The sequence below is a fragment of the Meles meles genome, chromosome 20 (assembly GCF_922984935.1).
Source record: "Meles meles chromosome 20, mMelMel3.1 paternal haplotype, whole genome shotgun sequence".
Lineage (NCBI taxonomy): Eukaryota > Metazoa > Chordata > Mammalia > Carnivora > Mustelidae > Meles > Meles meles.
This window is the reverse complement of record NC_060085.1, coordinates 51,318,213-51,462,391: the sequence shown is the minus strand read 5'-3', so window position 1 is coordinate 51,462,391 and position 144,179 is coordinate 51,318,213. Positions and strand designations below refer to the sequence as shown.

The 144,179-nt window shown below is 45.4% G+C and overlaps 1 protein-coding gene across 2 annotated transcripts; it reads right to left on the bottom strand.

Annotated features, from left to right (window-relative positions):
- Nucleotides 1–27,369: 27,369 nt before the first annotated feature.
- Nucleotides 27,370–86,784, bottom strand: LMCD1 (LIM and cysteine rich domains 1). Of its 2 annotated transcripts, XM_045992363.1 has the most exons (6): nt 86,639–86,784; nt 56,605–56,693; nt 50,530–50,785; nt 43,080–43,409; nt 29,995–30,210; nt 27,370–28,028 (listed from the first exon to the last, which is right to left on the bottom strand). In XM_045992363.1, exons 1-6 carry the CDS (start codon nt 86,678–86,680, stop codon nt 27,870–27,872), a joined length of 1,092 nt encoding a protein of 363 aa, XP_045848319.1. In that variant the 5' UTR covers nt 86,681–86,784; the 3' UTR covers nt 27,370–27,869. The 2 variants fall into 2 exon arrangements, with proteins under 2 accessions (XP_045848319.1, XP_045848320.1); XM_045992364.1 differs by lacking the exon at nt 56,605–56,693 and having other exon boundaries at nt 86,639–86,765.
- Between the last annotated feature and the right edge of the window lie 57,395 nt (nt 86,785–144,179).

Here is a 144,179-nt window from a genome sequence, read left to right as displayed (position 1 = left end):
CTTGTTCAGCACTGTAGTAAAATACCTAACACGTCCTGAGCACTCATTCATCTGCTGGTCTAATGAATGGTGTGCTCTCAGGAACCCTTCCCTCTGAAGCCCCAGTGTTCCATGACACCCAGCCTGGCCGGTCCTGCCCACGTGGAGAGGTCTCCCAGCTCATCCCAGTGAGGGTGATCTTCCATCATTGCGGGCAATGGTGAAGGAGAAATGGTCAGGGACATTGGAGGCCACTTCCCTAGTGTCCTTGACTGAATGACCCCCTCCTGGGTGACAGCCTGGGTCCCAGGGCTTAGCTCTATTTTGGTCGCCATTTGGCATGTGTCACCTTACAGAGGCCTGGGCCCTCGGACAAAAGGCCAAAATCTGCTACAAGAACGGTAATTTGAGGAAACTTGGCCCCCTGCCCCTGGGGCTTCGGTGTTCTTTGGGACCAGTTGAGTAATGATGTCACGGACTAATTACTTTCGGGACCATGAAGGGCCTTGTTGCTGGGCTCAGCCGGTGCGAGGCCCCAGGGAACCTAATTTAGGAAGAGGAATCAGTGGGATGGCAGCTGTTGAAAGTACTTGGCTCATGCCTTCAGCCAGAGAATTTAAGAAAAAGGCCATTTGAGGCATCTCGCTCTAGGCTGATCTTCCCCACTGAGGCCTCTCAGTTCTTAGAGATGAAAAGGCCCACAGAGTTCCTCCAGGCCCAAGAACACCTTTTCCAACTCCCCTAAGAGGCAGTCATTCTGGCTGGGCTTGATTACTTCCAATGATGGGGAGCTCAGTCTCTTTGGAGGCCACCCATTTGATCATTGTACAGCTCTAACTGCTGGACAGTGCCAGCCTGACTTCTGCATGGCCCACTCTGCCTTGACACTCCTTCCATTACCCTGGTTTCAGCCTGTGGAGCCACAAAAAACATGTTTAAATGCCTCTTCTTTGTGGCAACCCTTCAGATATTTGAAAGCAGCTCTCATGTCCTCCCCGAGTTTCTTCTCCAGGCTAAACTTAGCTCTTTCAGCCATTGCTCATATGACATGGCTTCAGTCCGTGCTACTGTCCTCATCACTTTCCACTGGATGGGCACCAGCTTCTCACTGTCCTTTAGCGGAGAGGAGTCAGACATTCCCTTTATTCCGACTCTCACACACCTACTTTCACAGCTCTGCTTGGCAGACGCCCACACTCTTTACACGCAACAAAAACCCCCGTGTCGTCCTCACACGTGCCGCCGTTAAGCCGTACCACCCACTCTGGGATTTGGGCAGCTGCGTCTCAGGGCCCAAGCACAGAGCTTCCAACCATCCGTCCCCGTTAAAGTTTCGCCTTGTTGAATTTGTGCTACTGTTCCAGGCTGTCTGGGTATTTTTGGGTCCTAGTTCTCTCCCTCACCGTTGGCAGCCCCTCCCAGCTCTGGACTGCCCACACAGTTGACTGGGGTGCTGCCTGTGCTAGCGGGGTCACTGGGGAACACGACCAGTGGGAGCGTGCACGCGTGTCCCTTCCAGGCTCCTGCAAAGCCATTATTTAGCACCTGCTCAGGACGGGCATCAACGCCTTCCAGGTTGTAGGGTCCAATGGCTCCTTTCTTCACACACTCCCAGGGCTGGTTGGGAGGCCAGGGTGCAATCCCGTGTCCCAAATACTCTGTCTTTGAGCACAGTCCTTGATGACTTGTACTGTTGAAGGCGACAAGGTGGGTCAGCAGTGTCTCCTGCACAGCGACCCCACACTGCTTCTAGTGTTCTCTACTATCTGGAGGACCCTGGAGGAACCCTCCACGCTGTCCTAGAAGCCAGAGAGAAGCAAGCATGGAGGTGGAGGCCACCTATGTGGGGTCCTGGGGGCTGCTCAGTGAAGACTTTAGGCTCCTGGCTGAGGACCACAGGAAGGACTGGGTCCTGGGTGACAGGTGCAAGGAACGGGGAGCCTCCCACCTTGTACTGGCATAGTCACTGGAGAACCTTGTCTAGGGACTAGGCTCAGTGGGTTTATAGCTAGAGGGACTGTAGGTCTTAACATTTCTCTAGTTTATTTTTCTGCCCCTTTCCCTTCCTTTCCTTCTTTCTCACTTTCCCTGCCTTCTCCTTTTCCTTTCTTTCAGCGGTGACTCACCACCCGCTATCAGCGTCTGTCTTGGTATTCACCATTGCCCTGTGCCTCTGTCTGCCAGGTCGCAGGCCAGGGGCAAGACACATGTCAATCACCAGCATCTATCCTCCTGGTGGGAGGCGGGCCCACAGTGCACATGGGGTTCCTGGGTGCCTGGATGAGCCCGATACTCTATGCTCTTCATAAGCCCTTGAACTCCCTGTGGAATCACCACACTTTGGGGTCCACATTGACAAATTCCCAGATCAGTTTTCACACTTGCATGGGGAAACTTGGTATGTTTCTCTGTTCAATGTTGGGCTTATTTTTGGTTTGAAAAGTATATCCCTGTAATAGGTGACTTTAAAGTTATCCCAGGTTATTTTGGGATTCAGGATCCTTCTGAATTTGAGGATGGTGGTGGAAGGGCTGAGAGGGAGCAACTAACCATAGTGTGATCTGCTGGAACCAGGACCACCTGTGGGATGGGAGCATGGGAGAACCGGGAGCTCTTAGGACCTTCTGGAAAATGTAGATTGTCACATCAGTCTTGGCTTTGTATGGTAGCTCTCCCTCTCACTGTGTGTGTGACGTTGAGCCTCTTCACCCCTCTGAGCCTCAGTTTTCTACATCTGGAAAATGGGGATTGTACTTCACAGTGTCATTTGTGAGGATTCACTGAATTAGTAAAACACCTTCTAATAGCAGACTTGTATTTCTGTTACGTCTCTAAAAGCACTATGAGCTCTTTTTAAAAAATCTGTCTCTCTTCTAAAAAGGAAAACAAACTGATGGAGAATATGAATAATGTAGTTTTCATAAGGGGCTTGAATTAGGGTTTTGACATAGGTTCTAATATATGTCTCTTATGCGTGTAACTTGGCGTAAGTTTGCCTTTCTTCGCTGCTAAGTTTTGTTAGGAAGCGTTTTGAGAGGTGAAGTGCAGCTGCATTTCAAAAGAAAGATGCAGGGCTTGCCTTTGTTTGGGACAGCTGGGTCCCACAGAGCAAGGGTCTGTCCTGATGAACAATGACAGGTGGGCGCAGGGCCTGCCCTGATCTATGCGGTGGGGTGGGGTGTCAACTGGGGAGCCCCATGGGGCACTGAACGGGAAGCGCTGGCTCCTGCGTGGCTGTGACAACAGGAGGGGACAGTGGCCTGGAGCATCATTGTGCAAAAAGGATGTCGGGAGCTTGGCCACTCACTTCTCCTGGGCTCCTGGCTAGGGAATGGGGTCCAGGAGCGTCAAAGCAGGGAAGATATCCCCGGCTCTCCTGACCTTCATTTCCTCTTGCCACATTTGCAAGGCCAAGGTCTGAATTCCATGTTCTCCATTCCACCTGCTGTCCTCACTACCTGCTCACTGGGCTCAGCCTAGCCCAGCTGCCAGCTCCCTGCAGGCCAAACTGAATCTTGCCCGATGATCCTTTCTCTACTGGATGTGTCTCCCTTTCCCCTTCCTCCCGTGTCCCAACATGGCAGAGTGTCACTAGGATTTCCCAACTCTGAATTCTGTGACATGGCCAGCCCATGCCATTCCTCACAAAGTCAAGTCAGCAGATTTCATACTATTTATAGGATGACACAGCGGTTCAGACCTGGCGCCTCAGAGGCTGGCCTGGCGGCCACAATAAACTCTATTTTCTTTTCTCTTTTTTCTTTATTCTCTAAGCTTTAAAGATAATTATTCTCGGGGTGCCTGGGTGGCTCAGTCGATTAAATGGCTGCCTTTGATTCAGATCATGATCCCAGGGTTCTGGGATTGAGTCCAGCATCAGTCTCTCTGCTCAGTGGAGAGCCTGCTTCTCGCTCGCTCTCTGCCTGCCTCTCTGCCTACTTGCGTTCTCTCTCTATCTCTCTGTCAAATAAATAAGTAAAATCTTTTAAATAAATAAAGATAATTATTCTCATGGAGAAAGACTTACAAAATAGAGAAATATAGAAAGAGTGTTTAGAGTAAAATATTTGTGTTATACTTCATTCAGTTCTGACAATTAACAGCTTGGTATGTTTCTTTCCAGTCTTCTCTGCATTTAAGTAGGTATCTGTGTAAATATAAATGCAAATGCCTATGTGTCTATGCAGTAGAGAATTTAACCTTGCTCAGAAGGACGTCTGGCCTTAGCCCTCAGCTTGTGGGAGGAGACCTTCATTTGCCAGGTGGCGCTGGGCCAGCCAGATAGTAACAGTGTGCTTTAGGGTGAGGCTGACCATGCCAGAGAGACCAACAGTGTGATGTAGGGTGGGGGCTTTGGGTCATGCTCAGTTGACCTCCAGATGAGACCAGCCAGGTAATCAGTCATGCCTCTGTAATGAGCGCCAGTGAACACTGTGAACACAGACTTGGGTGAGCTTCTCTCATTGGTGATACTCTGTGCATGTTGTCACACATGGATGTAGGAGATTAGCATGTCCGTGACTCGATGCGGGGGGGGAGGGACAATGGGAGCTCCATGTCTGGCCCCTCTCCTGGACTCTGTCCTACATGCCTCTCCTCTTGGCTGATTGTAATCTGTATCCTTTCTCTGTAATAAACCATAACTGGCAGCACAAGAGTTTTCATGAGTTCTGTCAGTTTTCCTAGCAATGTATTGACCTTGAGGGTTTGGAGGGTAGCCCCCCTGAATTTGCATTTGGGGTCAGAAGTGAAGATCATTTTGGGGACAGTGCCCTCTGACTTTATAGTTGGCCTAATTCATCACTGTATGAATTTACATGAATATTTGTGTTTGCATGTGTGTGTGTGTGTGTGTGTGTGTGTGTGTGTGTGTGTGTATTTAAAAATACATAATTGGGAATTCTTGTCATGGTTCTGGAGCTTAAATTATTTCACCTTTCACGTGCTTGGAAACCGTCTTTTAAGGATTCTGAGCATTAGTTTCCTAGAGCATAAAATGGAGTTCGTAGTACTACCTGTATCTATAGGGTTGTTATGAGGAGTAAATGAATGGATATTTTTAAAAAGTTCTTAGTGCCTGGCATAGAGTTAGGGCTACCTAAGTGATGAGGATGATGATGGTGATTTCTACACAGACCACCGAAGTCTTAATAGCTGATTAAAGGTTGTCACTTCTGTAAGTTCCCTTTGGGTATCCCACAGAGAGAACCGTAGGTTGGGGTCTGGAGCACTTTATGGGAAATGACTCTGTGCTGCACTACAAGGTGAAATAAATTATCCAGCTGATCTAGAACAAGTGTTTATTGGGTACCGATTATTTATCGAGGTAAACATTAATTTGCACACACCATGTGCGGAAGCCCTGCCCTGAACACTGTGGCGTTGTCAAGCCAACGGACTTTCAGGAAAAGAGAAAGAAGAGAATGAGCAGCCATTGGGTCACATTGTGAATCTGTACTCTCACCTTACCCGCACTGTATCCCTACAAGGGAAATACTACGACCCCCGTTTCCAGAAGAGAAAACTGAGTCTCAGGTTCAGGAACTTGCCCACCTTGACCCTGAAAGGATGTGCTGGGGCTGACCTGAAGGCCAGATGTGCTGTTTTCCACAGCGTTGCTGCCCGAGGCCTGACCTTGGCCTGGAGCACCTCGTTGGTGGGACCGTAGTGGGAAAGACCAGGCATGGCACAATGAGAGAAAGCTCCAACTCCTAGAAGCGCGTCCCGTTCGTAAAGTTGTTCTGTCAACCACCGTGGCATTGGACTTTTCAGAACGACCCTGACGTAGGCAGGCATCATCATTCCCATTTGTGGATGAGAAAACTGAGGCTCAGAGGGGCTCGGCGCCTTATCCAGTGTGAACATCTAATAAGGGGCAGACTGGGGTGAAGCTGCATGCTTCAGTGAGTGGGCATAATAGCAGAACTGCGAGTGATGGTCTCCGTGACCAGAAGGGATGGGCTCCTGTGGACATGGAGCTTTTGCTCCAACCCCAGGACCTCACCCCCTATCCCCGGAGGGTGAGTCTTCTCGGATTCCTAACTCCTTTCTCTTCTGGGCTAGCTGCTTGAGTCCCCGGGACCCTGAAAGCACATTCCTTCAGGCTCTTGGTAATGGAGCATTTCAAAATTGAACCTAAATTAAAAATAAAAGCCTTAATTAGTTTCCTTTGCAGTTTTATCTGCAAAGAAATAAATGGCTGCCTCTGGAGGGGTTTCTTCATTTTTCCGGGCATGATTCATTGCCAGATACGCTTCCTCCAAGATACAGCAGAAAACTAATGAGAGTTTAATCTGAGCAGAGGAGGAAAAACGCAAGTCGAGTGCAGGGATGGCCACAGGGCAGGCAATGAGTAACTTGGAATGCTCTGGCTGCCCTAGTGGGGCCTTCAAAAGGGTGGCTGAGCTCCGAACCACCAAAATAAGGTCATGAATGAAATTGGCATTTATTTTCTATGTGAGCTTCAGCTTATGAGACACTCCCAGTGCTTGACCCTCCCTGTGGAGAGGGCCAAACCTCCCCCCTTTCCCCACCGGCCTCTGCAAAGATACCAGTTCTTCTTCCCCCTGGTCCAGCCACCCTGGCATAAAGGTGTCCCCACCCCTCCTGAAACCTGTGGGTCCTCTCAGGCTCTGAGGACCACAGGATTGCTAGGGTTTGGGGAATTACTCAGGAACCTTCTGCTCTGAGAAACCTTTGTTTGGTAGAAGCAAAAAGTAATTCATTTGCCCATTCGTCCAGCTACTTCTTCTTTTTTTTTTTTTAAAGATTTTATTTATTTGACAGAGAGATCACAAGTAGGCAGAGAGGCAGGCAGAGAGAGAGGGGGAAGCAGGCTCCCCGACGAGCAGAGAGTCCGATGCGGGTCTCGATCCCAGGACCCTGAGATCATGACCCGAGCTTAAGGCAGAGGCTTAACCCACTGAGCTACCCAGGTGCCCCCATCCAGCTACTTCTGATTGAACCCTACTGTGACCCTTCCAAAGTGCGAGGAACCGAGGGCACAGCCAGGAGCAGAACAAACACAGACCCCCTGGGAAGCTGGAATACTGTGTGGTCCTGACCAAGTGTTTTCACCCCCAGCCTCAGCTCGTACCCACCGCAAGTACGCGGACGAGGCAGGGATTAGTCATTCCCACCTTTCAGGTGACGAAGCCCAGGTTGGAGAAGGGAAAGTGACTGGTGACTGTTGCAAACCAGTGTTGGAACCAGGGCTTCCCCGTCACAGCTTTTTCTACCCGCCCCCTGCACTTCCAAACCAACACACTTAGCAAACTTCGGGCTAGTTACTTCCTGTCTCAGAGCCTCAGTTTCCCCTCCTTTAAGGTGGGGCTAAGGACATCTACTGTGCAGACTTGCTGAGGCAGTTGAGTGAGATGATGTAGATGGGTATTAATAGGTAGACGTCTGTCTGTAGAAATAGATCAAATAGATAATAAGATGCTTAAAGCACTTGGCATTCTACCCAGAGCATGAGACCAATCACCATGACAGCATGAATACCAGCTAATCTTTATTGAGTGCTGACGATGTTTCTGGCAAGTTCTATTACTGTCTCCATTTTGCACTCGAGAATACCTAAGCATGCAGAAGGGAGGTGATTTGTTTGGTGTTACCCAACTTACTGCTGACGGTGATAAGGGAAGTACTCAAAGCTACAGTACAGGCCTATATCCTGTTATGACTCTGGGAACTATATCCCTTTTCCTTTCACTAGTGGAGACAAAAAGCAATTATTTTGGACTCCACAGAGGAGAGGCTGAAAAGTTTCCCCCACATAGCTTATACCTGGACTTTCCAGAGGTTAAATTAGGCATAGACTCCTGAAGGAAGACTGCTGCTTCACTGGTGTTACCTGACCGATGAAGATGGTGGTAATTCTCTCCAGCTTATTGTGAATACTGAATGAAGAGTCTGAAATGCGTTACCCTTGAAGTGCTGCCCTCAGTAAGAATGGACTGTCCTCCTGTGTGGAACTCATAGATCCATGGCATTTTGTATTCTGTGCAATGATGCTATTTGATACAGAGATAAATCATTTTTCTAAGTCTCCAGCCCAGAGGATGGTATATTATTGGGACAAAGGACACCCAGCTGACACTTGGAAATTGCAAGTAAACTGTTTAAATTAAGTGCCTGGATAATTAATGACCTGCTGTTTCAACTGAGAATATGATGTTAATGTCTTCCTTTTTTTTTTTAAGAAAGAGAGAGTGCATGCACAAGGGTAAGTAGAGGCAGAGGGGCAGGGGCAGAGGGAGAGGGAATTGTGTCCTTACAAGAAGGCTCCACACCCAGCATGGAGCCCGATATGGGGCTCAATCTCCACCTGAGATCATGACCTAAATTGAAATCAAGAGTCAGATGTTTAACCAACTCAGCCAACCAGGCACCCCTAATCTCATTTTTTAACAGACTTGTCCAGAAGCTGTTTACTAGTTCTCATTTTCCTTTAATAACCCGCCTCTTGTCTTAAAATAAAGGTTGGTGTCACTGTATTGAGGTGCATAATTCAAAGGGGGAAAAAAGCCCAGAAAATTGAAACTCCTTTTATCAGTAAGCAAGAAACTAGAAATATGCTGTACTACTCCACCAATTTTAGATGTGGCGAAGAAACTTAAGCTAATAACTTCTTTTTGTAGTTTTTTTTTTCTTTTGCAAAAGTATACTTTCTTATTGTGCTAAAATATATATAACAAAATGTACTGTTTTAACCATTTTAAGGGTATAACTTAGTGACATTAAGTATATTCACAGTGTTGTACAGCCATTACCACCATCAATTTCCAGTACTTTTTCCGCACTCCAAACAGAAACTCTATAATGAATCAGCACTAAATCCCCATTTCCTCCTTCCTGGCCTGTAACCTCTATCCCACCTTCTGTCTCTATGAATTTGGCTACTCTGAGTACCTCATCTGAGTGGAATCACATAATATTTGTCTTTCTGTGTCTGACTTTTTCATTTAGCTTAATGTTTTCCAGGTTCATCCATGTTATAGCATATTATGAGCTGAATTCTGTCCCCTGCCCAGCTAGAATTCATATGTTGAAGTTCTAACCCCCCAGGACCTTAAAGTATAACTGTATTTGGAGACAGGGTCTTTACAGAGGTGATTAAGTTGAAATGAGGTTGTTGGAGTGGGCCCTAATCCAATACAACTTGTGTCCTTATAAGAAGAGAACTTTTGCACAGAGACACATACAGAGGGAAGACCATATAAAGACACAGGGAGAATATGACCATCTGAAAGCCAAGGAGAGAGGCTTGAAATGGATCCTTCCCTCATGGCCCTCTGAAAGAACCAACCCAACCAACATCTTGATCTTGGACTTCTAGCCTCCAGAACTGAAGAAAATAAGTTTCTGTTGTGTAAGCCACCCAGTCTGTGGTACTGTGTTATGATAGTCCTAGAAAACAGCATGTACCAGAAATTCCTTCCTTTTTATGGCTGAAAAACATTCCACTGGATGTATAGACTACATTTTTTTATGCATCCATCAATGGACACTTGGGTTATTTCCATCTATTGCTTGTTGTGAATAATGCTGCTTTGAAAAGTGGTGTATAAGTATTTGCTTGAGTGTCTTCTTTCAGTTCTCTTGGGTATATGCCCAGAAGGAGAATTGTTGGATCTTATGGTAATTCTGTTTAATGTTTTGAGGAGTTGCCAAACCATTTTCCAAAGTGGCTGCACCATTTTAATTCCTACCAGCAAAGCACAAGCATTCTAATTTCTCCACATCATTGCCAACACTTGTTATTTTTGGGGGGGTATTTTTTTTTTTTTTAGGATTTGTTCAACCAGAGGCGTCAAAATAAATAACAAGGAGTTACACTTCCAGGATGGCAGAATAGGCTCCTAATAGGCTACTCTCTCTCAGAAAACAACAGTGAATGTTGGATAAAATACAAGAATCAGTACCTGGAGCCTCTGGATAGTGCACTAAAGTGAGCAGATTTTGAAGAGGGTCAAAACCTGAAAGAAGGGACCAGTATTAAGTTGTTTTCAGTTTTTGTGGCTTCAGCTTGAAGGTGCAGTGCAGTCATGGCAAAATGAACAGTAGCTAAAACTCCAGTGGAAATTCTGCCATAGTTCTGGCCTGGGAACTGGAACTTAGTTCTGTGGAGCTATTGTGACCACTGAAGAACAATGGTAGAGTCCTGGACAGGAGAGAGCTGGAGAAGGGGGGCACCCCCCAATTCTTCTTATTCTCTAAAATGCCTCTGGCTGAACATAGAAATCACATGTGCAGGGCAGATGTAAGTAGCTTCCAGCTAAGGTTAAACAAAATCATATGTGTTTTTATGTGTTAGAAGTAACAAATTGGAAAATAAAATTTTTAGACATTACAGTATCATCAACAATTTAGGAATACACTTAATCAAGGATATCTGAGACTTTTCAATGGAGACATTTGCAGTAAGAGAAATGAGATTTACATAAATGAAATGATATACCATATTCATGGATTGGATAACTCCATATTGTTGAGATGACAATTATCCCCAAATTGATGTACAGATTCAACACAATCCTAGTCAAAATCCCAGCAGACACTTTGATAGAAATTGATGAGCTGATTCTAATGTTTATGTGGAAAAGCAAATGAACTAGAGTCAACCAAAACAATTTCAGCAAAGAATAAATTTGGAAGATGTACACTATCTTATATAGTGTAACTACCATTTCAAGACTTACTGTAAAATCATAGCAATCAAGAGAGGGTACTATTGGTGAAGGACAGACATATAGATCAGTGGAACAGAAGACAGTCCAAAATAGACTTATGCATACATGATCAATTGATTTTCTTTTTTCTTTTTTTTAAAGATTTTATTTATTTATTTGACAGACAGAGATCTCAAGTAGGCAGAGAGGCAGGCAGAGAGAGGAGGAAGCAGGCTCCCTGCTGAGCGGAGAGCCCGATGCGGGGCTCATATCCCAGGACCCTGGGATCATGACCTGAGCCAAAGGCAGAGGCTTTAACCCACTGAGCCACCCAGGCACCCCATGATCAATTGATTTTCAACAAAGGTGCTGAAGCTATTGGAAGGGGAAAGAATAGTTTTTGTGTTCTTTGGGCCAAAGCTGTTCCCAAAGCTAGTCCAGAATCAAGGAACAGGGAAATAAGCTCTACTTCTTGATGGAATGGGAGGCAAAGTCACAGGGTAAGGGCTGTGGAGATAGGGAGCCAGGGAGGACTGGGTTCATTTTGGAATCTACCACTCTAAGCAACCTGAATGAGCCTTTAGGACCATTCATCAGACAACTCTGTCTGCCTAGGTTTCAGCTCAAAGGACACCTCCTCTGAGAGGCCTGTGCAGATGACTTGACCTCAAGGTGACCCACCCATGACCATTTATCACACTGTTCTGTGCAGCTTTGTCATAGCTCTTCAACAATCTTGTTTCTTCATATGTTCATTGGTCTGTCTTCCCCATTAGGACATGATTATAGTTTAAGATGGCTTTGAAGTAGGTGGAAAGAATTGAGGCTGGAAGGGTAGCCAGAGACCAGGCTGGGGCTGCAGTGTTCCAGTAGGGAGTTTGGTCATTAAGTTGCATAAAGGGTCAGGAGTTTAGAGCAAAGGTGTAACCTGATCAAATGGATATTTTCTAACAAGACTCCTGTGACCAGGGCACCACAGTAGAATTCCTTGCAAGGTGGGGTGAAGGGAGAATGGGAAGGGGTGAGAACAGGGGCAGAGTGTGATCCATCTGGAGGTGGCTATGTCAGTCCAAGTGAGAGTGAATGGCCTGGGCAAAGGGTCAGTGGGGATGGGGAGGCAGGTCCCTGAAGGTGGATATGGCCAGGCCTTCTGATTTTTCAACAGAGTGCAGGTATTTAGATGTTCTACATGGAATCTCAACATATTTGATTGTTGGCAAAAAATAAAAATGTTTAAGCTATGTTGGATGGTGGGGTGTGGCCTGAGCCCCACTGCTAGCCTCTCTGGCAGGTATCATAATTAGAATTGCATGGGTATAGTTTTAATTTGAATGCCTGGAATCCAGGTCGTTGCTCTGAATGGCCTGCGTGGGTAACCCATGATGCAGCACCTAGGAGACAAGGTCAGAAGGTAGAGGGCACAGAGCAAGGGAACATGATGAGACCCACAGGTGGAAGGAGGCCCAGTTCTCTACCATCACTGGGAAGATTCCAATACCTGATGAGTGCTCATGGACCAACTCTGCCATTTTTCTTTTTAGTTTCTTCCTCTTCAAAGTGGGAACTGCTCTGTACCTCTCAGAGTTGGTTGGTGGAGAAGCGAGATCATGTGATTACTCGTGTGATGATAACCATGCACCACCCCCAGTTCTGCACCCTTTGCCTAAATGGATTCCCTTAACATGAACAGCAACTCTGCGAGGCTTTGGTATATGTATTTGGTACTTTCAATACCTACCATATAGAATGGTACCCACCATTCTATAGAGGGGAGAGGGGCTGGAAGTTGAGTCTATAATGGATCATATTTACATGATGATGCCTCCACACGCATTCCTAATGTACAGGTTTCAGAGAGCTTCCAGGTGGGTGGGCCCATATACACAAGGTGGGAGATGAGTGCACCCCCCACTCCACGAGGATGGAAACTCCAGCACTTGGGACCCTCCCAGAACTTGCCCAGTATGTCTCTTCATCATATCCTTCCTAATGAACCTGTAAACGTCAACGTTTCCCTGAGTTATTTGAGCCATTTTGAAACCCAACCCATTTGTGTTCTGTGAGGCATTTGAAACCCAAGTTGGGGATTGTGATAAACTGATTTATATCCAGTTGGTTGGAAGTACAGGTGACAGGCTTGGATGGGTGATGATGTCTGGTTTGGGGGCAGTCTGGTGGGACTGAGCCCTTACCTTGTGAGGTCTGTACTAACTCTAGTTAGTGTCAGAACTGAGCTAAATTGTAGGACGCCCAGCTGGTGTCAGAGAGTTGGCCAGTGTGGGGTAAAAGCCATCCATCTGGTCCCAGAAGCATTGTGTGAGTAGTGAGCATACCAAGTTGGAGAAAAGGAGTTTTCCTTTAGTTGGTATAGAGGAGTTTTTCCGTTACAGGGCTATAATGCAGAATAACTGGGGATGGGCCTTTCAGATAAGGTGGTGACCACAGGTGGCCTCCATGAAGAGGTGAAAGGTGATTGGGTGCCAGAACCAGCCATGTGACCATCTGGGGAAGGAAGGAGCATCCCTTGGCACAACAAGTGCAGAGTTCCTGAGGCTGGAATAGGCTTTGTGTGTTACATCTCAGACAAATGTGGAAAGGCCTGGATGGTTGGAGCATGGTGAGCGAGGGAGGGAGTGGTAAGAGAGGAAGTCGGAGAGCCGACACATCCCAGATCTTACAGACTGGATTTTATGCTACAAAGAGACATCATAAGGCTGTAAGTAGGGAATGTCGAGCTGATGCATGTTGATGCCTGGGGGGACATGCGTCATGGTGGGGGTAGGAGTAGAGGTCAGTTGGGACAGAACTGAAGTCCACCAGGTGAGCGAGGACAGAGCACCCATCACTATGCTGGGCAAAGAAAGGGTCACAGGCTTCAGGGCCTCACAGTGTAGAGAGCAGACCACCAGGGAATAGACACTTACATATCTGGGACAAAGATGAGCCGCTCAAGTCTCCCCACAATGCCTGTTTTGTGAACCTTGTCTTCCTCACTAAGCCATAGGGTTGTCAAAGTATCCAACTTTCTCTCCCATATTGCTCTCCTGCTGGGTGAACCAGCAGAACCTCTTGTAAAGTAGCCACTCCCTGGAAAAGCGCATAACAGTATGTTCTAGGCCCCTAACTTTCCTCTCTGCTGTGGTCCTCGGCGAGTGCCTTGCATGAGGGTGGGCCTGCTGGGGTCACTGGCTGTTTTTTCTGCCTTTTGTTACATGCTCTTCTTGAAGCATATGACTCAGAAGTACGTCCCCAGGCCAGTCAGTATTTTAGTATGGATTTAGTATGCGTGCTGAGAGTGGAGGCCATGTTTGTCTGTCACGGTTCATTGCACTCACACTGGCTAACACGGAGTCTGTCCACTGGCAGGGACTAGGCTCCGTGTGGATTAAACTAATTGGGGTGGCTTGATCTTTCTTTGCTTTTAAATTGAGAAGGGGGGCCCCAACTATGTTAGTTTAGTGAAGAATGACAACACAGCAAGAAAAACGAGTGATATTTTTTGTTTTAGGGCTAATTTTTCCTTTGCCAACCTACCTCAAATTCTCTGAGCTTTGGTCCAAAGCATCATGAGGGGGCACCTGGGTGGCTCAGGCGGTTGGGCGGGACTCTTGGTCTCTGCTCAGGTGTTGATCTGAGTCGTGAGTTCAAGCTCCGTGCTGGACATGGAGCCTACTCAAAAAATAAAAAAATAAAAAAAAGCGAGGCAAACAATAACAAAAATAGCGACCCCAACATCCTTAATAATTGCTTCTTGTTGCCTAAGTTGCTACCACCATTTTTAAAGAGGGTGGAAAGATCTCAAGAGCAGGAACCAGGAAAATAGGTTCTGGTCCCACTTCTGCTACATTCTAGCCACACGGTTTCGATCAAGTCACATTTCCCTCAGGGGCTCAGCCTTCTCATGTGCAAAGTCCCTGTGATACATTTTCTCATCTATGAATGCGCTGACCCTAACCTGCTTTGCCAGCCATCTGCCAAGTGACCCTGGGCTTGTTCCCTAACCTTCCTGAGCCAGAGTTTCCCCCAGGGGCACAGAAGAATTAGTAACACCTACTCCAGTGTAGGCAAAACCCGAGGCCCATGCTAGGGTCCCTGGACACATGGTTTCTAGGCTCTATGACCAACGTAATGTCTTCCTACTGAACTGTCTGACATTTTCCCTGTTAAAACGTTCCTTGGCTCCACACTTAATAGCCTATGATCTGTAAAGACACAGTCATGGAAAAACGAACACAAACGTTTTGCTTTTCTTAGGTGCCGGAGGGTCTGTCAGTTTTGGAGAAGAACAGGACTGAGCAAGTCCTCACCAGTTACGTGAGGCCGGGAGCTGGGATTGATTCTTTCTTTCATTAATTAATTAAAATTTTTTTTATGTGATTCATTTTAAAAAATTATTATAACGTTCAGTTGTGTTTCATGCGTAGGCTCTGTTGTCTACTGTTCAGGGCTGGAGGTTTGTCACTCCCAGCTTAGCTCTGGGCTATGCCATTTTCAAAGCTGGTTTCCTTATTGACGCTGCCATCTTGGGTGGGATAGTGGCCCCAACCCACTAGCTGAAAGACTCCAAAACTGGTCTGGCAGCCAGCAGCTCCCGGGCCAAAACGTGGCTCCAACAGGTTACTTGGTTAAGAGAAACAAATGTGGAGAAATCTCCTTTAGTTCTGCTATTCATCACCCTGTGGGTTGCTTGGTCAAACTGTCTTCTGTTCCTTCCCCCTCCCTCTAAGTCCCTCTTCAAGAAGCTTCCAGAAGGAGCTTCAACAAGCGGCAACCCAGGACACAGGGGACTTTAGCTCCTGCCTGTTTGTGATGTGGTCACTAGCCAGGGAGGAGCCTGATGGTGAGGCCTAGTTCATAGCTTTCTCCCTGGTTCCTGGGAACCCTGGGGTCTGTGAGGAGACCTCAGATGTGGCCATCGGTCGAGGTCTAAGCTAAAGGGGGAATAGAGGGCGTCTCCATCTCCCCTTCCCCTGCTAATCCTTGCACTCCTGCTTTCAGTTATTTCATATGCAAGGAGGTTGTATAAAATTTCATCAATATTAATAGTTCAAAAATGTTTGAACATGCCCGAGCTAGCCCTTTGGGTGTTTTGGAAAGAGTGTTCATCTCAAACTGCATTAGGAGAAAGCCGATATTTTTTCTGGGACTCTCAACTCTGCAGGCCATACATGAATCAAGCTCTTAATCTTTTTTCACAAGTTCTTTCCTACCTGTTGTCCCATTCGACTCACAGTAATCCCACGAGGTGGGCAGGGCAGATGCCATCTCCTCTATTTTACCGGTGATCCTTGAGGTTTAGATGGATCTCGAGACTTGCCAGGAAAGCCGGAAAGCTCAGACCTGAGCTCAGGCTTTCTGCCTTGTTGGCCAGTACTTCCTTTGTTTCACATCTAGAACCCCCAAAGAAGCACTGGGAGCCCCAGTGCTGAAAGGGAACGCTGGTGAGGAAAAAACCCTTGGCTAGTGGTGTGTTCCAACCGGGGGCGCCACCCAAATGAGCTACCAGCCAGTGGGAACAAGTGGATGCCTGACAAGGTGTTAAAACAGGGCATGAAAGGAGATCCACTTTTATAAAGTAAATTTGTATTTGCAAAGGTATCTTCCTTTCCTGTAATAGGAAGAGAAGGGCTTAATAACTCTTATCAGGGGAGAAAGTGTGGCCTTAATTCTGCATAACAAACCTTGCTAAACAATCCTTATTTACTGTACTTTTTCTGATTTTCCATAACTTGCCTCTCCCTCCCAGAAGCCCCAAACCCCTTTTCCTTTGCTTAGACTAAGATGATCTAGAAGCCGCATTCATCTTGGCCACCTCCTTGAGCCACATTTTTCTTTGAAAACTGCTATTCATAGGTATGTAATTGAAACTGGTTTTATCCCACCCTCTTCTTATTCCTTTTTTTTTTTTTCAGTTTGATTCGTTGGCCCCAGCCAATAAACCTAAGATGTACAGCGGAGAAAGAATTTCCTCCCCTGCACTAGTCTGCCAGCGGGGCAGCATTGGCAGGGGTAGAAGGAGCAGAGTGTCAGAATGGTGTCCTTGGAAAGATCCTCTCTCTAAGTGACGACTGGGGCTGACTCCTTTGAATCTGAATGTCTGCCTTTTTCCTCTTCCTTAACCTTCCCCTGCAACATGGGAGTAGTGTTCACAGAAGGGGAGAACCCAGGTGTCCGACCTCGAGTTAAGGCACACATGGTAACCCCTCTTCATCCTCCATAGAAAGGAAGCCCAATTTGGCATGAGTCTCTAGTGTATTTGTTAGACTAACCATCTGGACTCCTTGCTGTCCACTTGCCTGCAAATCACTTAGCCTTTTGGAAAGAAGCCATCTAATTCTACAGAATTAGAGAAAACAGCTCTGATATGCATTATAAATGGAACAGCTAAGATCCAGATGAGCTGTTTCTTATTATCCCTTTCCTTTCGGAGAGTTTCCTAGCATGGAGGATGCCCCCTTTTTCATAAAACCTTTGCCTGGAACTGGGATTGCCTTTCAACTTTGGGGTGGAAAGAGGTTTCAGAGAGGGAAAAATGTCCTGGCTCCAAAGTGAAATTGGTCCCCAGGCCACTCTTTATATGAAACGGATGGGCAATAAATAGAGCTGAGTGTGCGTTCCCGTGCAGGGGACCCCTTAGCAAGACGACAGAGAGCAGTCATGGCTTGGGCAAAACCTGGAGACTCTCCCTCTGACTGGCAGGTTGACAACCTAACAACAGCCTGACCAAAAGAAGTATGTTTACCCATCAGAAGGCACTTTTGACTTGGAAAACAGAAGAAAAAACCAAAGTCAGAAGCCAGCCGTAGGCTGCCAGACACTTTGTGACTTGGGAATGTGGGTTCTCATTAGCTCGTAAGTATCTCTGGAACCATGTAAACTGCTCTTTAGTTGTTCCAGAATGAGGTGTTTTCCCTTGCAATTGTGGGCATTTCATTTAGAATATTTGGCATTTTCTTCCAGGTCCCTATTTTGATACCCTTTCATTTAAAAAAAAAAAAAATGCTTCCCTTAAAATATGTGAACATTTAGGTGTAGTCTTGGCTCATTCTCTCAGACCATGAGCTAATTTAGAACTCAGGATAATTTTCCAAACGGATTTCTTTTAGTGAAGTTACACTGGTTGTATGTGGTGTGAAAACCACCTGTGGGGGTGTGAGGGAGGAGACGGGGGGGGGGGGGGGGCGGTGAGAATTTAACTTGGGAAAGGAAATGATAGTTTTTAAGCTCTGGCTCCAAGCGAATCGAATCCGTACCATTCAGGGAAGCAAGCCATGAAGTTTTTCCTAGGTGGGAAGGCATGGGTTGCCCTGATTTAGAAATTCAACTTGCATACCGTCTCACATGGTAAAATGAGAAGCCAAGAACACTGTGTCTTCTCCGTCTCTGAGGTGGATTTCTTTGTATGAGTTGTTTCCAGTTGATCTGAGGCCTCCTATTACATGCATATTACGGTCCATACCACCCAGTTAGGTAACGACTCCCTAGGGCTGGAGGTGGAGAGAGGGAGAAACTCTATCAAATTAAACAGACACTCTAAGGTGAATCCTGGTTGTAGGAATGGAGTGCTTTCATTTAATGCGTACTTTGGAAGTAAGGATACAAGACTCTCACCCTCTGTCCTCCATTTCTACAAACTCACAGAGGACAGCACTTGACTGATTTTGAAAGACCCAAGTTGCATTTTACACTGTTAAATAAATCCCGGATTATATAAATAAAGACCAGCCGCCCCCTCCATTGTCTAATCAGCTTTGGGGGGTGGTGGTGGAGAGGCACTAGGCAAATCAGGCCGATCTCCTGATTCTGTAAATAAACTTTCACTGAAAGCCAGGCATGTTAATTTGTTTACACACTGTCTGTGGCTCCTTTCCCACCACAAGAGCAGAACTGAGTAGTTGTAACAGAGGCCATATGGCTTGCAAAGTCTAAACTGTTTGCTATCTGGCTCTTTACAGAAAAAGTTAGCTGACCCTGGGCTAAGGTTATGCAAATTGCCCACCCGCAGAGCAGCCATAGCCCACAGGTACGTTTTGATGGGGTTTTAAAAAGTGAAGCAACAAACAAGCACACCAGTGGCTTGGCCCCTGCTCTTGGCACTGGGCCTCCTTCCTCCGTTATGTTCACTGTCTGACACCCGTAGGCCCTAGAGGCCACCCCTGGATAGCGGACTCAGGAAGGGGCTTGACTTGGAAGTCTGGAGACCGGGTGTGCTGTCTTGCTCCACTTTGAGCTTACCCTGTGATCCTCCTAAAGCTACTTCTACTCGCTAGCCTCAGTTTCCCCATGTCTTACCTGGCTTCTAACCGGCCCTTTCAACTCTAACATGCTCCAGCCTTGCTACTCCAAGTGTGGTCCTCAGACCAGCAGCCGTGACATCACCCAGCGCTTGTTAGAAATGCCCGATCTCAGGCTTAAGCCCAGACCTGCTGAACCGGAACCCACATTTTAACAAGCCCATGGGTGATTCTCATAAACACTAGGCGAGAGGAACTCTTCTCTAGAATGTCACCTTCTTGATGTGATGTAGCGGCAAAGTAAATTAGAGGTGGCAGGGGATTTCCATTCTTGAGTTGCCTGCCATCCTCGGGTCAGTTAGGTGAGACATAAAATGTGCGGTCTTACGGATGCAACATTTCCCTGGGCACTTGCTTAAGACATTGTGGGGCCCATTGTGAGTCTGAGGGTCAACAGAAGTGCTCACCATTCTTTTTTTTTTTTTTTTTAAAGATTTTATTTATTTATTTGACAGACAGATCAGAAGTAGGCAGAGGCAGGCAGAGAGGGGAGGGGGAGAAGCAGGCTCCCTGCTGAGCAGAGAGCCAGATGGGGGACTTGATCCCAGGACCCTGGGATCATGACCTGAGCCAAAGGCAGTGGCTTAACCCACTGAGCCACCCAGGCACCCAGTGCTCACCATTCTTAAAGCACACATGGCACAAATGCAGGACAGATGCCGCCTGGCTTGGAAATGGCAGCTTGACTTCACCAGTGAAGAAATTTACTATGGTCACAACTCTGTGTGTGTATGTGTGTGTGTGTGTGTAGCAAAATGCTGAAACCACCTCTCAGTGGGGAGGTCCTATTTGGGCATTTGCCAGAAGGTCTCAAGAAATCAGGAATGAGGAAATGGATGAGCATGTTTGCTGATGGACTTTAAGAAATATACACTGATTTAAAAAAAAAAAATTCTCTGCTTCCAAGAGTAGAGGAGATTGCATTTGAGTCCTCTTCTTCCGGTCCACTGTCCAGTAACACAAAGGACGACAGTAATGGTAGCAGCCAATCCTTACCCAGCGCTTACTCCGTGCCAGGAGCTGTTCTCAGTCTTTTCACATGCATATACACCTTTTATCCTCAGAGCAGCCCCATGAAGTAAATGCGATTACTATCCCATTTTATAATGGAGAAATTTGGGAATGAAGTAAAATGCTTTATCTAAGGCGACCCAGCAGAGCAGGGATTAGAATGGAGGCATCTCGCTCCATGACCTCAGTGGCAATGTTATGCTGCCAGGTACGTTGAAGTTATTTGCTGGGTGACAGGGAAGGACCCGGCTGCCAGTGACCTATTTGCAAGGAGCCCTGGGGATATTTTGGGAAGGGACATAGGCTGGATTCTGCTTGTCTGAATAGATAATTGTCCTGTTATTTGTTACTCCCCTCTGATAAATTTAACTCCTTCTCAGCGGGACCTATGCCTCCTTTGTCTGCTATTGTATTCTAATACCTTAGGACCAGGCTCCAGCCATAATAAGTGCTGAGTAAATGCCTGGTGAATGAATGAAGGCTGAACTAGTGAGTGAGTGGCCTCTTGCTTGGAGGACAAATCACAGAGTTTGACATAGATGCAGTCTGGTCAAGGGCTGAATCACTCACACAACTGGCTGAGATTCTGAACCTCGGAAGAAATCACCGAGGGCTTCCTGAAGGAAGGAGTGCTTGTGCTGAGCCTGGAAGCAGAGTGGCAGAAGGCTGGTCTTTCAGGTGGGAACAAGTATTGAAAGCACTGCTTTTGCAAGCTCTGGTCCCAGACGTCACAAACACCTCTCCCGCTGAGGTGGATCACACAGACAATGTATTGAACTATTGAACAGACACCTTCCTGCTTGGCTTGGGGCTTTGGCTGGAGCATGTTCTTCTGTCCAGCTTTGGCACCAGACGGTCCCCTTGCATCGGCCAAGGATGCCCGCCTGTCTGCTCCTTCTCCCTCCCCCGCTTATCAGCCGAAGATGAACTCCGGAGAGCTGGCCTGTCAACCGAAGCACAAACCATTCCCTTGTAGGGCAAAGGCTTGTGATTCTTTGCAACAATATTTCATAATTTATACATTTGATTAAAAACTGGAACCTGCGCCAGCAGCCTGCGTAATCTAACATGTTGGGATCATTAGCTGCTTGTGCCACTCTTCTATTTTAAAACTTTCCATATTTGAACTCATGGAAGTACATCCTTCACATTTATTAAACTTTTCCCATAACAACAGTTTAGTAAGACTCCGTCATCTTTCAGAGAGTTAAATAAAAAAAGGCCACAATAAAACCCTTTAGGCATTTCCCTTAGGGAATACCATTTTATTTAGGCCTTTACAAACATTTGTCTTTTCTTGCCAGTAATTTAAAAAAATATCAAGACAAATGAGATTTTTAGTGGCTTGATAATTAGTTCAAGATGAGCTTTGTGACTTGGCTTCTATCCTGGCTCTTCGGGGCAGGTCCTCCTAGGCCTCTCAGGAACCTGCATTCCCCAATCCTGGGACAATCTTAGTCCCTTCGGTTCTTGGGGTTGGTTCTCTTCCAACTTCTCAGATTGTTCCTTTTCTGTGCCTTTCTCCCGTTGTTTCACCCACCCTCCCTCTCTGTAGAGAACCAAGCCAGCTCTACCTTGCCCAGCAGGCTCTTTTTTCCCCCTTCCTCCAGTTCTAACAGGGCTTCTCTCTCACTTATTCCGCAGGAGAAGCCTGTTTGGGTGACTTGCTTATGGCCCCCTTTGTGAATCCCCTTTCTTGGGCCTGCAGTTCTGGTTGGCATTTGACTGAGATACTGTGAATCATAGTACCCCAGTCCTCTGGCACACTGATTGGTTGAGGGCTAGGCACGTGACCCACATTGGGTCAATCAGAGTCATTTCCAGAAAGCCCCAGAAAGAGACTGTCCTTTTCCTTCGGGCTCACTAGCTCCAAGGGCAAAAGCGACCCTCTGGTTGATGGCTGCTACCATCTAGCTGAGCTGACCTGCTGATGAAGCCAGCATGGAGAGAAACAGAGGTGAGATGTGGAGAGAGGAATCAGATTCTTAACTATGTACTTAAAGTTACTAGATCCAGTTGTTCCTGAAGCTGACCCTCCTCTTGAACTTTCTGAGAAGAAAGTGGATTCTAGAATGTGGATTCCCTGTCATTCTCATTATTTGTTTAAATTGGTTTGAATTGGAGTGCCCTCACTTGCTCCAACATCGTCACAGGTGATATTTATTCTGTTCAAATCCTTCCTATTATTCAAGAAACAGTGTTGTCCCAAACTCCAACTAAAGAACCACATTAGGCTAAGTTTCTGTTATAGAACAGAGGGAATCAAATGGAGAGAGCACTTTGCTTCAAATTCGTGGAATCTGACCGAATGTACATAGCACTTGAGAAAAAGAGCCAACGCACTTCTTCCTTCAACACATCACCTCCAGTATTGGCCATTATACAGTCTTGTTTTTTATGTAATTTTCTTGTATTTGATCGCAAACATTTGAAGCCAAACACTGATAACCCAGTGAGTCAAGCACTCATGTCACTATCTCTTGCGTCCCCATGGAACAGACTTGATTAAAAATCCCAATGAACTAAGGAGTGTCACCGCTTCAGAAGTATATAATGCCCCCAAATATTTTGGGTATGAGTCATGTTTTTGTTGGCTAGAATCAGCAAGACCCCACTAATGAGAGACTGTATGATGAGGGAATATGTCTCACAAGGAGGAAATAACTCATCCTGCATAAAGAATAATGAAATGTATTGTCTCACAGAACAAGAAGCCCGGGGGCGCGTTCACTGGCCAGGTGACGTAACCAAGTATCTAGGCGCTCTGACTTGCATGTCCATCATCCTCAGCTTACTGGCTTGGTCAGCTTGTCTCCTCAAGGTTCTAAGACGGCACCGGCAATTCCAACCCAACTGTACTCCGCTCAAGAAGAGGGACCTCCTTGAGAAATGGCTGACTCCAAAGCTGGGATAAAGAAAATACCGGATGAGCTGTGAACTCCTGATTGTGCCAGAACGTTAAAACTCCGTGTAAAGAATAATGGTGACACGTCAAAAGGACATAGCCAGATTGAAAGAGCTTTCTTTGGCCAAATTTGGGACAATTTGAACATCCAAATAAATAACAATAGTATTAGGTTATTAGTGATTGAACATCAAAATCAAGAATGATGGTGTTAGCTTAAATGTGATTTCATAAAATAGAAATCTGTATCTCCAAACTGATATAAGTAAGGGAACAAACAATAGAAGAGAGAGCTTTTCCTTGTAGTGAATACTAACTAATAAACATAGAAGGGATGACTCAATTAGAAAAATCAACATTTGGCAGCTCTCCTGGTAATTAATTCAGTCAGGAAACATCAAAGGGTTCTTAGAAACAGTAGGTGGCACGTTGATGAGCAACAGGATATTAACATCGTATCCAATACAAGCATATTTCGTCTTATTACACTTTGCTTTATTGCGTTTCGCAGATATTACGGATTTTTTGTTTTGTTTTTTATTTTGTTTAATTTTATTAATTTGACAGAGAGAGAGAGATCACAGGTAGGCAGAGAGGCAGGCAGAGAGAGAGGAGGAAGCAGGCTCCCTGCGGAGCAGAGAGCCCAATGTGGGGCTTGATCCCAGGACCCTGAGATCATGACCTGAGCTGAAGGCAGAGGCTCAACCCACTGAGCCACCAAGGCACCCCTTGTTTTTTGTTTTTTTGTCTGTTTTTTTAAAAGTGAAGATCCGTGGCAACTCTACTGAGCAAATCCATTTGTGCCATTTTTTCTGACAACGTTTACTCGTGTCTCAGTGTCGCCTTTTGGTAATTTCTGTAACATTTCAATTTTTTTCATTATTATTATGTTTGTTACCATGATCTGTGATCACTGGTTATGACTTGCTGTAATCTCAGATGCTGGTTCTCATTTTTTAGCAATAAAGTATTTTTTAATGAAGGCATGTACACTGTTTTTAGACATAATGCTCTTCCACACTTAATAGACTTAATAGATTATGGTATAGTGTAAACATAATTTTTATATGCGCTGGGAAACCAAAAAACTCGTTTTCCTCACTTTATTGGCAATATTCACTGTGTTGCAGTGATGTGGAACAGAACCCGCAGTATCTCCAAGACTTCCCACAAATTACTCATTTAATACAAAGGGGAACAGAGTAATTTCACAAGGGAAAAAAACCTAGCTTCATCAAGTTGAAGTTGAATCGCAAACATTTCATCAAGTGTTGAAAATTAATATCAAAACCTAACAGCACAAATTCAAATCTTGTATCATCTGCTGGGACACAATGAAAAGTAAACAAGCTCACTTTCATGATATTCCCCCCCAAAATGCATAACCTGAATCTAACTATGAGAGACTAGCAGACAAACCTGATTTGATGGACATTTTCCTCAATAAGTGGCCTCCTTAGAGTTGAGGTCCTAAATGTCAAGGAAAGAATGAGAAACACTTCCACATTACAGAACACCGAAGGGACAAGATATCTAAATGGAATGCGTCATCCCCAACTGGAACTTTTTGTAGTAAAAGATATTATTGGTACAATTGGTGTGTCTGAGGATTCGATGGTAGCGTGTTAATTTCTGATTTTGATGGTGGTTCTGTGGTTATGCAGGAGAATGCTTTTGTTCATGGGAATTATACACTAAAATACTCAGGAGTGATGGGGCATTGTGTCAGCCACCCCCTCACAAGGTTCAAGAAGAAAAGCTCTCTGTTTTTGTCTTGAAACTCTTTTTTGTAAGTTTGAAATTATGAAAATAATAATAAAAAAAAAAAAGCAGGGCTCTTTATTTCAGAGCCTGTCTTTCCATTAAGGAAGAACAGTTTTCTAAGCAGCTCCCCAGTGGAGAAGCCCATTGGCCAGACCTGAATTACAAACTGTTTCTTTTTGGAGCCCAGGGCCACTGGCAACAGTGAGTCCCCCAAGGGCCCTCAGCTCTTTGTCCTTGCATTTAGTTGCGGGGGGGCTATCCTGAGAGTTGGAGAACCAAAGATAGTGAGACTATCCTCTCGAGAAGTTCACAGGAAGAGCCTTTCCCCATGAGTAATGATAGCTCAGTAGCATCAGTCAATGATCACAGAGCACCTGGGGAACTCTTAGAGCACAGAGGAACCTGGAACTTTCCAGAGGGTAGCGTGAGGCCTGGGAAGTCTTCTAGAGAATGGGAGTTAATGGGAATGGCAGCTCCTGTTTTTGCTGAATGGGGGGGGGGGGGGGTAAAATCAGCTCAAAGTAACACTGTAGGCTTTTATTTATTTATATTTAAAGATTTTATTTATTTGACAGAGACGGCTAGAGAGGGAACAAGAGCAAGGAGAGTAGGAGAGGGAGAAGCAGGGAACCCGATGCAGGGCTCAACCCCAGGACCCTGGGATCATGACCTGAGCCAAAGGCAGAGGCTTAACCCACTGAGCCGCCCAGGTACCTCAGCACTGTAGGGGTCGAAAGCATACCACCTTGCAGTTCTGCTATAGAATGCCACTCAGCCGTGGTGGTTCCACAGGTGAGGCAGTAGTGGAGTGGAGTGGGGGGAACTCCAGGGAGAGGCAACAGCCTGAGCAAGGGTGCAGAGCTAGGGAAATCCTGGAACATGTCTAGGGCCTGACAAGCTGTTCACCTGGCTTCTGAGCAGGGAGCAGGAAGCAAGGTGGTTTGGGGCCAGTAAATTAAGAAGCTTGATTGTAAGGTTAAAAAGTTTTGCCTTTCTTCTGGGTGTACAACAGGGAGCCCCTGACTGTTTTAGAAGAGGCCTGTGTGTCTGAGCATTTCAAATGGGCAGGGTGTGGAGGGGGTAAGTTCATGGTAGGGACACTCACTAGGTGACAATTGTCAGTCTGGGTAGAAAATGTTCAAGGTGAACCATGGCCCTGGGGATAGAGGGAAAGCAATGACGGAGAGAAGGGACTGTGCTGAGTGACACCCCTGACAGGAGGGGAGTGTCAGGATTTAGGTGTTCCACGTGGGAGCATGGGTGTCATTAGTAGACATGGGGATGGCAGGAGCATGCTCTGGGTGGTGTCTGGTGGGGTCTGAAGAGGGACATCACTCTTACCCACAGTGGTGTGGACAAAAAAAACCAGGATAAAATCAGTCGAATATCATGCTGGGGTTTCTTTTTGTTGACTTGTAGGAGTATTTGCCTAAGGCCCATTCCCCCATGGACTATAAAATCCAGGGGGTAGGGAATACTGTTCTTTCTGTAAACACTCTATCTACTGTACTCAGCATGGGTAATGGAACTCTATAATGCCCAGTGGTATTTGCAAAGTGAATTAGTGAGTGAATGAATGAGTGAATATTCCATTGGTGCCTCTGGGAAGGGATTGAGAAGTAGGTTATACTTCAGGACAGATATAATTTCAACAGGTGGTGTTGGTCTTCAAGAAACCAGCACAAAACTAGCAAAAGCATGGAAGAGGGCTTGATCGAAGGCAGTTGGTAAATGTCTAGGTGAAATAAGGAGATGGAAATCAAGAGAAACAAAGAGTTCCAAGGCCAGAAAGACAAGCGAAATTTTGGAAAGATCCAGATGTTGGGAAGGTCTTGATTCTTAACTTGAGTCCTGGGGAGCCATGGACGGTGGGGGAGGAAGGGAACACCCACAAAGCTTCTCTGTGGGGAGATGGACATGAGAGGGAAGCAGGTAGCTGGAGACAGGAACTGGAAACAGAAAACCACCAGGCAATTGTAATACCTTTGGTCAAACGTGCAAAGTTGGGGTGTTGTAGGTAAGAGATGACAGAGTGAGATTCGGATGGGGAAATGAAAGAAACTTGGCAACGGATGGGAAGTTGAAGAACAAACACAAGCCACAGGTGACTGGGCTGTGAGCTTAGAAGACTCATGTCTTTTTTTTTGTCTTTGGATCCCTCCGTAGAAAAAAGATAACTTTTCTTAGAAGTCGTGGAAAGGAAACTAATCTGGGAGCTGCATATGCTCAGAGAGGCCATAAAAAGAGAGGAAATCTGGCCCAAAGACCCATTCTGTTTGGCTTATTCAGTGTCCAGTTGGCAACAATTAAAAGCACAGAGATTTCTCATAAACATCCCGTATTTCTACAAGACTGCCCACACTGGTCACCATGTCCCCCGGGGCACCCATTGGCTGAGCTCCAGTGGCTCCATGTGCCTGCTCCCCAAACTCCACCTGATCTTACTCCCAGAGGAGTTCCCTCATTACCTGTGCGGGCAGCTGACCAGCTCCCAGACGATGCTTTCTGGGATAGCAGAAAACGTGACACGTTCCCTCATGGATCTGGGGCTTCCTAGAATGGGGGGACACCGGGATTCGGCCTGGAAGACCTACACCCTCAAAGAAATCTGATGAAACACAGGTGACAAAGAGACACACCAGCCCTTAGGGCGCTTCCTGCCACCACGAGCACTCAGGGTCACAGGGGTCACTAGACACAATGAAATCACGCCGCGGTGTGAGTAACTATACCGGGACATATGTGGACTTCATAAAACTTTTATTGATATGTTTATCATGCCGAAAAAGGTTTTTATTTAAAATTCCAATTCCATCTGAAAAGGAGGCCATAAATGATTGTTGGGGTCCCAGTCTGTTCCGGGAGGAGCCCCCACGTTCGTGAGAAAGCACGCACATTCTACAGCTACGTGATCTGATCACCCAGAACTGCATTCTGGGAAACTCCTAGAGATCCTTTGCAGGATGCCAGCTGTGTCTTTAGTTGGTAGCTGGGAAACAACAACAAAATAACTCCATTCTAAGACTCCTCAGAACATTGTTGGCTTTGAAACTATTGACCTCAAGGATCTACCATCACCCAACCTAGAATATATGTATGCATATCTATATATATTCCCACTGAAAAAAAATCACTGTTTTTGTTCCTTGCTGTTGGCCCATCAGACCCTTAGGATGGCTTCAGCACACCTGGCCTTTCTTCTTGGTGGGATCCTGTGGGTTCTGGCTATGGATGGGCAGCCCTTCAGGAGCGCTTGGACTTGCTGCAAGTCGGGCACAGAAGCTGCCCCTTGGTGACGATGTACGCCCGGCCACTCAGCTGCTGCTCACAGCCCTCACAGACAAAGTGCTTTCGGTGCCAGGCCAGGTCCTCCACACGCTGGTAGTCCTCCGAGAATATGATCTAGGGGAGGGGAACAGAGGAAATGCACGACTCACTTTCAGTGCCTAGTAGAGACAGTGCGTGGAGGACAAGTTGTAGATGGTGGTTCCTCCTCCCCCATTCTCGTCTTGACCTTTAAATGCGTCAGTGGAGGATTCTGACCTAAATCTCAGGCAGTAAGTACAATATTTGGCACAGATCATGATTGCATTTTAGCTTCTTAGATGGGGAAAAAGAAATTCTCTGCCACAGGCAGGTTTTACTTATCTAGCATCCGTAATACTCCTTGGCCCAAATTCAGAGCCCAGCCGTGTTCAGAGATGTGATTACATACCCCAGTGAACACGGCCCAACTAAGGACCAGTGGTCACGCAGGGTCACACTGGGTCACTTGGGCTTGGAATAAAGTAACACTTTGGAATATGTATATATATGCTGAGGAATCCCTGAGGAGAGCCAAACAGTGTACTTCTTAAATACATTTTATGACTTGGGGGTCAAACAGGAATCGGGGAACCAGCTGCATGACACTGGGCAAATTACTTCATCTTTCTGTGCCTCGGTTTCCACATCTGTGGAATGGGGACATAAAAACTACCCATCCCTCAGGGTTTTATGAGTGCTACATGTGTTATTACATAAGAAGTATTTGGCATAGCGACTGTTTTATGACCTCTCCAAGCTGTTCTCTTCTCAAACATAAAATGTAGACAATGATGGCCTCTCCCAAAGGGACCGCTGTGAGATGTAAATGGCACATCACATATAAAGTATGGAGCAAATGACTGACCCACTGTAAGCCCTTAATAATGGATGGAGTGTTTTGACTCTAAGTATACTATTGCCCTCACAAAAATGAGATTGTGGGTGGGTGCCTGGGTGGCTCAGTCAGTTAAGCGTCTGACTTCAGCTCAGGTCATGATCTCAGGGTCCTGGGATGGAGCCCGTGTCATAGGGCTTCATGCTCGGCAGGGAGCCTGCCTCTCCCTCTCTCTCTGCCCCTCCCCCTGCTCATGCTCTCTTTCTCTCTCTCAAATACAATTAAAAAATCTTAAAAAAGCATGAGGCTGTGGGACAGGCCTGCTGACAATCCTCTTCCCTCTTAACCTCTCTCGATCACAGTTATTAGGTAAGACCCTTGTAGGACTTCAACTTCATATGGAGAGCAATACGTGGAAGGTGGGAGGAGAGAGGAGGAGGATACTGGCTCAAAATGAAGAAGACATTTCTAACCCTCATATGTGCCAATGATGAAGGTAGTGAGTTTCCTGTTGTCATAGGCATGCAGACAGTCATTACCATGATCATAATTATCATTGTCATTGTTACTATACCTTAGAGTTCCTCCAGCTTGAACTCATATTGGAGAGTCAAAGCCCTTTCATGGCATCTCTACTGTGTTAAGTTAATGTTTTAGTATTATACCATATCATACTGTATTATATCATAAGACCACTAGTAACTCCTATTTATTAATTACTTGGTCAGGCCCTGTGCCAAGCATTTTCATGCACTATCTCATTTTACCCTCATAGTAACCCCTTGGGATGGGCCTATCTTCCTCCCATTTTATGAGTGGTAAATTGAGGCACAGGAATTACGTAACCACACCACTAATCGTGTAGAGCCAGGTTTGAATGTGGGCGATCTGCTTTCCAGCACATACCTCCTCCCCTGTACCCCCACAGTGTTCTTCCGAGCACTTACTTGCCAGGCGTTGTGCCAGGGATAAGACCTGACGAGAACAATGTGTCCAACCCATCCTGAACAACCGACCCCGTGAGTGTGAACTGATTTCTGCCCCATTTTGCAAATGAGGACACAGAAGCTGAGCTCAGGATGCAAGCTCTGAACCTCAGTCTTTCTATCTGCGGATCATATCCTCGATGAAGCCACATTCACCTTGGCCTCCGGGTCCTCTCCCATAGTCGTGGGAGGACACTCCCCACTCCCTAGCTCCCTGCCCCCTGCCCCTGGGGCCTCTCACCTCATCGCAGCCAGAGCACCGGGGCCGCAGGCTCTCGCAGTAATGGCGGCCACACCAGGGCGCACCGTCCTTCCAGAAGTAGATGAGGTCCACCAGCGGCTCAGAGCACTTGACACACAGAAAGCAGGTGGGGTGCCACTGCTTACTGTACCCTGCCCTGTCTGCGTAGACCACAGGGCTGTCGGCGGGGGCCACTTCCTTGCAGAACTCACAGACCTAGAAGGGGAGGAGGACACCAGGGATACGAGGTGGTCAGGAGAACACTGTGACACGGGTTCAAGTTTCCACTAGTCTCTCTACTTCCTGAGGGCCTTCCAGCAAGTTACTGTACCTCTCTGTTCCTCAGTTTTCTCATCTTCAGCGTGGGATAACGACATTGCCTATCTAGCAGGTTGTTGTGAGGACTAAATACAGTAGTTGTTAAGCTCAGGGAACCTCAAACTTTTTATCCTCCAGGACCCTTTATGTTCTTACAAATTATTAAGACCCCAGAGTGGTTTTGCTCATATGGGTAATAGCTGTTGAGATTTACCATAAGAAAAATTAAAGCTGAATAAAAAATTAAGTAATTATTAATTCATTTAAAAATAATAAACCAACATTAACAGATATACTTGCCATTAAAAATAACTCTGTTTTCCCAAACAAAAAACTTAGTGAGAAGAGAGACACCGCTTTATATTTTTGCAAATCTCTTCACTGACTAGCTCAGTAGAGGACTGTGCTCATAATTGCTGTAGCATTTCATCTTTTGCATTATGTTGTTTTCTTTGCAATACAGGAAGAAAATCTGACCCCTCATTGGTATGAAGTTGGTTAAAGGAAGGGAGGAGTGTTTTAACAGCCTTTCCAGATAACTATGGAGATTCTTCCTTATTATTTATTATTCTTCCTTATTATTAACTAAAGTCCCAACTTTATTTACATGCTTTTAGATTTTACCTAATATTCTTTTTCTATTTCCAGGATATGTTACCTTTAGTCCTCATATTTCCTTTAGGCCCCTCTTGGGTGACTTCTCAGACTTCCCTTGTTTTTTTCTTTTTGTTTTGTTTTGTTTTTTGTTTTTTGAGAGAGAGAGAGAGAGAGAGAGCACGTGCACTTGCGTGAGGGGGTTGGGGGCAGAGGGAGAGGGAGAGAGAGAAGCCTAAGGAGGCTTGGTGAAGATGCGGGACTTGATCTCATAACCCTGAGATCATGACCTGAGCTGAGAGTCAGACAGTCAACGAACTGAGCTACCCAGGTGCCCCAAGACTTCCCTTGTTTTTGATGATGTTGACAGATGGGAGAAGTACTGGTCAGTTGTTTTGTAGAGTGTCACTTTCATGATTACATCAGGAGGAAAACCACAGAGGTTGATTGCCATTCTCATGACATACTATCCAGAGTACATACTTCATCCATCAGATCTTTTAAGTCATTTTGGAGTTACTTCCTACCCCTCAAAACTCTGGTGATGCTGATGCTAATGGTAGCTCTATCATTTCCTTAAGACAGCTCTCCGTCCAGCACTATGCTCAGGACGGGATGCTCCTTACAGAAATGTACCCCTTACAGAAACCCCAGAGAGTTACTTCCTCTTCTAATTTAGCTCCCTTTTAAGAAAATCATTATTTTCCTCCAGACATGGCAAAACTGAGGTTCAGAGAGATTCAGTGGTTGCTCAGTAATGTACAGCTGATAGGAGGCAAAGCTGGGATTTGAACATGGGCCAAGCCTGACCCGGAAGCCAAAGTTCTTTCTACTACGCGGTGTGTAGACGTTGGCAAACTGCAGCCCACTGCCAAACCCAGCTGCTGCCTGGGTTTTTAACAGCCACCAGCTAAGACTAGATTTTACATTCATACTCCAATTCAGTGAAATGTTTTCTCCCAAAAAAGAATTCCATTTTTCTCATTGGTGGACCTGTATTGTGGACTGAATTATGCTCCCCGCCCCCCCTGCAATTCCTATGTTCTCCTAATGTGACTGCATTTGGCAGTAGGGCCTTTTAGCAGGTTATTAAGGTTAAATGAGGTCATAAGGGTGGGGCCCTACTCAGATAGGACTGGTGTCCTTATAAGAAGAAGAGAGACCAATCACCTTCTCTCCCGTTGTGTGTACACACGGAGGAAATGTTGTGTAAAGACACACTGGGAAGGCAGCTGTGTACACGCCAGGAGGAGAGGCTTCGTCAGAAACCTACTGCACTGGCACTTTGATCTTGGACTCGTAGCCTCCAGAACAATGAGAAAATAGATTTCTGTTATTTAAGCCACCCAGTCTATGGCATTCTGTTATGACAGCCCGAGGTGACCAATATAACCTGTATTACAAAAGACCATACTTAATGATATTATTAGGTTTTGAATTTCAGAAATAGAACACTTGGTTGGTGGAAATTTGTTTTCTCTCTTGTTACATAAAGTAACTACATAAGATCATCAGTTTTGGCTCCTGGCCTACAGCACCTGAAATATTTACCACCTGGCCCTCCACAGAAAATGTTTGCAGAGCCTGGCTTTAGATGAGAACTCGATCTGACTAAGCACCAATTAATTACAGGTCAGCCCCAACAGAGATATTGTTTTGCCATGCAAAGATGAGTAGGCACATTTTAAGAGTCTAAACAACTGGCATTCTTAAGTTATAGACTCGAATTACATACTTAATATATATTCTTATATACAAAGAGGAAATAAAAGTTATGATGATGCAAAGTAGGGAAAGAAAACCAAATGACAAGGAATGCCCCATGTACTGACAGGGCTCCCTAAGCACAGCAGTTGTTGAATAAATGGCTAGATAAAAAAAAAAAAGTGTGTGAGTCACCACAGTGAAAACCCTGTTCCCCTGCACATGACTGAGGCCCAGCTCCCATGGAGCTCATCAGAGGGTCTCAACCAAAGACAAGTGATGAATCATTATTCACTTATTTTCACCATCCCGTTGGCACAGCTGGGAGGTGTAAAGTCTTTGGCAAGCATTGTATGAGTACCAAGTGAAATTTCTGGCTGGCTGGCTTTCTGTATTTCACAGGACAAAATTTCCAGACCTATTCCTCCCTAGCAGAAGGGACTTAGTGTCCATCTACCACCCAGCTGGGTATCACTGTGATATAATAGCGGGGCTCCTGATTCCAGGTTTCCTAGATGTTGCTTAATGTGGAAGCAGGGGCTGGGATAAAAATGCACCTGGGTGTGTCTGGGGAACATCGGAAAGCACCCACAACCCACAGAAGGAAACAAAGGGACGGGAAGTCAGAAAGTTTGGGGGCTGTGAGCCCAGGTTATGGTTGCAACTTCTGGAGGTAATGGGGAGCCATTACTGGTTCTTGAGGCTGGGAGCACCGTGTTTGGTTCATACTGTACCGTAGTGGGATCATTCTAGTGGCGGCAGCAGCATGGAGGGGGAAGGAAGAGAGAAAAATCTGTGACCACAGAACTTTGGCCCCGCCACGTCTGAAAGCTCTGTCTCAAGGTCCTCCCTCAGTGAGGAGTATCCCTTCCCTCACTGTTCCCCCAGCATCCCTGGCTCATGGCCTTGTCACTACCAGTAGCCTGCCCTTTTCAGAGCAAACGGTGCCACTGCCCTTTTATGAAAACAAGATGTCTGGGTAATGAGCCTGTCAGCATGTGTCAGAAACCAATTTCCTGCTCTGGCTTCTCAGTTTATTTTCTGTACGCTTTTCCCCATCATCTCAAAGGATAGAAGATCTGACAGTGTCCCAGTTATGTAAGCCTGGTGGCCCCTCAGAGCCAAGGGGCAGGCTGGCAACCAAGAGTTAGAAGGCTTAGCCTGCTTGGCTTCTATGATCCAGGCCCTGCCTTGCTCTGCACAAACTTATTCTCCTACAACCTTGGTACTGAAGTTGACAATTTCTGAATTACAGTGGATGGTTGAGAGGGGAGCTAGCTGTGTGACCTTAGGCAAGTCACCCAACCTCTCTGTGCCTTAGTTTTTTTCACCCATCAGGTGAGGACACTAATACTATTAACACGATATAGTTGTTCTTGGGATTAAATGAGAGAATAGAATTAATGGACTTTATAAGGGCTCAATAACAGCTGGCTAAAATCTCCTGTTGTTTCTACCCCAGCCTTCTTTAGAGAGGAGGGGCTTGTAGCTCAGAGGGGTTAAATCACTTTCCCAAGTTGACAAGGACATGTTGAAGGCAGGACGTGCTTTTGGTTTGAAGGCCTGGGGTTTCTTTCCGTAACACCAGGATCACGCAGATTGAGAGGAGGTTTTTGCTACCATCGATGAGCTTTGTTTTTTCCCAATCTCCAGTTTTTCCGCCTGTGCACGGCCAGAGGACAGAGTTGTATGAATTGCATTGTCAATAGCTACTCCAGACTCCGCTATGGTCAGTCCCTTCTCCCAATCCAACCCCTGTAAGACAGTGGTTCTCAGGCCTGCGTCTGCCCCCGCTCCCCCTAGAGGGCTCGTTGAGACAGACTGTTGGGTCCCATACCCAGAGTGTCTGATTCAGACAGGTCTGGGATGAAGCATAGGAATCTGCAAGCTCCCGGGGGTGCTGGTGTGGCCAGGGGACTCAGTTTGAGAACCACTATCATAGAGTGTCAAAAAAATGACCTTAAACATGAGCTCGGCAAAAATGATATCACCAATTCAGTTCAGTCACAGCAAAAGCTAATTCGGATTCCTGGGATGCTTAAGTTCTAGACAATTTTTAAGAAAGCCCAGTGTGGTCATTCTCAGGCTACTTTCCCTATAAAGGAGATACTGTGGCCAAGTAAAAGTCCCTTGGGACTATGTTAAAAAGCATAGAGAAGAACACTCATCACTAGCATATCAGTTGGTCCTTCTTCATTCCGTCAACCATCTACAATCAGAGCTTGCCCTCGAGAATCTTTCTAACATCTGCCCTGTAGCTTAGTTTGCAGACTATTTCCCCCGGGGGGGAGGAGGTGTGGCATAAATCCTTCACTGGTGGAACAAAGGTGAAGTTTCTCCTTGTGCCACTGAAGTCTGGCTCTGTCCCTGTTCAACTGGTGAGAGATTCTGAATGAAAAAGGTCTAAATGAAAAGGTTTGAAAATTCTGTACTTTGGGGCTTTGTCATGTGTAAAACCTCCTGCTTGGAGACAACTGAGGAACGCTTCAGATGGCACTGCCCCGGAGCTGAGACACGGGAGGGGTGAGGTTCCCTTGGTCATGGTGTGTGAAATGATGTTGGCCAGTTCTTGGACATGCCTCCCACCAATGGGGTGTCTAAGCCCCTTCCTTTGGTTGTGGCCCCTCCTTCATGACTTGCTCTGTTGAACAGAATGTAGTGGGAGGGATGTTACGGATTCCTGAGGTAGGTCATAAAAGACAGCTCAGTCTCTTCCACTGGAATCTTTCTCTCTACACACACCTTGGGAGTGCTGGGCAGGCAGGAAAGGAACCCTGAGACCTCTTTGCCAGGAAAGCCCTGTGGAGAAACCACACAGAGAGAGGGGAAGAGGCCCAGGGAGCCCCTCTTGGCTGCTCCATCCCAGCTATTTGTGTCCTCCTAGCATTGAAGCCACAGACCTGTGAGACAACAAGCTTCACAAGCCTCTGGCTCCCAGCCTGCCAGCTGCTCCAAACGATGCCACACGGGCAGAGATAAAATAGCCCCACCGAACCCTGCCCAAATTGCCGATTTGTGAGCAGGACACATGTTATCTTTTTAAGTCTCTATACCTTGGGGTGTTTTGATATGCAACAGTAGGTGACAAGAACATCCGATGTGGGCACACAGAATTATTAAGTCTTCTGAAACGGGAGTCACCGAGACACCAAGTGTTTAAGGCAACAGTAGATCAGGGAGAGTGGCCAAGGGTTACGTGGCCAAAGAACTATCTCTCAGGACAGAGCTGTGTTGGCCTTCAGAGAATGATCAACAGATACGGAGAACCCTCCGAACCAGCAATAATCTCTCTCGAGGTTGCCAGAAGTTCTGTCCCAATCATTCTGTTCCTCTCTGGAAGGCTCTTTTCCAAAGGCCTACTCAGTCTAAACCCAGAGTGCCTTGTGAAAATCTTACTATTACAATATAGTAAATATTAACACAAGGGCCTTGAATTCAGGCGCTGGGTTCTTTCCAACACAAATACTCAACAATTTATTTATAAACAGCATCTCCCCATTTCCTCTTATGGTGATTATTCACCATCTTTGCTTTGGAGCCTCGTGTATCCCAGAGTTGGGTTTTTTTTTTTTTTTCCTTAGTTTCTTTCCTTTTTTGGCCCAGTGTCATTTCTGGCATCTTGAAACTCTTGTGTTCTGTTCCCCCACAGTCGTCTTCCTGAGACTCCTCACAGTACAGACTGGGCAGGCTGGATGCCGTGGTTGGGCTGAGGGCTTTGGAATGAGATCCGTGTCATTGCTTCATCACGGGTGAGCACTTAAATAAGTCACCCACCTCTCTGAGCCTCAGTTTCCTCATTAGTAACATATGGCAGGCCCTAGCTCACGGGAGAGGCTTTACATATGGTGGTCACCATTGTTGGCCAGCCATTTCAGCTCACGCTTCTCCTTGGGGCAGATAATTGAATATGGAGCTCTCTGCCGAGCAAGGTAGCATGTTAGGCATTTCTAACTGACTCTCCTTCACTGTTTTTTTCTGATAAAGGGGGATGTGGAGCCAGGGAGATTTCATAAATGCTACCCTCTGAAGAGAGGCCGTCAGCCTGGGGTGTTCTCAAATCCAGCTTTGACAAGTATATAGGCAAGGACTGGCTTCCCACCAAAGGAAAAAGCCTTACATGGGGTCGTCTCTGTGCAGTGGCCATGTGTGGTTCCAGTAGCTGCATGGGAGCTGGGGAAATAGAAGCTTCCACTTGCTGGAATCCTGGTGGGGTTTGGAGTAAGGCAGGCCTTTGTTCTAGTTCTGGCTTAACTACTCACAAGCTAGATGACTAGAAAAAGGGGAAAATTATATTTTGTAGGAGAATTCTTAGAATTCATTAAAACAAACAAACAAACAAACAACTATGTGAAGCCTTTGGCGTGGTCCTGGGCACAATCTAGATAGTTAAGGGATGGCAGCCGACATCACCAGCATCATCATCCTATTAACCTATAACAGCAAAATGAAATTGGATAAAACCAAAGTAATTCATAAAAAGCTAGTAACCATCTTTGACAGTGGTTCTAGTTCTGGGGTTAGCAAAATACATCTGTGGGCCAAATCCAGCCCACCACTTGTTTTTGCAAATAAAGTTTTATTGGTACATGACTATAGTCCTCTGTTTAGATCCTGTCAATGGCTGTGTTAGAGCTACAAGGCCAGAGTAAGTAGTTGTGACAGAGACCGTATGGCTTGCAAAGCCCAAAATATTCACCATCTGCCTTTTACAGGAAAAATTTGCCAGCTCCTGTTTTAGTCAATGGAATATCATGCAGCCCAGTCCAGGAAAAAAAAAAAAAAAACATGCTTGTGAAGCCCATGTGGCAACATGGAAAAGTATTTTCTGTGGGAAAAAAAAAAAAAAATCCCTTTAATGTCATTAAAATATCTCCATTGTAAAGGAGGAGGGAGGCAGATCTGGAGAAGCTTGGTAACCATGGTGATTTTCTGGGCCTTTTGGCCTGGGTCCTCCAGCTCAGACAGGGCTCAGGATGTGGGGGTGGGGTGCTGGTTTCAAATTCCCGGAGAGGGGCTGGCAGGAAAGCCAGCCTGCCTAGCCCACAAGCCAAACATCTGCTGCACAAAGTTTTGGAAGTCCCTTGCCCACAAGTATGTCCCTTGTTGGGGCTGGAGTCAGGCTGAGCTGCCAGCTGCTGTCAGTTTCCATCAGAGAGGCAGAGCTCGGTGGGAGGGGTGCTGCGGGGAAGGGGCTGGGTTGGGGGGCACCCGGCAGGGATGATAAAATACTGAAGGGTGGAGATTACATCGACTGCTATGTTCTGGCTTTCTTTCTCCTTTCTTCAGTTACAAGTTTGGGGTGTAGGGAGAGGCGGAAATTCCACGCCCAGGAAATCCGTATATTTCATTTCTGAGAAAATACCAAGTAAGCATTCTCAAGGCGGGGAAACGGTTTGGTGGGGCTGTTAACAATCAGAGCATTGAGGTTGTTGCCCTGCGGCCCAGGCACTCATCGGTTCCATCCAGGTGGGAGAAGTGGGGAGCAGAGGGCCTGGGAAGTGGATACAGAGCTTTGCCATTCTGGAGTCAATGTTCCGAGTTGCTGGAGTTGCTAGTTCCCTGGTCATGGAGCCCTCTGAAGCCCTCCAAACCCAGGAGAACTCATGGTGGGAGGGACTGGCGTGCGGTGGGCAAGTCCTTCCATTGTTCTTGGCATGCAGAAAAGAGGCCCCCAGATTCTTTACTGGACTGGGCTGTGGGTGACTCCCAACACTGCCAGTCACCCAGCAAACCCAAGTACACACGCCTTTGGTGGTGGTGTCCCCACCTACCCAGGCCCCACCCCAGGGCTACTCAGACTTGTCAGGACTGGTAATGCACGAGGGCGTGGGATAGAGTCCCAGCCTCACCAGTTATCAGCAAGCCTCTTAACCTCTCACTGTGTCAGGTTCCACATCTGTGAAATGGGCGTACCAATCCCAACCTCCTGCTAGTTGTTAGGATGGTTCCAGAAGACATGAATGAGCCTGCTGGGCAGTAACGGACACTCTTCCACCTGTCCCCCTTCCTTGCAGGACATACATGTGGGGCAAGTAGAGGAAAGAGGGAGGTGAAATACTTTGGGGTTTTAATTGGCCTCACTGATTCAAAGAGCACACTTCGGGAGTGACAGCGACCGAGGGAGCCCCTGGGATTTTCTGCTGCCGTGTCTCCTCATGAACAGATGTCAGATACCTCTGACAGCATTTCTCAGGTGTCCTGCCTCTCCTGACCTCAGTGTAATAACGATGCTTTCAGAGGGCTGCTCTGAGGTACCCAAGGGTAGCCACAGCTCTTGGGTTCACTCTTCAGATGTGCCTCAGCTGATGTGAGGTTGCCCTATCCTGTCGCGGAGTGGGGGCCGGGGGGCGGGGGGCTTGTGTGCAGGCCTGGAGCTGGAAAGATGGGATGTCCATCTGTGAACCGTACTCAAATCTGAGTAACCCCGCAGGCCTGGACACATGAGGGAGTTGTGCTCAGAAGGTGCTCTTCCCACAAGCGGGCTGGCCCACCCACTCTTCTAGGGCCTCACCCCAACTCAGCCCATGGGGGCATTTCCACATGGGTGATTTGAAAAAGGCTTCTGTCAATAGTGTTCCTCCGGTCTGGTTAACACTTTCCTCTGAGCACATTTTGGTGGAGGGGCTTGGTGAGGAGGACTCCACGGTCTGACTCAGCTGGCATCTGCTCCCCCCCTCCCCAGGCTCTCTGAGGAAGAACATCATGGTTGACAGGCTGATGGTAGCTTGAGGGAGCCAGGCGAGCTCACTGGAGAAGTGCCCTGCGGTGTGGGCTGACTGCAGCACGGAGGGAAGGGAGCCTGTGGCCTCAGGCCGCTGAGTAGTGCGGTTGCATGGGGCTATATGGCAATGTCTAAAGCCATTCTGTGTTTCCAGAACTCCCCGCAGACCATTCAAGGAATGGGAGAGTGCTGTGCCGTGTCCTCAAAGCTGGACTGCCTAAGCCAGCAGGCCCAAAACATCTAGAAAATGCCAGTGTGGTCATCTCTTCAATCCTCACCATAGGCCTCTTTGGTGATATCATTTTTCCTGAGCTTATATGTAAAATTATTTTTATACTCCTTAGCAGTGGGTCTCAAAGAGTGGCCCCCAGACTAGCATCAGCATCAACCTGGGTGCTCAGTAGAAAAGCTGAGACTCTGGCCTACCTGCCCCTATTCAGCAGGGAGCTCTGGGGTAGGGCCCAGACCTCTGAGTTTTAACCAGCCTTCCCTGTAATTTTACTTTGAGAACCACTGCCATAGCCTACCAGAGGCTTTCAGAAGTCCCACCACAAAGAAACGCATATAGTGTTGGTCACCCTACTGTCTCCTAAATTCACATGGCCGTGTAGCCCATTTACGACCTAATATCCATTAGCTTTCCAAGGAACACTCTTCGGGCAACAGGAAAGATGGGCCTGGGGTCTGACAGAAGTTGGTTCAAATCCCACAGATTTTCTTCAAGTCCTTGGGTGGCTGGGAGTTTTAAATCAGATACTCTAGTGCTTAGCACTACCCTTGGTTCAGGGAAAGCATGCCACATCGTCGCTGCTAACGATAGTAATAATGATCATTCTTTGGATAAGAAACCATACTATGTCACCAATACAGTTCTAGGAAAATAGGTTTCGTGTGCCTTCCTTTTGCCTTCATCCCCCCCTGCCCCCACAAATCGCCATGTGGATTTGGGCTGTCAGTCTGAGTTCTACAATTTCCTCATCAGGGGAGTAAAAATCAGGATTCCTGCCTGATGCTTGGCTCTGGTAAACTGTCTCCACTGCTCATTTCTGGGAGACAGAAGGCCCAGCACATGGATGGCCGGCACCCATGTCCACTTGACTTGGATACTCACTGGGGTAAGGCAGAGCAGTCCGGGGAGCACACATCCACAACCAAGTCTGGGGCTGCTGCGGACACACTCTCTATGGTCTATGTCTATCTAGCTACCTTTGTAGGATTTGTTCCTGGGATTCAAGGAGATAAACAGGGACTTATAAATAAGAGCTCCCAGCCTCCTTTCTTCCTAGAAGACATCCTAAGTAGGGTTTTATAACTCTGCATCATGTAGTAGGAAAAGTATAGGATCCAGGTCCTACTCCTTAGAAAGTATAGGACCTTGGAAAAGTTACCTACCCTCTCTGAATCTCTGATTCCATACCTGTAAAATGGGGTCGGTGAAATTCACCCCACTAGGCAACTGTATGAATTAAACAAAGACCCTGACAGCGTGGGCAGGGGATCTGGCCCAGAGCAGGTGCTTAATAAACGGGAACTTGAATCCCCGGGCAACATGGCCATCTAGATCGTCCCATCATTCGAGGCTCTGTTTAGCTAGAACGCTCACTTATTCATCCATTTGTTCATTCATTCATGGTTCACATATTTATTGAGCACCTACTCTCTATATTGATGGCATCTGCTGAAGATACAGAGATGAAAAAGACAAGCCAGCAGCACCTAGAGGGAACATAAATACATGCAATACAGACCTGAATCCACTAATTACATAACTAGTTATCTAAACAAGACTGGGGTTAGGGTAAGGAAGGAGAAGGCGGTCTTCCCCAGGCAGCCCAGCCCCAATAATATGGACTTCCTTCAAATTCCCTGTTCATTGTCTGATCTTGTTGTTTATATACTTCCAGACTGTCACAACTACTTCCTAAAGTTGAAGGTAGGCAGAGACCCGGGATCTCAGGCCACCTTTGCCCCACTTCCATGCTGTGCAAATATGTGGGGCTGAGTCAGGGGTAAAATATGTTCTCAGATCAGCATATCTCTCCTGGGAATGGCAATTGGGAAATGTCACAATGACTTAAAGAGATCACCTTCCAAGTTGGAATGAGGCAGTATTTACGCTTTAAGGACAGATGACTATTTGGATAGAGGGCTGGATGGAGAGGGGAATAGTTTATGAAACATGGTAACTGGATCTAAATTTTTTTTTTTTAAGTTGCTGGGACATGTATCCTTCCTCAGCCACAGGTTTTTTTTGACACCCTTTCCAAGTTTTTGGTGGGGAAAATAGGTTTTTTCTTTTAAGTTCTCAGATTAGGGGCACCTGGGTGACTCAGTCGGTTAAGCATCTGAGATCGTGATCTCAGGACCCCGGGGTTGAGTCCCACATCGGGCTCCCTGCTCCGTGGAGAGTCTGCTTCTGTCTCTCCCTCTGCCCTGCCCTCCTGATTGTGCTCCTCTCTCAAATAAATAAATAAATAAAATCTTCCACAAAAAGAAAAAAGTTCTCAGATTAACAGGGTGAAGCCACAGTTCACTGGATGGCAATCCCAAATGAATGTGCCAACACGTGGGGGTTGGACAGGCAGGATGCAGGTTTTGGACGACAAGTCTGAGTCACTGCAGGGAAGAAGGAGCCTGGCCCTCTCTGAGTGTAGAAACAGCATCATCGGGCCTGCCATTTCCCTGGGATGTCTGGCTCACACAGGTGACTGCCAGCTGTTACCAGCAGGACAGGTAATTGGCTTGAGGGCTCCCTGTATTGGGACATTGATCTGCAAACCCCAAACAGAGGAGATGACGCCAGTTGGCTGATGGGGGCAAAGGACAAAAGGTAGAAGGGGGTCAGAGACCAGGAAAGAGCAGACATCAGTCCTCGGTGGCACCTGCCTCAAGCTAGTCCTTTCACCTCCTGTGGGACAGATCAGACAAACCAATCCATGAGGCTTTCACCTCCCAGACACTCTGGCTTCTTCATTTTTTCTCAAACAGCCCCCAGGAGCTCACTCCCTTACAGTGTATCTTCCACACACTCCTTAAGGCTACTTTCCAAAGCACAGCTCAGATCCTGTGACGCTTCCCACCGACAGCCTGCCCCATGGCCCTCAGAGGGATATCAGACATCCCTGCTATTCTCCAGCGGGAGGACAGTGTCCTCTGCCTGTTTGATTTCCTGAGGCTTGGGGGACAGGACAGGCTAGTCAATACATGAGTGACAAATGGATGGCTTGCTGCTTCGGGAAGCATGCCCCTGCTGACCGTGCCAGCTTCGTGTCTCCACACCCCCAGCGCACCATGCTTTCAGACACACGGGACTTAGTTCAGCCCTCTGGCTCCGCCACGCTCTCTGGGACTCAGGCCTTTTGTGCACGCTCACCTCTTGAAGGCGGCACAGGCCTTCCCTGCCAGACCTGAAGACTTGGATGCATCCTGGTTATTCCTCCCAAGCCAGGCAGTGCCTCAGCTCCTCCTCCAAGCTGACCCTCACCCCAACTAAGGTTAGATGCCCTTTCTGTGACAGTTTGGTTGTCTGCGACCTTCCCTGGACGCTGAGCCTCCCAAGCTCGGTGATCGTGTCGTTTTCCCCAGGACAGTGCCTGGCTGAGTAAATGAGCACCCCATAAGCTGCCGGCGGGATGAACACATGAATGACGGCATGAACGAGGGGAAAAGCCTGGAGCTGGGGCCACGACTGCGCAAGCCCTGGGGACTGGTAGTTTCAGCCACACCGGGAGGCAGGGGAGAGACTTACGTATTCTTTGGACGGGTCACCGATGCTGCCGTTGGTGGTTGGGGCGGTGGTCTCCGCGCCCTCTGGCTTTTCCTGCTGCTTCCCCTCCTCCTTGGGCAAGCCCCCTTGCCCAGGGAGGGCCACCTCTCCCACGCCCAGTGCCTCGCTCTTGTATTGCTTGACAAACTCCTCCATCACTTTCGCCTCGTTCTCCAGAAGTCCACGGCAGCGAGAGGGGTCCTGGTCGTAGATGGGGAGCTGGTGCATGAGTTGGCGGCGGCGGTAGTAGGCGCCCTCGGTGCCCGTCACCGGCTGCTTCTCCTTCGGGATGAGCTCCATGTACTGCAGGCCCTAGTGGGGAGGAGATAAAGCAACTGTGATTGGCAGGCACCCATGCAGAGATCTGGAACTGGCGAAGTTTCCAGCTTCTTTGGGTTTTCTGCAGAACCGGAGGGCGGTCCAGGCAGAAATGCTGGGAATCTGGCAACACCCAAGAGGGGCCTGCATAAGTTCCACTCTGCCTGCATTGTCACACATTCACATTCTGGGTGAGAATGGTGGACCTGAAGTCAGTATTCATTTTAGATTTTTTTGGCGTGGCGATACAGGTTTGGTTTCCTTCAACACTGAACATTTTTACTTCATTTACCTCATGGCAATGCTCCTAATTAAAAAAAAAAAAGTTGATCTAGTTTAAAATTGCTTTTCTTAGAAAAGTATAATTAAATCATTAGAGGCATAAGGTATTTCATGGTTTGTTAATTTAAAAACAGGCAACGGCACCCTCTAATAGAATGAACTGACAAGGTCTCCAGATGGTAATATTTCCACATCACTATGATGGGTAACCGTCTGAATATGAATATGTTCATAGATAACTGTCCAATTTGGCTTTTTTTTTTAAATGAACAGTAATTTTGTACTTGGGTGGGTGCCAGGGATGGGAAGATATGGGGGAGATAAATATCAAGGCCAGACAGCATGAGAAAGTGTGAAAGGCAAACTGTTTATCCTTGACAACTGTTCTGGGCTTCTGGGCTTGCCCCTGACACACCCCCCAGGTTGCCTGATTCCCGCTGCCCAGGTGGCCATTGCCATATTTACCCTCTTGGAAGCTGCCTGCCCCATATCACATCACTTGGGGGTGGACTCCTTTTGGAACTGAATTGTGTTAATCAACATGGAAAATCATACAGCAGTTCCTAACGACAACCCACGCTGTGGCCCAGTGTAGGGAGTAGGGATGAGGAAGCTGAGGGAGGGGCGTACTAGTCCAGAGCCTGGTTTGCTGAGTTTCATAATCAATGAATTTCAGATGACAGCAGTTTTGGAAAAGGGAGAGGCAGGTGAGCCATGTTCCTGTGGGACTCACGATGTGAGCGGCTGTGGATGCCCCCTAGGGGGCTCCGTCCTAGATCCTGGAACATCTGGCTGAGCCTTCTTCTGGCTCTGTGGGCTCAAGGCACACCCTGATACCATCCCTTCATTTGCATAGTCCCCAGCACTTTCCCAGGTACTTTGCTGGATGTAGGATCTGGCCTGGGTGGGGGACAAAGTCTACCAAAGGCTCTAGCTCCTGGCCTGCTGTTGTTCTCCGTGTAAGACTAAGCAAGCACTCAGCTTCCTGGGCCTCAGTTTCATCATCTGCAAAGTTTGGGGTACACTGCATGATCTTCAGGGTCCTGACCCCCATGAGAAGTCTGTGGTGACCTCACTCCGTCCTTACCTCTACTAGGAGAAAGGATTGGTAGCACCGACCTGAGTCTACAAGTCAGGAAAGTGGCTCAAGGAGCCCATGGATTCTGGTTGGCTCAAGAGGTAATACCCTGAACCCCCACACATGGAAGAACAAGAAGCATCGGGGCCACCCAGCTGACTGCGTGTCTGGGAAGGGCTGACTCCTGGCTCTGGGGAAGATAGGGGGTATGCAGTTTTTCTCGGGGTCAGTATGAAATTGCAGGGGTTTCCAGCATGAACATGCCAGGCAGGTGGGTGTGAAGAATCTAATCTCACACTTTGGGGTGCACACGAATCCCTGGATGACCTTATGACTCTGACTCAGGAGTCTGTGAGTGGCTGAGAAGTGAGCACTTTTTCAGGTCCTCCTGGGTGAGTGTGAAACAGGTCCTCTGAGGATTGGGGGCCTCTCTGGGGACAGTGGGTGACGGGATAGGATGTGATCATCAGAGGACAGGGGGAGCAGCAGATAGCAGGTTACAGGCTGGGGCAGGGCACAGGGCCCTGGGAGACAGGTTAGGGACCGCCGTGGGGGGGGCAGGTACCTATCCCAGTCCTTCTGATCTTGCCTGGGGGCCAGGATCTATGGCAGGATTTTGGAGATGTAGAAACAGGAGCATTGCTCACTGTGCCAGAATGGGCACCCAGACTCGGCCAACATCTTCATTCCAAGTGTTGAAGCAGTTTCAGTGCATGTCTGACGGAGCTTCTCCCACGAAGGCTGCCGACCCCCAGGTTGAGTGGCTAAAGGCATGGTGGGAGTAGCTACCTACTCCTGCCTCCTGTGATCTGGGCACCCTTCCAGGTGCCTGACCCATGCTTACCCATTTAGTTCTCACAGAACCCCTAGGAGGAAGGAACTAATACTACCCCTTGAAACCCTGAGGCCCAGAGAAGGGACCTCCCGACATTCCCACAGCTCCTCTGCGGTAGAGACAGCTTGGCACTCAGCAGCCTTGGTCTCCACCAGCGTCTACAACTTCTCTACAAGAAGAATAATCTGCCAAGAGAAAACCATTTCCCCCAATCTCTAGGGGAGTTTCCTTTGGTCTTCATTGAGGGTGTGGAGGCTGTGTAAGCCCCTCCTAGGGCCATGATCCCCTGTCTCTGGATAGGCTGTGACTCCTTCACAGCAGGTGTCCCTCCCTGCTTAGCCTTACAAGAAGCACGTAGAAATCCTGCAGAGGGGGCCTTCTGCAGGTGCAGGCCACCTGCCTGTCCATCCCCACGTTCTGTGTCCTTTCCTGGCTCTGTCCTGGCTACAGGTGTTTGTGGCCTGCAGAGCTAGAGGATTCCTGGCCAGGACCCTGGAGACCGGGAGTGTTCCTTCCCCAGGAATCCAGGGCTCCCGTCACAGCTCGAAGCCCCAGCTGGGCACCGCAGCATCTGGCTGCCAGCGCCGTGTGTTCCGTGATGGCTGGCCTTGCCTGGCTGGTCCGAGCAGCCGATCACACACCTGCGGTGGACTCTGCTCGCAGACCCTGGGGAGGGTATTAGAGTCCGCCGCTACACGCCATTCAGACAATCACATCGTTTGGCATGGGCTTGGGGAGGAGAGGATGGGGACAGACGACTGGGTCAGAGTCAGCTGCCTGTGCCGCTCAGAGGTTGTAAGAGAATCTGTCTGGAATCTCTCCAGGAAGCTGATTAAGGTCATGTTCCCAAAACCTTTAGCAAGAGGCCTTTCTCGGAGCAGCTGGAAAGGTTGGTTTAGGTTTCAAGTTTTTCACGAGGGCCTTTCTGAGTCATTTGGTGCTTTGCTGTCTCGCTGGGACATCTGGGGAGAAGAGGTTCCCAGAACTGGGCTTTGTCAGGAGAGGAATCAAAGGGCAGAGAGAAAAGTGGGAAAGAAAGGTGCTTTATTCCCAGGGTTGGGCAGTGAAGGCACATGGGCTGTGGACTTGGAAGACTCAATCCTGCCTGTTCTTTCTGCTTCTCCAGCTGTCAGGCAGGGACAGTCAATGGGCTTCATGGTACATTTCAATCCTAGTCAGTAGTAGCTACTGGGAGTGCTGTGTCGAGGAGGATTCTGAGGTCCAATGAGGGCTCGGTGGGAGACAGTGCCCTGACCGACCAGCAACATTTGCCGTTATGGGAGTAGAGGAGGAAGTATGACTGCCACACCTGCAGAACCTCCTCAAAAGCCTCTGTTTGCTCTCCTGTAAAATGGGGTTATTATACACATAGGGAGTGGTGAGGTATTGATGATATATCTGTATGTCTATATCCATATCTGTATCCATCTATCTAGCATGCTCAATGGATGCTGGTTCCCTTCATTTCTTCCTCCTTGCCTCCCCCCAAATCCTAGCTAGCCTTCAAAGATTTGCTCAAGTCTCTCCCCATTCTAAGAAGCCTTCTCTTAAAAGTGCTAGTCCAAAATACCTGCTTCTTTCTGCCTCTCCTACCTGTCTTGTTCTCCTGGCCTGGCTTGGTAGGGAAGAGCCTAAGCTTTGGAATCAGGAAGGTCCAAGTCCAAGGCCTGGTTCTGCCATTTAAGCCGGCTACGGGACAGCTGGCTAGTTGTGTCACTTCTCCAAGCCTCGGCTTCCCCCTCTGTGGATAAGTGTAGTCACAGTACGGCCCTAACAGTGTTGGAAAATTAGGTGAGACCGTGCATGTACAGCTCTTAGCGTAGTGCCTGGCACACGTAAGTACTCAGTAAATATTAGCCATTAGGGTCATTGTGACTAGTCTTTAAAAGCTTAAGAGTTTCTCCATTTTTTTATTCTGGTTGGGAGGAATGACAGCAAGATTTAGTCCCATTTCCAAAATACAATCAGAACCAATCACTTGGTAATTAAAAGAAAAAAACAAAAAGCATCCGGAGGGTGAATGGGAAGGGAAAACTGTCCAATCTCAGAAGGGCAACTTGCTCAGGCAGGCCAGATGCGGGGCAGACAGAGGGCCCTTTATACCATGTGGTTTTATGAGCCAGCATTAATCACAGCCTGACGATGCCTTCCTCTGATTAGTCTGGGGCCGAAGCGTTCGGGGTTTTCACCAGCCAGTTCCTGACGCCCACAGCCAGCTCTTTTACGAGCTGCTTGCTTTAGTTTCCACTGACATCTTGGAGGCCTGCTTGATGGCTTACCCAGGCCTGGGTGCTGGAGGCAGACCCACGATCCGAGCCACCCGGCATGTCCCAGCACTGCTGTTGTTGGACGCCATCCTCCGTGGCCCGGATGTGCCCCTGCCCAGCCCCTCCAACCGGCGAAGGCCAGTTACTCATGCTGTGTTTCCTTACACGTAAAGTAATTCCTACTTCATAGGGGGGCTGAGCTCACAAATGCTGACATACTCTTTTAAAATACATCTTCAGGGGCGCCTGGGTGGCTCAGTGGGTTAAGCCGCTGCCTTCAGCTCAGGTCATGATCCCAGGGTGCTGGGATCGAGTCCCGCATCGGGCTCTCTGCTCAGCAGGGAGCCTGCTTCCTCCTCTCTCTCTGCCTGCCTCTCTGCCTACTTGCGATCTCTCTCTGTCAAATAAATAAAATCTTTAAAAAAAAAAAAATACATCTTCAGGGCGCCTGGGTGGCTCAGTGGATTAAGCCGCTGCCTTCGGCTCAGGTCATGATCTCAGGGTCCTGGGATGGAGCCCTGCATCGGGCTCTCTGCTCAGCAGGGAGCCTGCCTCCCCTACCCTCTCTGCCTGCCTCTCTGCCTACTTGTGATCTCTCTCTGTCAAATAAATAAATAAAATCTTAAAAAAAAATACATCTTCAGAAAGTAGAGCCTTCAGAAAAGCATCTTGCCAGTCTTCAATTGATCTAGAAGGGGTTCTTCCCTCCTTTCCCCCACTTAAACTGCTCAGACTCACTATGGTGAAGGATCAGGTTTTTCTGTTTGATTTTTCCACCTATTGCAGAATGATTTGTGGCCACACCACATGAGATGAGGACATAGCTCATGCCGCATGAGATTTCCACGTGAGTCTGACCACAGTGGAATTCTGTGCAGTGAGAGGAGGTCTCTGATCACATGCTTGGATGTCAACTGCTACTAAATTTCTCCAACATTTCTTCTTAATTTCTGTTCCTCTCACTGTGGGCCACTCACAGGATTTTGTGGCAGTTTCGGTCCATGGAGTGCATGTGGCCAGGAGGGTGACAAAGCACACATACTCATCAGACCTACTATGTGTCCTACATGGTGCATGGTGCTGGATAGCCTGGTACACGGGACGGACATGGTGTCTGCCCTTGGGGGCCTTGCTTCACTCCAGTGAGAGAGATGGTAACAAAGCAAAGACGCACATTAGACAACTACCGCTTATAATCAAAGCTTCTAAAGAAACATTGGAGAACTGGAAGGAACAAAATGTAGCTGGAGGGTAAGTGGCATCTGCTGTAGATTGGGTGGTTAGGGAAGGCCTGTCTGGGACATGACTGTCAGGAAGATCCAGCCATGCAAAGAGCAGGGAAAGGACATTTCAAGTAGAGGGAACAGCAAGTGCAAAGTCCCTGAGGAAGGCAAAAGCCTAGAAAGATCCAGAGCAGGAAAGAGGAAGGTCAAGGCATTGTAAGGTAATGAGTGGGGGGTCATAGCAGGAGCTGTAGGAGGAGCCTGTGGGGTATGACCATGTAGGACTCTGAAGCCTCTCCTTTCTTCCCCAGAAGAGATTGAATTAAAATGCATCTCTAAAACTATAGGACATTTTTAACCCGTGGAAATCACTGAGGCCCCTGCTATTCCAGGTGTGGTCTGGGGCCGGTAGGATAGGCGTCACCTGGGAGTGTGTGAGGAGCGCAGTCTCGGCACCAGCCCCAAGCTTACAAGATGTGTTTCTGCAAGATGTCCAGGTGAGGGGCGCCTGGGTGGCTCAGTGGGTTAAAGCCTCTGCCTTCGGCTCAGGTCATGATCCCAGAGTCCTGGGATCGAGCCCCACGTCCGGCTCTCTGCTCCGCATGGAGCCTGCTTCCTCCTCTCTCTCTCTGCCTCTCTGCCTACTTGTGATCTCTCTCTGTCAAATAAATAAATAAAATCTTAAAAAAAAAATTAAAAAAAAAAAGATGTCCAGGTGAGGTATATGCCTGCTGAAATTTAAGGGGCACTGCTCTGGTCTGCGGGCCCCTGAATGTGGCTGTATCTGGGATTACCTGGGGAGTTAAATGACCATGTCTGGTGATTCTGTGCCAGTGATCTAGAGCTTCTGATTTAATGGTCTTCACTGAGGCCTGTGCATGGGGACTTATTAGGGGTCTTTGTAATGGGCAGCCAGGGTGTGACCTTGTCCTTCTCTGAGTGCCTCTGCCCCAGGGTTGTGTAAAGCTAGCTTGGTTCTCCCTTCCAAGTCCAAGAGGCCTCTGCTGTTGGAAAGGGTAGAGGACTGTTTCTGTGCTCCCCTACAGGCCTGCAATAGATACATCCCAGGCCACTTTGAGGGAAAACGAACATCTCACACATGAAGACAAGAACTCTGAGAGTTTAGAATGATAAACTGTCCTTTGTTCAGAAGTGGGGAGGCCAAAGGGAACCATGAACGACCCTGGACTAGAGCTGGAAGGACCCGTAGAATTCATAGAGACACTTCTATCCATTTCATGGATGAGGAAAACCAAGGCCCAGTTTTCAGCTCAAGATCATGTAACAAGACCGGAACAGGTTTAGAACCAGAGCTATTCCTATCATTTCTATAATCTTGCCGTCTTCTTACCTTATCTGTGACATTCATGCATGACTAACATTTACAAAGATAGAAAAACAACCTCTTGGTTGGAAGAGGCTGCCTTACCAGTTTCTGGGTGACTCCAGGGGGGGCCCACTCATAGGTGATGGTGTCAAAGGTGGGATCTTTCCCAGTGGCAATGGGATTGGTCATGATCATCCGATTCCTCTTGTAAATCCGGATGCCATCTCCGCCTTTCACCCGGGCCGTGAGGGTAGAATACTTGGAGTCCATCAGCAAGCGGCCAATTTTCCGATCGTCTTCCAGCTCAGAGTTGAAGCAGTGGTCCTCGTGGCTGCATTTGCACGATTTGCATATTTTCCTGGGGTGAGAGGTTAATTGGGACAGGTGAGAAGTGTCCTCCAGAGAAGAAGAGCAGAGTCTTCTGCTGATAGCATCTGCCTTTTTGAAAGCAATTTCAAGGTTCGACTTTAGTGACTTGGAAGGGTTGGCAGCAGACAGATGGAAACCTGAGACCAAAAGGCCTCTGGGATTGGGAACTGCATTTGGGAGACTATTAGTCTATCTGTGGGCAATGTGGGATGTGACTTTTGCTGGTTAAAAAGAATAGCACATTTTTACTCACTTTGGGTGTGACAGCAAAGGCTGGTTCATTCATTAGAGATGCTAGAAAGCAGGAGTCTTTATGACTGGTGGGCTGAACCCGGCCCACCACCTGCTTGTGTAAATAAAGTTTTATTGGAACACAGCTATGATCATTCATTTACATATTATCTGTGGCTGCAGTTGGGCTACAATGGCAGACTTGAATAATTGCAACAGAGACTGTGTGGCCCACAGAGCCGAAAATATCCATGATCTGGTCCTTTATAAAAAAATTTGCTGACCTCTGCTCTAAGGAATTATTGAAATTGTCTCCCAAGATTTATGAGTTTGGAGCTTCAGCAATTTTCAGCAATTTAGTATTCATACTGAAGTTAGAATACAACTAGAAATTTTCTTCAAGGAGCAGGTGGATATGACCCAGGGGGAAAGAAATGAGCTCAGAAAACTGCTTGGGCTAAAGAGATTGATGCTCACTGGCCAGGCTTTGTGGTGAGACTGAGAGAAAGAAATGCATCCTGGGGAAGCGTCAAATTCCCCTGAAAGCATCATGCTTCTGTCTGACAATTAAAAACTAAAACATCTGGCGGCTTTGTGCCATGCTGCTAAGGTTTTGAAATCCGGACTGTTTCCGGTATAGTGGAAAACCGCTTCCCTCCCTTTCAGGCCTGACACCCAGGGTGCGCTGTATCTCAGTTGCTGTCACGCATGAGGTTTAAGAACTTGTTAAGCAAAGTGAACAATGTCAGGACCTGCAACAGGGATGAGGCAGGACCAAGAGAGAGGTCACTGCAGTAGCATGAGCCCCTCACAGCCAGGCATGCCTGTAGGAATCCTCCTTTTTTCCCCATCAGTACTTTATTTTACTTTTTTAAAGATTTTTTATTTCTACATTTGACAGAGAATGAGAGAGAGAGCACAAGTAAGGGAAGCAGCAGGCAGAGGCAGAGGGGGAAGCAGGCTCCCCACTTAGCAGGGAGCCCCAGGCAGGTCTCGATCTCAGGACACTGGGATCATGACCTGAGTGGCCGACACTTAACCCACTTAACCTACTGAGCCACCCCGGCGCCTCTTCCACCAGCAGTTCTAAACTAAGGCCACACCCCCATGAGCCATGTAGCAATGTCTGAAGACACTTTTGATTGTCATTGCCACCAGAGGGTGCTACTGGCTTCTATAGGGTAGAGGCCTGGGGTGTGGCTAAACATCCTGTAATACCGAGGACAGCCCCCTCCGCAACAAAGCATTATCCTGTCCAAAATGTCAGTAGCGCTGAGGTTGAGAAAGCCTTGTCTAATATAAAATGAGGGTGGCCCCACTGCAACCTTCCAGGAGCCTATAGCTGGGGTGGGAGAGGGAGAGAAAAGCAGATGGACACTGTAACATGGGCTATGTTTGCCCCCTGTGAGGGGTTTCGGCTTTCGGGTGGTCCTGCTGGTCTGGACCAGTTTCCCTAGCGTGGAAGTATGGGGCACGTGGAAAAAGGCTCAGGGTGATAAGTGCGGGAGACAGTGGGTTACAGAAGGTTAAACACATGTCTTGTTTTTAATGCACTGACGTACAGCATGACTTTAAGGCAGGAAGAATGCAGCCCTTCCAATGTTATTTGAAAAGAAGCTTGAAGTCCAAGTTCACATTCAGTGGGGCTACAATTTGAGAAATGGTAAAATCCATGATCGCAAGGAAAATTTCAGGACTCTAAAACAGAATATGACCCTGAAGATGATGCTGGGCAAAACCAACGTCTTTTGTTTTCATAAGAAGGGGTTGCTCATTTTACAGAATTGGGGCATTTTTATTCATAATAAATATTCTCTTGCCTCTCCCTTTTACGAGCCAGGCATGAAGGAGGCTTTCTCTAAGGTAGGGCATAGCACCACTGGTTTACATGTGGGGAGTGACAGCAGCAGAGGAGGAAGTGGACGGAGGAAGAGGAAAGAAGTAAGGGAAAGGCTGGTGTCCCATGAGATCCTCTGAGCTCCAATGCCTTCTATGCATGGAGCTGAGTGGGGAAGCTACCATTTGCTTTTTTGATTAATGAGACTCTCAGGATGCTATTAGAGATATAGCAAATGCAAAACAGTTTGAAATGGAAAATGCTGATGGATATGAGATCGTCTTCTTTCTCCCTTTATTCATACTATCATGTTGCCAGGCACTGTCGCTGGGATTCTACAGATGAGGAAGATACCTCTTAGCCCCACTCCCCTCTCTCAGGCATCCAGACTGAAGGGGACACAGACACACCCAGAAAGATCCTCAATGGTATTAAAATGGCTATGTCTTGGGCTACCTGCTGTGGCATTAAAGGCAAAGTCTTGGACTCTGATCCCAGCCTGAACAGCAGCCCAACACGGGTCCACCGTTGCGTTTCTTATCTGACAGAGAAAGAGCTGGTCTACATCAGGCATCAGCTAACTACATTCCATTGGCCGAATCTGGCCCCTACCCGACTTTTGTACAGCTTGGGAAGTAAGAACAGTTTTTACACTGTGACATGGTCGAAAAATATTCAAAAGAAGATTACGATCTTCAGACACAGGAAAATGAAATGAAATTTGAAATTCAGCATCCTGAAATAAAGGCTTATGGGAACATAATCACATCCATTCATTTACATATTGCCTATGGATGTTTTCACGCTACGAGGGCCAAGTTGACTAGTTGTGCCAGAGGCCATATGGTCTGCCAAACCAAAAATGTTTCGAACAGGCTCTTGACAGAAAGGTAGTGGACCCTTGGTCTATTTGATGAGTTTTGAAACTTTGCTGCGCATCTCAGTCACCTGGGGGGCTTGGTAAACTTGGAGATGGCCCACCCTGGCCCCGCTAGTCCGATTCCACGGGTCAGGAGTGGGACTGGACAGGGGTACTTGTACTCCTGTTCAGCGGTGATCTGGATGCCCATCAAAGTCCCAGAGTCCCTAGCCCGTGCCTTTTAGGAATTTAAGCAGCTCTGGTCGACTTTCTCTAGATTGTTTCTCGCAAAGTACAGGAAGCCCAGCTCTTTGGGCAGAGTCGTCTGTGAAGATCCACTGCCCTGGGGAGAAGAGCAGAGCTAACACTGTCATTCCCGGGGCAGCCACCCATGCCAGTATACACAGAGGACCTCCTCAGAGAGGGTGCTGCAGTGAGCGCGCGGGAGAATCCAAAGAACGACCCTTGAAGGATGTAAAATTGGGTGATCTGAAGAGCCAGTGAACTGTCTCCCATTTTTCATACCATGTCCCCTGCTTCCCTTAAACTGGGTTTTTTCCTACTCACTTAAGTCAGTGTGCATTTACCAAAAATAATAAAGCAATTAGGATTATTATTCCTTTAAAAAAAAGAACTCTGCTTGCAAGGAAGAGACTTTTATTGGGCTCTCTGTGAAAAGCCTGGAGTCTTGGACATGTGTGTCCCCCTGCCCTGAAGGGCAGGTCAGCCTCTTGAGGATGGCTCGTGTCTGTCAGGGAAGCAGGAGGCTGTAGGCTGTGAGGGGAGCCTTTCCTTCTGTTTTCATAAAAGTCTACTTTTGCCCCTTCACTCTGTACACTTCTCTCCAAGTAATTCTACCATCTGTGCCACTAATACTAATTACCATGCTAATTCTGCTAACCATGTCCATCACTAATTTGATTACAGATAGCTGGCCTGCAACTATAGATTGTAAAGCTAAAAGTGGAGCCTAGAGCACATGAGCTCCACTGTTCCCATTCTTCAGATGGGAAAGGTGAGGCTTACAGAAGGAAAGTGTTCATTCAAGCTGAGTGATTATTAGTTGAGGAACTGGCTCATTGAAGCAGGATGGCTGTCACTTGGGTCATTCAAATATCTTTCAAGCTACTGAAAGTATGAGAACTGGAGCATAAATATGGTTTCACGTGGTTTCCCCCTAAGGTTCTTGGACCTCCTTGCTCCAGAATGGCTTGAATTAGGTCCCCACTAAAGTTATTCCAACCAAAGACAACACTTGTTACTTGGGATCTGAAGCTACAGTCTGCGTTTCTCAAGGATCAATTTACTTGATGTTCAGATCCTCTGTAGAATTCTGGGGGGATGTAGGGATCGAAACAAAGCCGACACTCCCGCTAGAGCCCCGAAGAACAGGGCATCGCCCTCATGCCATCAACAGCTAGAAAACTAACAAAATATGTTTTATGAACCTTTTCAGATGTCAGACAGCAGGCAGTAAAGGACTGATCCTTGAGAGGGGAAAACATTATTGAACTGAGTCAGTGGGTGCATTCAGGGAACATTAGCTCCTAACCCTGAGGATCCTAAAGGAGGTATCCAGGCTGTCTTTGGAGAGCTAACGAGGAGTTAGCATTGTTCTGTGACACCCCGATGGCAGATTCAGGACCAGGGGGTGAAAGGATAGGGAAGCTGACTCTCCTCAAGACCAAAAAGAGCTCGAGTGGCTAAAATAGATATGTGGGGCATTCCCCCAATGGGGAGTGTGTTCGCTGTGGGAGGAATTTGTGTGGGGGATGGAGTGGAGTTTGGATGACTTTGAAGGTCCCTCGCATCCAGAAGACCACATGAGCTCCCGTGAGGTTGAGGAGTCAGGGAACAGCCCTGTGCTTCAAAGGCTTTCACGACCCACAGTACTGCTGAGTGTTTGAGAGCGTGGGGGTGGGGTTCACAAAGACCCAAGCTTGAGTTCTGCCATGTATGGGTGTCTCCCCGCTCCCCACTCTCAGTTTCCTGACCTGAAAATTGGAGAAACTACCACCTGGCTCAGGGTTACTTCAACATTTAAATGTGAAAGACTTGGTTCCGCTCAACAAATGTTTTTGCAATGGCCATCTCATGATGGAAGTCAACGACTCTGAGACAAACAGCTCCCAAATTTTGCTCCCAAATTGAGTGGCCAAGGAAACCCTCTGGCAGAGGAGAAAAAACCTCCCTCTTTGGTCTTGTGCCTTGCAGAGTTTTGCCTCTCTCTCCCAGGGCTGCCGGGACAGTCGCACAGGCTGCGCCCTGCACACCCCCAGTGGGCACCATCCATGCAGATGCTGATGGTAGTAGTGCCCGGGAGCTGAGCAGTGGGGCAGCCTCACCTCTGGTTTTCAGAGTCCTCAATGAAAAACAAGAAAAACTCAGCAGATCCCAGTCCAGCTGGATCTTGTGGCCCTCCCTTGTGGGCATGAATGCACCACGGCCTGGTATTTAAGTCTCATGGACACAGTGGCTTTTATTTCTGGCCCATGGCACTTGCGATCAAAACAGGGGCGATGGCAGAGTCTGGGGAGATCAACCACATGCATCAAGCCCCAGGATAGAGCAATCCAGAGAGGACCAGGCACCGACTAACAACTGCCCACATCTTCCCAGTGTGGTCCTTGGTGGTCTGAGCTTGGTGGCCTCCACCTCAAAATGGTGTGTGAAGCACTAAATTCCTCTCTCATCTTGGCTCCCCAGGGCTTCTCTGTCATTTCTGAATTAGGCGAAGCAGGAGAGCATTCACTCCGGAGCCAGCCCTCCCCGAAACACATGCATCTTAAACAATCCCAGCAGAGAAGAATGACCAGGGGTTCCCAGAAAGGACAGCCAAGAAATGAAGGCAGGCGGAGCCTCTCCTGACAAACTCTGTTACCTCCATGGATGTGGCTCGAAGCCTGAACACGTCCCCTTGCATTTCAAACAAGGCACACCTCTCGCTGACTGCTGCTGGCCCAAGGACATCTGGAAAAGGAGACAGAAAAGAGGGTGTTTTCCTTCCAAAAGTCTTGGGCCGGGGATCGCTTGACCTCTAAAAGACTTGGCATGTCAGCAAAGGAATTGTGTGGGGTTCAAAGGGCTTGAGATGAATAAGTCATCAGTTACTGTTTACCAAGAGTGGAGAAGACCAGACGGGAAAGGGGCCATAGGGCAGGCAAGTGTGGAAGGGTGGGGCCCTTCCCAGTAAAAATGGAACGAGGCGGGGGCTTTGGGTGCTGTTGCCAGCCAGCCACCAGGGCCCTGTTGGAAACTCCCTGCTAGCGAGGGATCATCTCCTCCTTCCTCCATATTCACCAGCTCCCCTGGTCCACTTGTCACTGGAATGGAATCTTCCAGCGAATGCCTCCTCTCCCTCCTGTATTTGTGATTTATTGATAGGGTGTGATTAAACCAAAGCTACACGCACAAACAAATGTTCATGCTGCCAAATGTTTATGCCTCAAAGCGTAACTCAAATATTTTGCTAAAACACAGAAAATCGGGGACATTTGAAGTCTGGTGGTCCTTTGGAAGGAAAATGATGCATAGGACAGGTTTTATTCTTTGTCACCAGTGGCTGCTGCTGCTGCTGCTGCTGTGTTGAGACCCAACTGGCTCTCCAACGGGGTCTTCAGATCAGCAGCTTCACGGGAAGCTCGCCAGAAACGCAGCCCCCCAGGTCCTGCCCCAGCCCTTCTGATTCAGAATCTGCACTTCCAAGAAATTCCAGGAGATTTGTATTACATTAAAGCAGGGGGTTCATGTACGAATCTGCTGGCTGAGAAACTTACCTAACTCTCCACTGGGGTGGGGATGACTTGCTACAGTTACATGAATGTTTTACGCTTTTTTCAAGAAGACCACCTCAGCAACTCGTAAAATAAAGGGAAAAGCTCCTCATTCAAGGGACCATTGATTCATCTAAACATGTAGTTATCATAGGTCAGGCACTGGGATTCATGGCAGGACTCGGGTGTGCCCTAGAGATACTCACAGACCAGAGGGAGATGGAGAAACACATACTTCTCACCTGCTTCCGGAAGGGCTAAGTTTGAGGCAGAGGAAGCTGCCTGTTGTGCAGCAGAAAGGCATGGACTTTGGAGCCTGGGAGACCTGATTCCAAACCTAACTTCGAGACTTAACAGCCATACTGGCCTTGGACCAACGGGGCTTCATCCTCCTTACTTGTCAAATGGCTACAAAGATAATGTTTGTAGAGTGCCTGTTCACACTGGGTTCTAAAAGCTGGTAGCTGGTGTTATTTTGCACAGAGACTTTAGGCGCAAAGAGGAGGGTGTGAGTAAACCTATACAGGAAGTTCAGGGAGGCTTCTTAGAGGAAGTGACTCTGGATGGAGGTTCCACAAAACGAGCAGGCAGAAAGGGAGGAGGGAGAAAACGTGCGAGGGCAAAAGACATGAAAGGGCATGATGCATGGGATGTTGCGATCTGAGCATCACTCCTTTACTCTCTTTGCGCTTAAGTGGGGACAAAACAAGCAGTAGAACTTGGGAGACTGTCCTCATGGCTATGGTTAGGATCCGAAGAAGTACATGAGAAGACACGCTCATTCTTCACAAGGTTTCTCTTCTGTACCTCAGAGCTTCCCACAAGGACACCTAGCTCCCCAGCTCCCACTTGCCAGCTGCTGTCTACAGCATGCCCTCGCGGACTCCGCCGTCCCGACACACACTCACAACCTGTGAGATTCTGACACGACTCTGCGGAGTAAACGCCACGTGGCATGGATTTGGAAGACAGCACGTTCACATCTGTGCCTGGTCAGCGCTGGATTCTTGTTAACAGGGGAAAGCAAGAGGATGCTCACCCTCCACTCATCGTCTGAAGCTGGGGAGCTTTCCTTCACAGGCAGGACTTTGTTCTCAGAAACCCTGGCATTGAACGCCCTGCAAACCTCCACCTCTTACTGCTTCTGCCTCTTGTCACCTTGGATTCTACCAGTTGAAACACAGTGATCCTTTCACACTTCATGTTTGAGTGATTCAGTGGTTATTTTGGACGGTATACAACTTATGAATAAGGCTTCATTGTTGGATCGTTTCAGAAAGACCCAGAGGCAGCAAAGCCTGGAAACAGAAGAGCTATGTGGAAGCATTTCGTAAGTGGCAAAGCAGCCTGCGGGCGAGCATTGCTGTTCTAACGAGTGGCTGATGGAGCAGTCATCCTGTAAGGGGATCTAGTCCTGATGCTTGCCCAGAGCGCTGAAATGCTAGCTCAGGGTTTGCTTAGAAACAGCGATGCGAGGCCGCACGGCAGAGCAGAGCACGGGCCCGCGGGGCACGGGGCTGGCTCCGTGGTACCAGCTCTGACAGTTATTAGCTGTGCAGCTAGACGCAACTCATTTCCTCCCCTGGCCTAAGCTGTTCCTCCGTAAGAGGAGAGAAGTGGCCTGGATCGAGATTGCCGGAATCCTGTTCCCCAGAATCCTCGTTCTGCGAGATGTCGCAAAGGGGTCATTGATGGCTGGGAGCAGGAAGGATTTCATGATCAAGTAAAAATGACGGACACTGGATGCGAAACGGCTTTCCGGCCCCCGAGGTGCCAGCCCGTGTGAAGAGCAGGACGGGGGGCGGAGAATAGGCAGCTCTTGCAAGTGAAGAGTTCCCGGCTTTGCAGTCACAAGGTCTGGATTTTAGTCCTAAATTTGTTCCTTTCTCCTGCTGGACTTGGGCAAGTGACTGGAGTTGGAGAGTCTCCATTTCTCCCTCTGGATCGTGGAGATAGTAAGAACCAACCTGCCTCGTGGAGCTACGTAGGGAGGGTTAAATGGGTTGCAGCAGGGAAAGGGGCTTGACAGGCACCTTTTGTGCCCGGCGTGTTTGTTCTCCTTGTCAGCACGCCTCGTGTAAGTGATCTGACAGACCCTGAATCAGACGTTCTAAAAAAAAAAAAAAAATTCCTTTTCCAGCTTCAGAATTCTAGGGAACTTCAAAGGAACTACTTTCTAACTCCACACCTCATACACTTTCCTACTGTCCCTTTGCTTCGTGTGTAAGCATTGCCTCTCTGACTAAGTGCAGGAAGCAGAAAGTTGGCCTTTGTCTCCATCCTGCTAGTGGGACAGTTTCCATGGTGACAGGAGTCCTGGGAGAGAAAAATAAATGGCCTTGCAGGGAAGAAGCAGATTTGGGCCATCAGGCCACACTTGCAGCCAGTTTCCTGGCCGACTGCTTAACACAATAAATAGCCATTTGTCCCCTGCGTGTCATTCATCCAGGAGCCAGACAGACCCGGCCGTGTGGGACTCAGAAAATGATGGTCCTGTTTATTGAGAAGAGGAAAACACCAACCAGAAACAGTGTTTCAAACAGGAGATTCTGGTTTATAAACAGTAGGTTTCTCTGATGTGGACTTCGTCTCAGATGAAAGATGGCACAGTGGCAGCTCACAGTGGCTCACAGTAGCTGAAAACAGAAGAGCTTGAAAGGAGCCATCACTTAAAAAAAAATGGGTTCCTGGAATGTAGCGTCTATTCTATCATTTTTCCTGAGGGGAGATAACATGTTTTGACAATTTTCTTTGGCTTGCGAGAGTGGGATGTTGTGGAACTGAATGGCGTCAGGGACTTAAAAGGACTTATTGGCTCAGGCCAGGAGTCCTGCGGACACAAGGGCTGGGGGGCAACAGGGCCTCCACCCCACTCTGAGCCTCTCCGTCAGGTGACCCCGCAGGAGAAGTCTTACAGGAGGAAGATATCACCAAGAACAAGGCAGGACAGGAACGAAGAAGGGAAGAGAAGAAATGCAATGTGGAGTTTAGGAATGAATGCGGGACTCGGTGGTCGACAACGGGAGTTCTCCTCCCGTATGTAACTAGGTTTCCTCCTCTGCGAAACGGGTTTTCCCTGCCCCTTTTTGCCTCCACAGGGCTGTTGTGAGCATCGAATCAGATTAAAAGGTTGTTTGTAAAGTAAAATATTTACCGTTGTTAAAAAGTTTATCCAAAATTATCCCAAATTGTCAAAACTTAAGGCAGGAAAGTGGTGGCATGTCCTTTGAGTGTCATATGGCGGCGACAATCCCCTCAAGGATTATCTAGACATATTGATTTTGCTGTGCTCCCAGACTTTGTGAAGCTCATGTTAACTTGGAGATTTTTGTCTGGCAAAGACACAAATACAAGGAGTTTTTGTCTTTTTTGAAGTAGATAACCTGGAAGGTTATGGTTTACTGTCTTAACTAGCTAACTAGATGCTACCTAGTTACGTACCTAACCCATCAATCTTGTCCCAACATTAAATTGCCTATAAATACTCAACCCCCTCAAATGCTTTTTTCAACTGGTCTAAGTATTTTGCTGATTACTTCATTAACTAATGAGCTGAATAAAATCTTTACTAAGTTTTATTTTGTATTTACACAAGAGTCATGATTTTATATTTTTGGAAATTCTATCTTCACCCCATCACATGTCCTCCTGACCATCCTTGGTTTGCTTTCTGAGCTAGGGTGTTCTGAATATTGACAATAAATTCTATTTCCGGGTCAATCACTCTGACTCGCCTTCTGCAGGTAAACTCTATAGGCATACGTGTCATTAAAGATTATTAGCCAACTTGAAAACAAACGCTTTCCTCCCCACCAAGGAGAGAAGGCAGAGTGAAGGCAGTGAAGGGTGGTGTGCAGTGAACTTATGAGAAGGTCAGGAAAAGAACTGCCTTCATGAACAAAAAACAATGGTCCCAGAAACTCCAAAATGTGAACAGCTTAACAACCCATGGAGTGATTTTATTTACTTAAGCATTCCCTTCCTGGACATTTGACAACCCTGTGAAGTATAATCATTATTCCTAATCAACAGAGGATGCATGAGAGTCTGAGAGAGGAGAAGCAACTTGTCCATTCAGAATGGTCTCGACTGGGGCTCCAATAAGGAATGGGGGAGGTCTCCTCACTCTACCTTCATCTGTACTGGGCTTGAAGCAAAAATGTAATAGCTTTCTTTCTTTTTTTTTTTAAAGATTATTTATTTATTTATTTATTTATTTGACAGACAGAGAGCACAAGTAGGCAGAGAGGCAGGCAGAGAGTGAGAGGAAGGGAAGCAGGCTCCACGCTGAGCAGAGAGCCTGATGCGGGACTGGATCCCAGGACCCTGGGATCATGACCTGAGCCGAAGGCAGAGGCTTTAACCCACTGAGCCACCCAGGCCCCTCTGTAATAGCTTTCTTAATGATTCTGACTATAGCTAACATTTACTGAGTACACCTTATGTGCTGGGCATATGCCAGGGATTTCATGATATATATGCTTGATGAAAGGTACCTTTAGTGACTTCATGTTCAGACGAGGAAGCAGGCCCAGAGAGGTTAAGCCTCTTTTCCAGGATCCAATAGCTAGTGAATGGTGAAGCCAGGAAGTGAAACCAGGCGAGTCTTACTTCAGAGCTGTGCTCTCATCTAATCTGCCATGGTATTTTCCACTAAGGGTATAGCACTTGACAGTTTACAAAGTGTATTTACATTCCTTATCTCACTTGGTTTTTCCAACAACCTTAGGATGTAGACACTTTGCATTTGGCTCATGAAAAAAAAAAAAAAAGAAACATGCTCATAGAACTGATGGGATTTGCTACGTCTCAGGACATAATTCACACTCATGTCTTTGGAATCCAGATCCTGTGATTCCTACCACACTGGGAGTCTCCAGACCTCAGACAGCCTCCTACGAGTCTAGCCTTGACTCTGGGCATCAGGCCATTTGGATCCAAACAGATGGGACAGCATGTCTGTAGGAGTGGGAGGTCCCAGGTTAGCGTTGAGGGAAGCAGGACAAGGCCATGATCACCTTGGTCCCAAGATTTCTACCATCCAAACCAGTTCTGCTAAATAAACTATAGTACAGATGTTCAAGGCAATACATAGGCCTCAGGGGCAGCTGGAGAGGCAGTGGCCAGCGGAGAAAGTGAATCAGAACCACAGGCAATGCTTATGGCAGAAAAGCACCAAGGCACTGGCTTCCCTCCAGTGAAGGACAAGCCTAAGTGAAGGACAAAAGGTCATGTGTGTTTCGTACCAGACCAGAGAGCTGGAGCTCATGCTCCAACCCCAGGCCTGCAGATGACTAGATAGACAGTGGCTTGGGATCAGCATGCTGAAAACTGTCTTCTAGAAACGCTACCACTTAAAAAAAAGAAGAAAACCCTAAAAACAAAGAAGCAAGTCATTTCTGGATTTATTCCCAACTCTTAAATGTTTATATTAAGGATACTAGCATCCATCTCATTTTGAAGTTGTATTGAGTTGCCTTTAAAGGGATAAATATTGTTGCGTGTTAGATGTCACAGGGCTCCCATGATGTGATCCACTGCACTGGGCCAAATATATCTATTTCTACTTCCTCATCATCTATTACTTCTACCCAGATTCTTTTTCCAATCACCTGAGCCTCTTAGACTTCTCCTAAATAAACACTGGGGTTTTTGAACGTGCTCCTCTAAGCCTCAGAGAGCATCACCCCCACCCTCTCCTTAAGGACCAGCTCAAGTCCCATCTTTTCCATAATAAAAATAATTAATAGCAGCTGTAATGAGTACCAGGCTTTACAGTTTTCTAATCACTGTACTGTGCCTGAGTTCAGGCAATCTTACACCTCCTCTTTGAGATAGAGGTCTTGTGGTGGTTCTCATGCTGTGGTCCCTGAGCAGCACCTTAACAACTTGTTTGTAGTGCAAAATGCTCAGTTTTCACCCCAGACCCCTGACACACATACTCTGTATAGGAACCAGCCATTGCTGTTCAGGCCCCCCCGGTGATTTGGATGCACACCCAAAGTCTGAGAACCACTGATCTTTGTTGGCAGCCCCAGGCTGTGTAGGAAGTAACCAAAGGGGAACTGATTGTCTCGGTTGGCCTGAGACTGAATCAGACCCTGAATGCAGGACTTTATACTGAACCAGGGAAGCTCTGGACCAACCACGATAAGCTGGTCTCCCTAATTAAGACTATTCAAAGAGGTCAAATTAAGGTGCTGGTGCTTAGATTTGAACCCAGTTCTCTCTGAATCCTGATTGTCCATTTTAATTAAACCAGTGCACTATAGAGGTGATGCCAAGAAGCCTTTCTCAGACATGTCAGTGGAGCTTACACTTCTCAAAGGACTCTTGGAGCTATAGAATTACAAATGCAATTGGCGCCAGGAATTAGAAAAAGAGTGTGCCATGAGTTTGTACTTTAGTAGGGGGATTTGGCCTGGTTGGCGTCTGTTTGGAGGCAGCATTTCTCAAATTAAGCAGACACACTGATTAGCATAAAGACCAGCCAGGCTCTAACTAATATGAAGATTCTGGTCTCGCAAGGCTGGGGTAAGCCTGATATTTGATAGTTCTATCGACCTCCCAGCAAAAGCTGCTGCTGCCAGTCTGGGGACCACACTTGAAGGAACAAGGGGCTACATCAGTGGTTCCCAAACTTGTCTGCATATTAGAATTACCTGGGGAGTTTTACCACTTCTAAAGTCCAGGCTGCATGCTGGAGCAATGTAGCCACACTCTCTGGGGATGGGCCACAGGCTGCAGTCATTTTGGAAGTTCTCTGAAGTTCTCTCAGCTAATGCACAGACAAGTTCGGGGGAAAAAATGGGTCTCCCCGTTGTACCCTCAGCCACTACAATGTGGACCCTGAGGATCTCAGCTCATTGGTTCGACCTCTTCTCCCACATTCTACTTCCAGACCACCATTCCCTACAAGGGGGGTTTTTAACAGCATGCATGACTTGGTTTATTTCATTTTGGTCCCTTCTTCTCTGGCACAAACCCTCTTCACAGGCTTTGATGCCAAATGCAGGAACTCTCTTAACAGCCAGACAGAAGGGAGACCACAGCCTCTGTTACTAAATTTCACTGGCTGGCTGGCTCCCTGAGGGACTCACACTGATGCTGAGACCCTTTGCCAGGCCTGAGGTCAGCGGTGGTCCTCCCCAGCCCAAGTAGGGACTGAGAGGTCCTGTCAGACAGGGGTGCCCAACCTAGGACACCTAAGGCCCAGATGGTCACATACAGCACCATGGGAACTTGTCCCCCCGGTCCACCGCCCCCCCCCCCCACCCCCGTCACCTTAAGAAATGTGATGCATTTGGAGAGTGACCCAGCTGGAAAGTATAATGAGAGTCTTACATTCCCTTCCCCATACAAAACCCCTATGGTCTTGACAGGGTCTGGACTTCTATTTTTTGAAGCTCCCCAATGATTGAAAGAATGAGTTGTCAAATAGCCTTATAAAATCTTAACAGAGTAATGAAATCAGTACACTAACCAGTACAATAACTATCCATCCTTGATGTCAAAATGACATGGGCTGCCCTTCCTGAACACAAACCCTCCATGTAACAAGTCCTGTACGCTACCAGAGGTGGAGACTGGGGCCCAGGAGCCCAGGGATGCTGGCTGAACAACACAGACTCTTTCCAATCTGTCTGCTCTTCCATTTGGGTGACTTTGGGCATCCTTATTCCATAATGAATATTTATTTTCTTTTCATGTAAATTAGGTGTTCCCTATCTTGCTCCCTCCAATCTCAGGCACAACTATTGCTCTGTGTTCATCTTCTGGCTTCTGGTTCACTTCCCTCCCTACTGATGCTTGTACTCTTGCCAGGGAAACCTCAGGCCAGGGCTTCAGTTTGTGGCCAACAAAAACCCTGCTTCCCCAAATAGGAGATGAAAAGTGGGGTTTGTAGCCCCAATCTTGGAGGGTTCTAACTTTTATCCCACCTGGCCTTAAGATGGCTGGCTTAGAATATGGTACGCCAGTCAGAGGAGTGAGCAGATCAGGTCACTGGCGGTCTTACTTGTCTGGATTTCCATTCTGCACTGACTGACCTGTGCTCTCTCTGATGCCATGCAAATTAGCCATGGAAACAACTTACCATAAAGTGCCTCCTAAAACCACAGCAAGTCTCCATGCAAAGGCGGCAACAAAGACAGGGTCTACATCAGACGTTCTGTCTGGGGGCTCAGATATTCTTCAGGGGACTGTGTGCAGACACAGATGTGTGTGCAGATGTAGGTGCAAATAGGTGTGGTACGTGTCCAAATCTACTGTTCCTATCCCAGGGCCGCTCCTTGAGCATTTCTAGTCTTCTGTCTGGGCAAGCACAGATGTAAGGAAATCACTTCAACTTAGATACCCTTTTCCTGAATTGTGTAATAAGGATAAAAATGCACAGACTAAACAAATTGAGGTCAGCCCAACTGATCTCGTACTCAGAATTCTATGGATGGAAAACTTGTTCTTTTCCCTTTTTGTTTTTAAAAAGACCAACCCTATTTAAGGCAACAGAAAATGAAAACATTTGGTGGGTGATGAGCTGATGGCAGAAATGCTTGAGTCGTCAGTATTTCAGGGTACAGATTCGATTATCTTTCCTATTAAATGGTTTGTGTGTATTAAATTGACTCCACGGGCCAGCTGTGGTTGACAGAGTTAGCCTGATGGATTTAGCCCATGATGTGAGGAGTCTCTGGTGTCCCAAACAAAGTCTTGAACAAATGCCCAACAAAAGAGTACTTTTTACTCTCTATAAGAAGTGTTGGGTTTTTGTTTGTTTTGGTTTTTTGTTGTCCCCCCCCCCACGCCCCCCACCCCCCACATCTTCTCTCTGTCAAGATAGTTTGTCATGCTTGACTCTAGGAGAACTTGTGTTTGGGGCAAAATACACTATGTTCTCCTTACTATTCTTCCTCTCTCAACACATCATGTCCCACAGGTAAAATTAAGTTAAAATCAGGGTGGCCAGCAAGGAGTAAAAATTCACAAAATCCCAGCACATGCTGTTCTATAGTGTATGAGAAGTTAGCAGAATGCCTGGTGGTCCCAGCCTCTGTGGGGTGGTGAAAGAGGCCTGTTACTCCTGGACCTCCCCCCAGCTGTCCCCGAAATGGGTCCCCATCCCTCTGTTCAGGCTCCTTGATGAACAATGCCCACGGGGAAGTTCTGGAAACCATTAGTCAGTTCCTCCTACCACTTCTTTGGGAAACTCTCCCTTCTACCCTCCCTTGTAAGCTCCTAACCACCATGTAGGACCTGTTGCACACCCATCCAGATGCATGAAAACACACACGTGCACACATGCACACACATGCATGCAGGACGGGCACACACAGTCCTCTATGGAACAGTTCTATACTTGTCATCACTTGTTGGGTTCTGTCTTTCCCTCCAGGGAAGGAAATCATTGGAGGTTCCCAAGATTCATGAAAAGGGTTAATACAGCTATGGAAACCGAGTAGAAAAGCAAATCCACATGTGGAAAGGGAACTATGAAATGAAAGGTTTCTCTGTTTCAGAGCCTGCTCTACCCTCCCTCCCTACCCCTCCCTCCTCCTCTTCCAGCCCGCCTTCACTGACCTGAGGCTGGTTCCAGAAAAGCAGGAATGCCCAGACCCAGGGCCATGAACAGAGTAGGCACACACAAGTCTGCCTTTGGGTAAGGGCTGGTCCCATCCTTAACCTGCTGCATCCTATCTCCTTCCTGATTAGAACGAGCTATTGCAATCTACTTCCCCTGTTGGCAGGCCTGGCTGGCTGAGACTGTTAGTAATGTCTGCCTCCTACCGCATCAATACTTGGCATAATGGAGCAGACATTGTGAGTGCTCCGCTAGCCGGGATAGGGGATTGTCTACCCCTTTTTCTTTCCTTCTGGCTGCCTTTTTGTAAGTTTACTCTTGTATTTTTAGTACTTTCTTCAAAAATAGGCAAAGAGGCAGTAAGACTCAAATCAGTACATTTCCCAAGGGTTTGAGGCTCTTGGAAAGGCCTGATGTGAGGGACCTTTGGACAGAGGAGCTCATGAGACAATTCACATGGCTGGTCTCCTTTCCCACTTGGCATCGGCCAGAGCCCTTGAAGGTGGGCAGCCTTGAAATATTCACAGAATATCTCTTATCGGGGCGCCTGGGTGGCTCAGTGGGTTAAAGCCTCTGCCTTCGGCTTGGGTCATGATCCCAGGGTCCTGGGATCGAGGCCTACATCGGGATCTCTGCTTGGCGGGGAGCCCGCTTCCCCCTCTCTCTCTGTCTGCCTCTCTGCCTGCTTGTGATCTCTGTCAAATAAAAAAAAATTAATAAAAAATAAAAAATCTAAAAAAAAAAAAGTATCTCTTATCTTTCAAAGGTAAGGAGGCTGGTGTCACTTTGAGAAAGAAGAGTACAGAACAAGGCAGAAAGTTCCAAATCCTAAATCGAGCAATTGATGGCGGCTGGCTGATGGCATCCTTGTGATGGCTGTGCATGGAAAATGCAGGAAATCGCCTGGCCTTGCTCAGGACTCTGACTCCTTTGATTAACACTCCTTTGGCAGAGCAAAAATGATGGTGACGGAAGGAGAGAGGAAACCAGCCTCTGTGCCGCCAGCTTCTTGCTGACAGCTGATGGGTGCGCATGCTTGAATCCGAAGCAGGTCCACAAACTTTACGTATAAGGGACTCTGCTGGACTGAAGTGATAGGATTTTTAGGACTGAACTAATACTCTCCTTTGACACCAGCTCCCTTTGAACTACTCATAGGCGCTTCCCAGGCTACCATGAATAGTGAACTGCACAAAAGCAAAAGATGAAACCGATCTTTCCTGTTCTTGAGAATTACCCGCTTTTAGACAAGTCAGCCCATTGTTTGAAGGGCACCCTGCTTATTTGAAATAGGCAATAGGAGGAGGGTCCTCCTACCTCCTCCCACGTCCAGACTTTTTAGGGATCTTTTGAGACCACTAGGTTCCCAAAGTGTGGGCATTGTTTTCATTGACCGAGCAAGGGATTCCCATAGCACAAGAGTGGGACACAGCATTCTTGCCAAACTGTTTCCAGAGGTTCCCGTGCTATCTCTTTTAAACTTGTCTTTTTTCTTTCATGGATAGGCCCTGTCAGTTCTTGGGAAGATGTGAGTAAAGCCACTAGTCTCGCTATGAGCCAGAAGTTATCCAACCCCCTGGGGACTTTTATCAGAGATTTACCAAGTGGTTTGAGGGAAGTTGAGATAAAAGAAAATAAAGTCCTTGTAGGGTTTCTTGACTCTCCTCTCCCCCCATTTCCTAATGGAGAACAGGCTGTTGGTGTCCCCAGGCCTAATACCTTCAGGCCATACTTGGAAATTAAAATCTAATTGGCTTCTTGGTTCTTAGGTTTCAGTTTTTAGCAGAAACCTCCCCTTGGATAAGACTGTCAGTTTGAGGCAGGCAAAAATGAACTTATAAACCTCCCCAGTTTTATATGACCCTTTATTTTAGTGGCCCAATGTCTTAAGAACGTCTTCCTATAAGGATGTTAATTTGGGGTGTGTGTGTGTGTGTGTGTGTGTGTGTGTGTGTGTGTTTGAATTCCTGCAGCATTACTGATCTAAGGATAACACACTTTTATTGGAGTTAATTTTAGAAATGGAGAGACTTAGCAAATCTTGCTTATCTGAATCTTAATATCATAATGGCATGTGTGCCATGTAAAAATACAGCACTGTTATTAAAAGTCTGGAGCCTTTGCTTATGCAAATGATTCCTGGTGGGAATCTCACACGTAAATTCTTAGATTAGCTTATGACAATGGAAACCTTCAGACACACTCATTTCCTTCAGCCAACTTTGGTGCCTGGATATTAAGAAACCACTTGTGTTTTGCATGCCTCTAGCAAGACCGTTTCTCGGTTTAAAAAAGTACCCTTCTTATTTTTTTTTTTTATTTGTTTATTTACAGCATAACAGTGTTCATTGTTTTGGCATCACACCCAGTGCTCCATGTAGTACGTGCCCTCCCTATTACCCACCACCTGGTTCCTCAACCTCCCCCCCCACCCCGCCCCTTCATAACCCTCTGGTTGTTTTTCAGAGTCCATAGTCTCTCATGGTTCATCTCCCCTTCCAGTTTCCCTCAACTCCCTTCTCCTCTCCATCTCCCCATGTCCTCCATGTTCTTTGTTATGCTCCACAAATAAGTGAGACCATATGATAAAAAAAGTACCCTTCTTATAAATGACTTCCCTCTTCTTTTTCTTCGCGATCATGTTTTTCTTTCTTTCTTTCTTTCTTTTAAGATTTTATTTATTTATTTGTCAGAGAGAGAGAGAGAGGGAGAGACTGGAGAAGCAGGGGGAGGGACAGGCACAGGGATAAGCTATGGGATCCCCACTGAGCCTGATGAAGGACTCGATCCTAGGACCCTGGAATCATGACCTGAGCGGAAGGCAGATGCTTAATGAAATGAGTCACCCAGGTGTCCCTACCGTCATATGTTTTTCAAATATTTCATCTTTTCCTTGATTTCCCCCCTCATGAACTAGTTGTACATAACTTTATATAGTGCAATTCTATGTTTAAGAAAATCTAACACAAGGAAATCATAGATTCTCAGAAGTGAAAATGCCTTAAAGAGTATTTAGGTCACATTTTTCTATGCCTAGTTTTATGAAACAGAAATTAGCAGATGGTCATTCACTTGGCAAATAATTCATTTTCAAGGACTCACCTTTTACAGCTCATCTAACACAATTAAAATGTAAAATCAGAACTCCAGAAGCCAAGTCACTTTCCAGAAAATTATCTCTTGAATAATTTTAGGATATTCATTTAACCACATGGCCCAGGAAAGATGCCATATTCCTCTGGGCCTACCCATAAGCAGTGCTTTCTGCTTCCAACATTTCTCTCTCCCTTCACCTGACTTCGATTTGTCTTCCAGGTATCCCTCTCACGTGGTCTTAGAAAACCCTGTATTTTGTACTACTTTGTAGTACTCATCACGGTTTTAATTATCCAATCCTGAATATAACTCTTTAATGACATCCTTTCCTGCTCTAGGGGGGCAGGGTCCCCGTGTATCGATTTTATTTCTTTACCACCAATGCCTCAGACACTGCCTTGCACATAGTAGCGCCTCAGTGAACATGTACATGTTTGACTAGCTTCTTACATTTTTGCCTTCGATCAATGCTTCTTCGTCCTTGTTACGGGAAAAGCTAACGCAAAATAGGTATCCTTCATCTGAGGCCAATGCCTGCGGGAAGAGTTGGAAAACAAGAATGGCGCTGATTTCCTATAGTTCCCAGGATTTTTAGCCTCCCCTGGTTGCCCAACCCTTCTTGGCCCTCCTCAGCGGCTCCTTCCTCCTCTCAAAGGTTCCAGCACTGGTTCTGACCTCCTCCTGATTCTCAACATGCTTCTCTCTTAACGTCCATCCATTCCAATGGCCTCAGCAGTTCTCTGTGGCTCTCAGTGTTATCCGCAGAAGTGTTTTCAGCTCTTGGAATCTCTTCCTGGGGAGACTGATGGAACTGCCATCTCACCTTCTTTGCCACCAAACCTGCTGGTTCTCCCCTGTTTATGGTATTCCTGCCCATCCAGTCACCCAGACCCATGGTCTGAATTCTGGTCAGTCGTTCAAGGCAAGTAGACATGGAAAGAAATGCTCTCCTCTCTGGGCAGAAGCCAGCTTTTCCTCTTTGAGGGACCCATTTCTAGTTTGTGCCATCCCATCTGTGGTGCACCCCCGAAGGTAGGAGATGCTCTCAGGATGGGAGAGCCATTTTCTGAGCCTTCTGGAAGGCAACTCACCAGAGAGAGAAAATCAGACTTCTCTAGAACAACTCAGAATGTAGCAACCGCAGACTTCTCCATGAAACAGAGTATATATAAGCACAGGGAAACCGAAAACTCAGGCCAGCCTGAGAGTCACTAAGCTCTGTAGACTTTCCATGGCGTTTTTAGTCTTGGCTCATTGCTTTGGAATATCCCTTTATCCACTCTTGCCCTTGAAAGGATTTGTCGGTGGGGCGCTGGGGGAGCACTGCTCATGTTGGAGCTGGAGGAGTTAAACACAAGCCCTGGCCGCTTTATCATTACCCGTGTGACCCTGGTGAGCAGTTTGTCCTCTATGAACCTTGATTTATTTTCACCTTTAAAATGGATCATAATCCCTACCAGCTTCATGGGGGTATTGTGAGAATCAAATAGGACACTGCATATAAGATGCTGAGAAAACTGTAATGTGCTAGAGATCAGGGGTAATTGAATATTAGATGTTTATGTTTATGAAACCCTATGTTGCTCCTTCATGAATTCTGTCCTCAATATACCATCTGTGTGATTATTTTTCTTTAAACAAATTACTTAAAAAACTTATTTCTTGGGAAAAAAAAAAAAAAACCCTTTACCCCTAAAGTGTACTAAAACAGAAGGTAACCATAAAAAATACAACAAATATGAAGCAACATCATTAAATTCTAGCTAATACCATTGTCTTTTAAAAGGTCTGAGCCTGAGGTCTACTCTCTCAAGTGGCCTATCTTTCTGGAACCCTGTAAACATGTTCCATATACAGAAGAAATGGCAGAGAGGGAAGAAGGAGAGCTATGGATTGAACTTCCTCCATTTAATTCATGTTCATCATCTAGCTATGTCACCATGGCAACGTACACAATCTCTCTGAATCTTACTCATCTGTAAAATGAGATTTCTGGAGGTGCCTGGGTGGCTCAGTGGGTTAAAGCCTCTGCCTTCAGCTCAGGTCATGATCTCAGGGTCCTGGGATCGAGCCCCGCATCGGGCTCTCTGCTCAGCGCGGAGCCTGCTTCCTCCTCTCTCTCTCTCTGCCTGCCTCTCTGCCTGCTTGTGATCTCTGTCAAGTAAATAAATTAAAAAAAAAGAGAGAGAGAGATTTCTGTAAACATTAGGAAAACTATGTAGCACGGTGCTTGGCCCATGGCCTGTGCTTGGTAAGTACAGTGAATATGCCTCGTGCAAGAGAGCTTCTATTTTAGTCCCTCATTTTAAGGGCAGAACTTAATGAAATTTTTTGTGTTGTTGCTTCTGAGGAGTATGGAGTGACTAATAAAACTGAAGAGAAAATTTGGGGCCGCTTGTCAGCTAGCAAAGTAAAGAGGTGAGTTAAGGTGATTAACGGGACCACCCAGATTTTAGAAAGGTGGGAAAAATACCAACGAGCAAAGCAATTTCACCCAGCAAAACTTTGAAGAGACCCACTCTTTCAAAAAAGAGTGTTCATGGTGTCCAGGGCTAGGCTGAAATTATAAAGCCTATGAGAGGTGGTGATATTAAGTACTTTTTAAAAAAAAGGAGTACCAAATCTAAGTTTTCAGGATGAGAAGAAATATGATGGGTCCAGGGCCTTCTCAGAATTTCTTGTACTTCAAAGAGCATATACTTGGCAGTGACTCCCCTACTTTCCTGAGTTTGGTCAACGTGGCTGAGGGAAGGCAAAACTCTTAAAATCCACACAGATGGAACTTTTCCACTGGCCCTATTTTGGTATAAATATTCATCAAGGACTAGAAACTTAAAGTCGATATGGGTCTGAGCTATAAGTGGTTTGGACTAAACTTCAGCCAATTTTCAGTCGTTCTGCTGGCTCTTGTCTCTCAGGAGGGCCAACTCTCCTGAGATGCGGCTGCTGTCGTCTAGAGACCTGAGCCAACTACCTCCCCAGGCCATGGAAATCACTGGAGTTTGTTCTCAAGAGACTTCCAGCCAGAAAGAGGGGGGCCTCAAGGGTCAGATGAAGGTTCAAGTCAGTCGTTTGAAGGAAGGGAACAAATCAAGCCTTGGCGCATCCACTATCCTAAGGCCAATCCTTTCACAGGCGAGTCTGCAGGAGGATAATAAAACTTGGGACCAGACATTAAAAATTCAGAGTCTGGTTTGGAATGGTGCCTTCCCCAACCCTCTCACTTTCATTTCCTTTTCATCTCCCCAGGCTTCCTGTATCTGCCAAAGAGTCTCCCTCCCATGCCTCTGGCCCCACTCCTACTATGCCAGTTCTGATCTTGGTCCATAGGTCCAAGGTTTTAGATTAAACCACATGGGTAAGGATACCACTGAGGGGTGCTGGTCTCACTTCCTCTATTCCAGGTCTGTCTTGTGTCCTTTGCCCTCATGTTCTCTCTGCCCCTTTCTACCCACTCTGAGTTGTCTCTACCGGTTTCCCAAAGTGATTGTATCTTTTTAAACATTTTTTAAAAATATTTTTTTTTATTTGAGAGAAACAGAGAGTGCACACACACTCGTGCATCCACATGGGAGAAAGGGCAGAGGGACAGAATCCTCAAGCAGAGTCTCCACTCTGCATAGAGCCCCACACAGGGCTCAGTCTTGCGATGCAGGAGATCGTGCATCAAGCCAAACCACGAATCAGATGCTTAATCAACAGAGCCACCCAGATGCCCCAGCAAAGTGGCTATATCACTTTACATTCTTCCTGGCAATGTACGAGTTCTAACTGCTCCACGTCCTTATCAACACTTGCTATTGTCAGTATTTAATTTTATTACTCTTCTGGGTGCACAATGCTATCTTATCGTGCTTTTGTGTTTTTCTGATGAGTAATAAGGTTGAATATCTTTCCCTACACTTAGTGGCCATTTAGACATTTTCTGTGACATGGCTATTTAAATCTCCAGCTATTTTCGTTTTAAATGGGACTGCTTTATAAAATTTATTTAAAGGAGTTAGTTATATATTCTGGATATAATCCTTTGTCACATATATGTACTGTGACTAATTTTGTGCATTGTCTTTGACTTTCTTAGTGGCGTCTTTTAATGAAAGTAAGTTGGTTTTGGTGACCAGCCTTCATATTTATTTTTTTGAGCATTCCCTCCAGATGGAAAAGTCACCAGGATATAAAGTTTACATTACTCTCTTATTGCTCTCACTTTCCACATAGTAATAAACTATGAGAACTTTGCGAATATTTTTTAAAGCTTTCTAAAGACATATTACCTCTGTTTGTCATGGTTTTCTTCTTTTTCATCTTAGTCTTCTCTGATTTCTTATCACCTCCTCCTGCCTCTTGCCCTTTATAAATTAGGTGCTTTACCTGTGGACAAGTGCTGATTTTTCATGAGTATTTATGATGCGGGTCTGGAGTTCTTAGTGCTTTCGGGTTGCCTATCCCCTTCTCTTCTGCCACGTTTTTGTACTGTAAAAGCTCTCCTCCGAGAAACAGGATAGTTTGGTGGCATAGAAGTGACATCCCCAAATGGGTGAGATTAGGAGAGGTAAATAATGTTGCTCAGATGGAGAAGGTGGCAAACTCAATTTTCCTTGGGCAAGTCCCCAAACTCACATCAAAACAAAAACTGGGAGCTATCTGTTGGCCATCTCACTCAGCTAAAAGCTGACACCAGGTCTCCCAGAAGGCAGGAACTAACCCAGGAAACGATGCGTTGACCTTAATCCTGAACAACATGTAGGTCTTAGTCAGTTACCAGAACTGGGACATTAGAAAAAAGTGGTCATTGCATCCTTGAATTGAGGAGCTAGGGAAACAGAAGCAATGGGAAAAAGTTGCAGAAAGAGAGAGAGATTTTTCGCTCATGATAAGGATGAACTTCTAATATTTAGAGGGGTTCAAAACATAGGTCTCTTCAGGAGGTACGCATGCTGGTCAGTGGTATTCTCAGAGCATCTGGCTGTCCTGTCCAATTCACCTCATGTTTAAGGCTAAGGATGGGATGGCTGAACAGAATCAAGTTTTCAAAGTCTTTCTGAACCTGAAATGCTACGATCCCTCAAATTTTTACCCCAGCTCTTCCACTAACTAGCTCTGTGACCTTGAGCAAGTCACCTGACTTGCTAGACCTGTTTCCTTGTTTGTTAAATAAGGAGAATGAACTAGGGAAACTCTGAGCCTTTTCTATCTCCTAAAAATTAATTGTAATTGCTGCAATATACAGTACAAGCATTATTCAAATAAGCGTATGATGATTTCCCTTGTCATGGCCCAGCCTGGGGTGCGGAGGCTGGTGACAACAACCATTCTAGATAGTGTGACTCTTATGTCTCTCCCCACGGGCCATTGGGGCCTCTCGGCTGTGTAGGAGGACAGACTCAAGGAAACACAGCTTTTCCATCAAAGTTTGCCACTTTTTAGGTCCTTGCAAACACAGGCATGATCCTCATAACTTCATTTTCCAGATAACTGAGAGGGAATCATCTGGGATTTTTTTTTTTTTTTTAGCGTACCATATACATATATGCCACCATATACAGCTAGCAGCTAACAAAAACCAAGAACAATCACCCCAATGGCATTTTGAAATCCAAGCCATGTGTTTTTCGTTTCTATGCCTCACTTGCTCTAACCCATGGCAGTGAGGAGTCCATATTGTCAGGCCAAGTGAGAACTCTGAAGAACTGTACAAGAGGAATTGTTTTGATGTAAGATTCTGGATCTCATTAAACAAGTTCCATATTTCAAAGGGTTGACTTTCTTTCACTTATTTCATCCAAGAGTCTTAGTTGGGATTTTTCCTCTAAGTATCATTTATGGTGTAAGGGATGCACAAACATGCCTGGGAGATTCTGGACCGTTTTCATGTTCTGCTCATACATGAGTATGCTGAATTTCATAGGGTGTGTGTGTGTGTGTGTGTTCCTTTCTTCCCATTGACATTGCATATTCTCAGTTATCTGAACCTAAATATTCTTGCAAAAGTTCAGACTCAAGGGGGCTTGAGTCGGCTGGATCTCCTTTGCTGGAATGGGGAGAGTCTCACGCCACTGTCATAGTTTTCTGTGTGCCACTTTGGCAGGGCCTGCTACCCTAATCACCCTCAAGTGTTCTGGTTGAGAGGCAAGAGGAGCAAGTCCTCAGATGAGAAAATAAAAGACACATATGTGGGGATGGATGGATACACGGAGATGTATTTCTCCACAGTTCAAGATGGAGGATATTCCCCAAGTTAGAAGTCAGGTAGGATGGAGAATATACGTATCCGACTTGGAAAGCATAAAGCGGGACCATGACCTGCTCCTAACAGCTCATTTATCCTTGTCTCTCAACACTCAGCTCAGATGTCGTCTCCTGGATAAGCCTTCTCTGACCTCCCAGGTGGGGTTAAGTACTGCTTCTTCTGATCTCCCTCAGTTCCACACGTACCTCTGATCAAGGTTTGTAGGCACTGTTTGCTCTCTGATGGCCGCGCTGGCTGTTCCTTTTCTGAAACCATCAGCTTCTGAGATTCTTTTCCTTCTACTTTTCCACTGATCAGCTTAGTTCCTTAGTCCCTGGCATGTAATAATTGCATATATGTTTGCACAGACTAACTTCTTAAAGTGTGCCAAATTAGAAGTGGGCAAGTTTCATCAAAGTAATGTTTTTATTTTCTCTACCATTTTGCTCTCATGAGCTCTCATGAGGTAATTCCTGTTTAACAAGCAACAGTATTTCTCAAGAACTGTGCTAAGAACTTAACAGATCATTGTTGAGGACAACAACTCTCAGGCCCATTTTAATGATGAAGAGGCTGAGGCTCAGATGTAATGTGGCAGAACTTAACAGATCATTGTTGAGGACAACTCTCAGGCCCATTTTAATGATGAAGAGACTGAGGCTCAGAGGTAATGTGGCTTGTTCAAGATAACAGGAAATGAGTGGCTGGGCTGGGATTTCTTTCTTTCTTTATTTATTTAAAAGATTTTCTTTATTTACAGACAGAAATCCCAAGTCCACAGAGAGGCAGGCAGAGAGAGAGAAGGGGAAGCAGGCTCCCCGCTGAGCAGAGAGCCCGATATGGGGCTCGATCCCAGGACTCTGAGACCACGACCTGAGCCGAAGGCAGAGGCTTTAACCCACTGAGCCACCCAGGCGCCCCTGGGCTGGGATTTAAACCCAGTTTGTCTGCTCCAAGAGCTTCAGATCTCAGTCCACTACATTTGTACCTATTTATATATATGTATATAGAATACTGTTAAGGCTTTATTTTGACAGAGGTCTTAATATATTTGGGCTCTTTTGGTTGTCGGACACAAAAGCATCCCTTCTCAGAATAATGTTTAAAATGCATGAATATGTAGGATGACAGAAAAAAACCACTATTGCTGAAATAGTACCAATATGTAAAAACAGATCTATGATTTAGTAATATACATGCCTTTATTAATTAACAAGACGGAGCAGTGGATTTATTGTTATTTCAGAACATGGGCAAGTATAAGTGGTACATTAGACATCGATCTCAGCTGGAAAGTATCGATCTCAGGATAGGAAAGTATCAGATTTCCATTGGTATCAAGGGCACAGGGCCTATACCCAGCTAACTTTTTCTAAAGTAAATGTCTTGTACAATAGCTTTTTGGTTTTTTAAAAAAAAGAGGTCAAGGGGTTGCTAAGCTGTCACGGCTTTTGTCTTCATTCATAATTGAAGGAAATGCTGAATCAGAGCTGCGTATATAAGGGTGCAGTTTTTCTTCATTAACATTCCTTGATACCCTTAATTCTGTCCACAGCTCCCTGGTTAAAAATGTCTCCTCTCTCTGCTTACAAGATTTAAAAAAATCCCCTTGACTTCCTCTAAAATAAACCTCCAAATACTGACCCCTTGCCCCCCCCCCCCCCCGTTATGACCAGATCCCGTTAACAAGGACATTGGCTGGCCACAGTGCCAGGGCTGGGCGCAGAGCACAGGAATGCCTCGGCAGGTGGACGGCTCTCCTCCAGGATGAGGGCAGGGCTGGGCTCCACTTTCCCTCCATTTCTTCCAGCCAGTGGATCAGCTAGGCCAGTTATGTTGGTAGTCAGCCTCATGAATCAGTACCTGGACAGGCCACTTAGTCATACAGCCCAAATAGATTCTGTTGTCTTAAGGGAGGGTTATGGGGATGTTAGTCAGCCAAGAGTCCTTTCTCTGTGCTCCTGTCCTTTGGTGCCCCTGCCATCAACACCACTAAGGACAGGGCCTGGGGTGTTAGGCTGCTCTGAGGACATAGGCTGGGCACAGACAGCGTGTCCATCACCATGTCTGCAAGGCAGCTGAAGGGGCTGCTGGTTACCAGAAGCACCCGAGGGCTGCCAGGAGTTCTCCTCTGCCTCAGACTGCTCATCACTAAATACCCTGTTTAAAATGCAATAACTGATGGGGCACCTGGGTGGCTCAGTGGGTTAAGCCTCTGCCTTCGGCTTGGTCATGGTCCCAGCATCCTGGGATCGAGCCCCGCACTGGGCTCTCTGCTCAGTGGGGAACCTGCTTTCTCCTCTCTCTGCCTGCCTCTCTGCCTACTTGTGATCTCTCTCTCTCTCTCTGTCAAATAAATAAATAAAACCTTTAAAAAAATGCAATAACTGGGGTGGGGGGTACCTGGGTGGCTCAGTTGGTTAAATGTCTGCCTTCAGCTAAGCCCACATCGGGCTCTCTGCTCAGCAGGGAGTCGGCTTCTCCCTTCCCCTTTGCCCCTCTCCTTACTTGTTCACTCTTTCTCTCAAATAAATAAATATGTAAATCTTTTAAAAATGCAAATACTGGGAGAATTATCACACTCATTCCTTTGTTATACTGTAGAAATGACTGGGGTTCGGTGTGGCTTAGAGGTGTGCAGTGCTCAGAAATATGAGGGTGGGTAGCAAAGGAGAAGAATTAAGTGTGTAAGAAGAATTGAGTGTGCATGCACACACAATACAGATGGTCAAGGAATACACAGAATCAGAACGCTGACAGGATTTGGCCTTTACCTTACCTTTATGAGAAATGAATTTCATCAGACTCAAGTTTACATGGAAGGGACCAAAATTCTCTTATCCATTGTCTAGCACTCAGCACAATGGTTGACACACGACAGATGCTGAATAAATACTTGCTAAATGAAGAAATGAGTGAGAGACATCTGAGGCTTGGTGAGGGTAAGTGCCTATCTAAGATCACTTGGTTGGGGCCAACGTCTGGTCTCAGGCAAGGGAAGGACTGCTTTTTAGAAGTGTAGCAACAAGCCACCCAAAGCAAATTGTTGCCATTGTCACGATTTTGCATATGATGCAGCTTGAGTATATTTATGGCTAAGTCTAAGTTTAGCTACAAAGAGAAGGTCTTGCAATCTGATATCTTAGAAGCCACATGTGACATGACATAGGTAAGCTGAACTTGGTTTTCCATGCTCCAGCACTTAACTACCTATGGGACTTCCGTGCTGTACTGAAGAGAGAGGATACCAGGAAGCAAGAGGAAATATTTTTTGAGCACGTACTAGGCATCCAGGCACTTGGCATGCCTTATCTCTTCAACTATTGTTTAGATGTAGAACCATTGTTAACTCTCTTTCTCAAACAGGGAACCAAAGGTTCAGAGAGGAAAAGCAACTTGGCAGAGGTTGCAGACCCGGTAAATGGCAGGACCATAAGTCACATCTAGATCTTCATGCTTGCAAAGGCCATGTGTCTAACTCCTTCTCAATTGGCCTCTAAGTCTTGTGGCCAAAGCTAAGTTCAGAGCCAAAATGTTCACTTGACGTTCTGAAGTTTGAAGATACGAAGTTGACATGAAATCAGAGTATCCTGGGCATAGACGTGACAGAATATAGAACATGCCCTTTCTTCCCACATTCATAAAAGATGCTGTGAATCAGTGCATCTCTCAGTTATGTCTCAAGTAAATTCTGGATATGCTATTTCTCTCCCACGTCCCAACTGCAGCACAAAGGGACTGATGAAGCCAATCCCTAGATTCTGCTCAGCTCTTTTAAATAAAGATTCACTTGCATTTTTGTCCAAAGATTAATTTTATAAAGAATCTTATGTTTTAAAACAGAAGGAGGGAAAAAAATCCCATAAACAGATCATGTGGATTTGAAACAGCCGCCATGGGCTGGACCCTGGTACTTCTTTGTCCTTCCAAAGAGTGACTTGCCAAATGGAGCCTTTGCTTTTTTCCCCCTCAGTGATCTTATTTCCTTTTAAAGCATGTCCTGGTGGGGGCTTGGCTGTGTTTTGCTTGGTCCTGATTCACGTGTTATTGGGTAGATCATGAGTCAGGCTGACCAGGCATGTAGAGATACACATTCCAGAGGCCAAGCTTATCCTCAGGCTAAAATTTCCTGGAAGCTCTGGGACTGGGATCTCTAGGATTTTTTTATTTTTATTTTTATTTCTTTTGGTCAAGGGTCATTGCTTCTTCAGTAATTTTAGGATACTGTTGTATGCTTCCTTAGGTTGTCTATCTACCAGCCTCCTCCCTTCAGAATGCAATTAGACTTCTAGAAAACCAGGAACCAGGCAAAATCTAGAAAGCCCTTGTTCTATACCTGGAAATGGCTTTGACTTATTGTGGGTGACAGCAGATACCTACTAGTGACCAAGGGATACCAGAGAGGTACAAATGCCTGGTAACACGTGCTCGGCAATTTCCGAATCAGACTATTAATGTGTAGAGAGACCTTGATTTCTGACTGAAGCGCACAGTGAAAATCAGAGCTCCTCTCTACCAGATGGCTACTTCTGAGGAAAGCCTTCTTATTTTTTCTTAGAGTGGAAAGAGATTAAGGTTTGGGACAGAGAAGGCTGGGTTTGAGTTCCTAACCTGCCATCATATGATGATGTAAACTTAGTCTTAATCTACTCACATGGAGAAAGAACACTCACATTTTTGCATGGTAGTCTTTGAGGTGAAATGGGATGTGAGAAACGTCAAGCACCCTCCATGCACTCAAGAGAGGTCTTTCTTTCCTCTCTTTGGTCTTTCCTTGAATTTGTCTATGCTAGCAGAGAATGGGTGAGTCCTCCTGCAGAGTTGTTAGGGGGACAAGAGTCCAAACAAATGGTGAAAGGAAGACCAAACATGTCCCTCCTGAGAAATAAAGGAAAGGGGTTTGCTTCTCATATAAAGGAGTAAACAATGCGTGAAGAGTTGATCTGGCAGTCTGACAAAGCTTTGTAATTGTTTTAGTCCCGTTTCTGTTCTTGTGAAACCACCATCAAGTTTCCACACCAGATATTTAGGCTTAGGAATCAAGTTCAGGATTTGGCCACTGAAAAGAGTATCGGTGCACATAGGAGACCCAACTTCTTGTTTGATGTTTTCTTTAAAAGCTATATAGAAAACATTTCTAGAGCTTCTGCAGATCCAGACCACTGATATGTACAAAGCTCCAAGAATGGGTTTAGGACATCTTGAATGTCCCATGTGAAGTTATGGAAATAACATAATCTTGAGAGACTTCTGTAGAAGTGGTTGGTGGCCCTGTACCTACCAAGATCATGGCAGCTGCCAGCCAAATCCTCTTTCTGATAGCAACAGAAAGGGTATGTGTGTGTGTGTTTGTATTGCAGGGGGGTACTCCCAAACAAAGGCACTTAAAGAACAACAGTTGTCTCTTCCTTCTGGATGTCCTGAAAAGCTGTTCCACAATTCTACTTTTAGTGGAACAGAGTTTTAGCCTGTTTTTCTGGAATCATTTGTTATTCAGGACATAGCCTGGTGTATAGGAAAGGTCACTGGGCTGGAGGGAAAAGGAAGAATGGTTCTCATCCCAGGTCTGCTACTTCCTAGGAACAGTGACCTGTCCAAAGTCAACTGATAAATAAATGCCTACAGTTATTAGGCTGACTCAACCCCTGCCAGCAAACTTTTCTCATCATCTATGTTTAAATGGTGTTGGATGAACACGGGATATAAGAACTCCCAAGGTCTATACTTGTCATGCCAGATTTCCACTTTATTATTCACATACTATTTTGAATGTGCAAGTTGGAAAAAATTTTAAAAAGATTCTTTCCAAAGTCAAAGTCAAATTGAATAACTCTTCTGGAGTCTTGTTGACTCCAGTGGGCTGCAGGAGGAATTGTCCCCTCACTGCTCTGCTCCTTACCTTCTCCTCACCAGAAGTGGCGGGCACGGGGGTGAGAAAGAATGATGCACCCGTGAGCCTGTGTCAATGTCCCTCCTTCTTGATCCCCAGCTTTTGCTGGACTCAGCCCATTCTTTTTATCCTTTGTTATCTTTGGTTATTTAATATGGAGAGAAGATCAAACTATAGGCCCTTCCGAAGGGAATACCTTTTCTCACTATCCTGATTATGGAATGGTGCATAGGTCCTGGCTAGGAGAAGGTCTTGGAGCCTCGAGGGCTGAGAGTAAGCCTAGAGATGGTCTATGATTAAGTCTTTCCCTGCCTCCCATCACCCCAGGTGGTGGATGCACTGGTGAAAGCCAATCCTCAGCCCCCAACCCCCCATATTCACACACATCTGCACAATATGACAAGCATCTGCAATGTACAAAGTAATGGCTCCAGCATTTGTTTTCAGGGACCCTTTAAGAAGGACTTGGATAATTTCTTTCTTTTGTTTTTTTTTTTAAAACAAGCCTGTCTTTTGGGCCAGGTTGCTTATACACCTATGGGCATGTCTCCAACGCCTTGGCTATTATGGTCTTTAAGTGACAGCTTAATATATTTTTAAGATTGAGGGAGCCCACGACCATTCTCAAAAAGCCACGTTTACATGGATCGGCTCACTCAGGCAACGTGCCAGCAGTGTTACACGCTGCAGGAACTGGAGGTGAAAGCAGGAAGGGCTGAGGACAGAGGGGAGGATGAAGCTGGAGGACAGGAAAGCCAAGAGGGAGGGGATGCAGAGAAGGGTGTGGGGAGACGCCCAGCTGAGCCTGGCAATGCACTTAAAATCATCATTTAATGCTCCTTTGACATTGCGGTGAGGGGTGAAAAGAGAACCCTTTGGAGCGGGTCCACTAGGACATGCATAGGCCACAGTGGACATGCTCTTAGATCCCTTTGTTCTCGTCCTTTTTACATTCCTGCAAGTGGCTTCTTGGCAGCCAACGGGCCCATATTGTTGCAGAGCCTGAATCGGCTTCAGCACGTCTTCTCAGCAATCTCAAATATGGAGCTTGACCCCTCTGGGCTTCAGTGTCCTTGCCTAAAAAGTGAAGAGAGCTCCCTGTCCCCTTCCAAGCCTAAAATTCTATAACTCCACAGTGAAATGATTGGTAATCTCTGTTCCATGTAAGCAGATTTTGTATCTGTTGGGGTAGAATGAAGACGAGATCAATGTTTGGCTTATTGAAACTGAGCAACTTGCTTTGGTTCAGATGAATGAAAGTTAGCTGCTCTTCAGATGGGACATTCATAAAGAAAAGTGTGTTCTTCATTCACCAAAAGACTCCTTTCAGCATTCACACACCCATCAAAATATACCAATAATACCAATAATAACTAACTCTATTTGCCAGCTTCTGGGCTGAGCCCTTGGTATGCATTATCTCATTTAACGATCACAGACCCCTTGGGGGGTAGATGCGGCTACTGCCTCTCCAATTCTCAGATAAGGACACAGACTCAGACGTTAATTATGGAGTACACAAGAGCACACAGCTACTAAGTGGTAGAGCTGGGGTATGAGCCTCGCTCTGGATCCAAGAATAGTAGTAGCAGTATTCTTAAATATGCTTAATAAACAACAGAAGAACAAATCCTCTGTAGTGGTTGATTCCACCAAAAGAAATGGCATTTGGCCTTCCAGACCCTTTATTACCAAGGAATGTTAACTATTCTGAGGGAACTCTCTGTACTAGGAGACCTTCTCTCTCCCAGTAGAAAAACAAATGATGGCTCAAGAGGGGCATTTAACATAGCACAGATGAGAGGAGGCAGGTAGCTGTTTCCAAGTTCTGCCAGTAACTAGGTATGTGATCCATGGTGAGTCTCTCAGTTCGTCTGGGACTGGTCAGACGATCTCTAAAGCAACTCCAGGTTTTGGATTTTTATGTTCTCTTGAAGACCTTTTTATGACTTTCCAGCTGCTAGGGATTCCTCATAACCTACTTCCCCTTGGGGTTGGGGCAGTAGAGACAGTTTGTATGCCATTTTAAACCAGTTCTCATTTTGTAAATAGGTCCCTTGCAGCTCTGAGAGTCTAAGAAATCGTTTCAAAATGCTAAGTGTGATTAAGCATCCTGAAGCCAAATGTTATAACCACCCCCCACTACTGCAGATTTAACGAGTAACTACGCAATAAAAGTTTTTCAGCATGCTGTTGGTATGACACGGTGTTTAATCACTATTATAACATTCAGCAAGGAGAGTTTCTCTTCCTTCTCTTGACTTTTTGAGTTGAAGACATTGGTTGGTTCATCTACCTAGTGGTGACTGTCCTCCTCATTGCCATCGTCCCAAGAAGTTAAAAAAAAACAAACCAAAACACCCTTTCATCTCTACCCACCACATTCTTTCTCTAAGCCTGTAATTGGATCTAAATGGAAAATAAACCCTTTGCAGGCCAAGGAAGTTGGCACTAGAGGGTGACAAGAAGGGGAACATGTTTCACCTCTAATCCGGATAATCACACTCACCGATGTAAAGGAAAAATAAAAACAAGACTTCCTCCAAGGGGTGGCTTTGGCCCTCAGCAAAGAGGAGGGTTTCGATGTACTGGGTCTTCACATATCATCTATCAGTCGGCTTGTAGTAAAACCACCCAAAATCACCTCACTTTCTAGAGGACTGTGAGGCTTGGCCCCTTTAGCTCTAAACTCTTTTACCTCAGCTGAATTTGGGAGGCTGTTCAGACACACAAATATCCTGGTGCTACCACAAGTTAAAAAACATTCACGTACAAAATGTACTGTCCGCAAAAACTATGGTCTTAGCTGGATGGATATTCAGTGGTTCACTGGTCGTTTATTGAGTCCTGCTGTGTATGGTATGCTGTGTTGGAACGGAGATGAACCAGAAAGGTCTGTCTTCAAGGAGTTTAGAAACATGTGTAAAGAAATAAAAGCAGTGCATGCATGACTTGTTAGTAGGTAGAAATTAACAGGTATCTTACCGAGGTCTAAAGTATTAGAATTCCATAGAAGGAAAGACGACCTGATTCTCCAAAGAGTCTGGCAAATGTGATGGGACATGGTACCTTCCAGAGAGATGCCCTGATTAAGTCTGACTTGGTGTACCCATTCAGAAGGGTACGCTGGACTCTGTGTGGGAATCTGGGGAAGGTCAGCTGTGTAATGGTGCAGCTATAAATCAGATGCATGAATTCTGTGCTTCTAAGTTATGTGGCTGCATTTTTATTTTGATTCTGACATATGTTCGGGGTTTTTGTCTTTTCTTCCTCTTTCCTGTCCTTTCCTTTGTTTTTTGTTTGTTTGTTTTTTGTTTTTCATGTCCCTCATTCTATTCCACAGGTAATGGCAGAGGTCTGAGGAGGGCTTTGCCCTGCAAGAATTTAAAATGACTGCTTTGGGACATTAACCCACAGTGTACTGCTGCTGTTGTTGCTGCTGGGAGAGAAGCAGGGTCTACCATCCCCCAAACTGGAGACAAGGAAATGGAGGCACAGAAAAGTGAATTGGTCAAAGCAGTGCCCCTAAAAAGTGGCAGGGCCAGGGTTTCAGTGCCTTAGGCATTCCTTATGCGCCACTGCCTCCTGGAAGCAACGCTCTAAACCGTGGGCTTCAGTTTTCCGTTGGCTTAGACTGTCTGTGTCTCTGCTCCCTTCCAGCTCACTTGTCCTCTAAGCCTCTGGCCTGTGCCCTCTCCCAACTGCATCCAGGTAAGTAGTGGGTGGGTGTTGGAGCTACAGGCACAGCTGCAGGCCCCTCCTGCAGTGAATCACCCGTGACCTTCTGGGCTCCAGGCCAGCTCTTCCTGAAAGGGAAACGTGCAGACCCTGGGGACAGAAATTAGTTCCCATGTGCTGGAACTGCTGCCATCGCCAACATCACCAGCTAAAGAAACTGGTGTGTGTGTATGTGTTTGTGTGTGTGTGTGAGAGAGAGAGAGAGAGAAACAAAACACTAGGATGACACCAAGAGGGGAGATTTCCTTATGAGTAAATATTACCCTCCCCCCAACTTTTACCTCAATCCTAGGAGGGGTAAGGGAGGGGTTATTTTTCTTCCTACAGACAATAGGATTACTATTTTTTTTAAGTTCCATTTTATTTAGATTTTAATTAGCATCATCGAAGAACTAAGATTCTTTGCAAATACTTTACACAATGGCTTTTAAGAGTAAGTTTTGGGGTGTGTGCCTGTTAGCTCAAATATGTACTCCCAGCTGTTCTTTTTTCTGGGAAGTCTTGGAATTTAATAAGCTTCCTTCTTACGTCTAGGTAAGCCTCCGAGAAACCTGGGGGAGGGACACCGGGGAAAGGAAGAATGTAGGTAAGTACAGACAGATCGCAGCTCACCTTTTGAACTCCTTTCTTGAGGTCCTTAGCCACCTTTGCCATCTCCTCTGGTGCGGGAACAGCGCCTGGCTTCTCAGGCAGAGGCGCGAGGGCGCGCAGCGGGGACAGCGCTGGCTGAATGGCCAAGTTCGCGGGCCCGGGGGGAGCTCTGTGCGCGGCCCGGCGCCGCGGGGTCCTTTAATTGGAGAGCGGGACTCCCTCTAAAACCGCGCCAGCCAATCGTCGCGGGCGCTCGCGCTCGGCCGGCCAATGGCAGCGCGCGGCTCCCCCCCTCCCTCCAGGCGGCCTGGGCCGGCCCGGCGGCTGCGGCGGCGCGAGCGCTGCCCTGACGTCAGTGCGGCCGCGGCCCCTGCCTGCCCTGGCGGCTCACATCTGTCCCTCGAGCAGGCGGCAGGAATCCGTCCCCACGCCCTTCTCCTTTAAAGGACAAGGAGCAGAGGGTGGGGAGGGCCGCTGGGCCCCCGCGATCCATTCAGGTCAAAAGGGAGAGTGATCAAACAGGAAGGCTGAGGTATTTTTAGTGAGCTGGGTCCAAAAATAAATGCTGAGCCGTGTTCCCCTTCCCACCCTTTCTGCCTTGTCCTAGCGGGGTGCGGGGCGACAGGGGAGGCAGGTGGTGTGCGGCCGCACTGACTGGGCCTGCTAACTCTCCCAAACCGGGGCAAATCCTCCAATCACCAGGCAGGAGGTGAGAGCCCAGGAGTTAGGTGTTTTTTTAATTTTTTTAATTAATATTTGTAAATTATTAATCTGCCTTTTCTAACTCGCTTTGAGTAAATCCTCCCATTTCAGCGAGGAGGATACGGTCCTGATTTTATAAGCGCTGAGGTGTGCGTCTTCTTTCTAGTTTGGGAATTACATCAGGTGGTGTTACCACCGTGCTGTCGATGGTGGTGATTGTCACTTGCATTTGGTAGATGAGGACACACTCAGGATAACCGGTCCACTGTTGAACTCTTGGTCAAGGCTTTACATCTGAGTTAGTGAGAGTGAGAACTTACCAGGGGAGAAGGGACACACGATGACAAGAAGCCATAGCTAGGAGACTCTAGTTAAACTCCATAAATTGGGCATCGGCTATCTGGACAAGCAAGATTCTATCTGTGGATGTCTCACATCCCTGGGGTGACTTGCCTGGCAACGTCTAACGTAACAAACCTCATAAGACAATATGAGCAAGGTCTTCCCTCACTATGCCATGTTGTGGGCCTGTAAATTCACATCTCTACTGAGCCAATTCCACAGACCTGGGATCCGAGAGGCATTTTCTTCTCTGCCAGGACAAAGGACTAAACCCCAGCCCCTTTCTACCCTGGGGAGAATATCGCTCTGTTGACGATGTTTTCAGTCCTGTAACTCACAGTGGCAGTACCCCCTGCCAGACACCAGGGCTTAAGTGGGTTATGGTAAAACTAGGTTGCAGAGGAGACTGAAGGGGGAGGGGTCTCAAAGTACTTCATGTGACTAATTTGAGGGGGTGGGGGAACTGCAGGTCATATTCTAGGGCTTCCTCTCTTATTGGAGGTACTTTCCCTCTTAAAGCCTCCTCCATCTTGGTTCTTAACACATCATCATCTCCAGCCATCCCAAATCTTGACCGATAATCCCAAATTATGATTCCTTTTTCACATTCCTAGAAAAGCCTTTCTGTTTGTGATCCTTCTTTTGTGGATCTGCTATCATTGATGTTTGTTTTGCTCCCAGCTGTACCCCAACACCTAGCATATGACAGACACTCGAAACATGTGTGTTAAGTAAATACAGGTTGGGTTCTGGTTTTTAATCGGCAGTGAGCTGGCAGGCAGGACTAGGAAGAGACGGTGCAATGCTACACCTTAGTCTAGTATGTCCAAACTTCCAAGGTGGGCTGCACATTAAACCGGTGTGTAAATAAATGGTGGCCACCAGAAGCCTGGCCTGGAGGAGGTTTCCATGCCCATTCAGTAGCAAATCCTAGGAACAATGGTGCTGAACTGGGATGTTATGCCAGAAGCCTTTATATTTCAGAGTTATAGGAACAGAAGCCAGAGGAGTAACAAAGACATGCTTTATCCCTTGCAAACGGGGCAGAAGCCTTCCCAGTGAAGTCATTTCTCACTTGCTTCCCAGCCACCCTTCTTGCCCCATCTTGAGAAATTATTGTTCCATGGAATAATTCTAATTTTACTAACTTTGACACTGTATAGCTCCAAACTCATGACCCCTTTCCCCTCCTTATTTTTGCCCTTGGGCCCTGTGTCAGCTAAGGAGGCAGATATTGTGACTCTTTCTTAGAATGTGAGAATCAGGAGCTACTGCTTGGGGTGGTTCAGTCTCTTTTTTTCTGGAGAATAACCTGTTGTGGGCAGAAAGGTGTCCCCCATTCCCTTCTACTACTTACTCTTTTCCGGGCTAAAGATGCTCACTCTGACTCTTTGAACCCTACTCTTGAGCCAGATGTTTAAGGGGAACTATAGTCAGAGTCTTGGCTGGACAGCTTGTTGGACTATTATAATTTGGGACGTTCTGGACAATGGAGGCAATATGGCCGTTATACCACAGCCTCATTCTACTTTTGCTTCTCTTTGGAAGAAAATGGGCTATCTTTTGTAGGTTGAAACGTGAGAGATCTGATTTTCCCAAGGCTCATTGCTTTGTGGTGGTAGGGCTTATTAGAAGCTTCATTCAACATCAAGTAATTTTGGGGCACCTGCCTTAGCCAAGGAAGCTGGGTGCTGGGGATGCCCCGGGTAAATAAAAGAATCCTTCCCCTTCAAGAATGTTTTGGTTTAATAAATGTCACTGGGGCTCTCCAGTTGGCAAATCTTTTCTCTTACTTAAACTTCAGGATAATCACAGAATAATTCTAATTATTCCATAATAATTCTAATTATTTTTCTGGGAGAGAGTGGAGATTTGGGATGGTCTAGGGCTCTATCCAAGGTCACACAGCCAGTAAGTTAAAGCAGAGTTAAAATTTGAACTTAGGACTTTTAACTCAAAATTGTGTCCTTTCAACTATTCCACACTACCTCCCTATCAGTCTTAAGGATTGACTGCAGGGAAAAATGTAAGCACTTGAAGGAAGATAGTATTGTTGTCATTGTCATTATCAGTGGGTTTTCCTAACTGGAATTTTTGACTCTGTATTCATGCTGTTTTCATTGTTCATTCATTTATTCATTCATTCAACAAACACTGAACTCACTGAACAGTGAGTCAGGAGGCCCTGAGCTGAGGCTATGACAGACCATGAATGAGACAGAGAAGGTTCCTGTCCTCACACAACTTCTATCCTAGTGGAGGGAGGCAGACATTAAATAGGTGAACAGATAATTAGATAAGGTAATCGAGGATGGCAGGGAGTGCTTTGGAGGAAGTAATGGAGGAGAGATTCACTGGTTATGTGGTCCATTCACATCAGGTGGTCCAGTAAAGGCCTGACTTGAAGGGATCATGTGAGCTGAGACCTGAAGGAGAAGAATGAGTCAGCTATGAGTAGAGTCTCCACGGAAAGAAATTTCAGAAGGATGGAGTCATGAGAGCAAAGACATTAAGGTGGGTACCCTTTCTCTGTCTGAGGGTAATGAAGGACAGGGAGAATGCATAAGGTGATCCGAGAAATAGGCAGTGACTAGATCACATTGGACCCTGCTATGGAGGCTAAATTCTTTCCTGAGAGCATTGGGGAATTATAGATGAGTACTTCCCAGCTGAGAGATAACGTGTGCCAAATATGTCATTAAAAAATTTCTAATAGCCACATTAAAAAAAGTAAAAGGAAACAGGTGAACTATTTATAATACATTTTTGTTATCCAGTATATCTCAAATGTGGTCATTTCTACCTGTGATTGATATACACCATTACTGAGATGTTTTGCATTCCTTTTTTTTTGTATGTTATCTCTTTGAAATATGGTGTGTGCATTACACTTGCAGTACACCTCTGTTGAGATCAACCACATTGCAAATGCTTAGTAGTTACTTGTGGCCAGTGGCTACCATATTAGACAGAGCAGTTAGAGAGTTCTAAGCAGTGGGGGATGACAGTGTCTGATTTACTATTTCATTCACAGCCAGGACACCCAAAAGGTCTTAATAGATACTTGCCTGGTAACTAACAACCTCTCATCATTAGGTGGAAAGACTGAGGGTCTGAGAACCAATAACTACATGTCTGGTCTACTGTTCGAGGCACTGCACTGGAAGGATAAGCTGTTTGCCCAAAGTCCCAAGGCTAGAAATAAGCCAAGCAAACCTTGAACCCAGATCTTTTGGCTTCATGTTGGGCACTTTGGGAAATCTCCAATAATCATGGCTCCCGATGATGATGCTTTTGTGTTACATTGTTTTAGTATGCAAATATGAGTGATGGCTTCTATTTGATTATGACTTTTTAGACATATTTTATTCATTAAAATACTCGACACTTAAGAGTAGGTATATGTGAATAACCCATTAATCACCTAATATATTTTGATGTATATTAATTGATACATATAATCCCTGAGCCAAGTAGTATATTTTAATGTATATTAATTGATACAAATATGTCCCAAAGCACTTATATGTTTTAATTTGTATCGACTGGGACCATCATTCATACCATGTATATGTGAATTGTTCACAACTTATATTTTTTGGTTTCTTTCCTGTCGTTCTTACAGTAACTTTAATTTTAGAATAACTATCTAATTTTCTCCAGATTTTTGGATGGCTTCCTAGATCGCAAAAGGCTTTGCCTATAAGGCCAAAACATCTGGATAAAAACAAAATGTGGTTGTTGGACCCAAGGATTCTCCTGCCTTATAGGCTGGCTCTGACAGGCACTATGAAGGACATAAGGAGAATCTACCCATTGTGAAGGAGCATTGGCTCAGGAGTCCAGAGCCCCGTATTTTGATTCTAGTTATGTCAAAATGTTGCGGCTGGCCATCATGTCTAAGGCCACCTACAACACAAATGTATTATTATTTACTAGGAGCAAGTGATCAATTTTTTCTGAGTATCAGATGTATATCCCACTTGATGGTGCAATGGACCCCATTCCCTTCTTTGCCAGGTGAACAAGAGTATAAAGAGCTGCTCCTTAGTTAGGATCCAAACCCAGCTGGGATCACTCATGAGATGCTTTACAGTAAGGACTTAGCTTGCACCAGAAGGGAAGACAGGGTTTCTTACCTTTTGGGATTGTTCTGGATGTTTTCTGTGTTTCCGTCCTGATCCACTCTTTGCTCTCCTCCTCCCGCTCTGTGCCTGGTAGGCGGACACATGGACTCCCTGGTTGTGCCACTTTGCTGTCTTCCTGGGAGCAGGAGATACTGGTAGGAGATGGGGGTGAGTATATTTAATCTTTCCTCTTCTTCCCTGTTGGCCTGGATCTTGGAGGTGGTAGCCATCCTCTTCTACCTCTAGCTTCAGCTCCTTTGATCCTGGGAATAGCTCTCTCCCACGGCCCCTGGAGGCTTAGGGGTGCTCTCTGCTTCTTGCTGTTACTGGTCTTCATTGATAGTGCCTTTATTAAACTTCCCTCGATTATCCCTTCAAGTGTTCCTAGCCAGGACCCTGACCCTTACAGAAGCAAAGTGGGTTTTAGATATGATCTCAGTGTGGCCTTTGCTGGATTGGTGAGATAGAGGGCTCTGTGTGTTTCTCATGTAGTTTTTTCTGCTTTTTGCATGTGAAGTAGTTGAAATGATTTGGGATTTGGCCAATTAATTAGAATAAGAAAACCAGTTAGAGGTACTTGGAGAAACAAGACAGAAATTTAGGGACCTTCCCTACGGTAGGTCTGCTGACGACCATGGATTTCTTCAGACATTGTAAGTGACTTTAGGCATACAATCCCCTTGCCTTGGTCTTATTCTGTGTCAAAGTGGGGATCACTGTGAGGAGTGAATATGGGGTTATGTGCAAAGTTTGGCCTAAGCTTGATGGCCCTTCCAAATGTTCTGTTCCCATGCCAGGATTCCAGCTGTCATGAATCTAGTCTTGCATCTTTGGGGATGAGGCTTGAATGTGAGACACTGGGGAACTTGAAGCAATTTGCTGATTGCAGCCAAGACGTATGAAAATACATATGTTCTACGTGGCCCACTGGGAGTGAGGTGTTGCTATGGCTCACTAAAGAGAAAATATCTTAAATAGGATAAAGGGGTAATATTGCAGCTCTAAGTTCCTACTGTAAGAATGGTCTTGATCTTTGGGGGAGGGGGTGTGGAAGGGGGTGGGGAAGGGGTGGACTAGCTTGGACAGGTTGAGTGGTGGGTTGACAGTGGCCTATCCAAGGGGGGATTGCCAATTTCAAGGGACATGCTCAGGATAATTTGCACCAAGTGCCACTTCTGATCTACTACCACCATTGCCTGGCTCTTTCCAGTGGCAATTGTATTGCATCCTCCCAGCATCTTCCTGAGGCAAGTGGTTTTATTCTGACCCCTAGGGATGTTAAATAATGGTCCCAAGGTCACATAGCTGGTTACGGAGCAGGAATTTGGGCCCATATGTGTCAGACAGCAGAGATGGTAGTGATGAGAAGTACAGGGAACCAACTGAAGCCCCAGCAATCATTTCCTTGGCATCGTGTGCCAGGCCACCCCGGTTAACATTTAATTCTTACAGTATAGACTCTGGATCACTATAATAGAAATAAACCTCTGTCCCCCTCACTACACATACACAGACACTTAACACTTGTGGTCTAATTGTAGGTGTCCCTCAACAACCTAATTATGGGGACCATTTAGAATAAAATTCTACTTTGGAATAAAATGGGGGAAAATCAGGCCTGTTCAACTCATTAGGGTTGACTAGCCAGGGATTGAGGGGAGCATTGTAGCACCCCTGTTTCCCAGGAGACCGAAGATAAAAATTAATACAGTTAAAGGCATCGTCATCATCTTCTTTCATTATCACATTTTCCATTCTTTTTGCCATCTTGGCATTTTAATTTTCCAAAGCCTTATGAACTTGCTTTACCTGGTAACATCTCCCTGTAGGGTATTGAAATCACAGGGAAGTGGCTTCTGTTTATTATGTTTAGGGGCAAAGCTGACATATGTGGGTTTTGTTCAGATTGAAAGTCTGAGGTCCTTTTTATGAACTTGTATCTCTTGTTGTTTGGAACCAGTTCTGTGGCTTGGGTTCAAGTCTAAAAGTAGAATGTGAAGGAAGTGAAGTCTGGCTTGATCCATTTCCTTTCTGTTACCTGCCTTTGCTCAGTGATTAAATTAAGGTCTGAGCAGTACATTCTGATCTACACTCCTGTGTTTTACTTCATGCTGCCCCCTTCTTACTCCTCTTCTACCCATCAAAATCCACCTGTCCTAAGCACCTTCTCTCAGCACCCTGCCCAACCTCCCTCACTGGGTTTGGCAGCAAACTGTTGAGCAAAGAGTGAGGGTTTTGAAGTTAGGCATATCTGAGTTTGAGCCCTGGTTATACTACTTGTTAGCTATGTGGCCATGGGCAAATTAACTTTTCTCTTAGACTGTTTTAGCCATAAGATGCAAATGATCAGCCCTACTTGCAGAGGGTGGCCCCACACTTAAAGAGAGAGCATGTCTGAAGTACATGACCCATTACCTGGCACAAAGTAATACCCGGGTTTCCTTCATCTTAGAATATTTCTCTCCCTTCCAATGCTGCCCTAATTCTTCCTTGTTTGTCACAAAGAGATTCAGAGTAACAGTTCCCGCCATTCTTTCTCTAGCCTTGGGGAAATGAAACTTGCATGAGACTGTTTCTGCAGACATTGTTTCACTTGCATGCTTGTGGCAGGGGGTGATTAGGTGCAGGCAGGGGTAAACTTCTCTGATAATTAGTGGGCATCTACCCAAAGCAGACAGAGGGCCAGGACCTCAAAGGTATACCACCCACGGCTGTGGCATCTACCCCCTGCTTGGACACTTTCTGTGTTCAAGAACTCATTCTCACCAGACCGATCTAGCAGTTTGGGACATTTCTCATTATTAGAAGGTTCTGTGTTACTTTGGCTGATATATGCCTTCCTCAGGCTGTCACCTACCTGTTCTTTCCAGCTTCTGCAATCTATTTAAAGGGCTCTCCCTTTCTCACATGATGACAGTTGATCTAATAGAAAACGGTTGGTCATGTGTTCACAAGGTCTTCTCTCCTCTAGACTTTAGGTACTATTTTATTCTGCCTAATTCATTCCATTATTCCATTCTGCTTGGTCATCAGTCATGCTTTCCCTTATCTCAGGAGCTGTGTTGCAGCTTGTGGAGGGGTAGGGGCATCAGCTTTGAAGGAAGGCACATTTGATTCTAATCCCTCCATGGGCACCTACTGGGAACCTCAACTTACCTATCTATAAAATGGAAGCAGTAATACCAATATCCTAGTACCTGCAGGGAGATTAAACGTGCTCATGTATAGAAAGTATGCAGTTTCTTGCCTGGCATGGAAACGAGGCAGTAGCTGTGTAATTATTATTTACTAATTTCCAGGCAAGTAGCCACCATGCTTGGTTCTCTTAGAAAATCTTCCTAGTGACCTTTAAGGATTTCATCAGCCTGGAAATGGGAGATTCCCCCCCCCCCACCCCGCTTACACAAGGAAAATGGCAATAACTGAGTGTTCCATTTATTTTGTTACAGCCACAGGATTCTTAAGAGGAGGATAGGATAGTCAAAATACCGCTCCATGGTCATTTTAAATATGTTCATTTGAGGCAGGTTTTAATTTAAAAACAGTTTGGATATTCTGTGGCTAAACATGTACATTCTAAGAGGTCCCTTGGGATTGCAGCAGAATGTTCAGACATTCATGGGCAGATTTCCAGAACGCTTGAAAGATGAGTGTGTCCTGTGGCTGATGAACAAGGTATGAAGACACCAAATCCCCCTGACAAAGTCCAGCAATGCCTTGTCACTGATCGGCCTTTCTGGAAAGACTAGATGAGCTCACCAAGAAGACAGGGGTGGATGGGAGATTTCAGGAAAGATTCTTAGTTATCAGAAATTAGGCATTGAAAGATCTGGGGCTTCCTGTTGATTTCCCAAGTCGTTCTCACAGCGCAAAACACATGGTTGGGCCATGATGTCATCTGACATAGATAGACACACTGAGGCCTGAAACTGTCAAGCAGATTCCGGATCTTGATGGAGGGTGGGAGGGATGTGCAATTTGAGGGCCATGTGAGTGTGGAATGAGTAATGTTTTCCAATAGGATATTATCACCCATCCCATCATTGATGGGGATGGGAGAAGAACTGAACTCTAAGATACTAAAAAACAAGTATTATATATCCCCTTGAAGACCCTACTTTTCCAAGTTAAAATCTTGTATTTAGTAGTCTCATCTATTGTCATGCTAGGATAATATTTTTCATATCCAGTTGAACATAGATGACCAATCTGAATCTCTCTTTCATGTGTTCGTTCCTTCATTCTTTGAATCCCTCAGTTGGTCATTCAGTCCTCTGGTCTGTGGTTCTCGCTGTTCAGTCTTTCAGTCATTCAACGAATACCTATTGAACGTCTTTTTTTGTACCAAGGGCTCTGCTGGGTGTGAGACATGCAGCAGTGAAAAAAAAAAAAAGATTCACAGAATCTACTCTCCTGGGAAAAACAGATGTTAAATAAGCAATTACAACAAAAGGCGATGAATGGGGAGCATTATGATAGGAAAAGTACCAGCCCTGAGGCAAAAGAAATTCAGTTTGGCTGGAGAGCACAGTTTTCTATTACCTAAAACATCAGATCCCAGTGGCTTCACTTCCTGGGTGTCTAAATACAGGACCCCAAACACTCATCCGTTAGAAAGAATAAGAGCTAACATCTGGAGCTCTTGCCATGTAGCCAGCCACTGAGCCAAATCCTTTACAGAGACAGTCACACTTAATCTTTCCTGGGTTAGGGACTCTTAAGTATGCCCATTTCACAGACGAGGAAGTTGAGGCTCAAAAAGCATAAACAGCTTGTCTGTAGTCACATAAAGTGAAGTGGCAGAGCCAGGAGTTGAACCCTGGTCTGATTCTATAGCTCGCAGGAATAATCATGAATATTTCCCCCCATGTGTCTAGGAAGTGGAAAACCTGTAACAAAAGACATTGAGAAGTCAGGCCAAAGGGAGCCTTTGGACCTTCCTAGTGTACTCCCAAAGAATCAAGAGCTCTTCAGTGAGCCTCACAGCCCATGGGAAAAAGAGCAAGAACTTGGGGTGATCGGGTCAGAGAGCATCATGGGGCAAACTATGTTCCTGCATCCCAGAAGGCATGAGAAAGCTTTGCGGGAAGTTATTTCTAACTGTAGAATGAGCTTAGGCAATCCAGCAGAGAAACAAATCAATCTTATGCTCGCACGTACGTTTTAAATGCAGTTAGAATCATATAAAACCGAATTAGAAAGCCTAATGTCCACATGATGTCTTTATTTAGTGTAAAGTAATCCATTACACACACTCTCTTTCTTTTTCGGTGATTAAAAAAATAAAGTGAGTCAGTCATTTTTGCAAAAATAGTTCTATATTTCAAAAGAAAATAGTTTTCTTAGAGAACATAGCCTTCTCTCTATTTTTTCTCTCTTTCTGGCTCCTCCTCCAGCTCCGTAATAAATATCTCCTGCCCAGATGTTAGATCATGTTGAGATAATTTGGAAATCTTTGTGCTTAATTTAGACGTGATTCATGTACGCATTGAGTAGTACCTAAGTTTGGCCGGGGATGAGGGTAGTTGCTCGTGGTGATGATTCAGGCTTGCCCGTGAGTGATCCGTCTTCTATCAGTTGAGCTATTACTCAGATGCTGTGATGACTCAGTTTGAGTCTGTGCAAGTGTGAGTGCAGCAGTGAGCTCCCTCAGCAGCTTCCCTTGGTGTCCCCCACATGGCTGGGGATGACTCCGTGCTCACTGGCACTTGCTGAGTTTGTGCCCTGTATTCTCAATGAAGGCACAAGTGAGTCATGTTTCCATGTGTCTCGCTGTCAGTTCTGGTTGGTATTCTGCACGGGTCTAGTCCGTGCATCATCTCCTTATTCAGAGGGATTCTTTTACCTGATGTCTTCATTATCATCAAAGACTCTCCTTTCTAGACTCGAGAACCACGAGCCTCAGAATCCAGCGAGTCTGCCTGTATCCCATATTGGTATACGATGGTATTACTTCTTGACACCAAGTAGTACTACTACCCTGCTAGTGCAGTTCAGCAACTACCATCAGCACCACCATGACCAGCATTTGTCTTCCCACGAAGAATCAGGATTTTGGAATACTTAAAATGTTACAAATACTGGTTGAATTCCTTATATGCTTTATCTCAATTATTCTGCATACCAGTCACATGTAGTATTTATTTCCATATTATTTATTTATTTAAAAAATTTATTTATTTATTTGAGAGCATGAACAAGAGAGAAAGGACAAGCAGGGGTAAGAGCAGACGGTGGGGGGCAGAGGGAGAGGGAGAAGCAGGTTCCCTGCTGAGCAGAGAGCCCGATATGGGGCTGGATCCCAGGATCCTGGGATCGTGACCTGAGCCGAAGGCATATGTTTAACAAACTGTGCCACCCAGGCACCCCCACGTATAATATTTAGATCCCAATTTTACTTAGGAATTAAAGCCGAGGCTTAAATATGTGAATTAACTCACCTATGGTGTCACTGTTAGTAAATCGCAGAGGTATTACCTAAACCCCTGATCTGACATGATGCTTCTAACCAAGATATCCTGATGTTTTTCTCCATCTCATATCATCGTATCACTTCCACGCTGTTCATTAGGTAACACCGGCTGCCGGGTACTCACTACACTCAGGTGACCGAGGCTGCAAGAGGAGATGAGTCTTTTGCAGCCTGCAGTACTTATAAGCTACTGAGACTGGAACCATAATCTGCACCATCTATCGAAGTAAATCCCCTGAAGGAAAGCAGAAATCCTGTATTAGCATGGACTCTGGAGGATGACATTCAAGCTCCCAGTCTCCTCTCTCTGGCAGACCATTTTCTTTCTTTTTTTTTTCTTTTTCCTTTTTTAAAGGATTTTATTTATTTATTTGACACAGAGAGAGGTCACAAGTAGGCAGAGAGGCAGGCAGAGAGAGAGGGGGAAGCAGGATCCCTGCTGAGCAGAGAGCCCAATGCGGGGTTTGATTCCTTGACCCAGAGATCATGACCTGAGCCGAAGGCAGAGCCTTAACCACTGAGCCACCCGGATGCCCCCGGCAGACGATTTTCTTATCAATCTCTAGGTAAGAGAGAGTACTCTTTGCTACATGACTTCTTTACTCTGCTGTACTATAATTTTGTTTTCTCTAGTGAGGACCTCAGTTCTTTCTAGGAACAGTCTCAGGGTATCTTTAACATTTTGTCCAGACTTTTATCTCTCTAGGTTGAACAACTCTAACCTCTGCCCACAAGGACCTGGTGGTGTATTTGGAAATTGGCAATTATCCTATTGTTTCTAATTTCATGGGGATTCTAGAGAGTGGTGACTCCTGGTGCTGCCTTTAGACTCAGGCAAGAGTGGCTCCTACCCTGTGGATTTCACTCTGGTCCTCGTCCCCTGGCCACCCATCCCTTCCAGGCTAGGCTTAGGCTCCATGGACTACAGAATTCTCTTCTTGAAGGACTCCAATCCCATTTCTAGAAAAGAGTGAAACTCTGCCCTAGGGCCATTCTCCTCGAGGAATGGACCTTGTGACAGTTTACCCTTAGGCCCCAGGAGGTGGTTGCTAATGGGGTGTGGATGGAGTTTGAATATCTGCACTTATTTGGGTAAGACCCCTTGGGGTGTGGGGCAGAGCTAAGAGTGGGAAGAGAAGGCGGAGACAGACCAGGAACCAGAGGGGAGTCCAAAAGCTTGGAACTCAAACCAGGCTTCCAGGTTGTTTTGAAGACTTTGGTCATGGTAGGGGAGTAGAATATATTTTTATTAGGCGGTGTGTTAGCTTGATTTTTAATTTCTGTATATTCGGACACGTATCTCATGGGCTTCCACTTTGACCCTTTTGCCCTGGCTCCCTCAAGTGTTAGGAATAGTCCTGCTATCAGCCACTAGGGCAACCAGCATTCCCAGTGTATCTGAGACTAAGGGGTTTCCCGGGATTCAGGATTTAAAGTGCTTGTGGAAAAAGACGTGGGAAAACTGGAAGGAAGTGTGTTGATCACTCTAGACCACCCACTCCCTATAAAGTAATGACCGTTGTCGATTTATATAACTGTATAGAACTCAGGCTCCTTCTCCCTGGGGCAGAGAGAACTTCTATTTACATGTTCATCATAATAGCGCAAGAAATTCCATTTAATGATAGATCTTCTCTCAGAATCAGGAGATAATTAAAGGTCATTTAACCCCTGGCAGGCATACTGTCTCCAGGGCAGGATGCAGCCAATAGCAGGCGCCTTTGTCAACTTGCCACTAAAATCAACAATGAGCATTCACTGACCACTAGAAGAAGAAACGCCATCAAAATTGTTTCTGGAAGTCAAAATTGCTTTGTAAACCTTGGACTGTCCTATTTCTTCAAGAACGAGGAGAGACGGGATGTGTTTCCATGTAGCATTAGTCCTGTCGATAGCCGGTTCCAACTTTCCAACTTGACTACAACCGCCTGAAACAATTCCTTTCTGGGGACCCTCCAGGTGCCTAAGAACTAGGGCTATTTTGAGGTGTTTGGCAACTGGGAAAAGGTGAGGTAGAAGCATATTTAGCCAAATAACTTTCTGGGCCAAATTGAAAGGTAAGTGCAGTTAATTTCTACCCAGGTTTCTGTTTCTACTTTCCCACTATCTTGTTTCTGAAGTTTTTAGGAATAAGACATTCATTCATTTTTTCCATCCATTCATTCATTTTTTCATCCATCCATTCATTCAGCCAGAGAGGCCAAGAGCAGTAGCACTGCATGCAAAAGAAATAGCAGGAGCAAAGGCTCTGTGGCAGGAACATACTTGAAGATCTGAAAGCAGACTGGAGGGGCAGGCTGGAAAAGGAAGAGAGGGGAGTAGAATAGGGTCCAAAAGTGGGGTAGAGGCCAGGTCACATGGGACCTTAGGGGCTACCGTACAGACTTCGGATTTTATCAAGTGCAATGGATTGAAGGTCCCCAGAGAGAGATGCATTTTCATCCAGGAACTGTCCAAACAAATTTTACAGACGGGATTAAATTCAGAATCTTGAGATGGGGAGATTATCCTGGACTATCCAGGTGGGTCCTAGGTACCATCACGTGTATGCCTGTAAAGAGGGAGGCAGTGGAAGAGTGGACAGACAGGCGGACAAGGCAGCATGACCCCATGGAGGCAGAGGATGGAGCGATGTGGCCGGAAACTGAAGCCTTGCAGCCTCGGGGCTGAGCTGGAAGAGGCAAAGAACCGATTGTCCTCTAGAACCTCCAGGGATAGTATGGCCCTGCTGATGTGCTGATTTTAACCCAGTGATCCAGATTCTGGACTTCTGGTCTCCAGAGCTGTGAGATAATAAATGTTTGTTGTGTTAAGCTACCATGTTTGTGGTACTTTGTTACAGAAGCCAAAGGAAACTGATAGAGGCAGTTTTTGGCTTTAGTCTGGGATATGACCTGATGAGATTTCTACCAGACGGTGACTGCTTTGAGAGCTGGGTGGAACAGAGATCAGAGGGGACAGAAGTACGAACAGAGAGACTGGCTGGAAAGTTCTTGGCAGCCACGCAAACGAGACATAATGCAACCCCCCCCAGCCCCCACCCCCGCCAAGGTAGAGAGAAGTAGAACGTTCGAGATTTGCTTTGGAGGTAGAATGCTAGGACTTGCTGACAGATTGCTGTCAGGAAAGCAGGTTTTGAAAAGTCATCAACAATTTAGTCTGAATGTAAGTAGGTCGTCTTTTCTTCCAAAGGAACTTGTAATTTTAAAAGGAAACAGGAGAATAACCCAGCAGTGGGATTTAAGGCTTTGTAATACCCCAAATGTGGGGAAAGGGGCTTAGTGGGTTATGGGTTTGTGGGGTTTCCCTGCAGTTCATTCTGTTATACTGCTTTGCTGACCACCTGTTCTGCTCATAATCTGTCACGAATCCTTTTTTAGAAGTGGATGGACTGCAAATCAACTGATGATATTTTTCATGCTGCCTCAGAGGGGATTTTCTGGGTTGGGGAAGGCACCTCAAAGGTGTGGCTTAAATGTCCCATCGATCCTTATTGACATTGCAAAGGTTTTCTCTATTGGTCCTCAGACTTCAGCCTGTATCCGATTCGCCTGGGGGAGCCTCTGTGTCAGGCAGATTTGAGAAATGTGACTTCAGAGATTCTGATCCTAGGTCGGGGCAGAATCTAAGACAGAACTTCTCAGACTTTAAAGATTCTGAGTTGGCCGACTGGGGTGGAGTCTGAGATTCTGCATTTCTGATGAGCTCCCAGGTGATGCTGTCACTGCCAGTCTCTGGACCACACTTGGAGTAACAAGATCCACAGAAATCATTTTCAGAGCGTTAAGCCCCCATGTGCCAAGGATGAGCCTGACTCTAGTTTGGATGTGATACCACATGTGTCAGAAACAAAGGTAGCTGAGACACGCTGCCAAGCCCTTCTGTGCAATGGCCCAGCTGTCATTGTGGTGCAGCAGATTCTTTTCCTCTCGAAATCAGTGACACTCTGCATTCTCTCCTGCTGAGCTCATAAATGCCTCCTTGCCAAACCCAGCAGGGGCCAGCTTCCCAGACTGGGTTATGAGGTTGGGGTTTGCCAGGTTCGCCCCTTCCGGGAATGCCATGGGCCAGACGGCTTCCTTAACGCAGCACTGTCTTGCTTGGGGCCCATGAGGGTTGGCACACCACAATCATTTTGCTGTTTCCAGCACACAGTCCTGGCCACGTTCTTCCTCCACTTCAAACCCTGCCCTGGCCTTGGTCAAGTTCACTGGCCTGCCTACAAAGTTCCTCCTCCATCTCTAGCTTTTACAATCTACAACCCATCCAGATAGAACCACCATGAATTACTTGTTTCACAGGCTTGATTTCTCTTCTTTCCAGGCCCGAGTCACAGTTTAACTCGGACCATCTCCACATTGGTGGTGTAGGATAATACACGGTAAAGAGAAAGAGGAGCAGAGTAGCGACATCAAGAGAGGCAGTGCAAAACAGTCGTTAAGCACAGGTTTTAGTATAAATCCCAGCTCAGTCACACCTCAGCTGTGTGATCTTGGATAAGTCTCTGCACCTCAGTTTTCTCCTCTTTAAAATGGGACAAATAGGGACACCTGGGTGGCTCAGTCAGTTAAGCGTCCGACTCTTGATTTCAGCTCGGGTCATGATGTCAGGGTCATGAGATCGAGCCCCACATCTGGCTTGCACTCATTGCACTGAGTCTGCTTGAGATTCTCTCTCCCTTTCCCTTTGTCCCTCCCCACCACTCCGCCCTGCACTCACATACCCGGGCACTCGCACTCACTCTCTCTCTCTCTCTCTCTCTCTCTCAAATAAATAAATAAATCCTTAAAAAAATGGAATAAATAAAATCTCACAGGGCTGTCAAAAGGGCTTAATGAGCTAATGTACTTAAAAGGCTGAATTTTCTGACAGGCGGTAATAAGGATGGAGATTGACAACTCAGATTACCACTGCTGTTTGTCACACTCTTCCTTTCTAACCTTATCATTTTTCCCCCTTCTCCTCTTGTTTTTCCCCTCCAGATCTTGGGACCTTCATAGAGGTGCATTTCTTGGCATTTCCTCTAGGTGAAATTCCACAGGGGTGGGAAGTATCAATTGTATTTCAGAAACGGTTTTCGGTAATTGACCAATAGGATTGGTTTAGGACTGTCCACTTATCTACATGATCAGCGGCACTTTAAAAGGAAATGAATGGAAATGCTCATTATTCCAGCCATTAGTCCAAACTTGGAGCAAACAGGAATCTCTAGGTCCAAACATTTCCTCTCTAAAGTTCTGTTTACCTTAGAGACCGAAGTCAACACAATGAGGTCGAGGTATCAGCAACACAGAAAGGCTTGAAGTCAATAGCAGCAGAAGGCTTTTATGAAGCTGGTGTCCAAGGCCGCAGTGAACACCTTTCTCTCTAGGCTAGCAACGGGGTGGGAGAGCATTTCAGGGTTGCCCCATCAGACGGAGTAATCAGGAGCTGACATTAGATTCCAGATGAATTATGGAATTTTGGGGCAGACTCTGTGCAGATAAAGTCCAAGGATAAGCATTTGCTGAGGCCCAGCCATTCCCACTGCCAGCCAGATGAGATCTCATTTGTGCAGGAGTCACTAGGGAAGACAAGTAGAGGCTTTGACTAGGGTTCATTCACACACATTAATCAACAGATGTTTCCCAAGTGTGTACCAGCCACTGCTGTAGATGCTGGCAGTGCAATGCGGCGGTGGAAACACACAGACCTCCTTGCCTGCATGCAAGCCACCTGCTACTTAGGGAACAACTTCAAGTCTTATAGAATATGTGCCCTAGTCTGGATTCAGAGACATAAAGGATCCTAGATCCCTTAAAGATCATCTAATCTATTGGTTCATTATCTTCCTTGGGGTCACATGTTTCTTTGAGAATTCTTATGGAAGCCGTGAACCCATGAACTTCTTACCTCTTTAGTTATGCTGACTTCTGTGTTTGGTTTCAGAGGGTTTCCGTCCTGTCTTCCTTCCCTTCCCAGCTTCAACCTTCTGATCTGGTTCTACCATCTGGAGAATGTTCCTCAGCACTCTTGCTAAGAGAGGCTTAGCATGGATGCTGGGTATGGATTTTTTTTTCTTTTTTTTTTTTTTAAAGATTTATTTATTTGACAGATAGAGATTACAAGTAGGCAGAGAGGCAGGCAGAGAGAGAGAGAGAGAGAGAGGAGAGGAAGCAGGCTCCCAGCTAAGCAGAGAGCCCGATGCGGGGCTCGATCCCAGGACCCTGGGATCATGACCTGAGCTAAAGGCAGAGGCTTTAACCCGCTGAGCCACCCAGGCGCCCCAGATATTTTTTTTTTTTTTAAGAGATGGCCAACTTGTTACTTCTCCAGGCAGCCATTCCACCTAAGTAGTAAACAGAGGCAGCTCTACAGACGACGGACTCTACCAACTTCCATTTCCACCCTGTTCCTTGTCTCTAAACCCAGAGACTGGGATCTGGTGCAAGTATGTGTGGCACCCTATTCACTGGTGGTCTGTTTTTGTCTTGAAAGTGCAGAGAGAAGTGCCTACTTCTCCTACCCTCCTAGGTTTGGGGGCTATTATGGCTTTGGCTACTATCCTTTTCCCTGAAAGGGAAAGACTCCAGTAAGGTTTCCTCTCGCAGTCTCTGTATAAAGATACCAGCCTAAGACAGACCTTCTTAATCTCCTCCACCCTCTGTTTACTTTCTTATCTGAAAATATGACTGGATTTGCAGATTAGCCAAAGGAAACAGAGACTTGTTTTTAAGACTGGTGACTTGCTTTTTGAGCCTGCCAGTATTTATAAGGCTTAAATGACTTCTCTGTTCCTTGTGTTGGGTGGGAGGAAAAAGAAAACTCTTACCTACAGCCAGGGGAGAGAGCAGTGTCAACAAGGTACCCCCACCCCACTCTGCCGAAAGCCAATTTTTCTTTTAAACCAAAGCCCGGGCCACGTGAAATCCTTCAGGAGGACAGGGCCAGAGACCAGAGTCTGAGAGTTCCTTCTGAAGGGAAGGTAGGGCAAGCACGTGCCTGCACTCTGTGGAGGTTGCTCTTCCAAGAACGTTGGCTGAAGATTGGAAAGTGACGGGTTCTCCTTATCCACCGTGATCTGAGATGCCCAGAGGGTGGAGAGATTGCATTGATTCACAAAACCAGCGGAGCGTGAGGCAGAGGGAATCAGAGGGAAAGGAATTTGGTTTTCTTTAGCTCCCTCCAAGCTGTTTTTGTGCCACATGCACCAAGAACCAGCACATCCCAGGAGCTGAACGTTACTATGCCGGTGCCCAGCAGCTGGAATCCTCACAGCAACTCTGCCAAGAAGGAATCCTGTCATCACCCTTGCTCTCAAGGTTCACAGAATTAAATGGACAGACAGTGACTCTGGGTTCCTGACACACGCTCAGAATTACATATTTTAATAATGCCATGAACACTCATGACCCTGAACTGAGCACGAAAGCTCAGACATTGACACAGACTCACATCTAGGCGTATAGCTCCCTCTCCTGTTTCATCCCTGCCACCCCGTCAGAGGCAGCCATCGTCCTGAACCCCATTTCTACCACTCTCTGACTTTCCTCTATATAATTGTATTGTATCTGTGTGTATTATAAAGATATATGTGTCTACTTCATTTTAGTAGTTTTCACTTTATATAAAAGGCTACTTATCATATTTGGCACAGTTTCAGTGTGATACCTTGCTGAGACCCAGTCACATTGCGCACTTCTGTGCAGTTTATCCGTAGTGACGGCTCTGGAAGATCGCACCATGGAAAGATCCCACCGTTTATTCATTCACTCTTCTACTCATGAGTTTTTGGGTGGTTGCCAACATTCTGCTCTTGTTAACAGTGTGGCCTTTGAACAATCTTATGTGTCTCAGTTTTTCCCAACGGTTGCACCAATTTGCACACTTACTGGCAATGTATGAGACAACCTTAGAGTCCGTCCCATGCAGTGTTTGGAATGGCCAGATTTAAGATTTTTTTCCAGGCTAACATACACAAAAAAATTTGTCTCCCATTGTGGCTTTGATTTGTGTTTCCTTGATCACTAACAATATTGAACATCAATTCATGTATCTTTTTTTTTCTTGGCTCTGTTTCCTCTTTTGTGAATTGTTTCTTATGCCTACTTTTTCTATTGCATTGGCTGTATTTTGCTTGTTTAATTTTGGTTTTTTTTCCCCTTATGGTCTTATTACTGATGCAAATAAAAGAATTAATACCTGCATTTTATCAGTGGAGAGACTGAGTCCTAGAGACTCAAGACCACATAACTATTCATGGTGGACTGGTTTGACATGGTATATATTGAGGGTTCCAGGCTCATTTCTTTCAGCAAAACTCTGTGGACTATCTCCATCTTTTTTTTTTTTTTTAAGATTGATTTATTTATTTGAGAGAGGGGTGAGGGAAGGAGTAGAGGGAGAGGGAGAGAGAATCTCAAGCAGACTTCCTGGTGAGTGTGGAACCCGTTACAGGGCTCGATCCCATGACCCCAAAATCATGACCTGAGCTGAAACCAAGAGTTGGATGCTCAAGCGACTGAGCCATCCAGGTACCCCTCCATCTTTTTTGATTCTCACTGGTTTTAAGAAACCATGTGGCCGATGTACTGGGGAGGGACTGTCCCCCACTGCCCTCACTCCACTTTGTACTGTCCACAGTGTGGTGTGAGTGGTCTCAGGAAACTGTGTTGGACTGGCAGGTCCAAGGATTTCACTTGCTTTGGGGTTTGCGGGTCCCCAGAGTGAACAAGGATAGCACTAACATCTTTCTTGCTCTTCCTTGATTATCACTGGTCATCTCTGTCTCCAGAAAGCCATGATTAAACATAGCAGAAGGGAAAATTAAGGATATCATTATGATAGCTTTCTATTATCTTCTCCATCCTACATATAGTTATTAGACACTTACAATGCACCAGACACACTGGGTAGACAGTGTCCTCAGGTGTCAGACAGGCTTGAATTCAATGCCTTTAACTAGTTGTGGGAACTTCAACAAAGTTTTTCCACATTTTGGGTTGCTTCCATGTTTTGGCCCTAGTGAATAATGCTATTTCAAATGCCGATGAGTACTTTTTAAAATAGGAATATTGGGAGGGTAAGATGAGATAAGATATGCCCTGACCCATAATCCAAACTCAGTAAATAGTGGTGGTGATGAGGATGGATCCTAGGAAGGGGAGGAAATGTCAGTGAGAAAGTGCCAGAAGCCTTGCTGAGGAACAATGTGCTGAATGACTAGAGTCTATCTAACTGTGTCCATACTGCAGAGAAACGCATCTTTACTCAGAACTGTTTGTTTAGGGCTGGCACTGGAGATAGAGATCAGCTGTAGAACTGGCTCACATTTACACAGCACTCACCACGTGCCAGGCCCTATTCTAAGCGCTTTAAATTTATTAACTCAATGCTCACAAGAATCCAGTGAGATAGATGACAGCTGTAAGTCCCACTTTACAGATGAGGAAAGCGACATGCAGAGAGTTGAACTAACTTGTCCTAAGTCACAGACTAGTAGATGTTTGAGCCAGGGCTGGAAGCCAGGCCAAACGGCCCCACAGTACCACTAGCAGAACGAGTGAAGCGGAATCCCTATCCTAGGAGAGTTCATGTGTCCTGAGATGGACCTTTTATTGTAGTGCAATCGAAAGTGTCTGAATGGATTCACAAGTGTTCATGAGGTTTACTTCCAGGAGAGACCCTAGGATTTATCGCATTTTTAAAATCTCATTTTTATCTCATTCCTTCATGTAGTATTAGGATTTTTTTAAACATTAGACATCTGTTAATTTGGTAATAAAAAAAATTACCATATGGGCAGATACAAAACAAGGAAGTATGGTAGAGGTGCCCACGGAGATGCTGTGCTCAGGGCTGGTGCTGTGGGAGCCCTGAGGAGACAACTAACTCTGGAGGAGGAGCTGGACTTTGCAAGGTGGGTAGGAGTGCACGCAATAGAAATGAGCAGAGAGATGTATTCCAGGAAGAAGGACCACTTGGATAGAGAGGCAAGTATCATTGCCCTCAAATAAGAAAAGTGTTGGCCCAGAGTACGGGACCTAGGAGGTTCATGGTTAATATTAGACTCCCAGTCCAGTGTCTTAGGATATAGGGAGTGGCCATTTGGGCCTCTCTCCTGGATTCTACTCATTAATATTATATTAGTTAGTATTACGATTTCTTGGTAGCCATTTTCAAAGAACCAGACTGTGTTACAGCACCAATCTGGCCACACGGGGAGAACCGAGGTTATACCTGTTCCTCTTGCAAAAGAGGTCAGGAATCAGTGTCCCCACACCCCACCTAGCTCCCCTCTCCGGCAGGTCCTTGTCACAGCCTCCACCAACCCCTCCTGCAGCTGCAGACCTGGGGGGAGGGGAGGGCTGCCGTTCTTAGTAGTTGCCCCAGAAGCCTCTAACTCTCTTTGAGTGGCCCAGACTGAGCTGTGAGCAGGTCCTGAATAAAACATGCCCACTGGTGAGATCCGGGTTACGTACATCAGATGTCCTTGGGACTGAGACTAGAGTTCTCCTCTCCTGAACCTTGGAACACAAGTGGGAGATGATAGTTCCCCTCTAGGAACATTAGGATGATGTTTCCAGAAGAGAGGACAGATGCTAGCAGGTAAAACCAACCCAAACCAAACAGAAGAAACAGGTTTTATTTTATTTTATTTTTTTATTTTTTTAAAGATTTTATTTATTTATTTGACAGAGAGAGATCGCAAGTAGGCAGAGAGAGAGAGAGAGAGGAGGAAGCAGGCTCCCCGCCGAGCAGAGAGCCCGATGTGGGGCTCGATCCCAGGACCCTGGGATCATGACCTGAGCCGAAGGCAGAGGCCCTAACCCACTGAGCCACCCAGGCACCCCAAGAAACAGGTTTTTAAAAATAAAACATGGTTTCTTAGGATATGAGCTCGGGTAGGGATCCCCTGATACATCCACATGGAAATTCCTCCTGTGTCTCTCCAAGCTCATGAAGAATTAGAATTAATGAGGGGAAACTATCATAGAACATGTTCTTTCTGTTTCTTCCAACTTATCTCTCTAATCTCCATTTTTGGATATTTTCAGGCTGGGGAAATGTGACCCTTTAGAAGACGTTTTTTAATATTGTTTCTCCTCCAAGAAGTGACTTACTTTTATAAATGCTCATTCACATCCGCTGTTGTCATTGTTTTCATTCTTGGTGTTTCCAAAGGTGAGCTCCAAAGGCAGGGTCAGGACAGCTGCGTGTGAGGGGGAAGAGTTGGTGACCAAAGTATTTTTAAAGCTTCAGTGTTGCCATGGATGCAGAGGTTAGCAAGGTCCTATGTCTCAAAGAGGTCTTGGGTGTCTCCTGTGACTTTGAGAAGTCTATGTTCTTCAGAGAGCTCTTTTCCTGACTGGTAACTGCTTCTCAGCTGGCATGATTGGGCTGTAATGTATAGACAGACACGACCTAAGCATTTCGGCCCCTGATGAAGGATTCAGACTTTGCAATCCGACATGTGCTCAAATCTTGGCTCTACCACTTGTTAGTTGTGTGATCTTAGGCAAGTTCCTTAACCTCTCTGAGCTTTACTTTTTCATCTGTAAATGAGGATAACATTAGCTTGAGAAGACTGGATGACACAATGCCAGGAAACTTAGCCCAGGGAGAGAACAGACTGAGTCTTTATCCTCAGGAAGTTAATAATAAAGTGGCAGTTAATAAAAATGAATAAGACCCTATAGTGTGTTACAGCAAGGAAGCAAATGTTGGCTTCTAAGGATGGATTCCAGCCCTGGCTGTCCACTCAATAACTGTGGGGACTTGACTCCCTGAGTTTTATTATTCTTACCTGCAAAATGGGGATGAGGAGACCACCTCTAGGTGAATTAAGGTGATTTATGTAAACCATCTGGCACAACGTCTGGCATCAACCAAGTGCTCAGGTTGGAGCGCTAGCTTCTCCCTCCCTTTCTGTGTGAGAGGCTGGGCCCAGCCCACATCCCTGTGTGAGGGAGGGATGCACGATACAGGGATGGTGCCACCCACCCGAATTCACTGGGGCTGAGAAGAGAGGGCACTTCACAACCGAAGCTGTCATTCAGGCTGAAAACTGGCAGATCCCCACTGCTGGGTACCCAGAAAGTGCTCACTAAATTATTTCCCCCTGTGACAGGATTTGACACGTAGAACAGATGCTTCTGTCATGCCTGTAGAAGTGTCATCCACCACCGAGGGAAGCTGCGTGCCCACGACCAGGGTAACCCTGGCTTTCCCTGCACTGCCGGACCTGCCTATGGTAGCCAGCACCGTACACAGCTGCCTCTCTCACTGTCTCAGTTCCCAGGCAACTCCGAGGGCAAAGCCTGGGTGGCATTTCGCTGCCATGACCCCACCTAGGAGAGCACTCTGGGGATAATTAATTGCAGTGTGAGAGTCTGGGTGGGAGTACTTGGCTTCCAGAGTGAAGAACTTGCTCAATGCAAACAGTCCTCAGCTGCCTCCCACCGAGAGGATGCCACTTCTCCTCCTGGCGCTGCTACCTCTCCAGCTTGCTGAGTGAGAGGCAGACGGCGGGACAGCAGAATCAGAAGCAAGAATGAGTGAGGATAGGTTTGCCTGGAGCTGAAACTTGCAGATTCCCTTTGGAGGCCTCAGGAGTGGGAGACAGTGAGGATACAACATGATACTTCATGCTGGCTACTTCCTTCTCCTCTAATCTGATGTCTCTTGTCCATTCAAACTTGTTCTTGTCGGTCCTTTCTATCTTGTTTCGGGACACACTGTCCTGTGTCTCTCTCATTGTCTGACACAGTAGTGTTATAGCCCTGTTCACAGTCAGCACTGGAGAAGCAGAGAGCTTCCTGCCCCCAAAGTAATACCCCTTAAAATATATAGCAGTCTCCCCTTACCTGTTGGGCGTATGTTCCAAGACCCCCAGTGGATTCCTGAAACTGGAGATAGCAGATGTAGGGTTCAATACTATGTTTTTTCCTATACATACATACTTGTGATAAATTTAATTTATGAATTAGGCACAGTAAGAGATTTACCATAAGAATTCATAATAAAGGAGAACAATTAAAACAACATACTGTAATAAAAGGTATGTGACTGTGGTCTCTCTTTCGTTATCTTTTACTGTACTTACTCTTCTTCTTGTGATGATATGAGATGGTAAGATGCCTACATGATGAAATGAAGTGAATGATATAGACACTGTGATGTCGCATTAGGCTGCTATTGACTTTCTGATGATACATCGGAAGGAGGAGCATCTGCTTCCGTACTGCAGTTTACCATGAGTAGCTCAAACTGTGGACGAGAGGGGATGACTGTATTTCTTGCTGTCTCCTTACAAGACCTATCTCTCTTAAGACACTGGGATTCCAGGAGGCTTGAGTTGCCAGGAAAATAGATCACCCAGGAGACTAGCACCCAAATCCACTGATACCCAATGTACAGGTTAGCTATCACTGGGTAACAGATAAACCCAGAATCTTGTGGTGTACAACAATGGGTATTTATTTTGCTCATAGATCTGTGCATTGGCTCAGGTCATTGGTTTGGCTCTGCTCCTTATGGGTTCCTTATGGGAACAGGCTGAGGGGATGGTGTGTTCCTGAGAAAGCTCATTTCATGGGGATGGCAGAGCTGTGAGAAGGTAAGCTCAACTGCACAAACCCATTTCAAGCCCCTACATGCATCATGTCTGTTAACATCCTGTTGGCCCGAGCAAATCTGTGACCAAGCATAAAGAAAAGGGATAGGGTTATACTGTCGTGTGTGTGTGTGTGTGTGTGTGTGTGTGTGTAGGAACTGCATGGTTTCATGGCAGAGAGTACCCAATACAAGGAAAGGTGAAGAACTATTGGGACCAATAGTTCAATCTATGACAACACTTAACACCTGAGTATGAATTAGGTGGCTTAGTGCTGGGAGAGCAGTAATGGGAAGGCCTAGCAGGTAAGGCTCATACAATTCCATGATGGGAGGTGAGAAGAATATAGACAAAGACCAGTTATTGTCTAGATGAGTGATTTGAAACCTGGAGACAATGTGAGGGCACTGGATGCCCAATAGCAGTGGTTCTCAAGATTTAGCTTATCATAATTACCTGGGAAGCTTGTTAATACAGATTGCTAGGCTCTAGTAGGTCTGGGGCTTTGTACTTTCAACAATTTCCAGACAATGCTGATGCTGTTCCTATAGGAACCATACTTTGTGACCTACTACCCAAAGGAAATCGATTTTACCGAAGGTAAGCCAATATTCATTAGTGACAATCTTACCTAAGCTTGGCCTAGCCTGCTCTCTCTTGATTCAATGCCAGTCCCATTCCATCACCTTTGTTCCGTTATTCCCATTTATTTCCCTCTTGACTCTACACTCCATTTTTCTTCGCAGACAGCTCCTCAATCCTTCTCTTGCTCTGTTGCAACTTCATCCATGTTTCCTGTTTCCTTGCTCCTAGACGAGAAAAGCCAGGGTGTGAGGGGCTGGAGCACGCAAACCAGACACAGCAGTCAGGGCCTAGTTGCTGGGTCATAATCTCCAGGAGAAAAGCACTCTGTGTTTTAGATGGAGATCCCAAGTTAATATGAAAAGATATTCTAGGAAGTATATGGAGCCCTTAACAATATTCGTTGGTGGTTTATTTATTTATTTATTTAACATATGTTCAACACCTTGTACTTACGCTTCATTTTTTAAAACATTTTCTCATTATGTTCTCATTATGTTATAGCCAACATGTAGTACATCATATGTTTTTGTTGCAGTGTTCAGTGATTCATTAGTTGTATATAACACCCAGGGCTCATCCCAACGTGTGTTCTCCTTAATACAAAGATGTGTTTTGTATCTGGTGGCAGCCATCACAAGGCACTGACTTTAACAACTTGTGAGGGACAGATGTTATGAAGGAAATAAAATGTGAACAGAACATGCCAGAATAGTGGTTCCTTTTGGGACCATGACTGATCTGTCATGCAGCTTACCCATGAGTTTGGGAAGTGGTTGGACCTAAAACCCAGCTCACTCTCAACCCAGGGCTAGTGCTGTCCAGCATCATCATAAACTCCTAGTAGGCCCAGCTCAATTAGTGGACTAGAGTGCCAGGAGATCAAGATTATGGGTGTTCCATCATGCCCTTTAGGTCCTGCCTGAGTAAATTAATGGTTCAAAGATGTTTATAACTGGGCCCCAGAGAGAGACAGAGAGAAATGAATGAGAAGGGAACTGCTGCACTGGGGCCATCGGTGGCTCCTTTATTGCTAAACCCTCTTTACATCTGGGGGTCCATGTTGTACAGGTCCCAGGGGCTTAGCCTGTTAATGTTCTCTTCTCAGTCCTATACACTGCATCCCTTGAGAGTTTCTCCCCCAGGCCTGGCTCTGGAGTATTGCATGTCTTCCTGACTCTTTTTTCTCCTGCCTCTCCAGAAGACAAGTCCAAAGGGACATTTCGCTGAACTTAATGCTGACGTCACAACCATATTGACCATTGGTTAACAAACCTTAACTGCCTCTGAAATGGCAAATAAAAACATCAGGTTCCTTATTTTCTTGATTGCAGGGCTCTATAAATTCTGATTGCTTCTGACCTGGCCTTAGTGTAGATATCTTTAGTGAAGGGGTCTTTCTGTAAATGAATGAATGACTTTAATCTCCTATTAGTTTTCTGTTGCTGTGTAATAGTTTACCACAAACTTAGTGACTTAAACAACATAAATGTTAATTATTTCATTGTTTATGTGGTTTGGAGTTTGGGCACAGCTTAGCTGGATCCTCTGCTCAGAGTCTTATCAGCCGGAAATCCAGGTATTAGCTAGGGCTGTGGCCTCATCAGAGGCTCTACTGTGGAAATAACCACTTATGACTTCCTATAGGTTGTTGGCAGAACTCAGCTGCTGTGATTGTAGCTCTGGGGTTCCATTTTTCTCACTGGTTTTCAACTGGGGCCACTGAGCTCCAGAAGCCACCTGAAGTTTCTTGCCAGATGGTCCTCTCCGTAGGCGTTCTCACAACGTGGCAACCAGCGGTAGAGAGAGAACCTTTCCCACTCAGGCATGCTGAGATGGAGTCTTATATAATGCAGTGCAATTAGAGGAGTGAGGCGCCACTGCCTGTGACATATTTAGTTGGTTAGAAGCAAGTTCTGTGTCTCACCACAATTACACAAAGGCCTGAATAGGAGGAATATCTGTCTTTCATAACCTCTTGCCAATCTGAAGATATAGTACAGGCAGAATGATAGTGTCTTGGTCTTCAAAATCACTTTGTTTTCCTGAGGACCTTTGATGGGATGTCATTCAGTTCTGGAAATCTCTTCCTCTATTCATTTCTGTCACCTTAGGACATTTTTCCAACAACCCTCCCATTCAAGAAAGAACTCCAAGACTGTCCGACTCTGAGTGGTTGTCATCATCATTGCATAATTCTTTTTCATCACTTATTATTAGTTTACTCAACAAATACTGTCTCAATACCTGAAAGATACGGGGCACTGTTTCAGGCACTGTTTCACGCACTTGACAGAGTCCCTGTTCTCATCCAATTTACATTTTAGCTAAGAGAAAGAGACAATAACAACTAAATAAGGAAATGCATAGGCTAGGGACAGGTGTTATGAAGGAAATAAAATGTGAACAGAACATGCCAGAATAGTGCTTTAAACAGGGCAATCAAGGGAGGCTTTCTGAGGAAGTGATATTGAGTTGAGCCTGGAGTGATGGCAAAGTGGCAGCCGTATTACCGTGTGGGAAGAAAAAAAATTCAAGGTGGGGGAACAGCATGAGCAAAGGCCAAGAGGTTAAATATAATCTGGCCTATTTGAGCAACCACAGGAAAGCCCATTGGCTGGAGATGGTAGGAAGAGGTTGAGGACGTAGTTTGCGCACTGATCTTTCAGGGTCTTCTTGGTCATGGCAAGTTTGGGTTTGGTTTTTATGTGATGGGAAGCCACTGGGGGGCTTCACTAGGGATGTCACCTAATGTAATTTATACTTTATGAGGTTCACTGTGGTTGCTTTATAGAGGATAAAGTTTAGGACGGCATGGGTGGAAGCAAGGAGACCCATCAGGAGTCTGCCACAGTTTTCCAGGAAGTGATACCATCAGTGTGGGCTAAGGTCACAGCAGTGGGATTGTAGAGAATATTGAAACATATAATGAAACATATATGGACTTGCCTCATTTACGTCCTAAACATGGGAGTCCAACACCCTTTACTTGTTCACTAGGGAAAAAAAAATCAGTCCTTAAATAAAAAATGATCCATTTCTTTTGTTTTGCAAATATTTGAAAATTTCTATAATAAAAAGTTAAAAAGGTAATATAGATCTTTCTGGTGTACCACCTCAGGCTGCCCTCTCAGGGCCTCCAGTCACCAACTCTCAGCAGCACGAGGGATTGCTCCAAACTGGAGCCTCATGAAATAATTATAATTTCGCAGGCTGAAGAATTCCACATACTAGACCTTTGTGCAAAATGACTTCTGCCCCCATGGTGCAATTGTAGGCCATCCATAAATATTTTCTCTGTGATTCAAGGAGTAAAAAAAAAAAAAAAGTTACTAAGTTCCCAGAGCAAAGGCAAAGGAGTGGAGCAGATTTTGTACTGAAGCATGAAATAGAGGCTTCTTGTTAACATAGATGTACAACTTAGCATTGTAGCGAAGAACACAGATAACAGTGTATTGGCATTTGAATCTGCTACATTTGAATCATGCTGCAATTTTGCTGCATGACCCGGAACAAGTTACTCAGCTTACCACTGCCTCAGTTACCTCATCTGTAAAGTGGGGATGACAATAAAAGTTACCTAATAAGCGGTTATTAGGATTTAATGAATTAATATTTGTGAAGTGCTGTGAGAGAATCAAAGTAAATGCCATAAAAGATGTTTGATAATTTAAAAATGATAGGTATTTTGATTTTAAGGCCCTCATGATGTGTAAGGAACCTGTTAAAAACCAGTATTGTTTCCTCTTCCTTTACTTTAAATGTGAGCACATTTATTATGGGGAAAAAAACCCCAAAAACATGGGAATTGGTCTCAGATGGAGCTGATTTAACCCTTAGCTCTGCTATTTAATGGACTGTGTGGTCTTGGGTAAGTCACTTAACCCCTCAAGAAGCATCATGTCCTTCATGAGTAAAATATAAAGAATGATTGGAGTGGCATGCTGATAAATAGATAATAACTAAATCTGAAAATAAGCAGCCATTATTTGTAATGTTTTCTGGTATTATTCGTAGTGTTTTCTGTTTTAAATATGTCCACTATAGCTGATTTCAAGCTATCTATGTGATTGATATCCCTAAGCACAGAGTTGGGAAGAAATGCACATAGTCTGCCCTTGGGAGACAGCATGGTTGTCTCCAGCAGGCTCATGAATGAAAGGAATATCTGTCATTTACTGAACACTTAATATGCATACAGTCCCACGTTATTCAAAGCGAAACAGAGTGTTTTACTTAATCTTCAAAACTACCCTATGATGGAGGTGTTAATATTATCCTTATTCTACAATAAACACAGTAGAGGCATGGCTAGATGATTTCCCCAAGCTCACATGGCTAACAGGGATGCAGATCCCTCACTTCAGTACCTGGCTTCTGAGAGGCACCCAAGAAGAGACAGACTTTGATAGTGCTGCTTCTGCCACAGAAGGAGAGAGATTTCTTAGTATTTATATGTAATGTCATATAATAATATAATAATGTTCCATTGGTTTTCACAGTTTACCCCCAATTGTCATACTTCCAAAGACAGTCAAATATTTTGTCCTTTCCATTAGAGCCAGGATGAAAGTATGAGGTTGAGAATCACTCTTAGGTTATTAAGATAAAAGCTGAGGATTTGACTCTGAACATACTTGAAGGAAGGATCAATGATTGAGAGAACACGTGGATGTTTGTTGAGTCCTTACTATCTGCTAGGTGCTTCATAAGCATTGTATCATTTAATCCTCCAGAGGCAGAAAGAATTATACCCCCTCTGCTCCCCATTTGACAAATGGAGAGCAATGCCGTGACTTGCCCAATTTTACATCACTAGCGAGAGGCTATGTTTGGATTTGAACCCAAGAGAACGAACCAGACTTGGTTTCTTTTCACTGTACCATGATGCTCATACTTGGACTCCCTTGTTCTGTGAATGTAAATGAGGCTGTTTTCTAGAACGCAGGTTAGAACTCTGTGAAATAACAAATAGAGTCTTGCTAGTTACAGAGCATCTCTTGTCAGCTGGCCCAGCCCCTTTCCCTCTGACCACCATCAGTGAGAGCAGTGGTACAGCCAGTGTCATGATCAGGGGCCTAGAAAAACACAGGGGCCTCACTATGGGCCTCTGGTACTGTTTTTATGAAATTTCTCAGACCATTGCCCCTGGGATGCCCAAAGCCCTGGCCAGTTGTTAAGGGAAAATGTCAGCCAGTGCTCCATTCTGCTCACCCTCTGTACACATTCCAAAAAGCAAATGGTCCATTTTAGCTGACAACTTAAATTTGAGAGCCCAGTGTCCAAACCCTATTTGTCAGTACTCACAGTCATCTTACTTGCTTTAGGTCCAGGGCCCGAGTCCAGAGCAATCCTGAATTTAACTTTTTATCTGCATGGCCAGGGTGTCTAAGTGGATGAGATTACATGTGAAATTACCTTTGTAAACACTGACAAAAATATTACTATTCTGTTATCTTGAGTTTTCTGACCCAACAAATTGAATGGAGAGGGTTGTCTTTAATTCTTACTGAAGGAGATAGCAAGCCAATGTATTTTATTATGGAGGAGAAATATGTAGGCCAATGAAACCATTTAATTATGGGGCTTGACTCAACTATGGGGTTCATGGCAGGCTTCTCCAGGGAAGTGGCATTTGAGTAGTGAGATGGAGAAGGATGGTGGTTAGTGAAGAGAGAACTCAAGGTAGAAGGAACAGCGTATGTGCAAGGCCTGGAGGTTGAAAATAACAGGGCTTGTTTAAGAGTGGAAAGAAGATCAGAGTAGTTGGATCACTGAGTTTAAGTGAGGGTAGGATAAGATGATACTGGAGAGCTGAGCAAGAACCAGATCATGGAGGGACTTGATGCCAAGTTAAAGATATTGCTCAGTCTCCTGAGAACAATGGGAAAGCACTGACGATTTTAAGCACCATGGTAATGTGATCAAAGTTGTCACTGTAACAGAGCATCTGCGGAGGAAAGAATGGAGGGAGGAAACGGCACGTTGAGTGTGGGGTTGGGGAATTCAGATCTATCATTTAAGCTGTCAAGGGGAGAGATGATGGTGGCTTGGCCTAAGATGGTGATATTGCAGATGAAGAGAGCACTGGAGGCAACTCCATTCCAGGGAGATTTAGGAAGGTTCATTGGCAGGACTTAGAAATTTTAAAAGATTTAAATTTTATTCTTTTGGAGAGGAGGTGCCAGAGATGAATTCCAGATTCATGCTTGTGTGGATAGATGGATGTTAATCTCATTCACTACCATGCGAACATTGAAAAAAGACCAGGTTTGTGGACTTCATTGATCAGCTTAAGCTAGGTTATTCTGAGGTAATCAAATGACCCTCAAATCTCAGTGGGTTATAAGTACAAGGTTTTATTTATTGATGTGCTGTATGGCTATATAGGCCAGCTGCACTTCTGTTCCATATCATCTTTACTCTAGGACCCAGGGTGATGGAGCAAAAGCTGCTCATAGGGCACAGGGAAAAGAGATGAGGCAAACTATATGCTGGTTCTTAAAGCGTTGGAAATGACACACATCACTTCTTACTTTTCATAGGACAAAGCAAGTCACACGGCCATGCCTGAGCATACAATTCATCTACAGGGAGAACACCTCAGGGTAGAAAACAACTATTTTGAACAATAAAATCCTCTGAAGGGAAATTAAATTTCAATATCTGAAAAATGCAGATGATGATAGTAAATTTACTTCATAGGATTCTCATGATGATTGAATGAGTTAATGCACAGAAAGCTGTTAGAACATACATACAACACAACCTGTGGTTCAGAAAGGAAAAGGAGTTTCCCCGGTGATACCTGGTAATGTGTGTACACCCACTCTACCTAACTCTCAGGTGTGTGGTAAAAATAAAATTCCATCTGGCAAACACTTACTGACTTTTATACTACGTACCAGGCACTATGCTGAGCTGAGACTCAGATAGGAAGATTTCCCCTTTAAGGAATTTATGGTATAATAGGGCAAAGGGATGTGCCAGCAAGTATAGAACCCAGGCATCATGTAACAGTGGTAAGTCAGAGTGGTCAGTTTTGGACTTTCATTTTTCCAAATGAAAGGAAACATGTCCAGAATAAACAAGATTTCTCATTAGTGGGGATTCTTGACTTGGGTCCTTAAAGCCTTAAGGAGTTTATCAGATAGGCAATGTGGGAAGAGCATTCCAGGAAAGGTAGCAACATGTGCACTCAGGGATTCAGAGCTGTGTGGATCATTTGTAAACTCTCTATATAGAGAGTGAATTAGGCATCAGCAAGCACCCAACTCTTCCATTCTGGGACTCATCAAGCCTGCTGGGTTATCAGGGTTTGCCCAAGATCTGGCTTCACTGAACCCTCTCAGCTAGCTGCCTGGCTCTTATTTTGTTCAGTAGATATTTGAGCTGAGTTTGGGGTAAGGAGAAAGAATTAACCTTAATTGGAGAACAGTTTTTGCATAAAGTAGAGATATTGTTGACAGTTATAATGGAGAAAGGATTTATGAGAGGGAGTTATTTTGAAAGGAATTTTAAGGGCCAAATAATGCATAGTAATCCTTTTTTCAGTCTTTCCATACAGACTTTCAGTATAATTCGGCTTTATTGTTTAAATGCTGTAGGGAACAGATTGGAGTGTCTGTGTATTTATGTTTATGTGCGTGTAAGTATGTGTGTTTTGGGAGGGAGTGATATGTTGAACGTGGCTGTGATATAATGGCAGGGTGGCCGTGAAAGTTCAGGTGCATTTGGATTCCAGATTATCACCTTTGTATTGTTAGCATGTAAAATAAAATGTAGGCAGTGTTAGGATATGAAAATGTAGAAGCAGGCAGGGCCAATTGTGAAAATGGCCTTGAACATCAAACTAAGAACTTGGACTTCAGCACTCAAAGTTAAAAACTATTTGTAGGTGTAAAGGATTAATGTCCTGTGGGGGACTAGGGAAAGAACTGCAATCTCTTGGTAAAGATGGCTAAGGTGTCCTCATATGCCCTAAAGAGAGCCTGCTAACACTGCTGTGAGTGTAGAGTGAGAGAAAAAGGAGAATTCTGTTCAGTTTCAAGATAAACAATATTTGCTTAAAAAAAAAAAACCAACCCTACCATATCTCTCTATGTGGTGTTGCCATGGAAAGAACTATTTTCATCAGATGTGAGAGCAGGAAGCCACATAAAACAGAGAAAGGCCAGAATGCAGGCTTGAAATATCCCTGGGCTGCCCTAACTTAGCAGCATTTTTAGAGAGGGCAGTTTCTTCATGTTTATATAACAAGAATGAGAAAAATGAAAGGTCTCAATGACCTATTCCTTCCATTTTCCCATTGAACAAGAAAGCATGCCTAAAATCTATGGAATGGAGGAAATATTCCAAATAAATGACAACTTGCTGAATGAAGAATGGTCCCAGATGGCATATCTGTGACCTCATGCCCATGACTGCCTTCCCCTCCCAATACCAGTACCATCTTTGAATAATATAGCATATTTCATTGCTTTCGTGTTAAATGTATGTGTTAAAACCGTTTAATCTGTTGTGGTCGACTTTTCAAGGGGTATATTATGCTCCAGCAAAGTATGAAAGACGGTAATAGGACATACAGATCTTTCCAAGAAAAATATGTTTTAAAAAAGAAGAACATTCACAATGTTGGAAAAAAGAAAGCACAGTCAGAACTTGGAATGAGGTGCTGGAGCCACCTTATGTGTCTGAGAAAATGATTGGTGCCAGGGTAAGTAGTGAAGTTATGGGTTGGGACAGGAATTTGCAGTCTTGGGACTTTGGGAGCTAAAGGCTCCTGTCGAATGCACCAGAAACCAGGGAAGCAAATAATATTTTGTCGGCATGTCTGGCTCCTCTGTGGCCCTGTGGGCGGGATCTTGAAGTTGGCACCGTCTCTGAGGTTGAATAAGGGAAGTGTTGGCAATTTTAGGCAGCAGAAGTTTAGGATAGTAAGTCTTGTGTTTTCTGAACAACTTTTGGGGGAAACAGACCTCCATTTGAGAACTGAGTGTGAAGAGGTACCCATTTCAGAGACCAGACACTCAGATACCAACCAAATGTTACTTCCTGCTTGTTCCATGCAATTACTCTTAGTAACCTCTTGATTGCTCACACTAATAAACATGGGTTAGAAGGGCAGAGTGCAGACTAGACAGTTGATTGAAAACAATTCTGTTTGGTGTGGGAATGTGGGGAATGACTATTTTCTCGTGGCTGGTGATGTTTTTTCTTAAAGTTTTGCTTAACACATGAGGCACATGGGTTTGCTTTCTCTAGATAGCTACAGGTCAAAGAGAAAGGGGTATAGAAGCCACCTGAAGGCCTGGGTCATGTTGGAATCGTATCCAATTTAATTGGACAAATATTAATTGAGCACCTACTATGTTTAAGGCACCATGCAGGACAAAAGAATACAAAGAATAGCCGTGTGTCATCCCTCCCCTGAAGATTTCACAACCTATGGTATACACAGATCCACAAATTGTTGTGATTATTGCTAGAACTTTAAAACAGTGATGTGAGATGCTGGGGCTGGACATTGTTTATGTATGTGATCTCATTTAGTTTTTCCGGGGATTGTGTTAGTTGATGCTATTAGGATCTCTATTTTTCAGATGAGGAGACTGAGGCTCAGGAAAGCTAAATATTTCCTGAACACCATAGCCAGCTATTATTGGAGCCAGGATTCAAACAGTCTGAGTCTGAGTTGGTACTCTTTTTATAACCTCATCTTCTGCAGAGAGGAGCAGGAACCCTCATGGTGGGGTGGGGTAGGAACAGAAATGACTCTGTCTTGGGCTAAGGTGGGGTTGAGGCAAGCTACAGAAAGAAGGTGACACTAGCTGAGACACTGAAGAATGAATGGGGTTCATTAGGTTATATGCGGGTATAATAATGGGGAAAGGCATGATTCTACTGGAAGAAAACTCTGCAAGGGTTTGGAGACATGCAAGGATAGAGTAGGAGGGAGTCTGTTACGGCCCTTATCTGGGCTAAGTTTTGGGGGAAGGGGCCAGAGATAGCTATTTCATCCTTTTAACAAATATTTGAGTGCCAGGCCACTTGGGTGTCTCAGTTGTTAAGAGTCTGCCTTCAGCTCGGGTCATGATCCCAGAGTCTTGGGTTCGAGTCCCGTGCCAGGCTCCTTGCTCAGTGGAAAGCCTACTTCTCCCTCCCTCACTCCCCCTGCTTGTGTTCCCTCTCTTGCTGTGTCTCTCTCTGTCAAATAAATAAATAAAATCTTCAAAAAAATTTGAGTGCCAGTGTTGTACCAGTGTCTGGTGGAGGCATGGGCCATATACTGACAACCCAAATAGGCAGGGGCCCTGTCTGTATCTATCCTTGAGCCAGAACATAAATGAGTCTGTGAATACCCCAACAAACCACGAGACATATACATATAATCAGATGTTGAGAATTTAAATAGTACCATGAGAAGTAGGTCATGGGTCAGGACCCTCTGATGAGGTGACCTTTACATTGATATCTGAAGACCAAACATGAGCCAAAGGGAAGGGCATTCCAAGTGGGGGAAAAAAGCAAGGGCAAAGGCCTATGGTGGGAAAATTGGACAAAAGATACATCTCAACCAAACCTACATTGCAATGTGTGCTCATGTTTGTCATGTGATCACTTTAGAGGGCTGTGATGTTTGCTTCCAACAGGCTCACGCAGAAGGGCTCCATTTTGGAAATCTAGTTTTTGCACTAATTTTAAAATTAGCATATGTATTGTGGGTTCTAGATTACATAGAAACCACTCACATGCTCAACCCAACTCCTTTCCCAAATGGATAGGCAGCCTAGAATGTTACTTAGGCTGTGCATTGTTAAGATCTGCTTGCCCTGTTTGTTCTGCCCTGGCCCTGGCCCCACCCTTTCCCATCTGAACAATTCTGCCAGTGAGTAAATTGCCAAATTTTAACCAAATGACACCAATTATGCCTCCCCCTTTATTTTCACTGTAGCCATGAAAGATCTCTCTCTGTCAAATAAATAAATAAAATCTTAAAAAATTTTTTTAAACCTATGTTAAATGAGGTTTTACCACTAAGATCATTTGAAGACTGTCCATTTCCATTAATTAAACATGAACTTCTTTTCCCATCTACCCACCCTGCTCTTGGTTTGGAATGTTTCTTGGAAATAATTTTTGTTGCTTAGCAGGAAGAGGAGAGTTTTAAAATGTACAGACTGTTCATTTCCTATTTACCCAAGAGAAAGCAGGTAGAAGCTGTGAGGTAACCATGGAAAGGGATCCAAGTCACAAGCCTCCATTCCTTTCCTTGTCCTGTGCCTTCTCTGCTTCCATGTCTCCTTTTGGTCCTTAATTCTGAGTAAGTGCCCTCTTCTTCCTTCCCCTGCCCATGGAGTGGTCATGTGACTCATGCCTAATGTCCATGTGACCCAGAGCCAACCAATCAGGCCCTTACAACCGCAAGAATTAGGACAGGTACAGACATGTGATCTGAGCCAGGTCACACTGAATGTCAGATCAGGGACGGTGTTGAAAGATGGGGAAAAAGGCCCCTTTTCTCATGAGACTATCGAGCTGGGAGCATTTGGGCTTGCAGCTCTTGTTGTCCGTCTTGCAAAAAGCTTAGCTGAGGGAGAAATTGAGATAAACTCCTGAAAATGTTACTTGAATACTTAGATCCATCCATATCCTGAAGCCAGTACAATCTCAGACTTGTCAATTATGTGAACCAATAAATAGAATTTATTCTTCTCTGAAACTAGGTTGAACTGGATGTCTATTTCTTGCAACTCAAGGAGTTGTGTTGAATATGTATCCATAGCCACTATATTTCTCCACCTCTTGTAACCATCTCAACTTGGTTTTTTCCTTTTCCTCATTCAGAAGACATTTATGGAGCCCCTACTGTATGCCAGACACATTGCCATGGCAGCAATGACCCATATCCATTTCTCACCCACCCCCACTTTTCCTGGCAGGCAGAACCTCTAATAGTTTACATTTGCCCTTTCCATAGAGCTATGGGTCAGGCGTGGTGACACTTTTTCCATTCCCCATGGTGGATTTAGTCCAAGCAATTCTCTTTCTCTTCTCTTTTTTAAATAAAAATTTGGCCTAATTATAAGGGGCATGTCACAAATTTCTATTCAGTGATGTGTAAAGAGAAATCTTCTGGGGGAGGGGGCTCTTTTAGGAATAAAAACAAGGCTAGAAAAGCCCCTTTTCTTTTGATGGATATTATTTCTGTGTGAGACACCAGGAACTGTAGCAACACAATGGCAGAGCAAAAATGTGGGAGAAAAAAATCTGGTACTTGCTGACATCATTGAGCTACTGAATTAACTCAGTCTGTATCCTCTGAACTTCCCCATATGTGAAATAATCAATTCCCTTATTAGTTAAGACTTTGGATTGGGTTTTCTGTTGTTCATAATCAAAAGAATTCTAACAGATGCAGTTGCTCAGTAAATACTGATATATTCTCTCTGCCTATTCTTTCTACAGTTTCCTATTCTTTCTACTGAGCCAACCTCAGTCACCTGACTACTGTTTGTTATTGTTGCTGTTCTTCTTCTTTTAGAGAGAGAGAGTATATATGCATTCAGGGGCAGCCGGGTAGGATGGGGTAGGGGAGGGGTAGAGGGAGAGAGAGAATCTCTAACAGGCTCCAGGCTCAGCATGGAACCTGACATGGGGCTCGATCTTATTACCCTGAGATGACCTGAGTCGAAATCAATAGCCAGATGCTTAACCAACTGAATCAACTGAACCCATGTTGTCCTTCTTTTGTTGTTTTTTTTTAAGATTTTATTTATTTATTTATTTGACAGACAGAGATCACAAGTAGGTAGAGAGGCAGGCAGAGAGAGAGAGGAGGAAGCAGACTCCCTGTTGATCAGAGAGCCTGATGTGGGGCTCGATCCCAGGACCCTGGAACATAACTGAGCCGAAGGGAGAGGCTTTAACCCACTGAGCCATCCAGGTTCTCCAATGTTTGTCTTTCTAATAGCAGTTTAATGTCACCCCCTTCAGAAAATCTTCCTTGACTATACTCTCTCTCCCCCTAGGCTTTATCAGGGTACCCTTGCAGATTACTAGGTTTCCCTTGAGTTAACCTACGTATTTCATTTCATTTCTTCCATTGACTTGCTGCCTGCTCCTCAACTGTGAGCTCCTAGGAGGGCAGGGACTGTGTCCATTTTGATTCCCATGTATCCCCAGTTCCTAGGGCTTTGCTCTGTGTTCCAGATGATCAGTATATATTTGTTGAATAAACAATGAATGAATGAATGAATGAATGACTGTAAAGATATTCACAGAGCCTTTCTGCTCCATCTTACTTACGTGAGTACTGCCAATGGCCTTTCAGGATGGTTTTTATTGTGGGTCACTTGCTGAATAAGTGTTCAGTCCTTCTGCAGTTACTTAAATCCCCTTAGCTGGTTATTTCTTTACTCCTAGTCAGTCTGGGAGTCCTAATTTGGATTCAAACAGATCTGTGTTTCAGATCTCTCCTCTGTCATTTACTTGTGACCTTGGGAGATTTTCTTAATTCTTGGGAGCTTTGGTTTTACCATCTGTAAAATGGGGCTGATGGCAACACCCTATCTCATGAGGTTATGGTGACAATAGAAACAAATGTAGATAAAATGCTTTACTCAGCACCCATAATATAGTAGGTGCTCAATTATATTCTCAATTATGATTGCTTTGAAGCTTTGTACCAGTCCTGAGGGCTGGGGTTAGAGACACGAGGAACTCTAGAATTATAGAAGGCTGACATTTTATGCCCTTCATTATAGAGGAAGAAGGAACTCAGGGCTTCCACCTAGCATTGCCAATGATTGCGTTTTTCCATAAATAGTATAAAAAAATCCCCAAATGTAAGAATGTTTGAATCTAGCCCAAGAATGTATGTTATGTTCTTTAAAAAGGCAATGTCAACAGAATGTTGGGTGACAACCAGTCTCACGCTGATCTTTCAAACAAAGCAAAGAGGGCATTCCAGGAAAATATTTATAAAGAACCTTATCTGAAGGAAATTAGCTGTAAGTTTCCTTCTAATTCAGAGGACAGGGGGTTCAGATCATTAGATGTAACAAGACTTTGGGAATGGGGACTGTAAAAACTGAAAAGCTCTGGAACAGTGCACAGAGGGGAGGGCTATAGAGACAGCCTGGCCAGATGGGGGCACTTACTACTGTCCAGAATCTACCTCCACCTTGCCCTGGTTGACATCTCCAAATCTCAGTTTTCCCATCTGTAAATGAGCATCACGACAGGTAGCCATCTCATAAGAGAGATGTGAGAAGTGAGTGTGCATGGCACACTTGGCCTGTGGGAGATCACCAGTGAAGATCTACCTCTCCTCCTTCACCTTTCCTCTTCTTCCTCAGGGGCTATCCTAATACTACTACCTACTCTTTCTATAACTATTATTACTTCTTTCATTACTATTGCTACTTCTATCATTATGACATCTTCTGTTATATTTCTTTTACTACTAACTCTTACTTCTCTATCACTACTATTCTACACTTGTTTCTATTGCTACACTAGTCTCTATTACTACTATTCTACACACTGGTTTCTTTTAGTAATATTATTTCTTTTATTACTACTACTACTATTTCTTTTTCCCCCTTTTCCTCCTCCTTTTTTCCTCCTCCTTCTGTTACTGCTATGACTTCTATTACTCTTTCTATTACTGCTTTCATTGCCACCAATAATACACAATAATATAATAATATAATACTGCTTCTATTACCACTGCTTCTGTTATTACTTTTTGTTATTACAGCTACTGTTTCTACTACTACTTTAATATTTCTGCTGTTTCTACTACTACTACTACTACTACTACTACTACTACTACTACTACTACTACTACATGAACTCATCATTTATAACAATCATTTCATTTTATAAATGGGAAATGTAGGATGAGAGATAGGAATGATCTGTCCAAGACCAGAATTTTCTAGGAGCAGAGATGAAACCAGAAACCAGGTCATCTAACTTCTAATACAACACTCCTTTCATTCCTCCATGCACTAGCATGGCTGGACTGGATGCTATGATGGTAATTACCAATCACAGAAACTTAAGGTAATTAACTGGTTCACCAGTAAACTCCAGGGAACACTGGCTGATTGTGTGACTGTGGGCAAATCATTTAACCCTTCTGTACCTTGCTTTTCTCACCTGCAAAATGGGGATTAGAAAGTACATATTTCCTAGGACTATTGTGGGCATTAAATGAGTCAAATCAGGTCAAAAGTGCTTCTAGCAGGGACTGGTGTGCTCCTAACTAGCAGGAATCCCAGTCACTATCTCTCTCTCCTATTCTCTGTTCTCCCTGCCACAAGGAGAGACTTAGCCATTTCCTGAGCAGGTGTCAGCTTTGGGAAACCAGACATTGTTCTTCCACTTGTAGGGACCACTGACTGCCAACTCCAGCCATCTCTGTCTGTTTTACCCTCCTTGTCTCTTTCCTTTTCCCCTTTTCCCTCCCCCTCTTTCTCTCCCTCTGTCTTCTCCAGTAACACCCTTAATCTCCTGCTTTGCAGTATGGCTGGGAGTGGGGGTGCTGGTTGGGGTTAGCATGTTTACTTTGACTAAGCTCTGGTGGAGATCCTTGATGCCTCTGAATCCAGAGACAAGAACACAGATATGGGAGCTTACCTGTGTATAAATCCTTACTCTGACACTTACTTGCTTTGTGACCTTGGGAAAGTGACTTCAACTATCTGAGCCTTGCTTTCCACATTTGTTGTGAAGCTTAAACATTGAATAGATGTAAAGCTCTTAGTACATTTTAAGTGCTAAGTCAGAGAAAATCCTACTTTACATTGTGTGTGTGTGTAAGAGAGAGACAGACAGACAGTCAGAGCCTATCACACCCTGTCTCTATATCTTTTTACACCTTTGATGCTGGGAGAAGAGACATGGAAACCTAAGTGGGTTTGGAGGTTGGGGGAGTTTGTGGTGCAGCTATTACAATTGGTATTAATTGCTATCATTATATCATCAAACTTCTATACAATCTATTCATTCTACTTGTCCAGACTGGCCCAACCCCTTGATACACCATGTTGATACCTTTGTTTTCTGGAAGCAAGCCCTGAGATGTTTATTGGTGCACATGATGTTTGTTAGGAGTCAACAGCAAAGGATAGGGAGCAAGTGGGATTGGGCAGAGGGAGAAACTGAACTGCCCTGCAGGTTCCACAAAGTCCCCTCAACCCAGGGTTACTCAGGGGTGAGCACTGCCTATTGGAGTGTCCCACGTAGTATAGAAATGGCCGGGCTTTCCTGTCCCACCTCAATTAGTCACTGGATATGGACTGCCCAGGAGGCCATGACTTTGGATTGGACTGCTCTCTGCAGCTGAGGTGGAGCCCTAAGAGCTGAGAGAGGCAACAAATTCTACTCTGAAGATAGACATGGCTTTCGAATGGTGAGGTATACAAGCTCTATCCATCCCTTAAAAGATGGTTCCTCCTTAGTTCTTCCAAGACAGACTTCAGAAAAGACAGCAGATGAACTATAAGAGATCTCACAAGCCCTGTCAGCTCCTCTTAGTTACCTAAGGAGATTCTGAGGTCGGGGTGTGGGTAGGATGTGACTTAATAAGTCACCGTGAGCTGGGATTAGAATCCAGTGAATGGAGTAGGGGGATGGGGGTGGGGAGGGCCTGGCTGGCTCAGTCTGCAGAGTATAGACTCTTGATCTCCGGGTTGTGAGTTTGAGCCCCTCGTTGTGTGTAGAGATTACTTAAAACTTTAAAAAGAGAAGCCAATAGAACAGAAGAGCTGATTTTTAAATTTTATTTAATTTTGGATCACTTAAATTTAAATAGCCACATGTGGCTAGTGGCTAGGTACCAGGCAGTTCCTCGGCCTCAGAAGAATGTGTCTCCTTAACTTCACTGAGAGGCCCTAATGTCACTTCCAGACAGGCAGCAGAGAAGGCAGAGAAATAAGAGTTGTTTGAGCTCTTCTTCCCAGCCCACCCTGAGACCAGTTTTCTGTCCCCACTCTAGGGTGCTATTAATACCCTTTGTTTGGTTTCAATCCACTGGAAAGACTTTGCTTGCAGATCTGCGAAGATTGCTTACTCTCCTTTGCTCTTCTAGGTTGCTTGCAAACATCTAATTTAGTTATCTGCAGACTAGTAATCTCTTATATTTCATTCATAAGGCATTTGTCTAAACCTTGCACTTTCAGCTGCTTGTAATTTACACAAGAACTAACAATTCAGTTCCCCGGGGTTCCATGTTTTGGTTTCTACTGTGCCTTCCCCCGTCTCATTTTTGTGATGAAGCATCATAATTCTCTCTCTAAATAATCTTCTCTCCCTACCTGGGTGGGTTGGCTGCCTCTCCAGCCATCCATGTGGATTAGGCCAGATGTTCTGCGGCAGTGGTGATTTTGCTGTACAGACGAGTAATGATGACAACACATCAGCCTGTTAATGATTAGAAAGTACATTGGGGCCTTAAATCTCTGCTTTTGCTTGTGAAGGCATAATTCTAATCACAGATGGTCTGAAAACCACCCTAGATGAAACACCACCCAGTTTGGGGTACTTTCTCCGTCTTTCTCTCTCTCTCTCTCTCCCATTAGTATTGATTTGCAAAAGGCTACCATGTGCTTTTAAAATAAAAACAGTGAGCGGAAGGTACTCACTGCTTTACAAGTTTTGTCTTATTCACCTTTCTACAGATCCTCACTTTCTAGATTCACACTGAAAGATGAATTTGTTCTGCTGTAATTAATTGATAGGAATCATTTTCAGTGAATAAAAGATTCTTCAGTTATTAGGGATCATAGAATCTGCATTTCGTGAGTATTCATAAAGGGCTCCATACCAGAATAAACACTTCTTGTTCTTTCCTATTAATCTTCAAGACTACCCTGTGAGGTGGGTCTTAATGTTATGCCCATTTTACAGATGAAAAGAGAGAAAACTGAGGAAATGATTCACCCAAGGTGACAATAGTAGAACCAGAGTTCAAATGCAGGCTTGACTGCAAAGCCCATGCATTTAACCCCTGGGCCACTCAATAATCTGTCCTATAATAAGAGGAGTGCTGGAAGTCCAGGAAAAGTTTGCATCACTGTAGTGAATCTCTCTTGTTTTGGGCTGTCTAGCAATCTCCCCCACCCTCATTTCTTTTGGTAATAGCACCTAACCTTAGGGCAGGTTCCCCTTTTAGCAGACCCTGAGAGGGGATCTGAGGATAAGTGAGTTATTAACAAAGTGCTCCAAGGGGAACCCATCAAGGGAGTGGGAAGTCAGGCCTGGGGCAGGAGGACATGGCAAACAAATGTGCAGTCTCAACAAATCCCACCCTTAGCCTGAGTCTGGGGCAGTTCTGGACTGTAGATGGCATCTGATTGAGGCAAGAGAGCTGGGGTTTCCTTCCCACCAGACCCCTTTAAAAGTCACCCGTGAGAGATATAAATTCCCAGGCACTTCCAGGTGTCTAGCTTACAAGTGGTTCCAGCAGCCCAAGGACTGTTCTTTGACGGAAGATGCAGGTAGGAGCTAGAAGAAGCAAAGCTTGAGGAGTGGGGGAAGAGAATTGGCCAAAGGGATTCAGAGGAATTGGGGTGGAAGCGTCAGTGGTCTTGTCCTCTACACAACTCAACTTTCTGTTAAGAACATATCCCTTTTATATTCCTATTGGGGCCAGCAGTCAAAATCAGGGCTTTTCAACTTTGACACTATTGACTTTTGGGGCAGGAGGATTCTTTATCATAAGGGGCTTTCCTGTGCCTTGTAGGACATTTAACAGCATCCCTAGTTGTGACAACCTATTGATGCCCCAAAATATCTCCAGACTGTACCAACTGTCTACTGAGGGGAAAATCCCCCTTACCATCACCCATAGAGAACCCCGGGTCAAGGTGATCTGCCTTCCCTGGCCAGAGGATGGATGTTTGACCCAGACTCTCCCACCCAGCACTTTCACTCTAGCTGACGGACGATGCAAGGGCATACATCATTGGGTTGAGCACGAATGCTGTGTTCTAAGAAGACGGGGCCTGATTGCTTGCACCTGGATGCTCATAGGTGTCCTGGTTTCTGGCTTCCTGGGGCTTTTTTGTTTCTCCCAGTTTTCCTCTGATTTCTATCCATCAGGAAATTCCTTGTCTGCTTAAGCTAATTGGATCTTTTCTGTTGCCTTGATAAATGCAAAGGCTAATCCCTTAAACTTTATGACCTGCCAACTCTAAGCCAGGAGTTAGAAAGCAGAAAGAATGGAGAACTCTACTTGCCTGCGGTCACTTCTTGCTGCTAAACTTTCACTCTTGCTCTTTCCCACTTCCACATACATTTGTGTGACAACCTTCCAGGGTTGGCTGGATTTATTAACTAAGAGTCAGCAGTTCCCTCTGGAGAAAGCCTCTTCCTTTGCTAGTTCACCAAGCTTTGGCTACGGAAAAGCCTATTGCTTCAGGGGACATCATCTCACTAGGAAACATGTAACTGGATCATTTCCAGGGATTTATTTTTTCTATGTTTCAGCCATAGTTCTTCCTCTCTAAAAAAGGACTTGTTCTTTTTTTCTCTCTCTCTCTCTTTTTCCCTCCCTCCCTCCTTCCTTTCCTTTCTTCCTCTTTTCTTTTCTTCTTTCTTTCTTCCCTTCTTCCCTTCTCCCTTTTTCTTCTTTTTTTGACTTGGAGACTATCCATTTTATTTTCCTTTCCTGGAAAGCTACCTAAGACTCTGGAATTATTTCGCTCCCAGAGTCAAGATGACTGCTCTTGATGTTTGAGGATGGCCCTACTGGGGATGGGTATGTGTGGCTGAACATGTGAGCCCTACAGATCCTCCCTGGAGACTCCCAGCATGTGATCTTTTCTTAGCTGCAACATGCAGTTTTCTGTTGTGTTTGTCTGTTTTGCATTGACTTCACTACTGCAAAAATTGGGGGAAAGCATTGAGGGTAGACTGGCAGTTTTTAGCAGCACTTATCAAATCCTTATGTTTAAACCATTAGGAAACATTTTAACTATTTAAGTATGTTCTTGGGAATTTTCCAGTAGGAAAGACCTTTTCTTTCTTAAAGATTCATGAAGAATCACTAGTCCTGATGCTAAAAATTATGAAGTGTTTCCTTCACCCACCCCCTGCCTGCCAGGAAGCTCACAGCCAAATTCAATGCTACTCATAGATTTTATGTTGTCTGAACTACTGTGTTTCATATTTCCTTTTCCCTCTTTTCCTTTGTCTAGATTTACTATTCCTGTACTTATTTTACTAACTTGGTTATACTCATTGTTGGAGGCTTCCTCACAGCCCTTTTGAGAAAGAAATAGAGAATGAACGAACACATAATTTTAGCAGTTTTTGCTCCTCCGAGGTTGATGATACCGTGCTAAGCATTTTAGCATTGTACTTTCGGATTCTACCCTTTCCCCGCTTCCGTACCTTTGAGATTAGTAAATAGACCAACCCCAGACACCAGTAGACACTCATTCAGTATTTGATCATTTTTCCTTTGTTTTCTTCATCTTTGGGTCTTTGGATTTAAGAAGATCAGGTACCAAGATACTTAGTCTATTTCAAAATGAGGAAAGGAACGTTTTACATAGGAATTATAAACTGGTGGCTTGGGTGAGGGCTGTCATAGTCAATGCAAGTGTTTCATCCTGCTGTTTTATTTGGTATGCCTAGTGTTTTAAGAGGCAATACAACAAGGCAGGAGTTTCCTTTGGCTGTGCAATAAGCAGCTCAGCTCTTTTGCCTTTCACTCCTTTGGGTTCAACATTTTATGCTACATATTTGGCCCTTGTGGTTATTTGCATTTGATATGCTTTATGGGTATTAACCCATTTCCCCAGTAGGTAACAAATTTATAAAAACAAAAATAGTTCTTGATTATAAGAAGTGTTCAATATAAAGTCATCCCAGATTCCCACTGACTGAGCACTTATTTTACCTTTTCTTTACAAGCTCTGACCCCAGAATTTTCATGGAAAATTGTGCAGTGCTGAATGTTTAACACCGAACGCATTAAACACTGTAGATGTATTACATCTTGACTTCTGAGAAGAGGCAATATTTTGTGGGTATATTGTAGTGCCCCTAATATCCCAAACAGAAAATGACTCTATATGTGTGTCTGTGTATTTGTGTATACATGTTGGATGTTGATATCTCAGACATAAAATGGTATTATCATATGTGTGTGCATGTGTTTGCATGTGCATTTTGGGTTTGGGGGAGTGAACTGAATATTCCCTAAGTACCTTCCAATACTGGTAAGTTTACATGAGACCTTGGAACAGCCACTATAGCTCTCTGGTCTTCTATTTCTTTGGAGAGCTTTTGACTGAATACATTCCAAACCCTTGTCTGTTATTAACTTCTATAGTGCTGCTATCACCTTAAAATTTAATTAATCTTCAAAATGGTATGGTCTATCCAGAGAGTAAAAAGTCAGCCAACACAATGGGATAAAATATTTAATTATCATGTATCTGGGGGTACCTGGGTGGCTTATTTGGTTAAGCATCTGACTTTTTTTTTTTTAAAGATTTTATTTATTTGACAGACAGATATCACAAGTAGGCAGAGAGGCAGGAAGAGAGAGAGAGAGGAGGAAGCAGGCTCCCTGCTGAGCAGAGAGCCCGATGCGGGGCTCGATCCCAGGACCCTGGGATCATGACCTGAGCCGAAGGCAGAGGCTTTAACCCACTGAGCCACCCAGGCGCCCCAAGCATCTGACTTTTGATCTCTGCTCAAGTCATGATCTCAGGGTTGTGCGATCCATCCCTGCATCAGGCTCTACATTGGGTGTGGAACCTTGCCCTCCCTCTCAAAAAAAAAATCATGTATCTGGTTAGGGTCTAGTATCAAGAATATATAAATAACTTTTATAACTCAACAGTAAAAGACAGCCCAATTAAAATATGGGCAAAGGACTGAATAGGCATTTTTCCAAAGAAGATACATAAAAGGTTGTAAGCACATGAGAAGATGCTCAATGTCATTAGTTGTTTGGGAAATGCCAAATCAAAACAATAGTGAGATAGCAATTTGTACTCAGTAGGTTGGCCAAAACAAAACAAAACAAAACCAAACCATAAAAGAGAAAAATAAATGTTGGTGAGGATGTGGAGAAATTGGAACTTTTATACTTGCTGGGTGAAATGGAAAATGGTACAGTCTATGGAAAACAATTTGGCAGTTCCTCAGTAAGTTAAACATAGAATTATCATATGATCCAGCAGTTTTACTTATACATATATACTCAAAAGAATTGATAACAGATGTTAAAACAAAAACTTGTACATATGCATTTATAGCAGCACTATTCATAAGAGTCAAAAGATAGAAACAATAGAAATATCCACCCTCCGATGAACGGATAAAAATGTGGTATATCCATACAATGCAATATTACTCAGCCAAAATAAGGAATAAACTACTTATACATGCTATAACATGGATGACCTTGAAAATGTTCTGCTAAATCAAAGAAACCCGCACAAAATGTCACATATTGTGTGATTCCATTTATATGAAATGTCCATAATAGACAAATCCGTAGAGACAACAAGTAGATTAGTCGCCTTCAGGGACTTAAGGGACGTGGGGTTGGGAAGTGATTGTTTGATGAATATGGGGTTTCCTTTTGTAGAGATAAAACAGTTCTTGGGGTGCCCAGGAGGCTCAGTCAGTTAAATATCTGCCTTCGGCTCAGGTTATGATCCCAGGGTCCTGGTATTGAGCCCTGAATCGGGGCTCAATGCTCAGTAGGGAATCTGCTTCTCCCTTTCCCTCTGCCATTCCTTCTGCTTGTGGTCTCTCTGTCTGCGAAATAAATAAATAAAATCTTTAAAAAATAGTTCTGGAACTAGATAGTGGTAACTAGTACACAACACTGTGAATGTACGAAACACCCACTGAATAGTGTACTTTAAAATGATTAAAATGATCAAGTGATGTGTATGATGTATATTTAACACACAACCCCAACCATCCATGGTGGCTGTTTTTCTAGATTAAAAGAGATTTAAAAGGCATTAACAACTGAAAACAAAGGTGTGGCAATTTTGTTTCAATAGAATTTGTATAGTCTCTCTCTCTATATATAACATATATATACACACACACACACACACATATATATCCACACATATATGTATATGTATTTATTTCATTTCATTTATTTATTTGAGACAGAGCATGAGCAGGGGGAGGCATAGAGAGAGAGGAGCAAGCAGACTCCCCACTGAGTGGGGAGACTGATACGGGGCTTGATCTCAGGACCCTGAGAACATGACCTGAGACAAAGTCAGACGCTTAACTGACTGAGCCTCTTGGGTGTCCCTATAGATTTGTATATTTTTAAAGATATCGAATAATACCTGTTTTACACAGTGTTAATCAATGTGTGGTCTGTGTATTGGCAGCATCAGTATCACTTGGAAGATGGTTAGAAATATAAATTCTTGGGTCCCTCTTCAGACCTATTGAATTGGGATTCTCCAGAAGTGGGCTCAGATATCTATCTGGGTTTTAACAAGCTCTCCAGACAGTTCTTATGCGTACTGCTTGATAATTTGTCAGGCCAGTGGTTCTCAACCCTTGGTGTCGGGAAGAATCACCTAGATCTGGTTATATCTGCTGGTTCCTGGGTCCAGAGGTTAAGGTTCCTTACATGTAGGTGATGTTCACAAACCACAGTTTTAACAAGCATCCAGGAGATTCCAAGATAGATGGTCCAAGAACCCCTTTATGAAATGCAAAAAGAATGGAAGGAGAATTGATTTTCAAACTCTATTGGTCATGACTATCACCTGAGAAGTGTGCCAGAATGTGGTTTACTGGGCCCCACTTCCAGATGGTCATAATGGATAAGTCTAGGATGGGGCCTAGGGAACTACATTTTATTTTACTCTTTTCGAAGATACTATCCAATTTTGTTGGTATAGATAAAATTCATTTACCACTTAGAACCTGCATTTTAAACAATCACCTCAGCTAATTCTAATTCAGGGGGTTAAGAGATCACATTTTGGACAATGCGGCTCCAGACAGGAAGGTCTCTGAGGACAGACGACAGCTTTCAAATCATCTTGCTAGACTAGAGCTACAGCCTCAACATGATAACATGGGATTAACTGAGATGGTTGACAAGTCCAGAACTTGAATCCAGTTTGTCAGTACATTGGTAAAAAAGGTAGGAGATGTGGTTTAGCTCTAGTCAATGTAAAAAATAAAAAGGAAGAAAAGTCAGTGTAGTTTTGTTCAGTGATAGGTACTGAGAAAGTCAAAGCAGCTTTAGGCTTACTTGACAAGTATTGTGCCTAAAAAGAGGAAGGTGATAGTCCTATGGTTATATCTGGTGTTCTGATTATGCCTAGAATATTTTTAGTTCTAGAGGCCACACATTACATGGATACACCTTAGTGGGAAGTGAAACTAACTTTTATAAAGCATTTACTGTATGTCAGCTACACAATTATTAACCTATTTGACCTCATCATTGAACGTTCACAATGACCCTGTGACATGTAGATAAGACCCATTTTAAAGGTAAGGATGATTGAGACTGCTAGAAAGGGGGAGGTAACTTGCCCGCTGATTTTCTACTTCTCTCCAGAATAACTTGTTATCTCTCTTGCCCCTGGTGCCTGTAGTCTGGGAAGGCTACATGCTGCACAATACTCATGATGACTATAGCAGAATGTTGAGACGTCCCACTGCCGGCCCTGTGCTTATCGGGAGATGGTCCTTCGTTGCATGGGAACCAAACCACACAGTTTCTAAGTTCAACATTTCCTCGTGGAACGATTCCAACACAGCGTTGGGATGACTTACTGTTTGCTTTGTGTCTCTGGTATGTGCCTGGTGTAATATTTACCAACTGGTCAGCTTTGTGGACACAGCAGGCTGTGAGACTGTCTGTGTTTGCCCCTGCTCTGCTTCCCGGCGAGGCCCGTTTCCATGGCAACAGTCTTCTCTGTCCGCAGCCTTGAAGGGATGCATAAAAGAGCACACTGTTGAGTATTGCTGTCTGGAGCCTAATGAGGTTGGATTTTTCTCTTGGATCCTTAACAAGGAAAGAGGAGTAAGTCTTTCTCTTAAGCATTCCCACTATAGTTTCTTGTGTCCTGAAAGCGATCTTTTCAGCTTTGTGCTCTACATCAGCTAGGGAGTTTGATTTTGTGATTTGGTGAGGCGTTGGTATTTCCTCCCCAAAGGACGGTCTTTTTGCAGCGTAGTAATCTGAATTGGACCTGCCAGGTATTTTTCTTCCTCCTGAATAGCTCTCCCAAGTTTCCTTTCTCTGTTTCATTCAGACCTAAAGATTTCTGATTTAGAAAATTGTAATGGCCCTGAGTGCCTGCACAACACACAGCTTTACCAGGCCCATCTACACCCACCCAGGGTGTTTCTAAACCCTCCTCCATTGTACTGAATTGCTTCTCTGCTGGAAACGTCTGGTGACTGTCTCCTGCTAGAACATGAGCCCCATGCGCCTTGTGATGCCACTCAGTGTTCTCATGCTTGAATGGGCCAGCACTGTCCAACAGACTTATAATGCCAGCCATATATATCATCTTAATTTTCTAGCAGCCACATTAAAATAGTAAAAATGAGCAGGTGACATTAATGTTAATACATTTTATTTAGCTCAATATATCCCAAATATCATTTCCAAAAATAAACAGCATAAAATATTAAATTATTTTACTTTCTTTGTTCTGACCAAATCTTCAAAATCTGCTTTGTTTTTTATACTTGAGACACATCTCAGTTTGGACCAGCCCCACCTCAAGTACTTAGTGACTAGTGTACCAAATCTAGCCTTTGCCTCCTCCTCTACTCTCCTTCTGTTCCAGCTTCCCACTCTCCCAAGTCTGCCAGTCCACTAGGCACACAGAACCTTTGCCATCCTGTGAACCCTTCATGCCCTTGTGCCCCTTTGCCTTTGCACCTGCCCTTCCTATTGATTGGCATTCCCTTCCGTACCTGAATTTCTCTGCATCTTTTAAACCCAGATCCAGTGGTTTGTGAAGTCATTTTGCCTTACGCCTTTTCTCTCCTCTCTGTCCTCTTTTCCCCTCCGCTAGCACTTTGTGTCTCCAGTATAGCCCTGGGTGCGTTGTACCGTGATTATTCACTTAAAGTTCTTCTCTACTGTGGCGACTGGTCGTAAAGGCAAGGGCATGCGCTGGCTAGTTCTGTGGCTCCCAGGAAACGTTCGAGGGAGGAAGTGAGCACACCAAAGGCTCCTTTGATGCTGGCATCTTCCAGTTTCTCTTCTGGTAGAGGCAGGACCACACTCAATGGCAAGTTATTCTTGTCCCTCGACTTTTGAAGGTTGAATGATAGGCTTCTTTTTTTTTTTTTTAAATATTTTATTTATTTATTTGACAGAGAGAGATCACAAGTAGGCAGAGAGACAGGCAGAGAGAGAGAGAGGGAAGCAGGCTCCCTGCTGAGCAGAGAGCCCGATGCGGGACTCGATCCCAGGACCCTGAGATCATGACCTGAGCCGAAGGCAGCGGCTTAAACCACTGAGCCACCCAGGCGCCCGAATGATAGGCTTCTTAACATGCTCTGTCAGTCTACATTTTCATGCATTTCCTGAGTCAGACAAATACCCTCACACGATGCTATCCCATACCGAACAGCAGTGAGACACTAAACAGGCTGCTCAAAAACACACGCCACCTCCCTCATCCTCCCAAACGAAGTACAACATTATATTTGTCAAAAGTTTAATAACAGTTCTATCTGGGGTAAATCAGGCTACCATTCCACTCTCTTAGTTGTTGCAATTAGCTGTTGTAAAATCAAGGAAAGAGAATTGTATTAGAATCGTGGAGTCAGTGAATCAAAGAATTGCTCCCGTGTGCCTTTGGAGACTCAGGTCTGATGACAGCCTGTTCTGCCCAGGCGGTATGTCATGGTGTAGGTGAATAAGCTCAGATGCAAGGTCAGAGAGACTGGGGTTCAATCCTAGTTCAGCCACTTCCTAGCTGTGTGAACTCGAGTAGGTTGGAGCCTGGCAGGCTCTCTGTGGTGTTCTCACCTGTAAATTGGGGTGAATGGTGGTGCTTCCCCTCTGGGCTGTCCTGAGGGTTCACTGAGATGCTGTGTGCCTGAGAGGGAGATGCTAGTACACAGGTTGGGGCTTCTCCTTTGGCCACATTTATGAAAATCAGTCCTCCTTGACCTATAGTGGTCTGGGTGTAGCATTCCTTAGCTTTAAGACTTTCATAGGGCTAGGGGCGCCTGGGTGGTTCCGTGGGTTAAGCATCTACCTTTGGCTCAGGTCATGATCCCAGGGTCCTGAGTTCGAGCCCCACATCGGGCTCTCTGCTCAGGGGGGAGCCTGCTTCCCTTCCTCTCTCTCTGCCTGCCTCTCTGCCTACTTGTGATCTGTCTGTCAAATAAATAAATAAATAATCTTTAAAAAAAAAAAAGGCTTTCTGAGGGCTGAGCTGAGGATTTCTTAAAGATTAAAATTCCTGGCTTTGTTCTCTAGAGTCTCCATCGGGTTTTGCATTTGGTGACATCTAGTGGTTGGATATGGTAGTTGTCAAAGCTGAATGCAAAGCCTCAGATTTGTTCTACCTCCCTGGATCTATTTTCCCCATCCTTCCCTCTCAGGAGAGTTCCCAAAAGCTGTCCTTTACCCCACCCCAGGTCTGCCACTTTGGTGTCTCTGTTACTCCGTCTCTCTAGAGTCAGGCAACAACATCTGTCCTCCAACATGTCCCAGCAGTCAATCCTAACTGGTCCTGTCCCAGCCTCTCATCCTGCTACAATGACAGGAATGAAGGTTTTGGCCGGATGATTGACAGTTCCCCCTGCCTGAAGTCCCACGATCACCTCTGCATTGTAGAGTCATTCTTCCTGGATCACCTGCAGCCATCAGCTTCATGAATCGCTCCTGTTCTGCCCAGGCCAAGCCAGGCACTGCTCCTCTGGGCGTTCAGGACATTTCTTATTTCCCTTTATTCTAACTCATTTTTCATCTACTCACTCAGTCAATACTATTTTCTGAAAACCCACTACGTATCAGAGACTTATTGCGTCAAATTGTTGTAATATTATTCACATGCCTGTGTCCCCCATAAACAGTGAAATCTATCTCCCTACTTTCTCTTCATTCTCTCTTTCTCTTTTATATTCCAGGGGCTAACACACATCTGGCACACAGCATGTTCTAAATAACAATTTATTTTAATATCTTATTCCAGGTTTGTACACAAAAGAACCATAAATGCTGAAAATTTCAGTCCCCCTGGCACTCGGGTTGGGTAATATTTTGGGCCAGTTGAAACTAGTCTAGTACCCTTCAAATTAGACCCCAACACAAATCTGTGGCTAGTTCAGCTTAAGACGTTGTAGCAAAGTAAGTGACTGGGTAGCTGGAGAAAAAGTGCAATGGATTTTTGGGGAGTACAAAGCTCAACAAATAGGAAGTGCTTTTACAAACTTTGGCCATTTAATTTTCCTTGCTTTTAAAAAATATTAAACTCCCCTTAGACAAATGCAATGATTCCCAGGTTGTTTGTTTGTTTGTTTGTTTTTAACTGTGCTTCAGCTTTAAAAGCCCTGAGAACTTCCAGTATTTTTAGGTTACTTACAAATTGTGTGTGTCCTGCTTCATAATGCTATTTTCATTAAAAAGTAGACAAAAAGAAAAAATTTAAATAATGAGAAAAAGTAAACAAGTAGGGGTCTAATACTCTCCTCCTGTGCCTCAGGGAATCATGTCCATCCCCCTGACATCTGCAATCTTCTGCCATTTGGGCCCATTGCTCTGATACAGATTCTCTTTTGTACTCACACCTCCTGAACATGCTCCGGCGGTCTCTTCTTCTTGCCTTGGTTTGTGACATTCTGTCTTTTTTGGAACTCTCTTTTGTCCTTGCCCAGAGCCAGCCACATTTGAAGACTGGCTCCAGATCTTTCCATTTCAGAAAACCTTAGGGAAACTGAGTCCCCAGAGAACAGGTTATAGTGCAGCTGGTAGAGTGCAGGGAGGAAGGAGATGGACCCAGATTTCCTAACTGAGCGTTCATTTGTTCAACAGGCATTTATTGAAGACTTGCAGGGTGTCAGGTGTGGAACCTGACTTTATTCTATTCTAGCAAGTTTTCTCTTAAAGCTTGGCAAGCCAGGATTTAATGTCCCTTGTAGTAGTTGGAAGCTGGGATGATATTTGAAGAAATCATGAAGTCAGTTGGATTTCATATCATTTGGTTAGGTAAGCTTGGTCTCTAGGATCAAACCTGTCTTGATTTAAATCGTGCCAAAATGGCCAGCCTTCCTTATAGCTTTAGGCAAGAGTTTACTTTCCTGAGTCTCAGTTTCTTCATCTGTAAATTGGAACTCCTTATGTCATAGGATGGTTGCGAGGTTTAAATGAGATAAGTAGAATGACCAACTTGCCCCGGTTTCACCTGGGGTTTTCCTGATTTTGGCTCTGAACATCCTGCGTCCTGGGAACCCAATCAGTCGAGTGCAGCTGGAATGGTTGATCACCCTAGAAGTAGGGAAGCTGCCTGGAAAGTCCCTATGGTGTAGCAGGTGCTTCAAAAATGCTTGTTTCTATCTCCTGCTTCTCTGTTTGGACTTCTATTTTCTTATAGACTCGATCCCTCTTTCTTTGTCGATTCTGTTTATTGGGTGCTTGCTGTGTGCAAAGCTCTAGGCCATGCTCCAGGGATATGGAGGGGTACATAGCAAGCCAAGCTCAGCTTCCTTACGGTGACAGACTGTTTCTGACCTGCCTTGTTTGCTTGGAGCCACTTTATGACAAACTCTTAAACAAAAATTCTGGCATCGTTTGTCCTTACATTTTTCCCTATTCCTCACTAGAGTATCTCTGAGGACTGTTACAAATGCCCTTTCCTCAACATACATTTGAGAACTACAAGAACACGGGAAATGGGATGAAGGGGATAGAAGGCATGCCAGAATTTAACAGGGTTGCCAGACCATGACACAAATGGACCCTAAGCCCTCTGGGAGCCTTCAGAAACCTTTTGGGGGACTTTGTGCCCCACTCATTGTGCAGAGGGGGCAAGATGTGGCCTCTGTCGGTGTTCCTGCTGGGTCCCTTGAGGAGCCCTCTGTGCTGATCTGATACATCATGGCTAGAATTCTACCAAGGAATGGCCTGGAAATCTTCACCGTTTGAGGAAGCATGTAAACTGCCAGACACAACTCTGGTCTGAGCAAAGAGCAAAGTGTAAACTGGTTTTGGCCAATGAAGTTAGAAAAGGAGTAGTTAGGGAACAGCCCTCTTGGGAAAATGGCCATCCCTCTTTGGAGGTGTAACTTTGTCAGTAGTTCTATATGGCCTGTGAGTGGAGGGCCCAAGTATAAATCTAGAGAGGTGTGTGTGTGTGTGTGTGTGTGTATCTGTATCTGTGTGTGGTTATGAGGGCCTCTGCTGGGTAGCACAGGACACTGTTAAAAACTCAGCATTGCATTCAGTCCTGGCTCCACCATTATATAGCATGAATCTTGGGTAAGAGATCTAGTACTTCATTTTCTCCATCTGTGAAATGGGGATAGCCTCTAAGTTTGTTGCAAAAACCAAACTACCTTATTTCGTGATTGGACAATTGACATTTTAACAACTTACAATTCAAGAGCATCTTTCCAGCAACAATGTGGTATTAGTTTTAGGGCTGTTGTAAGAAAGTCCAAAAACTTGAGTGGCTGAAACAATGGAAATTTATTCTGTCATGGTTCTGGAGGCTCAAGACCCAAGATCAAGGTACTGGCAAGGCCATACTTCGCCTGAAAGCTGTAGGGAAGGATCTGTTCTGGGAGTCTCTCCTAGCTTCTGGGAGTTCCTAGGCTTGTAGCGTCCTACCTTAGACTGTCACATTGGATTCTCCCTGTGTGTGTCTGTCTGCATTCTTCTTTTTTGGAGACCAGTGATATGGGATCAGAGCCCCATCACACTCCAGTGTGACCTCATGTTAACTTCACTGATTACATCTGTAGTCACCCTATTTCCAAATCATGTCACCTTTTGAGGTTAGAGCTTTGGTACATGAAGTTGGGGAACAGACAATTCATCCATAACAAGTGTCTAACTTTTTAAAAAAATTTTTGGTGAATGTCTCTTATAAGTGATGGCATCTTAGAATCGGTTGAAATAGAGTGAATCAATAAATAACATTTAGCACAACACCTGCTGTGTCGTAAACACTCAACTCATGATAAAAATTGTTGTTATCCCAATAGCGAACACATTCTTTGTACTTCAGTTGTATTACCTATGAGACTGGGACGAGAATACCTACTTGGCAGAATTCTCGTCATACTTAAGTGAGGCATTACATATGCACGCGCCCAGCATGTGCTCTTGCACTTAGCAGAAACCCCGCCCGTGGGCGCCTGGGTGGCTCAGTGGTTTAGGCCGCTGCCTTCGGCTCAGGTCATGATCTCAGGGTCCTGGGATCGAGTCCCACGTCGGGCTCTCTGCACTGAAGGGAGCCTGCTTCCCTCTCACTCTCTCTGCCTGCCTCTCTGCCTACTTGTGATCTCTCTCTGTCAAAATTAATAAATAAAAAAAAAAAATCTTTAAAGAAACCCCGCCCGTGTCCTTTACTTTCTTCTTCCACTGTGTCTCTTCTGGTGTCTGTGCGGTGTCCACACTGTGTGGCTTAATTTTAGCACCCAGTGAACCCGTTGGATGAGTGAAGAAGTGAATGAATGGTGAGCTCCGTGATTGCATTAACTGACTCTCTTTCGTTTGGAAATAACAGGAATGCA

What these genes read in the sequence shown, in the direction of transcription:
- LMCD1 (XM_045992363.1), bottom strand. Translation starts at nt 86,680, where the DNA reads ATGGCAAAGGTGGCTAAGGACCTCAAGAAAGGAGTTCAAAAG. An exon ending in TCAAGAAAGGAGTTCAAAAG is followed by an intron (nt 56,694 to 86,638) that starts GTGAGCTGCGAT and finishes CTCCTTTTCCAG; the next exon opens with ATGTCCTTGGGCCAGCAGCA. An exon ending in GGTGCTCTGGCTGCGATGAG is followed by an intron (nt 28,029 to 29,994) that starts GTGAGAGGCCCC and finishes CCCCTCCCCTAG; the next exon opens with ATCATATTCTCGGAGGACTA.